At 42.6% G+C, this 110,427-nt stretch overlaps 1 protein-coding gene across 2 annotated transcripts; it reads right to left on the bottom strand.

Annotated features, from left to right (window-relative positions):
• Nucleotides 1-43,099: 43,099 nt before the first annotated feature.
• On the bottom strand, nucleotides 43,100-108,140 carry GLT1D1 (glycosyltransferase 1 domain containing 1). 2 transcript variants are annotated; one of them, XM_061561223.1, is made up of 12 exons: nucleotides 107,802-108,140; nucleotides 103,662-103,810; nucleotides 101,205-101,310; nucleotides 97,749-97,800; nucleotides 94,837-94,873; nucleotides 81,908-81,964; nucleotides 78,899-78,991; nucleotides 70,525-70,574; nucleotides 68,048-68,091; nucleotides 63,353-63,473; nucleotides 57,721-57,819; nucleotides 43,100-46,473 (listed from the first exon to the last, which is right to left on the bottom strand). In XM_061561223.1, exons 1-12 carry the CDS (start codon nucleotides 107,867-107,869, stop codon nucleotides 46,297-46,299), a joined length of 1,053 nt encoding a protein of 350 aa, XP_061417207.1. In that variant the 5' UTR covers nucleotides 107,870-108,140; the 3' UTR covers nucleotides 43,100-46,296. The 2 variants fall into 2 exon arrangements, with proteins under 2 accessions (XP_061417207.1, XP_061417208.1); XM_061561224.1 differs by lacking the exon at nucleotides 43,100-46,473 and adding an exon at nucleotides 51,295-53,081.
• Between the last annotated feature and the right edge of the window lie 2,287 nt (nucleotides 108,141-110,427).

The raw sequence follows: 110,427 nt of genomic DNA, 5'->3' as shown, positions 1-110,427 counted from the left end.
GCAATAAATTCGATAGATTTATATCGCTGTAGGTTAAAATCATTTGAGATTTTATAGATTGACATCACTATAAATGGTATAGATTCGTGTCGCTGATTTCGGAAGTCGTATAACTATATTTCCATCTTCTGATTCTATAGATTCTCACCACTAGATATGTTATAGATTTACCACAAATATATTAAAGGTGCAAATGGAATGGCTTAAATGTATCAATTCATCACGTAGTAAACTAAACTATTTTATTTTATTTTACCAGGAAAGGGCCCACTGAGCTGTACAGCTCTTTATCAGAAGCGACCTGGCCACAAATGATAGCTCAACTAAGTGGCTTATCGCGTGGAAATGTATACGCTGCCAAATACTTTAAGTGCACGTTTATAAATGCGGAAGGTGAAAAACCGGAGGACCCGGAGAAAAAAATCCACGGGGAGAACATGCAGACTCCAAATATACAGCAGCAGGCGTCAGGGTTGGGATCAAACCCACGACCTCCTGTATACCTAGTGAGGGAGTTAACATCTCGCCACCATGGCACCCTTATAAAACAGCCTCTTACCACCAGGTTCTATCGATTCACAACACTAGAAATTATACGAATATATACCACGACTAATTTTAGAGATTCTGTAAATTCTGTGCAAGTTATTCTCAACTGGGGGTACGTGAACCCCTTGTGGGCACGCTGCCATGTCCCAGGGGGGTACGTGCTGTGATTTATAAATGTGTGAAATGATATCATACGCGAGTCATTGGGAAATAGTCACGTATGAATCTGCCAATATAAAATAACCAGGATAAATTTTAATCCATATTGTAATCTAGAACGATATAAAATATACCTTTCGAATCTCGCTGATCGTAAACCATGTGGTTTGCAAGAGTAACCGGCGTGCGTGGACAAATTTGCGCACGCCGAGCGTCTGATTTTTATTTATTTTGTTCGCTTGAAGTTAGCCACTAGTTGGTATACTACACATGGGCAATGGGTTAAAATATAGATTTACATTCGTACATTTATTTCTCAGAAACATATTGGGTCGGGAAAGGGGGGGGGGGTACCTGGTTGAAACAAAATTCAACAAGGAGAGGGGGGGGGGGTACATTAGTGAAAGGTTGAGAACCACAATTCTATAGATTACTGTGGCTATAAGTCCACAGGACTAGAAGTTACACACATTGACAACTGTGTAGATTCTAGTCACCACTTTGTATAGAGCCACAGTATTCTAGATGTACACCTATAGATTGAAATAGAATAGCACCGCATTGAATCGCTGCATATATTCTATAGGGTCACGCACAGCGGTCGCATTCGACCAGCGAAGCCCTGAATAAACCAATCCAATATCTCCAACCAACGTTTCTGACATCGCCAAATGTGTACCACACCATCCTCCCAAAGTCAAAACCCACTCGTATCCTCTCCTCGCTCTCGATGAGCTCACCAAATGTACGGGTTTTTCTCTCTCGCATTGAACAACATCTCCCCCCCTCATTTACTGCCTCTTGGTGAAGGAAACGGTGTGAGGGACACATGGGAACAACTTCTGGCATTTACAAGCCAAATTCTGTCCGTGGCCAAAGCAGGAATGGAAACGCACAATATTTTGAAGCCTGAGTCTTGACGAGCATTCAAAGCACCGGCTTCCGCTCCGCAAGCGCCTCATTCAAAATTCCTCCATGGCATTTCCCTTGTTCCACAGCCTTAAAAAATCCCACTCCACCAATAAATCCTCCAGTAACTGTGCCAGGTGGCCTTCCAGGTAAAAGGTGAGACTTTGCTCACCACCCTCTGGGGAATTCCCAGACGTACAAAAATATATATTGAAAACCGTTCCCATCTTACAAAAATGAACTCGAGAATCGATTTGTTGTATAATTCTACAACAAATCAAACCTCTCCGGTCTCTTTTTCTCCCCCCCCCCCCTCCCCATGGTACCAATCTCTTCACATCCTTGTGATGACATCCGTTTCAATGCCTCAATCATGGCACACACACCCCACCATAGTTCTGCAGGACACAATGCCCTGTCCACTGCGAGTGAAAGAGATGACCAGAAGTGTTCAACGTCACCGAAAAGGAACAATTTGGGCGTGAAATCCAAGGGAAATAACACTTTCTCGTTGATAGTTGTAGGTGGACGAGGTCCAACGCTGCAATTTCTTTGCGCATGCCGTTGTTGGGCGAACGGACTCGGCGAGAGGGAAGCTCGACTGAGCCCACTGCGAGAGGGTGTCTTGTACTAATAGGGGTTTTCCCCTCTTTTCTGGGAACAAAACTGACACCTTTTGCAAGGAATCATGCTTACATTAACCACAATACTTGCAGTCAAATGCAAAAAAAAACAATACTCTAAATATTTATGTATTGTCTTTGAAACTGATTGGTCCACACCAGAGACAGCTTTCTTTGGAGCCTAGTCTCATATGGTGATGACGCCAAAAGGCGCCTTTTGTTGTCATCTGGTCGAACACCATATGAGACTAGGCTCCAAAGAAAGCTGTCTCTGGTGTGGACCAATCAGTTTCAAAGACAATGCATAAATTATCAGAGTATTGTTTTTTGTTTGCATTTGACTGCAAGTATTGTGGTTAATGTAAGCATGATTCCTTGCAAAATGTGTCAGTTTTGTTGCCAGAAAGAAGGGGAAAACCCTTATTAGTATATTTTGGTACTGGCAAAGGAGGGTGTCTTGTCTTCCTTGATCACGCTGGCGAGACTTATGGTAGAAGATGTGCGCATACCTACACTCTACCCCACACCACACGCGACTTGCCGATCAGTTCACTGGTATTCCTATTCACCGGCAAGCTCTGAAATCGACCGTACGAACCAATATTCCTGGACAACATCGGTCATTGATCGAGCTCAAGTATACATTTTTAATGACCACTGATTATTTTACCCACCTTTTTGCTCAGGTCTTCCTTGCCGGTCGCCCTTTTGCGAAACCCAAGTTGTCATTGCAAAAGAGGCAATGTTTTACCGCCTGGTGAAATAAGGAATACATAGAGCACATGCCCAATTCTCCAAGCACATGCTTGGCCCAACGCTAACGTATAACACCTTCATGACCTCTTAAAGTTAACGCCATCTCCACGTGTAAAAAACCACCCTGCCTAACTGGGCCCCCGTCACCCTGCATCACCCCCACAATCTCGTGCTTTATATCTCCCACTCTTCCACGATGCACTCTAGTTTCCTCCCCTCATCCCAAATACAATTTATGTTTTTAAACATGATCATAATTACCATTCCCCCCCCACCTCCGCCACACTGCAAACATGTTTGGCGATAATAATTGACAGCCCTTTGTGTGTGTTGAACTTCACCCATTCTTCGCCATGCTGGTCAGTGCAGATGTAAGGGGGAGAGGCCATAACAGATGCGGAGATCACTCGCCACAATGATGTTAGCCGTGGTCAAGAATTCAAACTTGAGTCACCAGGTTCATCGAAGCACAGTTTGTGCACCACTGGGATTTTTGCACACAGCGTTGGTGTACGGTGATTTTTTTTCTGCAATATTTTGCTGTCTTTTCTTGGATTTTCTGTTTGCACTTAGTCACATATTCACTTCAAGATGTTTTTTGTTCATGTTTTTGTTTTTTGTTTGTTGCGGTTGCACCTGATTCAAGAGTCGAATGGCTCACAGGGCTACACCTAATCAATGAACCTGAACTTATACCCCCCCCCCTGCCGACCCCCATTACAAAGCTGTTATGGGAGTTATGTCATGAATGTCCTTTGATGAAGGCAACTATAGTATTATAGGATGTAAGGATGTATTGTTTTTCTGCAACACAGCTAATGGTAGGGTGTTATCATTTGTTGCAAATTTAAAATATACTGGTATGCCCCTCCACATACATGCCATGAGGTGGCAATCCCTCCTTATCAGTCCAGCGCAGTAGTGCAGTGAATAAACGATGCAAGTGAACGCTGGGATTTCGTGACAGATAATCCGTACAGCGAGTTCCTGGCAGAACACAAATTACCTGAAGTTTAACAATGGCAAGCTGCTCGGAATGTGATTGAGTGTCAAAAATTGTCATTTGGATATTTTAATATTCACGTAGGAACCACTGTCTTGTTGTTCGTGTTATTTTGCTGTGAAATTGTACTTCTTTTGTAATGGCAAATACTGAAGGAGGTTTCATGACTCAACATTCCAGTTGCAAAGATAATTCATGCGGATGAAATTGTCCAAGAGCAGTGCCGTAACCATGATGAAATGATGATGTATTCAAAAACGTGATTCGCAAATTGATAATTTGGTTAGATCACAGAACGATCTGACCAAAATTTGCAGTCAATGTCGCCTTCCTGTATCTGTCCCTTCACATAAAAAAATAAGAAAAGTATTTTCTACACTACATGTCAACTCCAAGGCCTTCTGGGAGTGCATCATTTCAGGAGCATTTGTTCAACCCAGGCCAGTGTCGACTTATACAGTCGTCTGATCAGCAGAGTCGGGCTTGGCTTGAACCAATGCTGATGAACTGCCAGGGACCCATCTCTTAACAAGACGGTCATGGCCGATAACACCTGGAAGTTCAAGCAGCGTTAGAACCCGTTCCAGTTTCCTTGTACGTTGCTGAAATTATGCCCTCCCAGAACGCCTTATGCTTAATGGGAAGTGTAACATTTTTATTTCATTTTTTAAAGTAGAAAAATATGTAGGAAGATTAATACTTTATTTTGTTACATCATGGGACCTTCTTTGCCTAGTACCAAAATATGAGAATAGGTTTTCCCCTTTTCTCTGGCAACAAAACAAGTGTTAAGATGTTGAAAAACCAAACTGAAACCTTTAACAAGGAATCATGTCCGCATTAACCACAATACTTGTGGTCAGAATGCAAAAAAAAGAGAGACATTGCCTATATGATCAGAGTATGGTTTTGTTTGCACTCTGACCACAAGTATTGTGGTTAACGCAGACATGATTCCTTGTTAAAGGTTTCAGTTTGGTGTTTTAACATCTCGACACCTGTTTAGTTGCCAGAAAAAAGGGGAAAACCTATGCTTTGTTTTGTTACTTGTATACTCGACAATGATGGTCCACGATGTATGCATGACCACGTTTGTGTCACGAAGACCACCCACTGATAGAGCCACGTTTTTTGACCAACTTGATTTTTTCTTTTGAGAACTCGGACATTTTCCAGATGACCTTTTTAAAGTGGTTTCAAATTAAACGTGTCTAATGGCTATGTTTGGTTGCATACCCGTCAACCCCTGATAAGTGCCCTCCCTACCTTATTACAGACCAATTCGGACCTTATTGGTCACCCCGTGCCCTTATAAATCTCAACGTTCATCCTACAAAGTCCCATCACAAGGAAGAAACACAAACAAATAGACACACATTTTTTGCCCGCATTGAAACGGCTCTACTACTTGAACTCAATTTCCCTGTACAAGAATACGGGTAAACCGTATGGGTTGATAGCGATGTGGTTGTGAGAATTATTCTTCCACTTACCGGTGAGGTGAAACAATAATTTGTGCTTTAAACGCTTGTACATGTGGCCCAATTGAATTTATTTGGCTGTGTTGGGTGGTGGAGGGTTCTTATGACACATTGTCCGATAATTATGCTGCCTAACTCAAAAATCAAATATGAATCGTAATACTGGATGCCAAAACATACATGGTAAATTTTTTTAAAACATACATGTGAAAAAAACAGTAAAGAAAAAAATGCACGCACATTCAACAGTGACTTGAGAATGTTCAAGGGTGTACCACCTCCACATTTTAATTGTTTGTTTACACAATACACGCGTGTCATTGTGGGCAGAGATATGCAACTTAATCAAAATCATTATGACTCTCGAAAAAAACTTTCGTCCTTTTTCACTGCTATCATTAAAAATTGTTGAAATTCAGCGTTCAACTAAAAATACGTGGAGGTAGGAATTTATAGCTTTTCAGAGAAACGGAACAAAACATTTTGTTAAGAAAGAACATCGTGTTATGGGTTGGCTGCAATTTCCATTGCCTTTTGTGCAGTCAAATGGCGGTTGCATTGAGGAATACACGGCGATAACTCGATGTGCGGCACATGCTCCAACCATTTCACATATCAACCGGACACTATTTTTTACAAACTTCACGGTACTATATTATTGCTTGATGTTATTAGGGGCAAATATCAACCATTGTTTTTCGTGCATACTGCCAGCAACCATAACCGCTTTAATATGGACTTGTAAACAAGCACATGTCCCGATGAATTTAAATGGCATGAATTTTCTTTGACAAATGATCAGGTTGCAATAAAACCAGCCATTTAGATTTCAATCAAAATAGTTGTTTCCGCTTCATTACTTAAAAAAAAACATCGCTGCAAAACCTGCCAATTAATTATTTCGAATGTAATATTTTTACTGATTGCAATTTAAAAACACTCCAACGCAGATTTGGGAAACTTCCTGTAAACCCCGCTCGCACACCACGATTTTACAACGGTATTTGAATTCCTATAGCAGCGTTTAAATGCAACTACATTCTCTTCGTGCAGTACAGAAACGATCGGCATTTTTAAAAAATATAAAGTGGCTATAGACAGAGGAGTGGGGGGTAAGGGCCAGTCTTGATTCCGAACATGATCTGAGGAAGGAAGTCGACCGTGTAGATGGCTGGGGTGGGGGGCGAAACCATTTTCAGACTATCGATAGCAGAGAAGTGGATGAGCGAACTCCAACTTTAGCGAAGGTTAACTGGACGCTTTAGAATGAAAGTGTGTGGGCTGCTGGAGCAGAGAGTCCGCGGAGAGGAGCAGAGTGCGATGAAGAGGGGGTGGGAGAGTGCCGTGGAAGGGCAGTTCAAGCGTGGCTGTGACGGTTCCACCTGAAGACGGAAGATTGTGTTGCCTCCGAAACGTCGTGATTTTTATTTTATTTTACTTTTATTAATTTTAATGTTTTACCTACGTGACTTTACCGAAAAAACCTAAGAATATGTGCAAACACCGTCGACGGTGTCTGGGTGTTGATGGTGCATTCCGCTGTGGGCAAGGATTTTAGCCATGGTCGGTGGACCACACGAGTGTGTGGGACAACCACATGATCGCCAGGTAGATGGCAATCCAGTAAGTAGGTCAAATATCCTCCATGTATGGACTCCTCCAATAAGGAATCGCTAAGCATTGCAAGGCATGGTATAGAACACTGTTTTGGGCAGAATGACAGGCTTAATGGTCCTTGTGTTGTGGAACGCGGCCAAGTTTTGATTCGGTCCACATTGGACTTATGTGAGGATCATACCACAGCTGGGCTGTTCAGTAATTGTTGAAAAGTTATAGGGCATATATATTTGAAGTTATCCCTTTATATTTTTATGAGACCGTTTCAAGCAAACCTAACAACACCATAAAGTCCTCCCTTTTGATAGATTGTAGAAACCCGGCGATGTTGGCAATCATCCACTTCACTATCACAACTAATCTTCACGCACTTCTCCACAAAAACATTCGTCCCTGATCTCCGCCCCCTCGCTCTCTGCAGTCACTCCCCGCTGCTGCGGTCAGAAAATGCAAAAAATATATTTTTTGCAAAGTTTAGAGTGGTTGTAGGTAGGGTTGGCCTCCTCACCAACAACTACACCAATTACTGATTTATCCAGGGAAGCCACACTGAATCAGAAGACTTTTTTCAAGAGGGTCATGCTTTTGGGATGTTTGGCTAACACCAATTACATTGTAACACGTAGGATTTCGCAACCAATATCATCCATAATAGTTTTTTTTTTGGGTTAGATCGCGTAAATATATACGTGACGTTAAACCCGCCACCACCCGACACAGCCAATGAGTAAGGTTTGTCACGTAAACAGAACAAACAGCACACCGGTGTGTTAGAGAGCCAAGCCACAACATTTACAATCTGAGTACGACGTTTCGCCAGTACTAGAAACGAATTGGCATGTTCTGTTTACGTGACCAACCGCACTAATTCGCTGTTAGGTGGTGCCGGGTTTAACGACACATTTATATATTTACGCCAACACAAAAAAGAACCTGTATTATGGACCAATTACATTGTTTTAATCACGGGAGCAAACTTGGAGAACATAGCAGAACACATGCAGAACAATCTTGATTTGAAGCTTTCCCACCATGATGACGGATGCTTGTGTTGCGCCCGAAACGTCGTGATTTATTTTATTTCATACCTACGTGACTTTACCGAAAGAACCCAAAGAACACGCAGAACAGGTGGAGAAGATACAAACTCCACACTGAATGGTCGCCCGTGGCTGGAGTCGAATCCATGCGCTTTCTTCCTGCGCGGCACAAGTGTTACAACCATGGCCACGTCTCGTCGGCCATTTATGAATCCACTTCTGGATGAAGGCCTTACATAGCCGTCGTCACCTCCTTTTCATCCTTTGCCATTCAACGATCCACCTGCACGCGAGCTGACCTATGGTTCGTTCACATGTACGCGAGCGTTGCGACGAGTTTGCAGGCCACTGCCGAACAGGAACAACATGAGAAGGAAGAGAAGGACAAGTATAACCCGTAAAAACAAAGTTTTTCACTATAAATCCTTTATAACCGTGGCGGCTAGAGTCCTCTCGTCCTCTGGCTTGAGATGGCTGCCACCTATGGGTCAGATGATTGCATGGCACCATTAAGCAATTGGTAATTAAATATAATATTTTTGTCCTAAAAAGTGTAAAATTTTGGGAATTTTTTTCACGAACATTAATTGTCACGCACAACGAGCCTGTGTGGAAAATGTCAGCTCGATTGGATCACGGGGAGTGGGTTAAAAAACGACCGAAAGATTTGCACGGTCGTAAGCAAGCAAGCAAGCACGCAAGTGAACTTAATATAAAGGATTTAAAAAAGACCGACACCTTTGGCCAGCATTCGAGGGTCACAGGCCGACGACGATGATGTGCCATAGAAACGAATCCAGCGTGCAGTTTTCAACGCAGCCGGGCAGCCAAGTGAGGTGAGCGACGTCCACACGATGCGCATCTCAATTATTCTGCGCTGACCCCGTGCGTGATGTCCACACCACCAATTAGCACGGTTGCCTACGTACGGTGCGAAAGAAGTTCTACAGAGTGTACGCACTGGTTCTGGGGGTCAGCGCGGCTTTTAAGAGAGTAGTTCTCTTCCCAGAGAGAGGCGTGCTCTCTGGCTCACTCTGGTGAACTGCTGTACAACGTCGCATATCCGACGGTCAAATATCCACCCTGACGAATGAACTGTGCGCACCCGGTGCAGTACTTTTTGAATGTTGTCACCGTTGTTATGGACCATGTACAGCGATATATTCTAAATCTCGTGTACATTCGATCACAGTCCAGCTCTTTGCCCCACGTTGAAAGCAGTCCGTGTTTATTATGTGTCCAGTACCCTATTTGCGCTTAACTGTCACCTTACAGATATTCGCAGTCCTGCGGCAAGTCGGAGGTGCGATGCTGCACTGTAATTGTAAAGGATTCTGTCAAAGAGTGGGCAAAGTCGGGGATGGACAGATCTGGAGCAGAGCTCCGGGCGAGCTACTGCAGAAACGGGCATGTGTGGACGCCCCGGGTTTAACCTCCCAGCACAGCCGCAATGCTTTGTACTCCGAATGTTCATTTACACCTATATTTTGACTTAAAGCGTTCGTGACTGCAGGAATTGATATTCTTGGTTCTTTCGGTAAAGTCACGTAGATATAAAAAAAAAATCTAAAAAAAAAAAGTTAAAAAGATGATAACTTCTGTTGTGATCGAAACATCGTAATTTTTATTTTGTATTTTATTTACTTTTATTTTTTAAATATATTATTTTCTATCTACGTGACTTTACCTGAAGATCCAAGAATATGTTTTACACCCATTCAACTTGCTTCAAAACTGATAGCATCCACTGCCCAATCTGGCCCTTACGTGCCATGAACATAACACCATTTTAATTTATATGCATTCATTAACCCCCCCCCCCTCTGACCTTCGCACCTGGGTTGATGACATCACATTTACCCCCCCCCCCCCCATCTATTTAAGACCGAACAGGAGCATTTCTCCGCAACTCTGGCTGCCACCTGATGATGCTCGTTATAATTACCGGCGAAACGTCGCACTCGAATGGTACATGTTGTGGGTTTACACTCAAACACAACCGGTGTGCTGTACTAGTAACGAATTGGCACGTTTTGTTTACGTAGCAAATCTCACTAATTTTCTGTGTCGGGTGGTGGTGGGTTTAATGACACATTTATACTCGATAAAACCAAAAAACCGGTATTATGGATAATATTAGTCGCGAAAGCCTACGTATTAAACTAAAATAAGACATAATCCCCCCCCCCTCTTACACCATAATCAGCGCTGTACTAAGAGCATTCATTGTACCTGGCACCTCTCAGTATATAACATTATTTGCACGTAAACCACTATTTCCTGAAGATCAATCGGCCATCGCAGAAATATGTTTTAATATCGGTGAAACTTAGCCTGTTATTTATGAGCAAAAAAACATTGTATAAGTTAGTTTTCTATTTCTAAAGTGGAAATAAAATAAAAAATTGCAACCATAGGTTAGTGTCATGATCAAACGTTCATCTATATATATAAAAGGGAAATTTGTGAATATGTGTGTCTGCTCGAAATGTTTAGCGTATTTCCCGACATGCAACAAACTTGAAAATTGGCATGTGGGTAGTTTCCAGACTGTACATAATGCAAAAAGTTTAAAAATAGACTTTTGTATTTTGGGGGGGGGGGGGGGGGGCGCATTAATGGATATATTTTGCAAGGCAAGTGAGCGGTGACGTCACATCTGTAATGTCACACGCATGCGGCAGCGTCACGCAGTGTGCCTGCTGACGTCACGCAACCCCCACCCTCCGCGTAGGCCGCGTGTTAATCCAAGACAAGAATCCAAGTCTCGGGCGAAGCCGGGTAGTAAAACTAGTAGCATATAAAATGCTAAAATGTTGTACTTACAAGTTAACTCAAGCACATTCGTCAATTACACTGCCCTTTAAGGATATATGTATACACACACATCATAGTCAACATTGCCGAGAAAGGCCATAGCTATGAAGAAGGCCAATTTACCCACAATATCGCCTATTGTATAGTTTTCCTTTTTAGGGCAGTGCTATTGACAAACGTGAGCTGTGTGCTATTTGTGCTTGTGCACCAGCTGCCAATGCGGTAACTGTATCACGAACATAGCGTTTCATATTTGTTTTGCGAGGTCAATTAACAATGGCTAATTCATTCTTGGCTTTGGCATGAAGAGACAGGAACCAATGTTGACGGCAGCTGTCAGGTGTATTTTCCGACTTCACAAACCGTACAAAGTAAAAAAACACACACGAGGCACGTGATCTTTTGGCATTGCGGTGACGGCAATGCCCCCATTATTTGGCATGTGCCACTTCTACGAGCTGCGAAGAGGGAATTTTACAGCGCAGCGTCCAGGATAGCTACACCGACAGAGAACCAATTTGTACAGGGGTCAAGTTCCTCCTGAGAGGGTGACGCGTTCAGCAGAGAAAGGTTGGCGTGGTGCTGTTCATCTCCATAGGTGCACACCTCGGCAACCTCGACTCTGGTTGAATAGACAGAACATCTTGATTGTATGTCATAACAACACTCACCTGCGGATGTACAACACACGTGCGAAACACCGCATTTGCATTCACGAATACGCATAGCGTGATTAATGGCTTTCAGCCAGATAGCTTGGAAATGTAAGTGGACACTGATATATGCATGTGTGCACGTGGACACTCGCGAATGATAGCATAATGCTCGACAGCGCACGCGTTCATTGTGAATTGTCTTGAAGCAATAAATTAAAGACTGCTTGGTCGATGAGCTAACAATACTGGGAAATGATTAAAGTTCTCTACCATTAGGCCTTTAAACCTGTTAATTCATTTAAACAAAACACTTCATAATTCTTTGCAGATGCGTTTGTGGGGGTACAGCCAGACGTAACATTTCCAAGCAAACGATTTATAGGAAAAACGAATTAAAATGATACGCTATGAAACAAAGCTCGCTGTGGCCATATTATTACGTATCATACTTTAAATCTTGAGATTTAAAAGACTTGTCAACTTCCATCGGCTCCGACCAGGCTGAGGAAGCTGTTTTCCAGTGCTCGACGGCTCGTACAATGAGTGTGCAGACACGAACCACCGCTGCACTGAGTAGGAAAGAAATCTCGTATTCTGCTTGAGAGCAGAACACGAGCACCTGGGGCTCATCCGATCGCAGTAAATTGTGACTTTTCACCGAGGATTTAAATATTATCTGCAATAAAACACTACAGTTACCATTCATAAGTATGTGAATGGTAAAGCTGGCATACTCTTAAAAATATATGAATACAAAGCTGAAAAAGTATTGTTTTTACATGGATTTACTTGAAAATGAAAAAAAAATGCTATAGTGGGAGACTTTGGATGCTTTGTTCTGAATAATATCTGGTGCCAAACGATGTTTTATGTTATCCAATTCAATGTTATTTAATGGCTATTTGTGTGTATATATGTTGAACTTTATTGGCAGCGTATGTAGCCAACTGCTAATTCAGAGATGTGGGGGAAGGACAACAAATTTAACACAAAAAGCAGTTCTAACGAAATGAGTTTTCAGTTTAGACTTAAAAGTGAATAGCTCCAGTGGCTTCCCAATATCAGAAGGAAGAGCGTTCAAGACGGCCACAGAATCGCATCTGTAAGAGCGCGATGCAGTGACCGTCTGTGTGCGATGGTTCACCAAAAGCCACTGCAAGGATGACCGCAGTTTTCGTGATGGATTATGCTCCTTAACAAATAAGCTGTAGCTCACGCATGGATTGCGAGTTTTGATTTAAATTGCCCGTCTGATAAAATATTCTACAATGAATGAAACCTCACCCGAGCATACTTGCCTCAAATTATATATTCTGTTCATCAATTCACCCATACAATTTGCCTAGAGTCGAGAAGAAAGAACACATTGTCCACAGAGTGACACTCAACTTTTACTTCATACAAAAGGAAAATGCCTAAAGTTTCCAGAGGTATATATATATGTAAAAAACAACCCCAGTTAAAGCTTAAAGTGCACCTGTAATAGTGAAATTATTCATTTTAACACGACCAATTTTATTTATAATAAAGGTTTTTGGGTTGGATTGCATATAAATAAATGTGTCGATAAACTGGCACCACCCGACGCAGCCAATTAGTAAGGTTTGTCACGTAAACAAAACGTGTCAATTGGTTACTACTTCAACACGTGCTTGTAAATGTTGTGAGTGTACTCTCCAACATTCCGGTGTGCCGAAGTGGGAAATAATTGGCACGTTTGGTTTACGTGACAATCCTTATTAATTGGCTGTAGGGTGGTGGGTTAACGACACATTCATATTTACGCGATCTAACCCAAAACACCTTTAGTGAGTGCAATTATTTCTTTGTACAGTATGTCTGCTGATGTGAATCTTTTTGTCAATATCTGGGGGCTAATCCTGCTCGCGTGCTTTGCCCCTCCATCTTACGGAAATGAAATTGAAGTAATTTTAGCAAGTTAGCTTTCACTCATCGTATCGAGGAGACATAACTAAATGCTCGTAAGCCGATTTTTATAATCGTAAAAGAATAACCAGCGACTGTTTCACATTGCACACAGATAACACGCCAAGCAGTGCTCGTGGTTTATATTTTACATTTTAAATCTTGCGTGACTATGACAGTAAGGTAACAGATTGCACACGGAAGCAATCCGTAAGTGTATTTTATTAACGAATATCTCCCCCGTTTGGTTAGATTGTACAACAAAAAAAACTTCTCCAATATATTTTCCACATCCGTACGCATCAACTAATTATTTCGTTGCGGTAGTGGAAAATGGCTCTGAAAATAAATAAGTAAATAAATAAACACATAGAAGGCTCTCTTAGAAGGTGCTGCTTGTACTTGCAGAGCATGCTGGCCCCTGGTGTAAAGCATGCTGCCATTTACGGTATCGCAGTGTGAAAGCAAAAAAAAAACATTGTGTCGTCCACTTTCTAAAATTAATTGAACAAAACGATGTCTATCTCTGGCTCCAAAGCCTTGAGCACCCACGGCTGCTCATTACAGCTTCAGGATAACGGCGTTCTAAAAGGGTCCTTACAAGCACACCTAACGTGCTTGTTAATGGAAAGGAGGAAATATAATCCTCCAAACCAAACAAAAAATTGTCAAACAGTCCGAGTAGCAAGTGCGCTGGGCGACAGCTACAAAGGCGAGCCAAGAGAGCCGTTGTCATGGAAATACAAGAATATAGCCTGCATGTTCGACCTGCTTGCTGTATTCAGCCCTCTCTAATTCCTTTAAAATCCAGATTTAATAGGACTGACGTGCAAGACGCAGGCCGATGATGTGTTGTAAATGCACCAACTGCGGTAGCATGAACAAATTGACGGTTTCATGGTTTCTCACGGAATATTTTAAGGAGGGCCCCCCGCCCCCTTCTCCCACCACAACCGATAGGTGACGGGATGGGTGGGGGGGCATATTTTCCGGAGCTCAGCCCTGGACAGCTCCGGATAAAATGAAGGCCTCGTTTGTGGTTCGCTAATTACCCAGATCACCCATGCAAAGCCGGCAAATGCGGTTTCATGTGCTGTATCTCAACGGGTCTACATCTCATCTCCTGGTTAAATAACGGATGATTGCTTTACTATGGGCATGGGAGGAGGAAAACCCAAAGATCAACTGGACTGGACATTGCTGTTGAGTTAAAACCATTTCTGTGCCTGCCCAAAAATACACGGGACTGCAGACAGTTAAATATTCCACGCGTTGCACAAAGTATACACATTCCCCCTCCACGTAGAGTTCACGGTCATCTCGCACGGTTGGAAATTGCTAATCTGAGCCCCGTAATATCCAACAATTTGAGATGTGAATGCAAGGTCATGTGTCTGCACACAGCGGTGTGTCCGGAGCTTTATTAATTCAGATATCAAGGAAGGAACCAACAACGATAGCCCACATCCTGACCACCCAATAACAGTGAATCGTGTACAATGGAACAAAAAAAAGCCAATGTAGCCCATTTTTCAATCCACAGTTGGATGAGAACTTCCCCATGTGATCCCTCCGATTAGCTCCATCCGGTGTGAAAGAAGTTCAACATTATGCAGTCATGGGGATTGTTTGATCATGCTTAACCATGAAGCTCTGGTCACTATGAAGTTATACATAGTATACAAACGAGATTGATACCGTTCAAATTTAGAAGGCGAATCTCTACAAAATGTGGCCAAAGGCGGTCAAAAGGTTGCACAATAAGACATACATCAACCGATTCAAGGATGTGTGTGAGGCATCAGCCGTTTAGTCACCCGCTACAGAATACAAAATGCACGGTGACTCAACCCATAGCACTTGTCTTATTCGCAATCTTAGGTATCAATTATCTGCTTCGGTGAACTTACACAATGACGACTGTGTTTAATTGCAAATAATCGCAGGGTGTTGTTAAACTGTCACAAACAATTTTCGGTCTCCATCCATGACGGTCCAAAAAAAATCCCCTTGACTATTTAAAGCATTTTTATTTCCAATTAACCTGTTGATGTTGTTATCCTTTTCCTACTCCTCATTCTTATGTTACCACACACGAGTCTTGCTTTTCAACAGAGACAGAGACGTCTCAAGGGGCTGTTTTGCACGTAGGTAAATCGTGGATTTTAAGTGACATTTTTACCATTGCTTACCGCACCGCACTAAGCCCTGGCAGACGTCTTTCGTGTTTTATGGCCATAACAGCTTGCTGCTATGGCAACCTCACCACAGGCCGCTGTGCACCGAGGTGGTCAGCGTGGCTCTCGAGTACAAACCTCGTAGTTCCATACATCATCGTGACGTGCCACGGGACAGACCTCTGGCTTCTGTGAAGGGCAGTGATGCTACGTGTCGATAGCGGAGCCGTATTCGGCCAACGGGTTTAAAATTGATGCCACGTCAGAACGAATGCACATCAGTCAGCCACTTATTCAATGTAACAACTATTTGTTCGCCCATTAATGATAAACCTATATCATTTCGCTGCCAGTTATAACTTTCATTTCCACCTGTTATTTGATCATTTCTATCAATCAGTTGGAGTGGCGAATAACGGACGAGGACATCTGATCAATGACACCGACCAAAAACTTATTTCTCGTGCCGTCGATGAACATTGCACAACATTTGGCGAAAATTACAAATCTAATAAAGGACCTGTCAATTGCAATTTATAAACACGTGGCTTTATTGCTTTTTTTCTGCAACAATTTCAAATGGTGACCTTTTTTATTTCTTTCTTTAAACATCAGCACTGGGGGATACAAACGCGACCAGACCGTTGTGACTGCCACACCCACAAGCCATTGCGCGCCATGTTGACCCGAATAGATAGATATTCTCTAACAGTATTTTTCTTAACAGTTTGAAATGGCTAAAACCTGTTATTTTACAAGAATAATGTCTGTGTGAAACACATCCCACAATATCATATTTAAACAACTATTTCAATACAGCAGCAGCAATATATCCCAATATGTATTGATAATCAGCAACGTGTGGGAGTGTGTGTGTTTGTGCATCTATACCGCGTAGTGGGAAGTTGTAGTATAGCGGTTAGCGCACTGCGCTACAAACCCGGTGGACCTGTGTTCTGATTCCCGCTCATGGCCAACACCAGTGACATTTATATGAACCGGTCCTGTGCCTCCCCCTAGGTCAACTAAGCCTCAAATGAGTACCTAGTGCGGTGTGTAAACATTGCCATTAGGGAGACAAAGGCGGCCGGGTGTGGTGTTGGCCACCCACTCCCTCGTAGATGCTCGCTAACAGCACTTTTCTCAGCAGTCTATTCAAGGCTATACGGGGGATCTTTTGTCTTTTATTTTTATATTCCGTGTAGAAAAGTTCATGAATTCTGCATGGCATTTTGGAGCCCAAAGCCGAAGCGGTCTTTGAATCGATTGCCCTCCGGTTACGGAGGTGTTCGTTTTTCGTCCGGTAGGTGGAAGGTTTGAGAGTATGCGGCAAATGTGTTTACTGCAGATGTATGTCAAACTTCTTTCGCACCGTGTGTAGCCAACCGTGCAAATCGAAGATGCGGTAAATAGATCGGGGGAGGTAGGTGGTGTGGAGGTTGGGGCTGTTGGAAATGAGGGGTGGGAGTTTTTGAAAGTGGCAGGAACATTTTAAATGTTTCAAATGCTGGAACGCGGCTGCCGTGGTAACTCAGCGTGGTTTCTTCCCCCCCTCCTCCCCTCTTCTCTCAGCAACGTTCCAGGGCTGACTGCCGATCAATTACTAAAACCCTATGCCCAGCAGGAGTCTGGTCCTATAAGCGGAGATACATGGGCCTTGCACAAGCAGCTGATCAATTTCATGCATTAACCTCCTACCCACGGCCACCGCCAGCAGATTGCACTCTCCCTTGTCCAAGGTAACCTTCAGAGCACCCGGCTCTGTACCCAATGTTCCCGTAAAATATTGATGTGCCCCCCCCATTTCAATCTCGCTCGCAAAACAATGGTAGATTTTTCTGGAAAAATTTCCTACGGACGGTTATGTGGAAAGTTCATTGTTAGCATCGTAAATCTATCTTTGTTACCGCTGTAGGGTGGAGGGTTTTTTGTTTGTTTGTTTGTTCTACGGTTGTGCAACGTGGCTCCGCCGAAACGTTTTCCGGCTGTAGCCGCCGCGTGTTGTTCGGCAGCAATGTCCGAAGTTTCGCTCCACGTTCCTGGGAGCTTTTTCAGGAAAGGAATTGACGGGGGGGAGTCCGCGGGGGGTCGGAGGGGGGTCAGCGTGGGGTGGGTCGGCGAGGGGGGTCGGCGTAGGGTGGTCGGCGGGGGGTTTGGGGGGGGGCGGGGGGGTTTGAGGGGGGGCGGGGGGGTTTGGGGGGGGGGCGGGGGGGGGTTTGGGGGGGGGGGCGTGTCTCGCTCCGGCTTCTCGTCACGACACGACAATGAAGGACGGATTGGAATGTTTCGCTCTTGGTAATTCAATTAAATATCGGTGCGTTCGCAGGTGCTGGGTTGGGTAATTCATGGACCCCGCAGTAATTGTGAGAGATAGCAGCGACTTGAGGAGGGAGGCCTTCATCCACAATTAGATTTGGCCATGGCTGACAATGGTGATGAATCCAATTCAACACTGAACATTAAGAGATGTTTTTTTTTGTAATGGACAGTAGGCATGTAATCTAACCAATGTATAACGTTAAGCTTATAACAAAATATATTATGAAATGTTTAAAGTATGTTCAGAAAAAATAGCATTATTATCTAATTGGAAAAGGCCACGTTTGAATTTAAACTTTTACTTAATGTAAATCATAAAATCGTACGAAGGAATATTTTATTTACGCATGTAGGGGGTTAAATACACATTCAGTCGAACTTTGTCGACCCTATTATTGGAAATGTTACCTGTGAATTCACTCCATTTATAATAGAGGTTTTTTTTGGGTTAGATCGCGTAAATAAATAAATGTGTTGTTAAAACCCGCCACCACCCGACACAGCCAACTAGTAAGGGTTGTCACGTAAACAGAACGTGGCCAATTCGTCACTAGTACAGCACACCGGTGTGTTGGAGAGCCAAGCCACAACATTTACAATCTGAGTACGACGTTTCGCCAATAATTACAACTAGCTTCATCAGGCGACAGCCAGATTTGTGGAAGCTGTTCCGCAGTGCAGGATGGGAAAAATCGTGCATTATTACAGATAATACAAAGAATACCCAGGCGGATAGCATGAGTCACGGATAATAGGGGTGTGGATAAAAGGAGTTGTACGGTATAACATAAGGCCGTGCACTAAGTGCTGTCTGTGTAAGCGTTACAGAGGGGTCTAAAATGTGCTCGAAGCCCCGTTTCACAATTTAAAAAACGGCCACATTGCCTGGGCCGTGCCTAAGCAAACAGTTCACGTTACATAACACTCAAAACACGTTTTGGTTTGTTTTACGCACTGTTAAAAATGCAACCACGATGTGAACTTGCTGTAACATGTGGTGATGATTTGTTTTTCTCTTATCAAGGACCTGCACTAGCCACAGTAAAAAAGTATACGGTCAGGAACGCCTATAACCACAATCCCCAGTTTCCCAGTGGCTATAGATCCCACCGACTGTGGCATTCGCGAGGATGGTCCAAAGGAGCAGGGCGCTTGGAGGACGCCTTCAGGTGTTGAACGTTGCCACGTTCAACACGCCGACTCGGGCAAATGGAGCCTTGTCAAAGTGCAGCCAGCATTGGCAAGAATACATTGGAATATACTGTACAGGTAATTGGATCCGGCGAGATGAAAATAAAAATCGAACTCCGTAAATTTAAAGAGTATAAATATTTCCTACCTTAGAGGAAAAGATGACAGTAGCTATGGGAGAATGGGATTTTTAGTATCTCCCGGAATGAAGCATTGCATTTTGGGGATTTAAAACTACTTGAGAGAAAGTTTCTCGACTAAATCTAAGGCTCTCGAATCTTCCGCGAGTTAAAGGTAGATCAATATATATACACCATCAATAAACCATGAAGGAATAGAAGAGTGGACCGAATACGTGCAGCGATTAACAAGCTTTTAAGTGACATCGTGACATCCTAAAGGAGCCCTCACTGTAAAGGTCGGAAGGATCCGTCTCTGTATTATATGTGGCATGGGAGAGAGAAACGAGAAAAAAAACATTTCAATAGACTTCACAACGTGGCCACTGAGGTGCCCAAAAAGATGACTTCACGCTCACGGATAAACCCCGGAATGTCAGCAGTGTGTCTTAAAAAATATAACACGGGAAGTGATTACAGGTTGGTGTGATGCTCTTGACACTTTGACATTGCCAGAAGATAAGCAAAACCAAAATAGAAAACGTAAAAATATAGATCTAGTTCACGAGGTGAGTAAATTTAGACTGGTGGTAAGCAACAGATTTGGGCCCTCGAGAGAAACAAACTCACGGACAGGAGGTCAGGACTGCAAATAATGAAATAACGATCAGCGTAATGAACAGTGCGTTGCAAGACCGCGACACGTACAAGCACAAAATACAAGTTTTTTCAACCTGTAAAGTACACCAAACTAAAACTCAACGCATTTGTCAATAACACTGGCCGGGAAAGGAAACAATATATAATCGTCAAGATTTTGGTCAATGGCCCGAATGACAAAGGGTCAAATTGCCCACAAACAAATCACCTGTTATAATACTCTTTAGTTCTTTCAGTAAATTCACGTGGGTAGAAATTAAAATAAAACCAAGAATAAAAAATCACGACGTTTCGATCGCAACACAAGCGGTCGTCCTCAGGCGGGAAAGAAAAAAACAATCCAGCAGTGGAACTGCGATCGAAACGTCGTGATTTATTACTCTTGGTTTTATTTTAATTTCTACCCACGTGACTTTACTGAAAGAACCAAAGAGTATGGATTCCTGCAGTCACGAAAGCTTCAAACCTGTTTTCATGTTTATTTCCACACGGTTGGCTACGTACGGTGCGATATAAGTTCAACATACATTTATATAGATTTTAAGGCCAAAGTTTTATTGACAAATGTTTTTCAGTTTTTGTCATTTGTTATTTTTACACCACTACAATCGCCGAATAATTTGTGCAAAGCGCACTTAGCTCTCTAATGAGATGCGCGTGTTGCCCGGCATGACGTCTGACCGAGAGAAAGAGAAAATTAGAATAGAAATCAGAAAACATTTTACCAAAATGATTGAACATACCAGTGACCAAGGCGAGATGAATCCAAAAGAGATTGCTTCATCATAAATGATAGCTCGCAGAGCGCAAGAAGGGACTAAGTGGATTACATTTACACGGCTCTCCATCAAAGGAAAAATATAATTTCTCAGATGAGGATAAGTTTCTAGATATCACGTTCAATGGGTAAAATGTATAAAATTATGTATAAAAATGGGAGAAATCTTTTTGAGCCAAAAGGAATAAAAGCGGACATCGTCAAATAGACGGGATCTGCAATGAAAAGCAAATTAATTAACCTATTTACTATATTCTTATACCGCAGATGCAATACCTCAATCGTAGCAGGAGCACTCAATCACTCAAGATGGGAAAACGACACAGCCAATTTACCTCTTGAAAATGCAGGCAGAGACTCTGCTTTGATGCCTGGGAGGTGATTCACCTGTCAGCCGTTCTGCCTTAAAACTCTTTGAACCAAAGGCCTGCAATATCAGGGTTACCCGCTGCAAAAATATGCCATGGCAAGGTGAACGAATAGCTCAAGAAAAGGTCTGCACTTTAGGGATGTGCTCAAGATTTCTTGGAATAATCTTTTAATGTCGCCCTGTAGTTTCCCCCCGCAAAAAAATGTTTTCACGTGGTGTTGAGTGACCCAAAGACACGCATATATATGTATAACATTGTAAATCATCCAAAGACTTGGAAAAGATCAGAAAATTTCCGTGAAAAAAATTCTTAAAAAAAAAAAGATTCAAACCCCATCCGTAGTCCGTAGCATGTATTTCTTCTAACCGCGGGGCTGAGCTTTGGCTTTTGAGTTTTATAGGAGCAGTGAAAGGTGAGTTGGTCCTACTACGGATGATGACGTGGCCGAGCAGCAGCAGCAGCAGCGTGTTTACGCTTGTTGCAGAGGGTTCGTGACTTGTGCCCGACGGCCGCCCTAGTTAATGCTGCGGGTGTATTGATTGTGAATATTACACAGCATCTTCTTCACCGTCGACATTAAAGACCCCGTGATGTCATTCTAAAAACAGTAAGAGGCCATGTGCACTGGATATTTTTGCGGTAAACGTTGGGGACATGGATAGCAGAGGCTGTGTAAAAGTAACCCCCCCCCCCCCCGCTGTATGAAGCATGAAGAGGCCACCTGGAGGATTGTTTAGAAGTCCTGTGAGAATCACTTACGTGGGTCCGAACTTTTACAGGAATGGATTCTTTGTCTAATGACATGATGGTGATGACCACCATTTGAATGAATTGTAGGGACCATATTTTTTTTATTCCAAGAAACTCTTCACGTGGCAATTGCATATAAGGTGCACTTCAAGAGATGTCTCCCTTGAGTGGGACTTGCAGTTGTAAGGGAAAAAGAGAACCAAAAATTGTAGACGACAAAAACAGAATGGATTAATTGTTTCAAAACGTATTCATAAATCCTTCATGCAATTTGTTTATATAATTACTTTCCCGAATGCATTATTCATTTCATCCATTGGCAGTCAAATGCCCAAAAATCTTCAATTTTTCTGGTGGTTTAAAATATTTAAGAGCCACAAATCAAGTAAAGCAAATCGAAACAAAACTATTCACGTAAATTATAAATATTAATTACATTAAAAATTAATGATTGATTATCAATATAAATTCCTGGAGAATGTTTCGTTATAACAAGCCGTCACGAATATCTTCTTGGTTCTTTCGGTAAAGTCACGTAGAAGGGAAGTAATAAAATAATAAAAATAAAACATAATAAAATAATTCTCACGACGTTTCGGCCACATCGCAAGCAGCCGTCTTCAGGTGAAGACGGCTGCTTGCGTTGTGGCCGGTTGCTTGCGTTGTGGCCGAAACGTCGTGAGAATTATTTTATTATGTTTTATTTTTATTATTTTATTACTTCCCTTCTACGTGACTTTACCGAAAGAACCAAGAAGATGAATCCCTGCAGTCACGAAAGCTTTAAATCGTTATGAATATGTTCGGCGTTTACAAAAGTGTAAATCCTGCCTGAGTTTGCAACCCTACAGACAAATAATGCAGTGGATGCTGTGGGTCGCGTTTTATTTCTGTTCCGAGTGCGCACATTTTGCTGTCCTCATGCAGCATGTTCCTTTGAAGGGCTTTGCCTCCTGCTGCCCCCCTGCCTGACGCTTGACCCGTGTCGACACCCCCCCCCGCCCGCCCAACCCCCTCTTTTTATATTTTGTTATCAAAGTGTCACAAAGCTGCAATCTATTTTGCATCTGCGCAACACAAATTCCTCATTCGAGCTCTTAAGCGCCGACTCGTTCTCAGCCAGGTGCGACGCACAAAGCGTCGTTGATGCCGGATCGCCAGCCAGTGTCACCTTTTGAATAATGAATCGGAGAAAATTGCCCCCCCCTCCCCCACTTTGCATTTACCGGCACACAATTTCTAATTTCAGCTGTGAATTCAATACATTCGGAAGCAATTATCAGCATTAAGGGGCGGTTGGCTGTGTGTTTTTGGGCATTTTTGCATTGAGATCTTAGACCTCATGATGGGATTCGAGGGAGCGGGCACCATGCAGTCAAAGAAAACTTTAGACTAGACGTTGTTGTCCTTCAAAAGCACCAACCGATGCTCCACTGTGTTGTTCAAACATTATGTGCGTATGTCTGTTCAACTGACTTATTTCACACTGTACGTAGCCAGCTATGGTAACGTATAAGTAATTCCTTAGGCATTGATTATGCCTAAGGCACACTGCCATCGGACACCCATGCTGTGGCTAATATGCACTTATATCCTAATTCTGTAAAAAAAAACCACTTTCCACCCATTATAATATACCAAATTACCTAATCGGTATGATACAAAGTTAGATCCCAACAGAACAAACAGGGCAGCGAATGGAACAGTTGGTCGCACTTAAAAAAAACAATAATACAAAAGTAAGCCGATGTTACTTTGTGTCTGGAAACAGTTAGAAATCGTCCGTTTGGTTTATTATTCGATTCCACCGTTGTGGTGGAGTGTACATACTATTCACATCTCTGTGGACATGTCACAGGTAAGGGAAATGATTCATTGATTTTTATTTACGCACTTGACATTGCCCTGTTCCTCTAGCGGTCAGGTCCTGCTTGGTTTTCTGAAAGGCTAATTGTTATTAATGCGAGTTTAAGCAATACAGCAAGCTAATCAAAGAATGATATGGGGCACTGCATGTGCTAGAAATCCCTGATTGGTTGTCCATCGCTTGGATTATGTGCAGAACAGAAACTGAGCACGCGAGAGATTTATGCCCGAGCAATCAATAGTTGGCAAAAATAAATCAGCCCGAGAAGTGCTATTGAGTGGTATTTAATCAGCAATGCAATCAATGCTTTAGGAGATTAAATCATTCTTTCAAACAACACAACTGTGGAGAATACGGTTTTGTTTTCAAATGTACGTTTGCGTAATACGGCTGTGTATTTTACGCAACATCGATGCTGATGCATCGTAAAGTTTAAATTGGCCGAATATAATTTTGTTATGCATGGCCCTCTTGAGTTTGCTTTTGCAGGGGAATTGATAATTTTTTGAGTTGTGGGCGATGACTTTAACGCTTGCAATGGCAACAAGAGTAATTATGGTTGTAGTCACTGCACAGCTGTCCTGGTGGGTGTAATGGTTATGGCACCGGAGTTGCACTCCTGAGGTTGCCAGTTCAATCTCTTGGCGTGGCAGTTCAAGTTCATTTGTTGACCCAGGAGGTGAGAACGCACGAGACACAAGGATAGTCTCATTTTCAAGAGTAACCTGGGTCACCAAAACGACTAAAATACAAAGTACAGCAATGAAGGAAACGGAAAGCAGAGCAAACTGAAACCGTGTAAGATGAAAAATCGAAAATGTTGCACAAATGTAAATCAATGTTAAATAATAAATTGCCCGTAGCGCAAGTTGGCCAGAAGCAGATTATTGGGCAAGTTTTTTTCCTTTTTTTTTCCAATGGGCAAATGTCTTAAATCCCCCGCTGTCTGCCCAGCAGTATTGGTGCACTACAATTTGGTCGATGGGCAGCAAGAGCTTGGTGAGGTGAAGTGTACGTACTCTCTATCTATTCCAAGATGCCGATCCAAGCATGGTCGAGTAGGTAATGAAAAGCAACACACGGATGTCCAAAAATAAATGTTTAATCTGTGGACATTACTGCTATGGCGCATGAATTGTAAATATGCACTTTGCGTCAAAGAAGATATAACAAAATCTGCCGAGCGTTTCTGAGGAGCAAGGAGAGATGGATGGTGGGAATTACACTGATGGACAGAAAGGGATTGGGGAATCAACTCCAAATTAGAAAAGAACAACACATGCACGACGAAGACAAAGTGGGGCTTGGGCGATAAAAAAAAACACGTGAATAGAAGGGACGATTACTAAAGGATGAGCTTGGTGATAGAATGGCAGCCAAAGAAGAGAACAGGCCCGAGGGTGACCATCGGAGAGATGGCGAGAAGGAGATAAATCTCACGTGCGGGGAGCCAGATTGAATGCGGCGTCGCAATACGCGAAGCATGGCGATGACGGGAGAAGGCCTTCGTCCAGCAGTGGATAGATCTAAGGCATCGATGGTGGGGGACATTTTTTTTTGAGGTCAAGGCCACTGGTTGCTGCATAATTCTCAGCTGTAGGTATTAGATTTCGATGGTCTCCATCGGGATTCTTTCGGTTCCCCTGTCAGCCACTTGTCATTTAAGTGATTTAATCTCTTCTGTACCCTTGATCGCAAAGCAGTCGTCCCTGCCGTAATACATTATTTCAGGATGAATCCGCGAAATTTCGGACATGCTTAGAATAGAAACGGCACACGTCAGTCGTTTTTGTCTGAATTGATGTGTCGTTTATGCACACGATCGTGGTCACTTTTGCACAAAGCTGCATGGTAATTCACTGCAACACTTGTTATCTGAATGTCAGTGCACAGAAAAAATGATTTGCGCTCACGCACTGAAGCAGCGAGTCCACAGGACAGGTGAATGTACGTGGACATGTGCATCGACTACATCAAGCGCAGAGCTTACGCTGGAGCAATGTCAAAACACCGAAAAATTATTCTGAAATTTCAAGACGCAAGAAATAACTGGATGCTCGTTCGTTCGTTTCTCAATCTGCTTGTCCTGGTGAGTGTCACGGTGGCAGCATGTTGAGTCGGGCGGTCTAAACCTCCTTTCCCTGGTGACAGACTCTAGCTCTTCCTGGGGAATCCCCAGGCGTTCCCAGGCCAGCCGAGCAGCATTGCCCCACCAGCGTGTCCTGGGCCGGCCCCGGGGCCTTCGCCCAGTGGGACGTGCTGCCCAGTAGAGTTCCAGGGGGAGTCTACCGGGGGGCATCCTTACCAGGTGCCCAAACCACCTCAACTAGCTCCTTTCAATCCAGAGCAGCAGCGGCTCGACTCTGAAGCTCTCCCAGATTACCGAGCTCCTCGCTTGATCACAGAGAGTGAGCCCGGCAACCCTGTGGAGAAACCTCATTTCGGCTCGTTGCACTCGCGATCTCATCCTTTTGGTCATTACCCAAAGGTGAGGGTGGGAAAGTATATCGACTTGTAAACCGAGAGCTTTGTTGGAGAACTCAGCTCCTACTAAACTACCACAGAAAGGTAGAGCGCCCACAACACTGCGGACACCGCACCGATCCGCCGGCCGTTCTCCCGCTCCCACTTACCATCACTCGCGAAAGAGACCCCGAGGTATTGAAACTCCTCCACTAAGGGCAGCTATTCCTCCCTCACCCGGAGAGCACAATCTCCCGGGAGTGAACCATGACCTCAGATTTGGAAGTGCTAAACCTCATCCCAACCACTTCACACTCGGCATCACACCATTCAAGTGCACGCTGAAGTTCACAGACTGACGATGCAAAGAGGACAACGTCATCTGCAAAGAGCAGCAACGCTACCTCCGTGCCCCATTACTGGATACTCTTCTCATACCTCGGCTGCTCCTTGATATCCTGTCCATGAAAAACACAAACAGGAGTGGAGGCAAGATGCACTCTTGGCAGAATCCAACACCCACAGTGAAAGATTTTGATTTAACACCAACAATGCGGACAAAGCTCTCACTCTGGGAATAGAGGAACCAGATAGCAATCAAAAGGGGCACCGGTACATCATACTCCCGCAGCACCTACCAGAACACATTTTGGGGAACACGGTCATATGCCTTCTCCAAGTCTACAAAGCAGAGGTAGACTGGAGAAGCATACTCATATGACCCCTCAAATATCTGTGAGAGGCAAAATAGCTGGGCCATTGTTCCATTACCCTGACGGGTTTCCGCATTGTTCCTCCTGAATCTGAGGCTTGACCACCCGGTAGAGCCTCCTCTACAGCACTCTGGCATCGGCTTTACCTGGGACGCTGAGGAGTGTGATCCCTCTGTAGGTGGAGCACACCCTCTGGTCCCCTTTCTCAAAAATGGGGACCACGATCCCAGTTTGCCAATCCAGAGGCACTGTACCCATCTTCCATGCAACATTAAAGAGGCGTGTTAACCATGACACTCCTACATTGTCCACCCCAGCAGCTATGCTGCTACGAAGGCCCTTGACCGCCGCAGCGACTTCAGCAGCCGTGATGGATCCGACCCCCCAGCTGTTTACAGGGCTGCCTCCTGAGAGGAGGGCATGTACACGGGTTTGAGAAGCTCCTCAAAGTGTTCCTTCCACCTCTCGACTCTCTCCCTAGTTGAGTTCAATGTTACGCCACCCTTACTGAGAACAGCCTGGGCCAAATCCTGTCAAGCCCTGCTAAGGTGTCGGATGGTTTGCCAGAACATCTTTGAGGCTGCCTGGTAGTCCCTCTCTATGGCCTCTCCAAACTCCTCCCACGACCTGGCTTTAACTTCAGTGACAGCTGCAGCTCCCACCCTCAATCGAGTCAGGATATCTATTCTGAGCATAGCTCGGAAAGCCTCCTTCAACTGAACAGCTTCCCTCACCAATGGTGTCCACCAGCGGGTCCTAGGGTTGCCGCCATGACAGGCACCAACTGCCTTCAGGCCGCAGCTTTTTGCAGCTGCATCCACAATCGAGGTCCTGAACATTGTCCACTCAGACTCAATGTCCATGACCTCCCCTGGAGTGTAGGAGAAGTTTTCCCGGAGGTGGCAGTTGAAGTCTGTCTGCACCGAGTATTCCGCCAGATGTTCGTTCCCAGAAAACCCGCACTATTCGTTTGAGCCTTCCACGTCTATCTGGTCAGTGCCCCAAGTGTTGGATCCAACTTACCACCAGGTGGTGATCAATTGACAGCTCTGCACTAATGCTGCAACAGTGAAATGGTTGGCAAACTTGACCTGGAAATCCAGAAGCTGCCAGTTCCATTTGATCTCGTGGCAAGGCAGTGGAAGCAATGGAGAAGTTGTATCAAATCAATCCCACCTCTGTCCACCCAGCGGCATAAATTAATACAACCATAGTCAATCGGCAGGTCACGTGTGGTGGGGTAAAATGGGGATACTCCTACCTCTTCCAAGACTTCTGGCTAGCGTGAAAGAGGAGGCCAAAATACTCCTTCAGAGACGGTCTCTAGCACTGCAGTGGTGTAAGCAACACTGTACCTTTACTTTCCATTTATCTGCCATTGGTATGGCTGGGAATGTGCTGGTTTACGAGCCTTACACGTGGTCAAATGATAAATTGTTTCAATGATCTGCTTGGGCAGTCCAGGGTAGCCAGCAGAGTCGGCTCTTCTGCATTCGAGGCTGCAAGACAAATGTCTGCAAACTATCGATGCTCAGCATCAATGGAAGGGATGGCAAGCTGACCAGCCTCTCCACACCCCACTAATGCACCCCCCAGGACAAGTAAGTTTGGCCAGTGTGTCGGCAAGGCTGCATTAGTTTGATGAGAGGCCTGGAGCTGTTATTGTTTTGGGTAACACCCGTTTGTAGAAACATGCATTTAGATTATGACGATGATTTTGCTGCTGTAAATTTCTATCTGATAAGCTATCTTTGTTGAGCTATCATTTGTGGCCAGGTCGCTTCTGAAAAAAAATCTAATAGCTCAGTGGGCTTTATCTAGTAAGACTAAAAGTTTCGTTTTATTTGTATATATTTTTCAGTTATTTGTTTACCTTTTCTATACTTTGCATTCCGATTGTTTTTTGTTTGTTTGTTGTTGTAACATTCTGGCCCACCTCTACTTCACATATTTGAAAAAGAGCTTTATAGCTTATCGGATTCTTCTACTATAAATATATATTCTGATTATATATTCAACTCCACCCCTTGACTGTTTTGTTACCACCCATACCTGATGCCGAGCATGCCGTTGTCATTTAACTTGGGTGATTATTTTGGCCTAGTTTTTTTTTTTAACGTGACATGTACGAATTGTAAAGCATAAGTCAAGTAATAACCCGAACAAAACCATTTTCATTTTGGCACTTGACTGTCAGTAATACGCAGATCCATGCTTTAGCTTTATTTCACATTATAAATAGGATTTATTATAGTACCATCGTATAAAAAAATAGATATATGTATTTAGGGCACCTCTCAAAAATTTGAGGCCCCAAGCTGCAGCCCCTTAAGCCCCCTCACTGTGGTCAAAGTCATCGGACATTTCTGAAATTCCGCTCAAGCTACTCTAGGCAACCCACAATGTGGAGTGATCCCGTTTGAGGTCGTGAATGACTCCTTGCCGGAGAATATTTACAACTCTGATGGAAGACGCAGAGCCATTGAAATAAACTCAAATATATTTTCCAAGGTAAAATGCCTCGGTGACCAAACAGTGCGATTGAAAGTAACAGTTGAATCTTGTTGTACACGTAAGCTTATTTGCCCACCTGCGTTCTTCTGGCGGAGTTGTAAATCTGTCGCAGCGGAGGCTCTCGCAACCTGAAACTGGAACGCTCCACATTTTAAGCCATGTTTGATGGCCTTGACTGCAGCTAAAGGCGTCCCTATGTTTTGTTCGTGCCTTGCTTGAGTTTTTCCACGAATAAAATTCCACCCTGTGCTTCATTTAAATTGTCACTGGGCTAGGGAGAAACCTTCCAATGAAGTAAGATGTAGGAGGTATAAATAATTGTCTTGATTGTGTACCAACAACAGACACCATTTCCTGCCAACCGTTTGTATGGAATAGGCATTTATTAGGCCAACACTCAATGAACCTCCATGTGATGACAGCATCCCACTGCCCTTCTCTTCACTTCCATCAGCTGTCGTAGCTGATTTTTTTTCAAATACTGTATACGTTTTGTAGAAAAAAAAATGAATTGAAAGCCCAGTAAACACGCCAATATTGGGCCAACATTGTTACGTGGTTGGAACCGTTAGACCAACCTTGGCCTAACGTCCCATGTCTATATGTTATATAATTTTTAAACTGGGCTGAAAGGCTCGTGTTGTATATGGCACAACGCACAAGTAGCACTGGGGCTGATAAGGAAAACGAATGGAGCAAAGTTAATTTAATTCTGAAATGTTTACCCTGGTCCCATCACCTGTATATCATGAGCTTTCAAAGTATGCCTCTGTCGTCGAAATTGGTGTAGAAGTTTATGAGTTCCCCAGACAAAGAAACATAACTACAAACATGTAGAGATTACTCTTTGATTCTTTCGGTAAAGTCACGTATAAATAAATTAAATTAAATAATATTAGAATACGACGTTTTGATTGCAACACAAGCAACCATCATCAGGTACAAATGAGCGAGAAAACAAACATAGTAAACTTGGAAATATAATGCAATACAACACCGAGAGTCGGCCAACAAAACAGTCAACACCCCACCTGGTTGATTACGTTCTTCCAAAGATTGCTAAATTTGAGAGAGAGACAAAACATAGACACGGAGACACACAGGCAGACACACAAGCAGAGAGAGAGACTCACACAGAGACATACAGAGAGAGACACACACATAGGCGCACAGAAAGACAACGTCTCTGTGTCGAGGCCTTAAATATGTAGAGAGAGGGGGCAGAGGGAAGTTGTGTTGAATTCCTACCCATAGTGACCAGAGGCGAGAATGGACTTATAAACGAGCACGGTAGAACGCAAAGTTAGTCAAATTAGGAAGTGTAATGCAATGCAACACAGAAAGTCGGTTAGCACACAGTTAACGCATAGCCTGGTTGATTACGTTCTTACAAAGATTGCTAAATTAGAAGTTAAGTTGCAATCGAAACGTCGTATTCTATTATTATTGAATTTAATTTATTTCTACGTAACTTTGCCGAAATAACCAAAGAGTAATTCCTGCAGTCACGAAAGCTTCGAATCTAGTTTGATGTAGAGATTATCCACACAGATTATAATGCATAATGTACATTGAAAACTCATATTTTTCTAAATTGACAACTCAATTTCTTTAGAAATGCTTTTTGTATTTAGTTTGCTGTCCTTTCTCCGCACCACCGATTAGCACCGTTGCCTACGCACGAAATAACTTCAACATACATACGAATCAGATAAAATAAAACGTACGGCAACGTGCTTTTGTCAAGAAGTCAACTGTATTTTGTTTTTATTTATTACTCAGTGGCATATTCCTGGATTTTAAGTCAGTTGTGCCATGGGGATGATGTCACATTTCAAGATGTACAACGATGCGATGTCGGCGAATGTGAAGTCGCACGGTTATCGTTAATAGCAACACAACTTCATGCGAAAGCTTCATTCGTATTGAATAATTATCAGCATGAGAGTTAACGGACAGGAGCTAATGCATTAACTCTTTAAATCTCGGTCAGAAAGCATGTAAGAAAAATCAAATCCCCAACGGAGCGTTTTAACAAAAGTCAACATTGTATTCTCTTTGTGTGCTATTAGCAAGATAACTTATCTTCTTGGTTCTTTCGGTAAAGTCACGTAGAAGGGAAATAATAAAATAATAAAAATAAAATATAATAAAATAATTCTCACGACGTTTCGGCCACAACGCAAGCAGCCGTCCTTGGGGTGTTTCATTCAGACGCTGTCTTCCCGACAGACCTGTTCTTCACCTGAGGACGGCTGCTTGCGTTGTGGCCGAAACGTCGTGAGAATTATTTGATTATGTCTTATTTTTATTATTTTATTATTTCCCTTCTACGTGACTTTACCGAAAGAACCAAGAAAATGAATCCCTGCAGTCACGAACGCTTTAAATCGAAATTTAAGATAACTTATGTTTAAATATATATACTTGCCTGCAGTTTAAAAGTATACATTTTGACTGCCAGCTTAAATCAATGCATGCGACTGCAAATTGTAGCATGTTGGGATATTTCTCAAAACAAGCTCGCTGGATGAGGTTGGCAGCACTGTACCAATTGCAATGGGGGGGAGGGGGGGTATACACTAAATATACAATGACCAGATGGCAGCTTCCCCTGCCTGTTAAAATTAACTAAACCCAATCACATAAGCATCATTATTTAAAAAAAAAATGCACCTGCCGATGCCCAACACTTAAAAATGAACAGTGACGGCGCACGCGAGAACGTCGTCTTCTTTGTGACAAGTAGTGTTTAAACGTGCGCGTGTCGTGTGTTTTTTGCAAAGTGATGAGCCACAGTTCCTGGGATTTTCAACAACGGCATTGCGAGAAGTACGGCATTCAGTTGGGGACTTTTGGAGACGGGAAGCCGGTAAAAATGACGATGAACAACTGTATATCGGAGCAACGATGGATTGATATTTAATGATAATTATACTGGTAGGAAACACCTGGTTCCACCAGTCTACAGGGGATTATTGTGTCCGTCCGTCCGTCGTGCATCCAAAAATGGGAGGGGTGGGGCTGGGTGGAGAGGGGAGGATGGGGAGGGGCTGGGAGGGGAGGGTGGGGAGGGGTTGGGTGGGGAGGGGAGGGTGTGGAGGGGCTGGGTGGGGAGGGTGGGGCTGGGTGGGGGGTGGTAGGGGTGGGGCTGGGTGGGGAGGGGCTGGTCACCCCGTGGTGCCCTTATAAAACTCAACGTTTAACCTACTCATGCCGGCTTGTGCCCGCCCTCACAGTCAGGCATATTTGCGGAATACACCACGCCGCCGTTGACCCTGGCCATTGACCGAGCAACCCAACGTTCCTACCAGCTCCCTCCGCAGGAATGTTGTTATTTGATATATTATTGAATGTGACCTCAATGCGTTATTCCTGACCCTTTCTAGTCACATTGCAGGTAATATTCTAGCAGTAAAAAGTAAAAAAATGCATTTCACGACGAGAGGGAAAAATGAAATTTATACATTTCCTTGATCCTTCCGAAAATGTTTTTACGTAACGTTGAAAAAGGTGCATAACATCGAGCACACGTCCACGATGTACTCGGCGAATGTACCAGATTGTTTTTTTTCATTGTTTTGTTTAAAAATGTTCAAATAGTTTGGAAGATAAAGCATTGCGGGCGATTAGGCATTGAACAAATTTTTTAAAAAATATAATTTAGACGTGCGTTTTTTAGTGCAAAATTTGATTTTTAAAAACTGCTTATTGCAGAACGCTTTCTCTAAATTATTTACATATTGCCAGTGCATAACGACGTCATTAATGTGTACGCTCAAACGCACGACGCGTACGTTTAATTGCGCGGCTAATATATATATATTTCACTCTTGAAATAAGTTGTATCGAGTGTGCTCGCATGACCCCTGTAGCCTTCAGTGAGCACCACATTCGCCACAGCGTAACACAAATCACGACCCTACATTGTAACAATTCATCTGATCAGTGAGGCAGGGGTCATTGCCCCCCCCACCTCCACCTCAGTTAGTAAAGGTAGAGGTGCAGCCCTGCAATGTGTTGCTACTGGCGGAAGGGCCTCCACGAACGGGCGCTGCAGATAACCCGTCTAGAGGGCAAATGGCCTCCTCTCCGACACCGCACCTCCGATCAGCACGGTTGGCTCTACGTATGGTGCGAAAGAAATTCTAAGTACATACATATGCACATCGTCATGGAAGAGGTGAGTGGCCCATGCTTTATCCCACTGCACGAGACCCTGCTGATGAGTTCCCACGCTTTACCCATTTGTATTGTTGGGTGGGCAGAGGATGGGGGTGAGGAACTTGACCCATGGTTTCAACTGGCATGCCACCAGAGACAATCGAATCGGCGTCCTCTGGATTTTAAGTCAGTTGTGCTGCGATTCACAATAGAGGTTTTTTTTCTTTAAGCAAAATGTGTGTTGTAAACCCTCCACCACCAACCGGCACAGCCAATGAATAAAGTTGTCACGTGAATAAACAGTACAGTGCCGAATGTATCACTGCTTTAGCATTGCAGATGTGTGGGAGAGAAACAATATTTAACAAACGGTTGCCCCGAACGTGAAATGTTGTCAGATTGTTCAATTGGCACGTTTGTTTCACGTGACAACTTTAATAATTGGATGTGTCGGGTGGAGGAGGCTTTAAGACACACGACGATTTTCTCACGAGATTTGACCCAACAAGAAATCCTATCGTGAGTCATAATATTGGTCGCAAAAGCCTACCACGAGTTAAATGAAGTGCGCTAACCATTACACAATGGGCAGTGTGCGTATATATAAAAGCACACATTGCAGATTAAATGCTTTTCTCAATGTTTATGCACCATAATATAGCCTTTAACAGGAAGGTCATTTTTTCGTGAGAAGATATGTTCCGATGGCAGAGTATCCTGCAGAGGCGTATGCTGTGAAGTGCATTCGGTCTTTATGGACACATTTTTTGTATCCATTCAGGACACACGTACCCCAGGGCCCACAATCATTTATGTGTAACTGCGTAAGTAGCGCAGGAGACGTCGATGGAGGCAACACGTGTTTATTGACAATTGCTACTATACAGCACGTAGCGCACCCTAACACTTGAAGGGGTAACGGCCCCTTCACCCGGTTCTATCTGAGGCAGTGTCCCTCAGCTAACGTTTCCCCGTTAGCTCCTACACCTCTCTAACCCAGACCCATCCTAGTAGAAGCTAACTGACCTGGCCCAGCTTCGGCTCAGGTCCGACCCTCAGCCACACGAGCCTGGCCCTCACAAGGACACAGGCCTCGCTGCTCTGAGGTCGCCCCTGGCTTGCCCTGCTCGGCTCTTACAAGAGCAGCGAGTCAAGGTAGTCCCAGGGCTAGCTAGCTGGTCTTCAGTCTTCACTGGCTCATATTCTTAGGTGTTTTCGGTAAAGTCACGTAGGTAAAACATCAAAATTAATAAAATAATAAAATAAAATAAAGATCACGACGTTTCGGAGGCAACACAAGTCTCCGTCATCAGGTGGGACAGTCACAGCCTCCGAAACGTCGTGATCTTTATTTTATTTTATTATTTTATTAATTTTGATGTTTTACCTACGTGACTTTACCGAAAACACCTAAGAATATGATTCCTTGCAGTCACGAAAGCTTCAAATCTAGAATCTTCACTGGCTCTTCACTGGCTCTTCTGCTCCAACGACTGCCTCGAGCTCTCTCGCGCACCACCTTATATACCCAACTGCCCCCCCCCCGAGGGGCGGGGCTGTATGCGGACGTTGATGTAGACACCCCACGTACGGACGTTGATGTAGACACCCCAACGTAACGGCTTGCTACACCCCGGTACGTAATACCTCTACATATGTAACAGTTGCGATCGGCGAACCGCGCAGTGAAATTGTCATTTGCCGATACTCGCGTCGTCACAACTGGAGTCTGTGCCAGAGGTGGCTATGCACGTAGCCTGTAATGCAAACATTGTCGAAGCAGTAAGGGCTGGTCGATCACGCAGATGTTGTGAAACTCCCTTGCTGTGGGGAGTCCAGTTGCCATTCCCTGGCTTGGCGGGGAGAAGTCCGTACAACAAAATGTGGACTCCACCTATTCCATCTGTATGGGATAGTAATTTCCCCTTGGACGTGTGGATTTTCTCCGGTGCTCCAGTTTCCCCCCCCCCCCCACGCCAACATATAAACGCTCATTAATTAGCCGATAACATCTTAACAGAAAGGATTTCAGAGCTTGTGGGGGGGGGGGTGGGGGCTGAAATGTGGCACTGGCTTACTCCCTGACTGCTGGTGTCCTGCTGGTCCTGCGGTTCTTTGTGCTTCCTAGCACGATTCATTGTGCACTTTACGTACACTTTCTTGAAGTGTACGTTAAGTGAACTTTCTTGAAGTGTACGTTAAGTGAACTTCCTTGAAGTGTATGTAAAGTGAACAATGAATCTGGGAGAGATTTAGGATGGATTGACATTCAGAGACGTTCAGAGGAACACATGGATTTGAGAACGTATGGCGATTATTGATTTTTTTTTCAAATGTTCAGAAAAGTAAGTGGGCTTGGACGGAACATGTCGCTCAAAGAACGATGGCAGATGGTCAAGGATAAATGACTAGAGATGCAGCCAAGGAACAAGAACATATAAGGGGCGGACGTCCGTGTATACACGCGAACGATGGATTGTATGCCAGGATCGGGGAGTCCTTAATTCAACAGCGGATTGACCATGGCCGATGACGATGAAGTCTTGCATTCTCTCCAAAACAGACTCAAGTTTTTATGTAGTTTTTTACTCAAAGTTTCGCTCTCCCCGATGCGCTTGCCACTCTCATCTTCCAACACCAAGCAGGATAAATCACGGGATTTATTCATAACACGTAATCTCTTCTCCACTCTGTCCTACTTGGTCATATTTTTTTGAGCTCAATTCGCAATGATTTTTGGATAATAACGTACTCGTGCAGAGTGTAAAGCTTATCCATACAAAGAAATGGGATGCTTTTTTAAAAAATATAAAAGACTGTAATAACAACGGAAAACTGCAGAGGACTGATAATGCATTTGAAATAAGGCGAGGTCAAACGTGCCAGAGCGGAAAGATGTTGTCAAAACGTGAAAACTCAAGTTAGTTGAAATATTTCTCAGCAGTTACATAATTTACACAGCGGACTGTGTCTCAAGTCAGCACACTGGACTTGAAATGCAGGTCGCCCATGCGAATTAATCTCTCAGCAGGGCAGCTGGATTCCTCCAGTATAAAGATTCCGATTCTGGGTACAAACCACAGTCGAAAAGGTCGTGTTTCGTGGGAGAAAGTGGAGAGTTACTCCCACTTTTGTTCAGGATGTACTGGTCAGCCAGCGTGGAGGAGTAGGCCAAATTACCCTCTTAGAGGGGCTCTCCAGAGCTCCCTCTAGTGTGTAGGCCCTTCCGCCAACAGTGGCGTCAGCAAGGAAGTCTGCATCGTTATACTTTGCCTCTTTATGTTGGCAAAAATAAATATATGCTGAGCCACATTGCAATAAAATTAAGACTATAAATTTATTTTAGGCGGTACAGTCTATCCAACTGTATTTTAATGGAATGGCTCTGGGAAACAATTTAGGAATCTATTTATTGGGATCAATGCGCAACAATAATATTTTTTCAAATTCAAACAAAAGTAATAAAATGTTTCATATAATTTTATTAACACAATTATAAAGTAAACATGTACATAAAACATTACTTGCTGAGCAGTACATTTCTGCAGCATCATGTATAATTGACGACTTGGATCATTAACATATACAAGCGCTTTGAAACAGGAATTTTGTTTCCAATTTAAAACATGATTTTACACAATCAAGATGCCATATGTAAACTTTTACAACACAGGTAAGTTTACATGAGCATTATTTTGACCACTACATTACTTTGTAGTGAATCTGGGTAAATGGTAAACACACACGCACACACATGCGCTTAATAATTTAAACATTAAATGCACCAAAGTGACACTTAAAACACACACGACTGCATTCCACCCATGTGCCCAGGGCTTGAGAAAATTAACACAAAAATAAGTGGTGACCTTTAATGTCGGCAAAACATCTCCAAGGCATCTCGAGTAACCGTCACTTGGGGTTTACACAAATGCACAGCGAATTAGGGATGCAAGATCAGCTGCGTGAAATCACATCCCAAGAATGCTATGCCACCGTGAAAATATTTTTTGCACGAGCACTCCCCCCTCTCTTTGGCTGTTGGCTGGTAATCGTGATGCGAACGCACATGCTGTTCGTCGCGATGTATTCAGGTGTGCTATTACTGGGTTGCCTCTTGGGAGAGAGAGAGAGAGAGCGAGGCTGCATCAACCGAGTGTGTACAAAGTTGGCAACGGTAATGTATTCAGGGGATATGAGACGGAACTGTGAATTTATGTCTCGGTTTACGTGGCTCCTATTGGACAACGGTGAACATCGGTGGATGAAAAAAAAACCCGCAAACAAGACACAAATGTATATTGCGCAACGTCCGCAAGTGAACCGTAAATTTGTGCTATCTTATTCAAGTCCGAGTGATTTTATTGAAACTCGATAAACCTAAAAATAAATGATAGTCTGGAGCTGTCAGGATGTGTAATGGGATGACAGATCAAACTAAAAACAACAGTGGAAATAAGAGCCCTGCCTTTTATTTGCGACAGCCAACACAGAAGCTCAACGATGATTCGATTTAACGCGCTAATAGTGCTAGTTAAAGTTATTAACAAAATAACTATATTTAATGTAAATTGTAATCTCTGTTTTATTTAATGATTCTACGTCACACTATGCATGCAAATTACCTGCTTTGTTCAGGTAACGTAGTAAGCTGTTGCTGATAAAATACTGTACAATGCATTAGATTATATAAAAAAATAGGGTATTCGATTATTACATTACATGTAGACACGTTGACATGGACATATAAATAACATCATTTATACGAAGAGTCAGGGGGTCATTTTGTCCGTTCCAGTATACAATGCAATGTAGGGACATGTAAACTGGTAAGAGACAAACAGAGTTGCATCTGGCTGAGTGGTGCAACAGTCGAGTGCACGGCTTGCAATTATTTCGTCTCTCTCATGGGGCGATAACAATTCGTACCACTTTGTGAGGATTCATGGTTGTGATATCGATCCACCTTGTCCCTGCCACAGTAATGCGTAATTTTCACCACTGGCCGAGAGCTGTAAACGGAAGATGAGCGTCAACCCATGCACAACTGAGCAGGTGTTTCTCAAGTGCAGAATCAGCTGTGTCACACCAGCACGTGACGCCTCACCCCTACTAATTATACATCCACGCGCTTTCAAGTTCGCTCTACAGCTTCATTGTATAATTGGTTTTTTACCCTTCTATCTGCGCCTTTTGGCGTCATCTGGTCCAACCCATGTGAGACTAGGCTCTAAGGAAAGCTGTCTCGGGTGTGGACCAATCAACTTCAAGGACAGTGCATACATTATTAGAGTTATGTCTTTTGTTTGTATTATGACTGCAGGTATTGCGGTCTATCCAAATATGACTCCTTGTAAAAAAGTGTCAGTTTTGTTGCCAGATAGAAGGGTAAAAAAACAATTATCATATTTTTACTGGCAAATGAGGTTCCCATAGAGCTTCATTGTAATTTCTATGCATTCATTACCGCCCCCCCCCCCGTCTTTGCCTTCGCACAAGAAGGGCTCACAAGTGACGCCACCACATCTATCCCTCGATTTAAGGAACAAAACGGGAGGATTTTTCCACAAATATGGCTGTTGCCTGATGAAGCTAGTTGTAATTACCGGCGAAATATCGTACTCAGATTGTTAATGTTGTGAATCTACTCTCCAACACAACCGGCGTGCCGTACTAGTGACGAATTGGCCACGTTCTGTTTACGTGACAACCCTTACTTATTGTGTTGGGTGGTGGCGGGTTCAATGACTCTCATATTTATGCGATATAGCCCAAAAAAATAACCTGTTATGGGTGCGCTTCTGTCATTTCACACAAAAATAACCACGTAGTCAGTGGGAAGTAAAACCATCAAAGCCCAGCAACCGGATTCACGAGCCGAGTGCGTGGGCTACCAAGCTATTTACTACTTTGCCCCCCGAAAAAAATAATTTATAAAAGTCTTAAATCAATGTTGTACCTAAAAAGGAAATAATTTATGCTATTACTGCTACATTCCTAATATAGATAAATTATTAATTATTGCGGTGTGATTCATCACAGAAAAATGAATTATGTTTTACTCAATAATAATCAGGCACGTCGTGAAGGCAGCCTAAATTCCGCTGCAGTATTTATGTCACAGCAAGAGAGAGAGAGAGCGGTGCATTACGTCGTACGTTAGCAAACTGTATTTTTTAATAACTGCCTTTCATTGTAGTTTAATAATGGTACTAAAATAAAGCGTCATTTTCATCACTTTTTTTCCAATCCACCGCAAATGAAGGCCTCCTCGCACCACGTCAATTGTTTGACCAAACTTCCCCGTTCTGGGTCGTGTGCGGCTTGGTGAAGGAGGGACCCACGTGGCTAGATGAAATATCACTTGCCGCTGATATTAATCATGGCAAGAAATTTACACACTGTGCCACCACGCTGCCTCTAGTTTTGTTATTTAATATCATTCTGTACACTGCATTAAAAAAATGTTATCCTTAAAAATGCAATTTACATGAAAATACTACACCAAATCATTTGAGGAATGCCTAATAAAATCAGTGAAACATAATTTTCAATCGCAGTATAATTTAGAAGTAAACTTATTAAACTCAAGTATGTACCCCCTCCCCCCAGTATCAAGTCAAGGGGCTTACATAGCCAATGCAGCTAATGCTACAACACCTCGCCACGGAGATAGATCAAATAATAAAAATAATAACAATCTCACCTCACCACAGTTTCCTTCCTTCCGGCTAGAAAATGCAGCCGTACCAAAGTTGACACCCATCCTCCCAGAGTACGCTTCCCAACGATGGCCAAACCGCATGGCTTCAGAACCTCCCCTCGTCGGCCGCTTCCATGCCCATCTCGGTGACTCCATCACTCACCGACTCCTGCGCCCACCACATCGACGGCTCCGTCTACCGCCGTAACTGCGGCTTACAACGCCACTCTCTTACTGCCCCGAGGATATCCCTCGCATGGTGTCTTTCCCCAAGTTCCCTTATCAATTACACCTCTAATAGTGTTGCTGGCTGCAGGCTGTTTGGGGGCTTTGAGTTTGTGCTCAGCGACTGTGACGAAGTAAAAAAATAAAACAAAAACTGATCCTGCGCTCGTGTCTGATCATCTTTCACGATACCGTTTTCCCGATCACATCTACAACACATCCTTGCCATGTTATATTTCACACGTCCACGTTTACTTACGCTATTCCAATCATAATGTGCCCAGCGTCTACCACAAGCACCTGCATTCAAAGGGCATACATTTATTTTCGAGTTGCTTTGCGGAAAATATCGCTATCTGGCTCTCACAGCAGACACGATCATTGCTCCGGTCTCATAACCAACGTCTTTTAAGCAATGCAGGTGGCCTCTGCTCTTCAAATGCATTTTATGCAAAAAATGACCCTTATAAATGCAACCTCTCTTGACACTGCTCTCAAAACCTCCCGTGTTATGAGAATTTCTACATAAATACACAGACATTTACATTCCTTTTGATACTGGTGACAAGGATAGACAGGAACCGATCACGTACTGGTGCAATGCAAACATCGCCAAATGTGATGCCTTGGCCGACAACTCTCTCTCCGTTCGTCTGTCCTTCGGCAGCCTCCGTCGGGTGTTGTGCCGGCGAATCAGTCCAAGTTATCACATTTGTCATCTGGCTGATCCAGGGTCAGCCTTTCCTTCTTTAATCCTTCTACCGTGCCCTGTAAGATGATGCCGGATGGCTCCCCCCTTTCTGTGTCGCATGCTGAAACGGTCGCAGCTTCCGTTCCTTCACCTCTTGTCAAGAGCGGTTCGTCCGTGATCTCTCCCACCACCCTTTATGTAATTTAAGCTCGGAGAGCGTGGCTTATCCGGTGCGCTGTGTGCGGTGTTCCTAGCCAACGGTGAACTTGTACATTGGCAAAATAAGGGAGGCGAGAGCTCCCAAAGGGATGTCTAGGGTCAGTGGAAGAAGGCGCTCTGACAATGCAAGCCTTGCTCGTTGAAGCTGCTAATATATGCGAAGCGTTATTGTCCGAGCTGACAATCCGGCACCATCCACAGACTCCCAGTCTCTCGAGCACAAATGACCCTCTGGTATTCCGAGGTGTTATGCGGCTTCTACTCTGTCCATGGGTTTAGTGAACATGTAGTCGAGCATGTTGGGCATGGCGGGAGACAAAAATCCACCCCTCCCAAACACACGTGTTTTGATCTCTTTCAAATTACCTCACAACTCTCTCCTTTTCTTTAGTAGCCATCCTGAGCATTAATTTTGACTTCCTTTTTAGAGACTTGGGTGCGCAAGTGTGCACCAAGTATGTATGTATACTGAACTTATTTCGCACCGTACGTAGCCAACAAACAAAACAGAAAAAAGCAGTTCTAAAATAAATTAGTTTTCAATCTGGATAATTCAAAAGTGGATAGCTCCAGTGGCTTCCTAATATCGTAAGGAAAAGCATTTACAAACAGTATGAACAGTGAGGCCATCTGCTAGTCAGTATGGAAATGACAAGCTACGAATGACAATGGAATACGGTTGCTGGAGGTTTGCAGTGGTAATCGGAGAGTTATCGGTGACAACCAGCTCCGGCAGAAAATATAACCACGCAAAGTTTTATCGTCCGATGGTAAGACTGAAATTACGAACGATTTCAGCACACACGGTAAACATGCAAGGGTACGAGCGGGAGGTATCCAGGTGGATGCTTCAAGTCCGTCGGCCACTTAAAATGTGTATGCCGCCCACATCCAATTACATTAGTTCAGGCCACAAATGTTTCCGTCGAAATTATGCACGGGGGCATTGCTGGCAATGCGAAGTCTGAGTGTGAATGGGTTCCGTGATGAAAATATCCATATCACTTCAAAGTTCGGCAAATCTCATTCACAGATGTAAAGCTTCCCTCGCGTCTCGAAATTCCCATTAGCTTAAACATGGATTCATATACGGCATTGTTTTTACAAATCAAGTTGTAATCTCATATATGTCAAAGTTGATCACAGCAGTTATCTCAATTGGCAAAACAATTGTACAATTTCTAAAATACAATCACGTGCAAAAAATATACGAGTAACAATAGAACACTAAATTACTACACGCAACTTCCACTTTTTCAGTTCATGAACATGTAAAACAACCATAGCGAAGCTCCATGTCTCATCCATTATATTAGAGTTTAGCTTTGAGTCTTCTTGGTTCTTTCGGTAAAGTCACGTAGAAGGGAAATAAAAAAATAACAAAAAAATAAAACATAATAAAATAATTCTCACGACGTTTCGGCCACAACACAAGCAGCCGTCCTCAGGTGAAGAACATGTCTGTCGGAAAGACAGCGTCTGAATGAAACACCACCAGGCTTGGAGCGTATATTTCAGCTGCTTTAGAGGGAGAAGAGCGTCCCCCTCCAACCCAGCGTCCACCTCCAACCAGGCTTAAATATACGCTCCAAGCCTGGTGGTGTTTCATTCAGACGCTGTCTTTCCGACAGACCTGTTCTTCACCTGAGGACGGCTGCTTGCGTTGTGGCCGAAACGTCGTGAGAATTATTTTATTGTTTTATTATTTTATTATTTCCCTTCTACGTGACTTTACCGAAAGAACCAAGAAGATGAATCCCTGCAGTCACGAAAGCTTTATATCGAAATTTAGCTTTGAGGTTGACACTTTTTGTTACAGCTGAACCATAGCTTCGATTTTAAAAATTCCTTTAAATACAACCTGAAAAATATTGACCAGGACACCTCTTTCCAAATAATTATTTGAACGTTAAATATGCTCACAACCACTTGATAAGATGTATCATTCCATGCATTTGTCTGATGGGTAAGGTGCGAAAACCTCAATGGACAATAGATGCTCCAGTTGGCCTTAACATTTGACTGACCATGTCTGAGCCGTTATAACATCATTTTAGATCGTACAACCTTCTTCAGGTTCTTAAAAATATAGAGAACAGCAGAGGGCATTCACAAGTACGAACAATTAATGAGCTCCTTTCAGTATGATAACACGGTTATGTCAGCGTGAGAACATTGAACACATTACTTTCAAAAGAGATGTTCACGCCTAGGGCAAGCCGTCCGCCATTTTCTGATGCCAGTCCCCTAAGAGCCTAATTACACACACACGTTAGTGCCATGACCGGCTTGCTTCAGCAAGGTCGCCGATATTTATATGCCAGTTGTCATGAAAACCTTCTAATTGGAGCGTTTGAAGTTTGCTGCACAAGGGTGGACAGAGTAACTCAAAAACCTTAAGATTAAATCACCAAATACTGTATAGATCTTGCTTGACTCTTTTGAATTACTAGCAAATTGATATTGCTTTAGTTTTTTTTTCAAAGTACTCAATTAAGTCTTCCTTCATCATATTAAACACAAAGATAAATGCCGTCAGCTAACCACACGATATTTATTTCACAATCTAATTTAAAAGGACATTAGTTTGTATTGACTCACTCACAAGACAACCCTACAAGCTGCCATATAAATTTGAAATGTATCGCCAGTCATCCAATGCGATCCATACATAACGATAATTAATGCAGACAACTTTTATTTAAATGCACAGCTATATCGCAGTATTGAAATGGCATGATGTGTGAATTTATGAAAATCTGAATCCGACTCAGTCTCACTGTAAACACTGCCTATCCATAAATATATATTTGGGCTCTCCTTTAAAAGATGGAATTTGCCAGAATCTCAAGGTTATGAAATTACTTTCTACACGGTTTCCCAACTGAAATATGGAATAAAAACTTGTGACAACACACTGGAGCCGCTAGTCTGACACACCGCATACATTTGCAGGCAAGAAGCAGCTGAGTCTTGCGATGACTCATGATCTAGGATGCTTGACCAAGGCCATGCTTTTCCAAGCCTTACCTTAATCTAAAGTACAAATTGTTTGATAAAACGGATTACAGTAGTAAAATGATAATAAATTATACCACGGACTATACGCGTTTTCAAGTTCACAGACAGCTACTGTACATGCAATAACGACATCCTAGAGATCCATGGCTCATCCAGTCTTCTCGCTTATCCTACGCTTAAAACGTGCATTGATTTGCAAGCAAGAAGCAGCTCCGAGACTTGCCAATGACGCGCAATCTGGCATGCTAACCAAGAGCCACTTTTTCCATATGTCGACAGGGCTGTTACTCAATATGCTTTACTAAAGGGGGTGGGATTACTTACAAAATGTGACTCGCGTTTTTTTTTTTGTGCGCTCCCCCAAGACAAACACCCAACATTGTCAGGCTGAGCGGCAGCCACCATTATAACCCCCACCCCCCCCCCCATCTGTATTCTGCTTGGGGAACAAAGATCACAACAGGATAACAGCTTGGGGTGGGCAGATATGTAAGCTGTGAAGAGCCACACACGTTGACATTCATGGCAGGGGCACACACCCGTTTCAGCAACTTTAACGCACACGCCAGGATTAAGTGTGACTGTGTAGAACGAGCTTCGTGAAGTCTGCTAATTTAAGGAGTAAATAGTAGGCATGCCACGATTCCTCGCTCACCTCAGCGATTACATTCAAGTGTCTATTATTTTTGTTCGTTTCGCTCTTAACCATCTTTTTGATCACGTTTCACATTTTTCCGTCTCCAATATTTTGTTGTTCCTTCGTTACCCCCCGCCCCCCCCCCGAACGCGACGCGAGCGTATCATTTGCATACATTGCACAACTCAAATGCACGTATTGTGAGCTATATAATCAATTTTAATCGCCGAATCAATACTACATTACTCGCCTGGCAAATAGAGGCGGCACGGTGAGAGTTGATCTGCTGCATCGCTAATGCTTTGCGTGCCACTGCCAATGGCGTCGGCCACACCTTGCAATGTGTGGGGCTTCTTCCTATTGGCGAATGGTTGCCAGTGATTATCTGTTAAGATTACAAATTGGATCCACATCGTTGTCGTCCTCACTTCATGACAGGCGCAAGTTCTACTCCGCTTTAACTGCATCACATCTTCGCACTGGCTGCATGCTCGGCGCCGCAACCCACCGTTCATTGCGCTACTGTGTACCGAAATAAAAGAAACCCAACATATTAATCAATAACACCATGTGACCTTGTAAGAAAAATATAAATATTCTGGAACATTTCGGGCAATGGCCCTTTTTCATAGCACAAGAAGGGTGGGGGGGCAGTGCTCGAAACGTTGCCGATTTTACATTTTTATTTTAAGGCAGAATGTGTTGATTTTTTCTTCTTGTCGTCAAATTGTTCTTGTGCATCGCTACTTCCGACGCAGAAATATCAAGCAATTTTTTAACAATCAGCATTATGTCACCTTAGTTGTGATGAAGGAAGATGGGGGGGGGGGGGGGAACAAACAAACCCCAGACTCAACAATCCCACAACTTATTCTTATTTCTTGTTCAAAAAAATTGTCGCCATGGCCTCTCTTAGCCACATCTCTAAGTGTCGGAGATGTCGGGGACGGGGTGGGGGGCATGCAGTGGTTGCGCCCTAAGGCGCTCGCTCAGAGCCGGCCCAGCCACTTAAGCGACCCTTGCAATTGCAAAGGGCCCCGTGGCCAGCAGAGGGCCCCCTAGAGTCACTGCTAGCTAGTGGGTGAAAAAAATAATACATCAAAGGGGTTCCAACCAAATTTTGCTTAGGGCCCCCAAAGGTTTAGGGCCGGTTCTGCGCTCGCTACCCCACGGGTTCTTCACCCGGAGGCGGTGGCGACCGGCTCCGGTCCCGACAGTTCGTGCAGCAGACGCGAGTACGTGCGGCGCTCTGCCTGCTGCGAGTGGTTCCCTTCCACGAGACGCCGGGCGCACCGCACCAGCCTCTCCCTCAGAGCCATGTCCGTCATTAGTCTCCGTGCCTGCACTTTGAACTCCTGCGGGATGGGATACATGGGCTGTGTGTTAATACAATCAGCAGTTTCAGTGTTCCGAGGCCCTGATCTAGTTGACGGCACGACCCATAATACAGGCTTTTTTTTAGTTAGATCGCGTAAATATGTGTTGTTAAACCCGCCACCACCCGACACAGCCAATCGGTAAGGTTTGTCACGTAAACAGAACATGCCAATTCGTTACTAGAAAGCACACCGGTGTGTTGTAGAACAAATCCACAGCATTTACAATCTGAGAACGACGTTTTGTCAGTAATTACAACTTCATCAGGCGACAGCCAGATTTGTGGAGAAATCCTCCTGTTGTCATCACATCTACCCCTCTGTTTAAGGAACGAAACAGGAGGATTTATCCACAAATCTGGCTGTTGCCTGATGAAGCTAGCTGTAATTACTGGTGAAATGTTGTACTCAGATTGTAAATGTTGTGGCTTGGCTCTCCAACACGAATTGGCATGTTTAGTTTACGTGACAAACCTTACTAATTGGCTGTGTCAGGTGGTGGCGGGTTTAACGGCACATTTATATTTACGCGATCTAACCCAAAAAAAAAACCGTCTTATTGAAAACCAACCCTAGTCTACAAGCACCCTGAATGGCTGATGGGGAGCTGGCCATGGTAGAAAGGAGAACGATGTGTGTGTAATGTGGAGGGGGCATTGAAGGTGGAAGGGTGGATAAATTAATTAATGTACATAATGCACGGGCATAATATGACTTTGAGACCCCCCCACCCTACCTCCTACGCATTCCACAAGTAGTGACTAATCCGATATCTGCATTTTCCAAAAATATGCTACATTCCTCTGTTGATATGCAAATTCCTTTGTCAAGGCGCCCTTCCTCCCCTAACCCAGCTTAAATATACGATGCCAAGCTTGGTGGTGTCACATTCAGACGCTGTCTTTCCGACAGACCTGTTCTTCACCTGAGGACGGCTGCTTGCGTTGTGGCCGAAACGTCGTGAGAATTGTATTTTATTAAGTTTTATTTTTATTATTTTATTATTTCCCTTCTACGTGACTTTACCGAAAGAACCAAGAAGAGCATATCATTTGTCTAAAGAAGAAATTCACACTTGATAAAACAAAAACACATTTTAAAGTACCACTTATTTAGATGTAATATATATTAAAAACTGGACCTCTGCTTAGCGTTACAAGGAGGAAAAAACAACAACCACTTAATAAGAGTTAATAATGTGTCACATTCCTTAATTACCTCCTATTAATTATAAAGTGTCAGTCGGTTTATGCAAAGAACTAATGATTAATTGGGTGCAATTTACACTGTAATTTTCCAAGTGAATTTCTTAACGAATTTTCAACGGCGCAGTTTTTATGTGCGTGCCGATTTATTCACTTTGGCTCCTCTGCTTGGCAAAGCGCGCCTGTGTGTAAATGTATGCATCTACAATTGTATATGCAGAAGCAGTCCTCTCATCTGCCAAACAAATTTGAGAGATGCTGTTGTGGATAAGCAGCACATTTGCGGATAAGGGAAGTTTTCTTGCTACTATCCACAAAAGCACACCTCTTATCTGCAACTGACACAATAATTGCAAATAGGATTAATTGGTCGCTCAATTCATTTGATATGCAATTAAGAAAGATAACAGCGGTGTCTATTATTCATTCGTGTTCCAATCTGTTGGCTGTGCCAGGATTAACGAACGTAACACTTGGGACAGGCGTGTTCACATGCTTCCTTGACAATGGTGGGAATACTCGACATTGTTACTTTACAGCTGCAGTAGCGTGGGGAATAATGGAGGCGATGACAAAAACGTGACATCCTAAATCATCGTCATCATCATTGTTAATCATCTTCATCATCGTCAACCATGTCCTTACTCTTGCACGCTGCCCAATTGTCTTAGAACAGGTGGGAGCACCCACACTCTATCCCACCACAAGCGATCAACTGTCCTGTGCCGAACAGATTTACACTGCCGGGCGAACAGAGGCTTTCGAGAAACTTGCACCATCGTTTCAACCACTGTGGTGGCGAGATCATGTTAACTACCTCACCTGGTATACAGGAGGACGTGGGTTCGACCCCGACCTTGACGCCTGTTGTATATTTGGAGTTTGCATGTTCTCCCCGTGGTCGTGTGGATTTTTCTCCGAGTCCTCTGGTTTTCCCCTCCACATTTGGAATCAACATGCGTTTAGAGTATTTGGCTGCAATAAATTTCCACGTGATAAGCCTCCTCGTTGAGCTATCATTTGTGGCCAGGTCGCTTCTGAAAAAGAGCTACACAGCTCAGTGGGCTTTACCTGGTAAAGTAGCTTAGTTCAGTTTGAACTGCCGCGCTGGGAAATGAAATTGGATCGCCACCTCTGGATTGGAAGTTTAGTGTGCCAACTGTTGCACCACGGCGGCAGAATCCCCTGCAGAAATGTTTATGGATGTGACAAATATTGGAATGTCCTATCTGCTGTCCCGTGTTACTCTTTCTGCCCTCTTCCTCCTCTTATGCGTGCATAATCGTGGACAATTGGAAATGCGGCAATCCGCACACGATGTGCTGCCATCAAGAAGAAGAGGGCCGCGGATAATATATTTTTGATGCACATGGGGTGTGAAAGCAAAGGCAGAAATTTGACAAATGCCAAGCGAAATTGGACAAAACAGTATTTTAGGACAATGGTAGATAGGCAAGGGCGATAATGAGATAATTTCAAAGTGCGTTTTTAAAAAGAATAAAATTAAGGACAGCTCTATAAGCAATTCAACCGTATGCCAAGACTGTTCGAAAACTATGGGGAAAAGCACGGCTATTTAATTAACCATTTGATGAAAGCAACACTAATTTATCCAGGGTGCCAATTTTCCCGAACATAGCACGGTCGAAATTGAGACGTAACAAAACCGAGCGTGGCTATATTTACTTGAATTTTAAAAGATTCACTCAAAGACACCAGGTGGTTTTACAGCACTAAGCTGCACGTACCGCACAGTACCCAGGAAAAAACGTAGCAGTGGCATGCCTCCATTGAGTCTCTGTCTACAGACAACTCTCAGCAAAGGGGTTAACCTTGGTTGATTCAATCACTCCTCAAGAAATTATGCAGCGGGAACCCACATTAGAAGCTGGTCAGAGCTTCCAGCCGAATGCATTTCTCCTGTCACAGTATTATTCCCGCACTCTTTGTATTTCAGTTCCATTTTTTATTTGTCAGTCTTGTCCTGTTTTGTTATGTTCAATCACTGGTCCACACGTGATTATATTGTCAGATAGCCAAGGCTATTAAGTCTACCATTCAAACATTCCATACCTTATTTTTCCATCCTCGAAGGTGAAAAGGCGTGCAATTTAATTTACTCCTGCAGAGCATGTCGCACAAACAAGCAAATAGCCACGCATACTATGCGTATCAACATAACATGAGCATCTATTTGTTGTATTCATGTATGTTGAACTTCTTTCACACCATACGTAGCCAACCGTGCTTATTGGAGGTGTGGAAGGACAACAAACCAAACGCCAAAACGCAGTTCAAGAGAAATGCGTTTTCAATTTAGATTTAAAAGTACATAGCTTCAGTGGCTTCCTCATATCGGAAGGAAGAGCGTTCCAGACGGCCACAGAAGCGCATCTGAAGGTGAGCGATGCGGCAACCGACTTTGTTCGATGGCGTACGTGTAATAATTGAAGCCCCACCCCCTCTCCCCTCCCCCCCCAAAAACAATGTAAAGATGAATATGTATCTCATTTAGGGGGTTATTCCAAAATGTATACGCAACACAACCCATACACACCAAGATGATACCGGTTGGTGGCAACCATTTGGTATGATCATTTTATGGAGGGGGTGGGTTTGTTAAATAACTGTTGAACCTTTAGACCAGGTCTTTTTTATGTTGTGAGACTGCTTCATACTTGTTTTGTGATCTGCAGTGCCTTCAGTACCCAGTATATACAAGAGTGCTTCCTTAATGCGATGTATTATTTTTAGACAAAATGTTCCACAGAATGTCAAATAGTTTGAAACATTCTAACAACAAAAACAATTAACCACCGTTCAAGGACACAGCAACCATAACATATTTATCACGAAGCGTTGTGTTTTTATTTTCGTGCGTGTTAATTAGTTACGCCATCAACAATAATTTACCATTGCTCAAAAAAAAGGTTTCATGAAGAGAGAGGGGGGGGGGGGGGGGGACCGGCATAGCTGAAATCGGTAAAACACAAAACGTTCGGTGCGTGCCATGTTTTTTGTTCAGAATGGCGCCGATGCATTCGAGCATGGCCCCCGAAAGCCGTCAAAGGTGATCAATCATGTTGGCAGAAGCCGCCGAGCATGGCGGCAGGGTCGAAGGTCAGCGGGAAACTTTTTAAGCATTTTACAGCTGAGAAGCCGCACGACAGAATGAGCGCTGAACAATCGCCTTCTATTGATCCGTCACCGAGCAAATGCCACAACTCTATCTGGCCCTCTTACTTTCTGAACGCGCTTGCAGGCGTGCACCATCTAAGGACCGAGTCAGTCACCCACATTACAAACATGTCCACCCTGACCCGGGCAAAGTGCTATGATCATTTACCACGCCATTACACGGTCACTCAAATGCCTCCCAGAATGCCGCCTAATGAAGGGAGAGGGAGACCAGCTGTTTGGCCTCGGAAAACAATCTTGAGTTTTGTGCCAACCTCGCATCCTGTTGACATTGCCAACCAGCCAGCCAGTTGCCTTGCCTGCTTTATAGATGAATAAACAGTGACACAATTCATCAAGTGATTCACATAGCATGTTATTGAGCATTAGGGATGGAATGTACGTGGGGGGGGGGGGGGGGGGGGCGCTGGGAGCAGGAATGACAGCAAGCAAAGTGCGCCCCGAACAATTTCTCACAACGTCCCCTTGCGAAAATCCATCCAAGGGGGGTAGAGAAAGGGTCATGCCACTATATTCAGCACCTTCATCCCCCCAGCTGACGTCTTCATCATCATCATCCATCACTGAATTCAATGCACTAAAGCTCATGAATGACTGAGCTGGCTTCTTTACAATTTTCCTTATCTCAGCTCGGCCTCAGAAATACGGTTTCGAATATAATGGAGCACACAAGCCGACGTGAGGACGTTTTAACGATAACGACGACGATGACGACATCGCCGTGATGAAATCATTATCGTCATATCAAGCATGTTTATTTACCTGTCGTGCTTGTACATTCAGCTTTGTAATGGGTTTGCTTGATTAATTTTACCACTGTTTTCCATAACCATTCTTTACACCATCCTGTTCCGTCTCTCCTGCTCTGCCTTCCATTACAACCTCCCATCAATCCCTTCGCGACAGGAATAGAGCCTTCTCCTCCGCCGTAAAGATATCTGCCCCCTCATTCAATTAATCGCTTTCCTTAATTGAACAATAATTTAGTACATTTGGTATTCGTGACAAGTCCATCTCACAAAATGCGCTGTTTCACAGACGAGTAGAGCCACTTCACCTTGTCAAAATACACTTCGGTATATAGATTACAGAGAAGGCCCCAGAGTGCTTTTTCAAATTCAGTTGCGTCTAATTTTTGCTCCTGAACAATGGCACGCAATTTACAATTTTGCAAATGAAGACGTGACAGATTATTAAAATGCCCACTTGCTAAATTACTCTCACCAATTAACAGATAACTGCCGACTTCTTGCAAAGTGTCCGAGTGGCCAAAACGTTTCACGTTGTGCTGCAGTGCCCATGGGCTAATGCTCGGCACAAATTACAATCACGTGGACACGCGACAGCTTGAGTGCAAGTGTGCTGCGGATTATTACGTCGCAGTGTTGTGAGAGATGGCAATGGCTTGCGGAGTCCTTCATCCAGCGGTGTGAACTGATGAAACCGCGACTCCTACCACGCAAGGTTGTGTCGCGTGCCTGTAATTCAGCACTGTGGAGGGAGCGGGGATTGGTGGTTCACCGCACAAATGTTGCAAGACTCCCTTCAATTGGGTGTCGAGGTGGCCATACCCTAGCTTTCCAGGGAGATGGCAGCACAGCGAGTGCTTCATCTCCATCTGCTTCCATCTTTTCTGAATAATAATTTACATTTACGAAGCTTATTTCACCCAGAGGTCAAAAGTAGCTGCACAGAGCTAAAAGGAAGTAAGTAAATAACAACACAATTCTAAAACCTAACATAAGCACGCAGGCTCACGATTTAACCACGGATACAAATAGCACCTCCACCCTCCCCAAAAAACACGTAACAAAATTAACAAGGATAAAAATCTTTTAAGGAAAAAAAAAAGTCTTAAGGCGGGATTTAAATAAACCGAGGGACTCAGCAGATCTAATATCAGACGGAGAGAGAATTCCACAGCTTGGGGGCCACACGGGAAAAGGCCCCCTGGGGTCACCGATTGGATGATGCTGCCACCGCCCCCCTCTCGCGTGCGGCTTCTCTCCGGCTACTCCAGCATTCCTCTGACATCTAGAAAAACCGCTCATGAATTGGCCGATATGATCCGAGTATGTGGAGGACCACAAAGCATGAGCAGTTGTTGGTGTCGGCTCACAGCGTGGCTGCCCCTCTGTGGTTCCTCGCACCTCCTGAGTCGTACGCTCTCTCTCTCTCTCTCTCCTGAGTGCAAGCGAATATTGGCGCATTACAAAATCAAAATTGTGAAATTAGTATTACGACGGTGAATATTTTCGTAAGAAATTATGGTTAAATTTCGATTTAAAGCTTTCGTGACTGCAGGGATTCATCTTCTTGGTGATTTCGGTAAAGTCACGTAAAAGGGAAGTAATAAAATAATAAAAATAAAACATAATAAAATAATTCTCACGACGTTTTGGCCACAACGCAAGCAGCCGTCTTCAGGTGGAGAACAGGTCTGTCACGTAGACAGAGTCTGAATGATTATTATGTTTTATTTTTATTATTTTATTACTTCCCTTCTACGTGACTTTACCGAAAGAACCAAGAAGATAAATTATGGTTAATTCTATTCTATTATATAACGGCCTTTTGCGAATCCACATCTGGGAAAAGCCCTCCCTCCCTCCTGTGTTGATTGTGGGGTTTGTTTGAACGTACTTCACCAAAGTGGTTGACGTGCGTTGGTGACGTGGGTTGGTGGCGGAGGATCTGGTTCAGATATTACTCATCACTGACGTAAATAATAATGATAACCAAGCTTAGCATCAGGTTTCTGGGTTCAGGTCATAGGGTTCATCGCAAAGTGCGCTTACCCCTACATCACCGCTCCCCAGGCAAAGAGGATTATTGTAATAAAAACAGTGATGATACCGAGACGGGGGTGAGAAGTGTTCGTGCCGACACTCGTTTTCTTGTGACTACAAGCAAGAAAGCAAGGCAGCGTAATAAAAAATCCCTCCTGGAAAAGTCTAGATTCTTGTTCACAAGTTGTTTATGTGGCTTTAAAACGTTTTTACTGCAGTGTGCAGGAAGAACTAAACACTGTTAGGAATGGATTCGACGACATGCAGGTGCATTGTATTTTAAAACCTCACACAGATACTATACATCAGCGAATAATAACAGCAACACTTTCCATGTAGAAATTCCAAATTAGAGTTGATTGGGGATTTACACACATATATCTCACGAATACTGCTATTGCTCTTTCAAACTAGCAAAGCTGAGCTTATAATTACACGGAATTGCAATGTGTGAGCGACGATCGAGAAGACGTGTTGCGGAGGAAAAAAGATTACAGATTAAAAAGAAATCTTCTGAAACCGTCGTTCCTGCAAGGTCACAACAATGGTACTCCAACACGACAATCAATAACGTAATGCCTGAAAGAGGAATCTCTCTACACGGTCCATCTCTGATTCTAGACCATGGGTAATCCTGTAAGTCAGTGCAATGGACAACATTAAATATGCCTTTTGAAAGGAAATCGTTAGAATTTTAACAAACAATAAAAGAGGACTGACTATGGCACTTACAAAAATGAGGCAATCTAAATGTATTGTTTTTTTTTCTCGTAAACATTTTACACATTTAACTACTGCATTACGGATTCATCACGGTGTTTTTTTTCCTTCGTCAAATGTGAAAATTATATAAACGGTAATGAAATAATAAAACATAAATCAGATGCATAATAATTCGAATTTAATTGAAACATCTAAAATTACTACTGCACGTCTCTAAAAATCTGTATCTCACTATGCTAAGTATGATAATTAATGATGCGGGTGCTAATGTAAAGACAAACAATTATTTTGAGAGGCAGTGCCATAGATTTTTTTCATTAAAATACAGACGGCACAATTCACAAGCATTAGACAGCATGATCACACACATAGCGGCGGGCACCTGCATACTTCATACTTTTGTTAAGTGACAGGGACGAGTACGATGCAATGTCCATTTGAAATTGGCGTCTGTCAGCCACCGCCTGTCAAATCTTTTGTTATGTAGACACACACACAAACTGCTGGTCAGGCACCTTAACAAATGAACATTGACCCAGGTGCAGATTAAAGTAATCTTTTTTTCCCTCGCCCTGTACAGCTGAATTTACTGCACTGTTCGAAACGGAGTGAATTGGCGGAGCGCATGACTGGAACGCCACCTGGCCTCGTATCTGTGACTAAAGCTCTCGATTGCACTAGATTAAGACCAAGCGCTGCTGAAAACTAACGCTAACCCACAGCTAATCTTCTTTTCAAAGGACGAATCCTTTGACTTTGCCTACCATGGCGGCGGGGGGAGGGGGGGGGGGCATGTGGCAGGGAGCCATTTTGCAGCATCTGTTGCTTTAGGACCGTGGGAAGAGTTTTAACTTTCCAATATTCAGCTTTCTCAACTCAATCTAATCTCAAACATGCCTCGTAGTGGTCTGTCTCATCCCATATATGAGAACCCACAGACAAAATTGACTAGTGCTGAATTGTTTTATCTCCTCGCAAAAGAAAAAAAAATATGCAATGTAAGCATTTTGCTCGAAAGACTGAACAATTCCGCACAAATGAAAAGAACACAATAAAGCTAATGGAGTGAAGCGACCCAGATGAAATATTTTACGTCATGTGCGATGAATGCGTAATGGTAATGCGTTCATCAGCAGCCAGGCTCTATCCGCTGCTGTGTCAAGGCCTTTTCAAGTCATCGGCATTCCCCAATGTCCCATGACACCTCTAATACATTTCGCTCACACGCATCAGCTTGTCCCATAATCCCTCCATCCTCTCGGTAGCCTTCCTCTTGGGTGCGATCTCTCCTTTGACTGCCATTCATTCACCAGCCTCGACCGTTGGCCTTCCCCCCATTCTAGCGATGTATCCCCGCACAGGCCTGCTTACTTTCTTAACAGCCAATATTATGTCTTTAAATTGTATTTGTTCCCTGATCCATCTGTTCCTCTTTTTTGTGTCAGTGTTATTTCAAGAATGTACCTGTCCACGTTTCTTTTGAGTACGTTTCATCTGTTGATCATTTTTGTCGGTTTAAAAAAAAATAGTGAACCCATGTCACAGCTGGTGAAAGGCACTGAAATAAAAACCTCCTTTTTGAGGCATGTTCGTATGTTAAGGCAAATTGGTACGTTGTATTGGCATGTTTCTTTTACAAAAGCACAGGAACCTGCTCTCACTTGCCTCATTAATTAATCATTTTGGTCCCATTCCCCCTGCAATAACTGTCCAAGGTATACATACTCTGATTTCTTTTCCAGGATTGCTCTTTGAATATCAATTTCAAGGACCTTATTAGAACACACTAAACTCAAAGCCACATTAAGGTTTGCACGACACAAGTCCATTTCTTGAGAAAGGCACGATTAGAAATAAAATACAAGACTGAGACAATACGAGGCTTGAAGACGGCAAAACAAAGAACCGGCAAAGCATGACGTATGCAGGCTTCTTTGTTTTTTAAATAATGCGATACAGATCGATATGACGCGTGAGAACCAGCGATGTGGCCATAGGGGAGAAGTTGCGATGATTGGAGCCGAGGGCACTTGGTGGTGTTTGCATGAGAATCAACCAGACAATCTCAATAACCTCAACCAATTCCCTTCAGCTAAAACGTCGCAGCACAGCAATAGGAGGTCCATCTTTTTGGCGAATACTATAGTGACAATATAGCCAGGAACTAGGGCACTTCATTATTTAAAAACAAAAATGGGAAATACACTTAAGAATTGTAAGTACGCAATTGAACCTTGGTGTAACACCCACAGACTGCCTCCCAGAGACAATATAAAATAACATCAGGTGTAGTCGGAGTGTGTGCCTACATCATCTGTATTGTATGTTCCATCGTCATAATCATCGCCGGTCATTATCAATCCGCTGCTGGACGAAAGCATTCCCAAGCCGTCGCCGTGTCTCATGTTTTTAACGCTTTAACAATCCGTCTAGCCCAGTGGTTCTTGACCTGGGGTGCACGCATCCCCTGGGGGTACTCGATACCCTTTTTGGGGGTGCGAGATGTGGCCAGAGTTTTTTTAGAAGGTAAATCATCGAAATACAAATTAAGCACGTAAGTACAACTCCTCTGTTTCATCAAACCTACGTGTTTATTAACATTATACATTTTAACCATTGAGAATCAAAGGGGTGCAAGGCTGCAGTAAAGGTTAATAACCACTGGTCTAGTGCCTGCGCGGCAGCGGATTTCATTGCTCTATCTCTGCAGCGGACACGCCCCCCCCTCGTTTGGTTTGCCATTTGCATCGTTACCCTCTGCCACCGGCGGCCATCTTGTCTTACAGTGACAAGGGCTCCTGCCCATCAATGCAAAATCCTTTGCTTACACTGAACTCTTGCTAGTCCGGCAAGGATGTAAAATAGTGTAACGCGGTCACTACGCCCTCGCCTACCCCAAACCTTCATCGGGGGTCTAATAAATGCATAAAATGTGAATTGAACTAACCAAGAGTGACACCAATGTAGAACTTCATTCGCGCCGTATGTAGCCAACTGCGCTAATCAGAGATGCTGGGGAAGGACAACAAACTAAAGACAAAAAGCAGTTCGATTTTTTAAAATCTAGATTTAAAAGTGCATAGCTTCAGTGGCTTCCTAACGTCGGAAGAGCGTTCCAGATGGTCGCAAAAGCGCAACTGAAAGCGCACGATGCAGTGACCTTCTTTTTTTCGATGGCTAGCCAAAAGACGTTGCTGCGAGGATGACCGGAGTTCGCGTGATGGTTTCGTGGTTCATTTGTGGCAAGCACTTTGTATGCAATGAGTGCTGTAAAAATGTTTACGCTCAGTGGCACCGTCTCTGCTTTTTACCTGTGCTGTGGTGTAAAGCAGTCCGGTCTCCTCATGCGTGATGAGGGCGGCATTTCCGGGAATGTCTCTTGCGATGACCGGCAGGCCTAGCTGCATAGCCTGTGCGCAAGTGTGCAAACGTGTGGAGATGAGAACGTCGTAAAGTTTACAATGCATGAGATCACATTCATGTTCCTATCACCATACACAAATACCGCTCAAAGTAAAAATGTTGACATTAAAATATAAACGTGTATTTTATGATGAATTCTACATTTTCCATTTTCGAAGTCGAGTTGAACGTGTGTGGCTTTTGTGTATGCATGCACGGACTTCATAGGGACACATTCTCCTATCTGTACTCACATTAAGTATCACTCCTATCATGCACAGATTCCAATGCGTGTTGTTTTCATCACGCAAATTAGATATAATGCAATTGAGTGAACATAACTACATTGCGCGAGTAGGAATGAGCGGTTGCAACGGCTGCCTCGGCGTAGCATCACACACAGCGGGATGCTGCTGGATGCTTCTGGATGCTACCCATGTGCCTCAATCTTTGTTCAGCCTGCAGACGCATCTCACGTCTTATTGTGGACTGTGCTTTGCCCTATATTATTTATTATAACGCGATTTTTCCATAACGCGGTGTTCTTCAGGAATGCAACTACCGAGTTATAGGAGAACAGACTATCTACAATTTTTTCAAGGATTGAAGCAATGGCGTGGCAAATTGATCCTTTTATCCGCATTTAACTGTGGATAAGAGGTGCACCTAGGGGTGAGAGTCACGGACGTTGATTATTTATACTATGCACAATTTTTTCACGGATGAGAGGAGTCGTTTGGCAAATTCATCCTTTTAATCTGCGTATTCCGTGACGGGAAATGGTCACTGGAGGTGCACGTATTTGCAGATACCCAGAAAGCTAGGGCAAATTCACTCTATTATCCACATTTATCTGCGCATGAACACATAGTTAATGGAAGTTACTTGCGTGGATAAACGTGCATATTACAGAATCCAGCCATAACACTGTCTCACATCAACGGCAGATAAGAGTTTCATTGCATGTCAGAATATTGTTGAGCCGTTATTTCAGAAATAAAAACATGAATCGTCACGACGGAGGTTTTTTTAAAATCCATAAAACCATCAGTGCCTTAAATTGCATTTATAATAATAATAAAAATAAAAATCCCGCTAGACATTATCATAATATGGCACAGCTCTCCCATACAATTATATTTTACATAATAGTCTCAGGCTTGACCCTGTGATTGAGAGCAACGCTTTTTCAACATTACCCAGTCTATGCCCTATCTCTGCTTGTATATAATGTTGGATCGGATAGAGCTGGGTCACTTGTTTCAGATGATCCGGAATGCGGTTTCCTGGGGCTAATCCCCATGGCGTGAGCCCCCAGGAAACAATTCAGCAAAAGCCCAGAGGCTGAAGCCAAAAAATTCCACAGGGGTACTGATGGCATGACTCGTCGGCTCGCGGAGGCTGGGTGGCTTTCAATGAAATATAACCCTCGGTTTTTGGCACAGGAGGATATAAAAAACGAGAGAACTGCTGAGAGGCGAGGAAATGCCCCAAATTAACTTACAGAGAAAACTAGACGGTGATTGTTCTGACACCTGTACATTTCAATGCAATGCAATCGTGTTTGTATACGCAACAGCTATCGTTAGGTGGACAAATTCAAATTTTGGAAAATAAAAAACAAAATCAGCAGCTATCAATGCGTTTTATTTTTTTGGAGGGGGGGGGAGGAGAAAGATGAATTTTGAGTAATTTCAAATCAGTAGGTTGTTGTGAAAATTTGGAACCCTGGTGTTGTCTGCAAATGCAAGATATATTTCAATGTTGGTGTAAATAATGCAATACAAATATAGTGGGACAGCACAATAAACCATAAAAACACACAAACACTGAAGATTTAAGGTTGCTGCAAATTTTTTTGTCTCTGCACCAGTCAACAAAAATTGTATATTCATTGAAAGCACTGGGAATCACTTTTTCCCCTTCAAATAATGCTACTTTATATATTGTGTAAGATAAACAAACACAACATTTTTGCATGATTTTCTATATGTAGAAAAATAGTGCCAAAGTATATATATATTTTTTATCAAAAAGAAAAGGGGAAATATTGTACCATAAATAACTGAATTGCTTTCAGTTTACTGTTCTGTATAATGTACATGGACAACACAATGTGATCTTAATTTAGAGAGCATCTAAAATGCAACGTCTCAAGATACTGTACAGGATAAGGATACGCGGGCTGTGGAACAAGGTGAATGAAAATATAGATCAGGGGGATGTGTGACAAAGATGAAGAGAGGGCTACAGTGCTGTAAGAACGCAATTGGGTGGCAATCAATCATACGCGAAGGAGAAAATATAAGTCCTGAGTTTGGCCTTAAACAGTGGAAGTGTCGAGAGTGAAAAATACATAAACGGGTTTCAGAAATCTGGGAGGAAAAACGGCAACTTTCCACGGAGCGAAGGTTAATTGCTAGTGTCAACAAGAGGCCTTAGTTACTGGAAGGGACGGCAGCGGGAGGAGAGTAAGGAGACACGGGAGGAGAGAGGTGGGCAGGAGCTCGACCACGTGGGATTTTAAACACCGAGGATGATCCTCCGAATGGCTATTGTAGTGAACTGGAGGGATCTCATATAGTCTCGCAGCCGCGCTCTGGATCATCTAAGGTGGGATTTGGGAACTCATCGATGAGAGGGAGAGTTACAAGAGTTAAAGGTGATATGCAACAGAGGCATGGATAGGAGTATCAGCAGCAGATGAAGTCTGGAAGTGTTAGGTGTAGGAGATATCGCAGAGATGTGTAGAAGAGGGCCCAGAAATGGAGAAACTTAACAAAAATCGATGCCTTACTTAACAAAGTGGATTATTACAGAGAATACGTTTTTTTCTCCATTGGAGTGGAAATTCAGTTGATGGAGCAGTCAAAGGAACTGCAGTCAAAAACAAAATCAAGATGGGCACATGGCCTGAACAGTAAATCGGGGTCAGGGGAAATGGTAGGGTATGTGCAGTTTGGTGTCATGTACATAAGAGTGGTAGAGGCAACTTCAAATTTGTATAAAAACACTATGTAACACAATTTTTGTTCCTGGGTAGTGTTATTTCGTAATTGCTTATGCCTAAAACGAATAGAAAATGGCTATTATTTCCCACAAACTTTGCTTTTGTGACCAGTACAGTGATATTTTGAAATGTACCTAATTTCAATGACAAAATGGGCGAATGTGTGTCTTTTCGTTCACATAAAGTCAGAAAAAAACAACATATGAATCAAAATTAACATGTATTTATACTAAAGCAATACAACAATTACTACAAAAGATTTAGGGGTATTTTTTCGAGATTTACGATGATACTGTAACACTTTCATGAATCAGCCCCCAAATGTAGTCTCCCATCATGTTCTCGTTATACTGTCCCTGGGTAGTGGCGTTCAAAGTCTAGTATATCCTGGTGGAAGCGCTCACCTTGCTCCTCCGAGTACGCTCCCATGTTCTCCTTGAATTTATCAAGATGAGCATCAAAGATATTGGCTTTGAGGGACATCCTACAGCCCATTGTGCCGTAGTTCTTCACCAGAGTCTCAATCAGTTCCACACAGTTTTCGACCTTGTGATTGCCCAGGAAGCCACGAACCACTGCGACAAAGCTGTTCCAAGCCACTTTCTCCTTACTAGTGAGCTTCTTGGGGAATTCATTGCACTCCAGGATCTTCTTTATCTGTGGTCCGATGAAGACTGGCTTTGACCTTTGCCTCAGACAGCTTAGGGAAGAAGTCTTAAAGGTACTTGAAGGCTGCCAACTCCTTATCTACAGCTCTGACAAATTGTTTCATAAGGCCCAATTTGATGTGCAGTGGTGGCATCAGCACCTTCCGGGGGTCCACCAGTGGCTCCCACTTGACGTTGTTCCTCCCCACAGAGAACTCGGTCTGCTGTGAACAGTCTCGTCTGTGGTAGTGCGCCTTGGTGTCTAAATCTTTTGTATTAATTTTTTATTACTTTGGTATAAATACATGCTAATTGTGATTAATGTTTTTTTCCCCGACTTTATGTGAACGAAAAGACACAAATTGACCCGTTTTCTCATTGAAAATAGGTAAATGTAAAAATATCACTGTCCTGGTCACAAAAGCAAAGTTTGCGGTGACTAATAGCCATTTTCTGTACTTTTGAGGCATAAGCAATTAGGAAATAACACTTACTACCCAGGAACAATTTTGTTTTTGTTACACAGTGTCTTTATGTCATAATAATGCCATGATAGTGTCATTTCCAAGGCTAATAATGTGCATTTATAGGGCACTTAAATGTCCGAGAAATTAAAAGCAGTTTACATCATGTCATCGCTTTCGCAATTAAGTAAATTGCGAGTATTTTTTTCTCGTCCAAATTTGGACCATGACGCTGGCACGCACGTGGCTTACTCTTGTTCGAGGTAACGTCACGGGATCCTGAACGTTCACTGTGAAGCAGGGGACGCGCATCGTGAATACACCGGCAGAGTATTAACCAGGGCGGCAGCTTGCCATCGAACCGCGAACCTCCGTCTCGAGCGGCGAGCCGCCGCGGTTACCGCTCAGCAACGTTTCCTCCTCGATCCGGGATAGCCTCACCGATAATAAAGAATCTCTCTCGGAAGGGTTCCTGCCCCTTTGCACGGTTCTCAGTGAGTGTTCTGTGGGTGAGAGGATACCGGAGTGGCTCGAGGGTAGATAAAACTCTACCCTAGGCATGGACGGCTTCACGAACAAATTTGTCCCCCTGCTATCTGCAGAACCATCTCCACAGCTCAGCGGGTTTGAGAGTCTCACAAATCGGCGTGCTCTACCACCGTCGCCTCCGAAGCGACAGATTACGAGAAGATTACGAGCGAGTGCCACCGTGCCCGGCTGTGATGTTTGCCAAGTGTAAGGAGATGGACGGAGTAAGGGGTTCTTCCGTACGCACCCTTAAAGGGCGAAAGCCACAAGGTAGCGGCGTCAGAAAAGAGGATAATCTCTGAATGGAGTCATAGGAGGGGCGTGCGATGACAGGTAAGGATGGAAGGAGGAGAGGAGTGTGCCAGATATATACACGAACACAAGCATGCAAGCGTTCAAGGAGGGACGGTGTTATCGATGGCGTCAAAAGCAGGCGAGAGATCAATAAAAACAAGGATGGAGAGAGTGTCACGATCAGAAGAAGTAGGTCATTAACTGCACATAAGACAGCAGAGCATCCCTGGAGTGGCCTTTGGTGAGATCTACGGATGGAATGGGTCAAGAAAAAAAAACCCCGAGGAAACCTAAAGGGTCTTGTAACAAAGTCACATTCATTAGGAGAATATTTGTTTTGTTAATTTTTTCAGGGAGGGGAAAAAAATAAAATACGCCGCCCCGTATGGGTTGGTCGAGTGAGTTGGTGCTGTGACGGTGAAATGGGGGAAGCGTCGCAATAACAGCATGGCGCGCGAACATTAAACATTAATTACGTGAAACATTAAACACGTTTAGAGCTTGCTTGTGAACGATGAAAAGGGGGGGGGGGGGGGGGGGGCGTGCTTCCATGAGATGTGGCTTAGCCGCACGAGAACCGACGGGATGAGCCGCTCGCCTCCAGAATGGCTCCCGACATGCCCTCGCTGAGGGAGCTGTTGACGAGGCAGAAGGAGTCGCTCATGGCGGCGTGCAGCTGGCTCTGGGGCAACTCCGGCAGGAGCCACGCGCCGCGCGCCCTGCGGAACCAACACCCGCGCTCATTTAAGAGAACACGGTTTTCGCAACACCCTTTTTATTTTGATTTTAAGCTTTCGTGACTGCAGGGATTCGTATTCTTGGTTCTTTTGGTAAAATCACGTAGAAGGGAAACAATAAAATAATAAAAATATTAAATAAAAAATTTTATTTTAAAAAATATAAAAAATAAAATGTTATTGTTTTATATTTTTTTTATTATATTGTTTCCCTTCTATGTGACTTTACCGAAAAAACCAAGAATATGAACCCTTTTTATTATTTTTCATTTTACACGCTTTTTATTAACTCACTCTGTCTTTTGTTGTATCCTCAAATCTTGTAACAAAATTTTTACCCACTTCCCAATGTCGTATCGACTGCAAACTTGGTATATTTATGTCATAATGATGACAATACCATATTCTATCATAAAAAATAAAAAAAACATATTTAAAAAGATTATTTTTTATATGTTATGTTTCGGCTTGGGTCTAATTGTCCACGGTAAACTGACGTTGGCTGTAATTGGCCACGGCCCCTGACGTTATGGCAAGCTTTGGGGCCACCTCCTGGAGTCGTGGAGTTCTGCCATTACTCGTACGGCACATTTCATTAAAGCGTGTTTAAAAAAAAAGTTTATTTTTAATTACTTATTATTTCCAGTTGACGTTGCAAGCGCTTAATGAGTTTGCTCGCTCTGAACCGTCATGCCTGTGCATTGGCGGGGAGCGGCAGTGCAGAGGTTGGCGCACTGCGCCACGAAACCAGTGACCCTGGGGGGTTCGGTTCACGCTCGCGGTCAACACCGGTGACCATAATTATCTGAACCGGTCCTAGGCCTTCCCTAGGTTCCACTCGTCCTCAAACGAGAACCTGGTGCGGCGTGTAAAATCATCGCCACTGGGGAGACAAAGGCGGTCGGGCATGGTGCTGGCCACCCACCCCCTCGTGTATAATCCCATAATAAGTGCTCGCTATAACAGCATTTGCCCCAATAGTCTGTTAAGGTTATACGGGGGGGGTCTTTGTCTTTGTATGGATGTTGAACTTCTTTAGCACTGTAGGTAGCCAGCTGTCTGAATTGGAGGTGCGGGGGAAGGACACCAAATTAAACACAAAAAGCAGTTCTAAAGAAATGATTTTTCAATCTATAAGCAAGGGGGGGGGGGGGGGGGACATGTTACAAAAGGAAAGGTGTGCTCAAGCATTTCGTCTTCCCCCTCACCATGTAACGTAGGATCAAATAACACGCGGAAAAAAACTCAAAGCATTCGTCAATAACGCAGGGGCTAAAGAGGAAATGTATTTATTTTAGCACAGCGGCAGGAGAACTGCTGCTCTGAAGAATCCGTTTAATATGTCCTTCATAGCTCATCTATATCCTGTAATAGTTAATCTATTGCATATTTCTACGTAGTAACGTATCTTACTTTTATGGCGGTGTTGTTGAATAACGTGTTCGGTTTCTGTTAAGTGCGCATTATGCACAACTGCCGATGCAGTATCGCACGTAACGTGCTAATTTGCCAAAACATCACCTGGTATATAATTCCTCCTATTGAAGGCAGTGTTACTGATGAAAGTGGTGAGCTTTTTGTTACTTATGCACCCCTGCCAATACAAAATCACATTTTGTTTAGGAGATGTAAAGATGTGTTGCCGAATATCCATTGTCTACCGTATGTCAACATCGCCAATGGATATATTTTCAATATATATATAAAAAAGTGTTATATCCAGTAATAACATTGAAAAAGTAATACGCTGTCTGTATGCTAACCCTGAAAGCTTCCATGTCACGACCAAAAAGGATTGTTCGTACACAATATACACACGCTTGCAGTGTGCGTGTGCAAGTAAACACGATATAAGCTACTTTAAGATGTAAGCTACTCCTCGCAGGAGAGAGTGAAAAGCCCATCAAGATTTTGTCCCGGTAAGATTTTCATAAGGATTTCTTGACAAAAATCCAGGGCCTGCGGTATTGAAGTCCCCCCCCCTCCACCCCCCCCTTGTTATTGATTCAACAATTCATCTGATTCAACAAATCAATTTAGCTATGTAGCCACTAAAGTAGCAAGATGAACACTACTATAAAACAAAGACAAAGACCCCTATCCCGCCCACCTCCATAGCCACACAGACTAATGAGGCAAGTGCTGTTCGCAAGCACCTGTGAAGGCCGGCACTGCAACACGAGGAGCTTTGTGCCTTTTCAGCACCATGACCTGGTGACCTAAACGTCCTCGTTCATGGCCAAGTCGATCTAGTTTTGGAGCAGAAACCCGTTCGGCTATCGTTCGCTCGCCACTGACGTTACAACCGTTGCCGGGGAATGGAAAATAATGTTGTGTTGTTAATATTCTATGGTTCTTTCGGTAAAGTCACGTAGATATAACAATTAAATTATATAAATAAAGTGAATACATTTTATTATAATTTTATTGTTATTTTTTCTATCTACGTGACTTTACCGAAAGAACCAGAGAATATGAATTCCTGCAGTCACGAAAGATTAAAGTCAAAATTTAAGGTTGTGTTGTGTTTGCGAATGGCGTTTGTCCCCAACAGTCTGTTAAGGCTCTGTATGTCTATGTGCATATTCACGTACGTTATGTTGGGGAACGGTAATGTCGCGGGTTGGTCAGCGCCATGCGCTGTGCACCCGGCAACCTGATTCCAATTGCTGCTCTTGGCCAACAACACTCATGAATATCTGAACCTGTTCTGGGCCTCCCCTAGATGTACATTAGTCATTAATGAGCACGTGCTGCGGTATGTGAACATTGAACATCAGTACTTGGGAGGCAAAGGTGGCTGGCGCGGTCCAGGCCACCACCACCACCACCCTATCATGTGCAGTGCAGGCCTTCATAGGCGATCTTTACCTTTGTTATATGTACAAATTGTACGTGTAAACACAATCATCTCCGGAATGACAAAAGGTTTCATAAATACATTAGCAAAAAAATGCAGGTGATGAGAATAGGGAATTATTTCTGCGCTTTGCTCAGCGCGCAAAAGTTATGCTTCCTGTGGTCATTAATTAGTATTCCTTCAGTGCCATCAGCTGAGTTGTGGCTGTGTGTTTGCATTTAATTATTGAGCAGCAAATGCTGCTACACTCGCATCATGGAGAAGCGGTTGCTGTGGTTATTAGGTATGATGCATCCATTACTTTTATCGGTATATCAGTGTGACGCAAATGGTGAACACGATTATAATAATTTTGCACGCGCCGTTTTAAATTCGCTTTCTAAAAATGTTCAAAATGAGCACTTGCAATGCTGATTAAATGGGTATTGGGAAGTCGCTTTGAACAGATCTCGTGTCATTTTACGTCGCGATTTATGACCCACAATATGCAAAGCTATTACGCACAATGTTCTTGCTGGGTAATCCGCACGCTATAATTCAGGCGGCAAAATTGTACATGGCTTGAAACTTCCAGCATGTTGTACTGTATTGTAGTAGTCTAGCAGTGGCGAAGTAGCCATAGTGCTCGGCTCACGAATGGGAAAGGTCGTTTGGGATCGACTCAGTCCTTCATCTCTTCCAGGGCCGACACAATGTGGGTATTAATTCTAGATTTGAAGCTTTCGTGACTGCAAGGATTCATAATCTTAGGGTTTTTTTTAGGTAAAGTCACGTAGGTAAAAAATTAAAATTAATAAAAGTAAAATAAAAACCACGACGTTTCGGAGGCAACACAAGCTTCCGTCTTCAGGTAAATTTGTTTTTACCTACGTGACTTTAACGAAAAAACCCCTAAAAATACAATGTGGGTATAGTCAACAGTGGCTGTCCCATATGAAGCATTGGTTCCACCAGAGAAACGTGGAATTTCCACAACTGGTTGAGAGCTTCAAACGGAAGACGACGAGCATTGTCCGATGCACCTTTGGGAATGGAACCACTGCGACAATTTTGTGAAGGTAAAAGCAAATGTCCAGCCCCTCCGATGATTTGCTCGTACCACTGCTGCTGGCAGAGGAGTCTCCACTAGAAGGAGCTGCAGAGAGAGAGAGAGGAAGAACCTCTCCAGGGTACTTTTGTACGAGTCTCCCACGCTGGCCGGGTTTCTCGGAAGAGATGTGAGAAGCCACACTTTACCTCGCCACGCACAAATTGCCGATCGGCGAACCGTGCTGTCACCTACGTACGCCTCTGGCTCAACATAGGTGGTGGTGGTGGGCGGTATTTAAGAAACTTGCCCGATGTTTCAACTGCCACGCTGGGAGATAGAGCTGGCGACATCTCTGGGCTTGCAAGTCCAGTGTTCTAACCGTTGCCACTGCGGCAGCAGCATCGCTGACTTTTTATCATGCGAAAGTCACAAGCACACATCTTTTGCAAAGTAACAAATATTAAATAGATAGAAACAATGCATTGAAAATGAATGCAAGACGAGATTGCTGTTGTGGTAGACGTACCGTGACAATTCAAACAATTTAGGTTCACAAATACGAGCTGCAGTTTGGGTTCCCAATCCAGAATATATTTCACTAGCGATTAAAATGTCACAATTTTCCAAAATGAACTTTATGGTGATAAAAAAAAAAATAATGCTCACATCTTGATCCTCTCTTTCACAGCTGCTGAGAGCACGGAGTCCATCTGTAAAAATGAGAAACAGTCGTGTGTGAACGTGTACGAGCGACACTTTTTAATTTGAACCTGGCTGCGCTGTGAGCGCACAACAACCCTCCACCCCCCCCCCCCCCGTTCTGCCATCAATGCCAAAGAAAACTAGAAAAGAACATATCACTCTAGTTGGATGTAAATCAAAGAGGCAATTCGTCTTATGAATATGTAATCTGATTTATACGAGGCAAAATATATTGCCATGAATAAATTAAAACCTGAAAATGGGCCACCTCCCTGCCTCTGGTTTGCTAATTTACCATCGATTTTCTTTTGTCATCACCTTACAGAAAATGCCAGTCCTGCTGCACTTGTTCATCTTACATAACGCCAGGTGCAATAATGACGTTCCATGCGTATAGTGGAACTTCTATTATATGTGAATGGCCAGGGTGGGACAATAGTGAATAAATGAAATCGTGGATAAGAGCGGTTTTCTTGTTATCTGTCAATATACTCAATCTTAAAATAAAATAAATCACGACGTTTCGGGCGCAACATCTGATGACGGGCGCTTGTGTTGCGCCCGAAACGTCGTGATTTATTTTATTTTTATACCTACGTGACTTTACCGAAAGAACCAAAGAGTATGGATTCCTGCAGTCACGAAAGCTTCAAATCAAGATTGATACTCAATCTTACATATGATTTTTGTGGATAACAAGATTAATTTAACACGTGACAATCCTTGAGAGCATTTGGCTGCTGTAAATATCCACGTGGTAAACAGCCACTCTGCTGAGCTCAAATTTGTGGCCATGTCAGCAATGAAAAAGAGCGATTTAGCTCAGTGGGCCTTATCTGTAAAATAAAATAGTTTACATTAGTTTTAATCCTCGTTGTCTTCGAGCATTGCTGAATGATCTTAATCATTATAATCCATCATCATCGTGACCTTCATCATCTATCATATTTGCGGAAAACCATCTTTGTCACTGCCTTTCTAATCATCGATTATATTCACCCATCATCGACTGCGTCATGAGCATCATCGACGTGTCTATTATCCGTGGAAAAAAGGTGGTAAACGCGCAGGCTTGTAATTTCTTTCTCACGCCACTGCTAGCAGAAGGACTTTGCACAGACTAGCCATGCTGATAATATTGGTTAGTGGAAAAATATTTTTTTTATTTTAAAATTAATATCAAGTCAAGAAAAATTCCACAAAACCTTTAACTTCAACCAATACGGCAGATTTTCACCATTTGGGTGTTAGAAATATGGTCTCTTATAATCTGCATTTTATTTGCGGACTGGCTAGTCACGTGCCACGCCTGCCCTGTAATCCGTGTTGTTTTCATGGATAAGTGGAACTGCGCAAGCTCCTTCCTCTCGTAACCCATGGCACCCCATGGCACACCGTGTCAGAAGAATAATTTTTTTCTGCAGGGCAATCAATCGTCAATCAACCTTTATTTTACGCGCCAATTTCGCCCTCAATAAAGGTGGGCATCGGTGCACATGACAGCAGAACGGGAACGGTACAGAGGGCCACAGAACAACAGGAAAGCTAAAAGGCACCTGTCAGGATCCCCGCGGCTAACACTGACTGAGCAAAGTAAATTGCAGTCGCGCGCAAAATAAAGTGCAACCGTGCGCAACGAATAGCACAAGAATGGTAAGTAGTGAATTAAAATAAATAATAAGTAAAGAAACATTGTATTAAAACATTTTTTATGGGAAGGCAAGTATGAAGCGATGTGCCTTGCACACACCACGGAATTGAGAGACACTCGGCGCATTTTAGATGTCCGGTAGCAGAGGATGTTGGAGTTTTTTGGGACTGAGCATGAGAAGGTACATCCCCCAACGTTGGGTGAAAGATCATGGCCTACAGCACTAACCTATAGTTCGTGGTCTATAGCACTTTCCTATAGTTAATGGTCTATAACACGAACCTCCGCGGGTCGCGGCAGATTACAGGGTCCATGATGCGGTTTCCCCCATATCAACGTGGATTTTTGGAGTTCTGCTGTACAGCGGCAGACCTTGAACTCTTCCTCATCGGCGAAAGTTGCAGACAATAGTGGCGATCTGCTGATGACGGGGAAGTATCGTGGATCGGCTAGACCATGCGGACATTAGGCCGCAGGAGATAGGAGTTTCACGACATTAAAGTAATTTTGTAGTACATTATACATCTTGGTTTCAGGTAAACGCTGCATGCAAACAAGTGTGTAACAAATGTGAAAATTCATGCACTTTAATCGTGTTTTATTTTAGATGCTGTGATTGAAAATGCAGCCTGCCAGTGTAGGTGCATTGCATTTCAATGCATAATATTGGTACATTGCCAAGAACACTGACAAACATGTGTCTTCTTTTTAAAAAAATATACCGATTTGTCGCAATGAGTGGTGGATAGACATTCTTATAGATCATTATGATTATCATGCCAGCACTAACCTCTGGACCAATGATGATTAGATGCACTCTGGAGTCTTCATTGTGCCACTCTAACACAAAAACATACCGTCAAGATGCAGCAATGTGACACTTTGCTGTGGCATTGTTGCAAAATGTTGGTCGCATAAATAGGTCAAAAACGAAATCGGCTCGGAAAATGTTACACAAACACGCTGATGGGGCGTTTGCGATTTTAAACGTGGGTGAGTTGCAAATGAAAAACACTTTTGTGTATCTTGAGACTGCAAACACTGTGATGGTATGAAATAAAACCTGCCTAAAAGTTGAAAAGCCACACGATTCTTGAAACAACTATTAAAGATAAACGGCACAGCCCTGCAATTACTGGTGCACAAAACTTGATGGCAACACAAAAAAAAAACCCACCTCGTTCTAAAGGCAGCTCTAGCAATGTTCTCTTTTGAGTATTTGGCCTATTTCTCCACGCAGGCCAGTCGTCTCGCAAGAGGCTGAAGTAACCTATACAGTTCCCCCACAACGCACACGCACGACCTGTCGGTCGAATAAAATGTTGAACCCATTCTATTCCGCTGGGTGGATAGAGGTGGCAGGGTGTGGGGATTTAGGAAACTTACTCCATCGTTTGAACTGCCACACTGGAAGATTGAAAGCAAGTCCAGTATGCTGCCCATTACACCACCATGGTAGCATCTCCCCCCCCCCCCCCCCCCCCCCCATCATACATTCAACTAATATTCAAAGAATCACCTCAACAACTATACATTGGTAAAGGTTTTTTTTTAAGTATCGAATTAACAACAGTAATTCAATTTAGCTTAATAATGATTGTAAATTAAACACTGACTACTGAAACACTTTCCAGTTGAACCGTATATCTAATCCACACCGTGCTATTATTGAAAATCTATACATTAGGAAGAAACCTTGTAATTTTACGATACATTTGGTCAGAATTGCCCCCAAAAGCAATTTGTCCTTTTTACAGACTTCAATCCCTCTCAGATTACGTCTTTAGCAGCAAGTAGGAGTGGAACATACTGATCTTGGCCTGCCCTGATTAATACTCAGTCTCTCTCAAGGCAGTTAAAGACAGGGCAACTCCAGAGCACTGCATCGATTAACATGCAGCCAAACCTCATGAAGCCAAATGGCTCAGAGGTCAGAGTGCTCAGCTGGTATCACTGAGATAATGGGTTCGAATCTGCGCAGCTCTCTGTGATTAAACTAAGTTCTTAAGTTTCGTGAGTCGATGTTTCAGACCGGTCACCCATGGCTGCACGTAAAAAAAAAAGATACATTTGGTATTGTATCTAATTTGACTAAATTCCACCTCTGAGACTTCCAAAAAATATTAAGTTGACTGTGATGCGATGGGCATTATGCTGCGGAAGGGCAAGTGGAAAATTCCTGCCCACTCATGTGGATAATAGCTCCCTTGAAGGGATCTCATGAGTAGTTCTGTCAAATATGCTTCTGTGGCCCATTATCTAACACAGGGTTGGCACTGCTCGGTGACCGTTCCGAATGGAACCTGTCTCATGGCGTGATGCTAATAGCAAAATGAGGATCAAATTGTAACCAATGTTAGGACTATCATCCAGACCAAAGTGAATACGACCACACTTTCTCTTAACAAAATTTATATCACTTCAAGCATCACAATTATAGGTCTGCAACATGAAGGGGTGTTTATCCTGAAGGAGGACTGCATGTTCTCGGTACGAAGGACAGGACAATACAATGAACGGAATGGCAGTATCGGATATTCATATTGCTTTTTTTAAATGCAGTTTCTCTCCGTCAGCATGTATTTGGCATGTGCTTGCTGCTATTCTGCAGTATTACATCCAACGTTCAAATGTATAACTACCCACGTGGGCAGCATTCCAGAGAATATATTTCAATATTGTATTCTAAAATATATATTTGGACTCAATGTCCTAATTCGTATGATGCGTCTTAATACGATGTTTGGAAGCATTCCAAGATACATATTTTTTGTCACGAGCAGCAATTTCTGAGCAAATATGAATGACAAAAATATATGCACACAAGAATAATTCTCCTTTAAAAGCAAAAAAAAATTTAAGTGGTCGTACGATTCAGGGGACAGACTGAGCTCACACCTTGAAATTCTTGGTTTGAATTTGGGCATTTCTGAATCAGAATCATAGACTCGAAGAATCTGATGAGCTATGAAGCTCTTTATCACAGATGCCCAGTAGAGGCTCCTCAAAAAGTTACATCAACAAAACATACAAGGATACTAGAGAAAGATAGAGAAAAGTCAAGTCAATCAAAAATAAATGAATATTGCTATAACATGGAAGTACAAATTTCACGACTCTATACATTTGCCAAGGTGAAATGTAAGCTTGGGAAAAGCAGAAACACAACAACAATAATGATAATTCAAGACCGCACCAAGACAGTTCCACGTTGCTCACGTTTCACTATATAATTTAATACCATGAGTAAGGTTCATAGTTTTAAATTGCAATTGCAAATGTGGCTGTATCTGTCATTAATCTTCTGTTTAAGGATATTTTTTAGGGAAAATTTACAAGGTCAAGTGAAGAAACGAGGTTGTTCCAAAACACTGGTGGTGCTGCAGCGGCAAAACTTTGTCTCCTATCGCCCGCGATGAAACTTGCTTCTCAATCGTAGCGAGCTGAAGAGCTCAGCATCGTCACCAACAAATGCACAATAAATCGTCACATTAAATACAAAGTATGACCTGTGTTTTGATTTAGTGTGCTGATCTTAAAGGTGCATTGAAAAATTATAATACTCCTATTGATGCTCCTGCTGTTGTGGAGTGGCTCATGCAGCCAGCTATGGCTGCAAGGTTTTGGTAGTACATGTTTATGCAATTTATTGTGAAAATTCCGTCACAGTTCCTATGATTGCTTTTTCATTGCTTTCATGGCTTTATTTTGGTGATTTCGAAAAGTGTATTGGTTTAGCCATGTTTGTTTGTTGTAGTACAGAGTTAGACTGATGGCCTTAATCTAAGTTGTCTTATGGTTGTTGTTGTTGTTGTTTGACTTGCATCCCACTGGGATTTTTGCACACAGAGTTGGTGTACGGTGTTTTTTTCTGCAATATTTTGCTGTCTTTTCTTGGATTTTATGTTTGCACTTAGTCACATATTCACTTTAAGATGTTTTTTGTTCATGTTTTTGTTTGTTGCGGTTGCACCCGATTCAAGAGCCGAATGGCTCACAGGGCTATACCTAATACATGTACTTGAACTTGAACCTTTGTTTCTGATGTTAATTTGGATTAATTCCACGGTCTGCGATTTAAAAACATTTTTTGCTTGATTGTCATGCGATGAACAACTCTTTCCCGGTCATGTACAGGCGTGAGACATGACCTTGGTGTGGTTAAATAGGTTTATCGAAGTTACTTCTGAAGTAGTTACATCATATCATCTTCTGGGGGCGATTCACTACTCGCTTGCGAGAGTCCCGAATGAGAATTTCTTCATCTCATTACGGGCCTCCAATTGCAAAAATGGAATGTAATTATGAAAAAAGCAACGGTAAAATAAAATAAAAAAATTACGTCAAATATCAATTATTATTGAAGCGGTTTCAAGGGATGCATAATGGAATGATGGAACAATCGCATTATTAAATTGTTTTAAAAGAGATTGGCAGTCCCGAGGACAATATATTTGGAAATATTTTCGTATAAATTCACTAAAAGGTTTTAATTTAATTACAACAGGATCGCTGACTGGGCATAACACTTCTTTGTCAAAGCCGCATTGGCTTATTCCCCAGGCGTGGAACAACTCGGACAAGAAGGAGACTATCTTAATTTTGGAGCTTTCGTGACTGCAGGAATTATTCTTTGGTTCTTTCGGTTAAGTCACGTCTAAAGATAAAATAATAAATGTGTGTCCTTGTGATGTCTGTCTGCTTGTATGTCTGTCTATAGTTTTCTAGTTAGATTTTTGTTGCTATTTCTTTTATGCCTGATGATGATTGCTTGTGTTGCAATCGAAACGTCGTAATATGCTTTTATTAAATTTATTATTTTATCTTTAGACGTGACTTAACCGAAAAAACCAAAGAAGAAAAAGGAGACTGTTTTGTGAACACTGGGAAATGCACATCATAAACAACAAATACACTCGCAGAAGTGTATAAGTGTACAAAAAAAAGTTCTATAAATGTGTGTGTGTGTGCTAGCTTTGTGTTTTGTCATTTATCAACAAGCGTCGATTAACTATTTATAGAGTTCATGCAAAGCTCTTGAAGAAAACCCATTGCGAACAAATACAGGGTAGAATTGTGGAACTGATTTGCAACTGCGATTTGAAACAATAAACCTTACTCATGGTATCAGCAATTCAATTATAAAGTGCAACATAATCAAAAGATTATACTGCCTTGGTGCAGACTTGGTTCATTATGGTTGTTTTGTTGCTTTGCTCAAGCGTACATTTCATCTTGGCAAATGTATAGAGTCGTGCAATTTCTACTTCCTTGTTATAGAAATATTAATTTATGTTTAATTGACTGCACTTTTCTCGATCTTACTCTTGTATCCTTGTATGTTTTGTTCATGTAACTTTTTGAGGAGCCTCTACTTGGCACCTGTGATAAAGAGCTTCATAGTTCATCAGATTCTTCTAGTCTATGATTCTGAAATGCCCAAATTCAAACCAAGGATTTCAATGGTGTGAGCTCAGTCTGTTCCCTGAGCCACACGGCCACTTTAATTTTTATATTTTTACAATGGGCACTGAACCGCGCCGACGTGAGTTTGCTTCGCGGGGAAAGCTAACATCAAGCAGCCAGTGATATCTCAACTGGTCCTTGTCCCCTGCCCCTTCTTAACCAACCACTGACCAGCGTGGTGAAGTATGGCAAAATAAGACCCTGCGTCAGGTTTGTTTTTCCCACAAGGATGAAACAACGACACCGGAGTTTTCCTCCTTTCACAAAAGTGTCTGTGGCTTAACAAATGGAGCAGAATTGTAGTCGGATAACGATAGAGTATTTAAACTATACGTGGATAGTTTTCCGTTATGTTTACGCACGCTCAAAATTGTACTGTTCACGAAAAACAACTACAGTAAAACCTTGGATTGCGAGCATAATTTGTTCCGGAAACGTGTTTGTAATCCAAAGCACTCGTATATCAAAGCACTCGTATATCAGTTGTGATCACGTGACGCTCGGCAGACAAAGCGTATACACGTACGACTCGTATTGCAAGACCTCGCTCGTTTATCAAATTAATATTTAATTAAAAATTTAGCTCGTCGTGCAAAACACTCGCAGACCAAGTTACTCGCATCCAAGGTTTTACTGTACTGCAACTTTGCATGGCTCAAGTAACTATCAAGGTTTGTCTGCAGCTCTGAAATACTGGATTTTGATTTTTTTACTGAGACAAACGTGCAAAACGTGGTTCCTAATCAACCACAGGAGCGGTTCTCAAGTCCTGCAGTTGTGGTGGTGTCCTTAACCTTGTCACTGTCGCTACTGAAAACCTGCAAAGTAGTGCAAAGAAACCCTAACCCCCCCCCCCCCCCTGTATTATGGAACGCAATGCCGCGCTCACAACGGTGGATTGTATTGTTTGGGATGGTTGTGTGTGATCGTGGCATCATGGAAAATTGTTTCCTAATTACTGTATCTTACGGCCAGATGGTGCGCTTTGCTTTTAATATTTAATGACATTTTTACAATATTTTCAAGTTGTGTTTTAATTGTATCGTGCACTTGGCCACTGTGGCGAGTGTCTCTGTTATTTTGCGGTTCGTCCAAATGACTCGATGCAAAGAGCGCACGTTCAGCATCTTGAGATGCTCCTAATATTAAGGTGCCATATAAATATACATTATTATTGTTGTTATTATTAATAATAAAGGTTTTTGGGTTAGATCGTGTCAGTATAAATGTGTTGTAACCCTCCACCACCCGACACAGCCAATAAGGTTTGTCACGTAAACAACGCGCCAATTAGTTACTACTTCAGCCCACCGCTGTGATGGAGAGTAAATCCACAACGTTTACAATTTGAGGAGTACGACGTTCCGCTAGTAATTACATCCAGCATCATCGGGCGATTTGCCAGAATAGTGAATCAATCCATCTGCTTCCGGTCTTAAATAGAGCAAGATGACGTCATCCCTGTGAATCCATCAGGTGTAGAGATCAGAGGGGGAGGAGGGAGGGTTTATTGTAATTATATAATAGATAATTAATCAGCCTACGTGTTAAACTGTTGTTATTATTATCTGCTCGTAACAAGCCGTAAGAGCACAAGGCAATAGATATGTATTGTCATTAGCCAATCAATGGTGGTGTATTCTGGTAAGGGACTAAGCAGGTACAACACTGCATATTGTGATTGGTTTTGTTATGTATAAATCCTATTTGCAGCTGAGAGATGTCAGTAACACCACCGCAACTGAAAGATGGATTGTGGAAAACTGGCTCAATTCATCAAGTGTTACAGTAGCCATTAGCACATCACCTTTGCTTTAAAACAAGATCTGCGAAAAATATAATCTAACACGTAATCTATAATATGAATGATGAGTAATGTATAAAGATGGCAGCATCAGTAGATAACCAAGCTGAAACATTTAGCATAGACATTTTAAAATGTAGCGACCTAGATGTGATTCATATATTCGCAAGCATGCCCATCCATTCTGTGTTAAAACAACATATTTAGCATGTCATAATAATAACAAACAATCCAATGATGGACTAAGGGCTCCCCAAAGCCATGTCAATGTGGGGGTTTGTTGGCCATACTTCACCGCACAGGTCAGTATGTGGTGAAGTATGGTGAAGGGGTGAGGGGGGGGGTCTCAGGACCAGTTCAAACATGACTCAACACTGATGTTAGCCTTGTGCAGGAATCAAACTCAGGTGGTTGGGTATATAGAACAAAGTTGCTAATCGTTGCACCATTGCTCCACCCTCTTGCAGATATATGGCACAAAAAACGTTCATTTGGATCACATTCTTTTATACACCTATGAATATTTTTGGCCTCAAATCTCCAGGCTTAAATAATAGCTTATTTCACTGTGGTTCCCTGCATGATAAGTTACAATGCATAATAAACAAATGTGATGTTACGTGCAACCCCAGAATAATTTTGTGGTATAAGTTGACTTTTTATTTTTCTCTACAGTGTATGGCTCCCAAATGTTCAATAATATTGAGTCCAAATCATATATCTGCTATTGGATTTGTCTTCAGCAGAAGGCAGGCTTGGATAATGTCCAATTTATCCAAGTTCATCATGATGAACGGTGACCCATGCATATAGCACAACTAAATGATTGTACATCAGCGACTGGAAATTAATGAGGTGGTCTATTTATCGGATTCATTACTTTTTTCTTGAAGGTAAAGAAAGAAATCCAAGGCAAAGCTCCGTATAATATGCTTATGTACGTGATTATACATTAAGGCCTGTAAATGACATGTTACATGGGATTTTTTAAATATCAACGTTACTTTCAGTCAATGCACCCGATGATATCATCGTTATGAATAATTCTCATTGGCAAAAAATATACTTTCACACACTTAATGTAAAAAAGTACCGTATCTCTTTCACCATGCAGGGCTATGTTTTCATGTAAATTATGTAAATTAAATGACGGATATAAAAATTCCCCTTTATGAAAAGGTCAAAAAGAATATCTAATGAAGGGTCACTTACAAAGGCCAAATTCAAACACATAAGTTTTACACTTTACATTTATGGACTTTATTTGGATTAATGAGTTAACCAAAATGAACAAAAAACATAATTTCTATAAAATAATCTCAAAGATCACACACACTCTTTGCTCAGGCACGGTTGCATAAGACTGATATAAATAGCCTGTACAGTATTACACTTTGGTTCTTTCGGTAAAGTCACGTATTGTTTCGTCTAACATTCTATCAATGTAAATACATTATAAATGTACGTAATTCTACGTAAATACAAATTTACAGACCTTTGTTAATTCACTTCTGAAGGCCTTTCAAAGCACGCTGTATTATAAGAAATGTGTTAAGCGTACTGCAGCACACAAGCTTGTTTGGTTGAGTGGTTAAGCTGGCCAGTGGCGGTTTTGGTATCTGAACCAGCCCAATACCACTCACCAATGATGTCAGACCTGGCCTGGATTCAAACTCAGGACGACAGGTTCATAGCATTGCGTACCAACGACCGTGCCAACGCTCCGTCCCCCCCCGCACCCCCCACCATAAAACGGGAGTTGTAAAACATTCTAAACAAAATTAATAATTAAATCTGATATAAAAGCTAATGGTACAAAAACGCCTACATGTGCACGTATTGCCGTCGCAAGCATTTTTCAGATGAGATACAATTTTATTCGTTTTGTGCTTACCGGAGAAAGTGTCCGTCAGGTACAGAGGGTCCTTAACTTGACGAATCCCGCACACGAGGAGGAAGAGGAGGCTGCTCGTATCAGCGGGGACGCCTAATCAATTTGGTGGGGGAGGAAGGAAGAAAGAGGGAGCCAAGGTTACATTCAGGGTGGTGGGTGGGGGTGCAAACTTGCCAAATGTATGCATAAAGTGTCGCCCGGTGTCCTTTATGTGACGCCATTACTGTATTTTACTGCGCAAAATATCGGGTTGCATTTTGACAGTATGGGGCGTAAATCTGTGACCCGCTGACCTGTAACCTTTTACATGCAACGAGAAGGGGGGGGGGGTGCACAGATTAACTGGTATTATTGTAGGAGTTCGTTAGCATGCCACTAAATCTTCGCTGCAGTAAATTCTGGCACGATAGGGACATTAATGCAATTTACGGTCATTTTTGTTGTTGTTGCATCTTTCACATATGCTTGGAAACAAATGTTTGCCCATTATGTAGGCTGATGATATTTTTTCTTTAACATAAATCTCTCGCTTGTGATTAAGTCATTTTCTAGCGACGTATCTACTTTGTGGGGAAAAACAAGACGTAAGAGCAGTTTTTTTAGCTGCCCGTCATAATAATCCCAATTGGCCAGGTGGCTGTCGGAATAGGTCAAGTGCTGCGTGGTCATGTTCTTCAATAAAACAGTAAATGACTTTGAATGGCAGAACAGCCTATCCTATATGGGGTTGTGGCTAGGGAGCGAGTAGTGGGGGGATTATTGCTTTCCTCTCTTAACTCTCAGTCTGGGTTTTCCCAGAGCAGCGTTTGGAACGATAACCCCTCCCAAACGCCGCCTCCTTCCCTTCCTGCCCATACTTTCTCAAAAAAGATCAACAAAAGCCATAAAAAAACACAAGACCGTGGCAGACGTAAAGCACATATGGGGAAAACACCGTTCAATATTTGCCGTGCGTGCTTGATTGTACTGACATATATTTAACTTGGGACTCTGGCTTCCAAAATGAAAACACTTCCAATAATGTACTCGCCACATCAACGAGCAAATGTGGCATTACACTGGGGATCAGAATAGAGGAGGGTTGGGAACGCTGAACTTGAGGGAGAGCATGTTAAATTGTCATGCAGATGAAGCACCTTGAGAAAGTATTGAAATGAAATGAAGGCACAAACTGCAATTAATGAAATTTATTGCACACTCCAATTGCCGTGTCAGCTTTTTTCTTCAAATCAGACTTTTTCTTATGCAAAGAATGCATTATTAGTACCCCCCGCCGCACCCCTCCCCTACATTTTTCCTGCGTACTCTATGTGAAGACGATGTCAGACTTTTTAGAAATGAATTTTGTTTTTGCATCTGATTATGATCACATTTTAAGCACGCAGTTGCTCATTATGATACCCTTTCAACCAGCCCATACGTACAAGTATACATATCTGTGAACAATAATAACATCATTTATTTCCCCTGGAAAGGCTCACCCAGTCTCCAACACTATTTGAGGCTGGTCCTGCATAGTAATGTTTGGTTAATTCCATCAATGAGTGTTTTGTGTGAAGAAGAAAGGAACACACACACAGGAATAAATAAGACAAATGTATGCTTGGATGGGTTTGTAACCCATATGATGTACTTTCATCTCCTGGTCACCATCTTGCAGCCCAGCAGCTTTGAGAGTTTAACAAATACAATCTGATCCACAAACTTGTGTCACAAGTGCTGGATTAAGTGCTGTCTGACGAAAGTAATTTCGAAAATGAAATTGCATTTAAAGCTATAAATATTTTATATATATAAACAGGGATATTGCTCTGCCACCTGTGTGTCTGCAAATTATTTCAAAGAGAGGTCACGGGGGGGGGGGGGGGGTTCCTAGTGAGAGCACTGACCCTGCACTGTTGACATCTCGAGTTCAAATCTGAGCAGCCACTCGTGATTAAAACCGAGTTGTCAAAAGTAGTGAGTGGATGGTCTCAGACTGATCACCAATCACACTGTGCATATTAAAATCCGTAATATTAAACGAGTTTGACCTAATTTGGGAGCAAACTCAAGCTCTCCCAAGCGACAAACAAACATCTTCTAAAGAAGGGGTGCAATATAAAGTACATGTCCCCGAGCATACGTAAGATGTGACTTTACAGGGAGTCTGGGAGTAGATCTGTGGTATCTCATTCTGTGAGCTGTTTTATAACAAAAATATCTGAACGGACTTTTCATCTCGTGGTATGATACCAATTGTACAATTGGAATAATTTGCCTGGGAAAAATACAAAAATACAGGGTGCTTCAGAAAAATGTTAACACTTATCTGGGACTATCGTTTATTAATGGAAAAATAACGGATAATACACTAACATGATAATAAATGTATGTTTATAGCTTCAAAAGTCAAAGAGTCTCCACCTGCTCGCCATCATTGTCAACACGTGCCTGGAATCTTCTCCAGGTGGTCTCCAGAGCCCAGAGGTACATTTCTTGTGGTGTTGTTGCAAATTCTCAAAAGTATAAAAAAAAAAAATTTTAAGCACCCTATAATAATAAAAAATATAACTGCAGTTACAAATTTAATTCCACAGTACATTTAAACTTTCCAAATGTCAAGCCTCTGACAGATCACTGCAGGGCTGTCTAAAGATTTCACCCAAGACTGCGACGCCAATCTATGAAGTGCACGCAAATTCTGTTACAGCTTGCACTGTTTAACAAAAGAAAGCTACAACACATTGTCCAAATTCTATAATTGGAAGTTGTGGTCACATAAAAAAACAGTATTTCACAGTTCGCTGCATACCTGTACACGAACGCAAGGGTTAAACATCAAGCTATACGGACAGAAAAATAAAAAAACACCCTACATTCCGTAAAAATACATGTACAACCACGATGAATAATTCATCATCGTGCAGCATTGTTGAAGTGCTCCTGAGAATGATAGTGGCCATAGCGGGAGTTTGGCTGTTCTTGCGTCGCCTGCATGCGTTGTGTGCATACAGAGCTTTGGCTCACCCGAACTACGTAAATGGCTCCTCCAGGCAAATCCAGTGTCGGGATTGGTCCACACACCTGTTGACAAGCGAGGGCAAATAGTTGAAACGTTCATTATACGAATGTAACTTGATTTTTTGTTGTTGCAAAACACTAAACAGCAGTTCAACACGTAGGCTTTCGCGACCAATATTATTCACAATTAAGGTGTTTGGGTTAGATCGCGCGAGTATAAATGTGTCGTAACCCTCCACCACCCGACACAGCCGGTAAGGTTCGTCACGTAAACAACGCGCCAATTAGTGACGACTTCAGCCCGCCGGTGTGTTGGAGAGTAAATCCACAACATTAACAATTTGAACACCGTGACGTTTCGCTGGTAATTACATCCAGCAGCAGGCGATTTTGGGGGGGGGGGGGGCACTGCAAGATTGATGTGCCCCCCCCCCCCCCCAGCTCCGTTTGTACAGAAGAATGGCTCCGGCAGAGATTTTTCACGGTTTCTCTGCCGTGTAAAATCCATCGAGTGGCCCTTTCATTATTTTACACTCTGGCGGCGGGGGGAGGGTCACACTTTTCCACACACACTGCAGTGAGATAGTAGCATGAGAGTCGAGGCGATATGAAACAATCTCAGACCTGAAATTTTGCCTAATTAAAGCAAAGAACCACTTTTTTAAATTTTTTACATGATCGTTTCTGTGTGCAGTCGTTGATGGCTATTCTCCAACCACTGAACTCATTCTAGATTTGAAGCTTTCGTGACTGCAAAGATTCATACTCTCAGTTCTTTCGGTAAAGTCACGTAGGTAAAAAATTGAAATTAAAATTAAATAAAATAATAAAATCACGACGTTTCGGAGGCAACACAAGTCTCCGTCATCAGGTGGGACCGTCACAGCCAGATTTGCTGCTTGATGCTCACTTGATGCAGCAAATCTGGCTGTGACGGTCCCACCTGATGACGGAGACTTGTGTTCATTTTTTTACCTACGTGACTTTACCGAAAGAACTGAGAACACTGAACTCATCACGTGTAAGAACCCAGTGGACTCAGCAGCAGCTACCCAGATTCAAACCCAGGATTTTAGCAGTGTCGGCTCAGTGCTCTGATCACCCTTTTGGAGCTGCACAGTCTTAATAAAACTCCCCTCTCATTATACCACCTGCCATAAAATACATTAACATTTGAAAGGGCATGCTCTATGGTGCCAGTGTCACGGTACATGCCTGCTAAATTTAAAAGTTACATACAATTACTAAATTATGATAACATAATAAGCTTGCCTAATGTTTGCGTGCTGGGCCCAAAGGCCCCTGCAAATCGGCTGGGCAAAGTTCCTGCTTGAGAAAAAACCCCCCCTCTAATATAACAATTAGCTTACAGATGCTGACATGAGGTTATTAAACGTAACCACGTTTGCATACACTTCAATCGTGGAATTTTGCATATGGCTGTGCAAAAATTTGCACATATATACGTTGAAATTCAATTTTGGGACGATGTAAAATATCAGCTAAAAAAAGGAAGACGCAAGGTACATGCGCGATGATACCATTTGGTATGCCGACCTATTCGTGTGCCCTATGGAGGGGAGGTAAGTTTTTTGTCATGAAATTCTGAGGGTGCCACTGAGCGATGCCGAGACGCACAGAGTAGTGGCTTGCAATGCAAAGGAGTGTGTGCACTCTCTTGCTCGCTCACAGGCTGACGTGAAGGTAATTATGCACACAATAGTAGCCGGTAGCAGTTTTTTGCCACTTTCTATCATCTCTAGAATCAACACACCACGAGAGGAAATTTTACTCGATTTGCCGATAGGGATCATATATTTTAAAGTGTTTATAGCATGACACTTAAAGCAAATTAGGACTCGAAACTGACCCTGCCCTATGAGTAAAACCAATCAACCTCATGGGTTGTAATTTTCTATGGCCAAAAATAGAAAATATTTGGTGTTTGGATTTCTCTACTTATAGCCATAGACTGGAATATATCTGTGGCAAATTTCAGATTTCCAGGCTAACATTAGTCTTGAGTCACTGAGTTATGACCGTTTATATATTTAATGGACGGTACATACTGCACGTGAATAAAAACTTAAAACACTGAACATTCAGTATTTATAGAATGCACATGTGTTTGTGTGTTTAAGCACACACAGTACGCCTTAAGTTCACCGATTTTATCCACAACGTAGGATTTTACTACCCACAGGCTCAACCGATGACTAAGTGTTCAGACGCTCAATTAATTTGTCACGATTCGAGTTTAGAAAATCGATTAAAACCATTATCGGTTTAACGTTACAGAGAATGTAGCGGCCCCTAGTGTCTGCGACGCATGGGTAAGCTGAACTCGTTAATATGCACACGATTCAACCCATGTCTCGCGAGCTAAAGCGTCGATATTATTTGATGGGCCAATTCGTTGTGCCGAGTATTCCCTTGTTATTCACAAACATACTATCTGCGATTTTTGGCGATCATGTAATGCGAGAAAGTAATGAGATAGAGTGATTTTAATTTGAGGATGCGCATCATCCTAATTTATAACGTATTATTTAAGCTTCAAATCAAGATATCATTTCATCCTTTGAATCTTTTTTCCCATTAAGTTTATGTCCATTATAACCAATTTTGTATGTTTTCGTGTTATGATAAATTTAATGTATTTAAAAGCTTATTAATGTATGTCTTCAAGGTAATTCATGAACATGTAAAAGCATTTTTTTAAAATGAAAACCAATATCATTACCCGCGAAATTTGCCTCTCTGGAACGTATCCCTTGCGAACATCGAGGGAATGCTGTACACCACTGCTCGATATACACACGCGCGTGACAGCACTGCAAGTGCAACACCTCCAGTGTTTCATGGTGCATTTCCTGCACAGTCACACGGCGGAATTCGTGCGATTACAAACCGGAGCAATGCTGTGTACGAAAAGCGTCCTCGACACGTTGAACCCTTGTCCTAGAGTAATAATAATAATAAGAATTATATAAAAAAAAGATAAATAACATTTACAGTGTAGATTAGCCTTTAGTCACCTGGATTGATGACCACAAATGTGTTATCAAGGTTTAACATGTTCATTTCACTGCACAATGTTTGCTGACATTCGTTAATACAGATAAGAGACATATCTGTATGGATAAAATGGTCCCTTCTTCCCGTAATCCATCAACCTCTCAGCAACTACCAAGGATCAGCAGATTCACTTCATTGAGGCTTCAATTCCCTTTCCTGCTGTCGGACGAGCAGTTGTTATCGTTTTTTTAGCAGAACAAATGAGATTTTTTTTTCTTCTAATTTCTTTAAAGCTGCGATGTAAAATAATTATAACATCACTTAATGTAACCATTAGTGGTGTTATAATGGGATGGCATACATCATTTACAAACCTCCATTGTCATCTTTCACAATCTCAGCAATTGTAATTAATCATTCAAACTACCATTTGGCTAAGTAAACCACTTTGCACACGTGTATTGTACGCATGCAAACTGGCACATGCCTCATTTGTAAAAGAGCTCCTCACAATTGGCAGGTTCCCAGTTCAAACCCTGGTTCGGGGCTGACTCAGCCCATCATCATTCTGGGATCATAAAAAAATGTAGTTTAACATTTGTGGGGAAGTTTACAATAGTTGCCCTATCAAAAGTCTTGCCCCAGTCATAGGAATGTGGAATTACAACCACCGGCTTAGGCCTCTCAAAACAAATTTGCCCTTGTCTAAAAATGCTCATTGGAGCAGGAAAACACGCGTCGGTTGTTATTGTGCACATTTATGAGTATTCATATTCTTAGGTTCTTTCGGTAAAGTCATGTAGGTAAAAAATAAAAATTAATAAAAGTAAAATAAAAAAATAAATAAAAAATCACGACGTTTCGGAGGCAACACAAGCTTCCGTCTTCAGGTGGAACCGTCACAGCCCGACAGCTGTATCACCTACGTGACTTTACTGAAAAAACCGAAGAATATGAATCCTTGCAGTCACGAAAGCTTCAAATCCTGAATGAAATTTATGAGCATTTGAATGTGATCTGGTGCCGTCAACAGAGAGGCATCCTCCACTGCCATTCAAACTGTGACTTTACTACGATAACTACTTTGCACACATTTATGCATGCAAATTACTCCTTGAACTGCAATGTAATGAATACAGCTCGCGAAGTTGTCATCACAAAGCACAGTCTGCACACCGGGAATGTTTTCCATTTTCGGATTAAAACTGCAAAGGACGTTAATGACCGTGCCACCGCTCCATGCCACATCGGCAATTTCCACTTGTAACGCGCATAGCATTCATTCGCTCTCGAAGGCAGGGTACAGACTCGGAGGCGCGTGGAACCACAGACGAGGAGGAAAGGCAGCAACGTGAGGCGAGCCGGTGCCAAATTTACCCCCTCCCCGAGTTCTGCAGTCCTCTACATATGAAGGTGTTATCGGCGATTATTGAGCAAGGGGGCAGTACACGCTCCCGTACAGGTGGAACAAGGTGGGATCCACATTTTGCATTCTCCTGGCAATCCAGGTGCAGTTGGCACCTCGACACCCGCAGGAAGGAGGTCTCATTACATTTCTGTGATCCACCAACGCTCGCTGCCTCCACAGTGCTGGATTACAGGTGTGCTCCACCACCACCACCACCACCACCCAGCTAGTCATTAGCTGCTGTGAGATACATTATATTATCTTGTTATGGTGTCTCTAGCACGCACGCACGCACGGCGGGAAATTAAAGGTGTTTTTCTCGTTCCAATCAGGAACTTAAGCGCGAGTGTATCTTGCACAAGCTTAACTTAATTGCAAGGTTTACGTTATGTTTCAAACAAGTCCACAAGTTCCACGCCAAGCCATGAGCGAAACAATAAAGGTCGTGCACAACACGTTTCCCAAACAGAATATGGACCTTATGGCGGGACCCCGGGGTCCCATAAGCCCCCGGCTCTCGCATAAACTGCGTTGCGACGTCATTATACGTCTGTTGAAGGCGAACGATACGACTATTCCTCTCGACGAGCTCTACACGATGCGCTAATCAAAGTTTCAAACTTTTGTTTCTTCTGCGCATTCGTCCTCGCTGCTGCGCTTGGACGACACGACAACAGAATGATCGGCGCCAGCCGGGTCGCGGCGTTTATGTGCGCGGTGGGACGGAGTCGCCAAAAATAAATGAATTACGATTTTGGACTTCCGTTTATTCGGGACCCCAGGGCCCCGCCGTGAGGTTCATGTATCGAACTGCGAAGTGGGGGCCCGGGCAGGTCACGTCACCAGACGGAATGGGCGGCCAGAGGGCAGACTGCGAACCGAGCGGACGGCCATCGTGGAGATGGCGTGACAAGAAGAGTTCTTTGTGCAAGGCGCAGCATCGCAGGACCGTGTCAAGACATGGCAATAGCACTGGGAGGTATTTATCTAGTCGTGGAAGACTCATGGCAGATGATAATCGTGCTGAGTAAGGCAGTTGAAATGTTACGCAAGTCCAAAGTTAAAGGACCCATATAACAGATGCAATAGCAAGGTGAATACAAATGTGTCCTTTAATGCAATTTCTAAAAATCTTTTATAAGGAGAAGACAATGCTTCCTCTTTTGTGGCCTAATGCATTCGTGGCTCTTGGAAATGTTTTGCTATTACAATGCCACGCTGTTTTATCCTTGCAGAGTGCAGAGTATAGTAAAAAAATGTTTAATTTTCGTCGTCAGACAGCAGTTCTGTTATTCCCTCAGAGGGAGCAACCATCTGCCCTCAGCTGTGTATTTATAAAAAAGCAATGATTTTTGTGTCATTAACTCGTCCGTGATGGGAAGTGGTATATCAACGACTGTATACTCAACCGTGACAAATAACATGGATGGGACCTTTATTTGTTTTTAATTCAGGGCCCTGTAAAAGTCGTTTTTTCCGTCAAAACTTATTTATTAAAACTTAACGCTTTCGTGACTGCAGGAATTAATATTCTTTGGATCACAACACAAGTGATGTGTTGTGATCGAAACTACGACGTTTCGATCGCAACACATCGCCTGTGTTGTGATCGAAACGTCGTAGTTTTTTCTTATTTTCTTTCAACCTATCTACGTGACTTTACCGAAAGACCCAGAGAATATTATTCACGAAAAACTTGCAGAAAAAGATTCGGGTGGAGCGGTGGCAGAAGTGGTTAGCTCGCGATACCATGAATCCGGCGACCCGAGTTCGACTCCTGGGTAAGTCGAACATCATTTCAACTCAACCAGCAGAGTAAAGTAAAGTATGGGCAAACAATCCCTATGCCTGTGACAAGAGCATTGGGAGACATGTATAAAGCAGTGGATTGACAAAAGGCTGTGAAATATCATTATAGGATGGTAGACCTTCATAGAATTGGAATGCTAAGTGACACTATTGTGACATGCAAGAGAGACTTGCAATAAAACTGCATTCCTTGCGTGCATTAAAGTAGCGCAAGACGGTAAAAATGTTGATGTCAACAAGCGTGTCAAAATGTGTGTATGATAGCAAAAAAAGTACACGTTCTTAAAAATGACGTGAACAATGATAACGGGAGGTTCCGTTTTTCAATGAGAGGGATCACTGGTGAAGTCAAATGGCAATGGGTTAAGATGGAGAAAGGGCCAGAGGACCTTGATGCGTGAAACCGCTTTTTATAGCAATGTACAGAAATAGTAAATATAATAATAAATGCATTTAGCAATTACATCGTTACTTATATTCTGTGTCGTTGTAAAGTATTGCATTGAACTATGACCCAATATCTAACGGACAGTGTCCTTGTCCATAACCATCTGACAGTTCCCCGGCATTGTTTCGAGCAAAGCTGACTCTACCGATGAGAAAGTGGATGTCAAAGCCAGTCGAGAGTTTGTGACAGAATCACTTTACCCAACTGTGTTGTTGCGAATCGCAACGGCCACAGTGCAGTACTCTCAGAAAGTCACAAAGTTAAACTCTTACAGCCTGCACTGTGAAAGCATGACAAAAAGAGTTACGCATTTATGTTTACTATTATTCATTTTAAATGCATCCAAAAGTAGCGTGATAAATTATGCATCGGCTGGAGCTAGAAATTGCAAACATTTCCGCCAAATTCCTTTAAACGTAGCCCATCGTCCCCACCTTATATGATATCGTTCCAAAAAACCCTGCAGTCAAAAACCACGTGAGCCGGCATACTTAATCAACCATCCAGTACCAACAAGATGCACACGGCTCCTACGTGATCCCACTACAAAGGGGGGGCCCCTCCATTATCTACGCTAATAGGGATGACCCTCGTGTGGATAAGCAACATTTGCAGCCAATTTATCATTTTTAAAAACAATTCATATTGGCTGCGGGGTAGACTCGAGAGGGAGGGAGCGAAGGAGAGGACGGGGTTGTAGGGTGCCAGAGGAAGTGAGGCAAGACGCACGGGGTGTGCGAGTGCTTTAATCACAGAAATATCAGTGCGCTCTCCCGGCTAAGAAGGAATTAGCCAGCGTGTGTTTCTGTCCGATCGCGTGTGTATGGTTGGCCGAAGGGAAGTTAATCCAGAGTGGAGTGTAATTACGGAAAAATGTACTCTGCGTTGGCTTCACTGAAACGCGATTGTTGCAAAATGTGGGCTTGATATTTGGATGGAGTCAACCACGTTCATGGGGGGGGGGCCTTCCGTATTTACGTGGCATTCTTCGTGCAATCCGCTCATTACGTACGCGTCATCACGCTACCTCTTTTCACTCCACAAGATTTTTTTGCGGTGATTTCCACTGGCGATGCACACGATACGCACACCGCGTAGTGCGATCTAGTTCGCTGGCTAAAAGAAGAAAAACACTTTGCGTGCCAATGATGAAGCTTCATAAAGTGATAAAGTGTCCACCGCAGTGTAACGGTGCTCTCAAAAAAGTTTGACTTTCATGCACAATTGATGGCAGGCCACTAGGTTTTTGGCCGCAATAAGTTTGGGCAACAAATTTGAAAGGAAAGGCATGACCGGTCTGCTACATTTTTATATGTATTACTGCGCAGAACGGGCCACTTGAACCCAGCATTAACCAACACAGGAGGAGAGGCAATTAAGCATTAAAGGTCATGCTGCTGCCCAAATTGGAAATAGATTTTGGCGTAATTGTGCTATTAGTTCCAGTAAAAGGCCTACCAATGACTGTGGAAGGTTCTTGTAATGACTTTCTCTGGATCGCCTTACACAGACTAAAGAAAGCAGTAATTCAACGTCACCACTGTTTGGGACAACTATTTTTTTAAATGAGTAAATGTGCAAGCAAACAACAGAGGTCAAGCTGAGTTAAATATGTATTGTTGACACTAATTATGTTTTAGGAGCCCTCCATGCGAAAAGAAAAACATTTAAGAAGGTTTTGTTGTGATAATATTCGCAAAGCATCGTTTCATAGTTTATCCAAAATTAATTGTCGTGAGCCAACAAATGGCCGCTATACATTGTGAACGTCGCTGAAATGTTGAGGTCTAAATGGGTTCAGAACCTTTAGCTCGTTCAATGTTAGAAGTGAGAGGACGTAGAGTAGAAATGCTGAAATATTATCAATGCCATTTTTTCTTCTATGCAAATGTTCTATTCAGGACGGTCCTACATCGGAATGTTCGGCCCATTCCATTTACATAATATTATGAAAATGCTCGCACGAGTCACAACAACAACGAGACAAAACACAGTGACGAGAATTAAATTACCATCAATAATAATGTGCTAGATACTCTCAACATTTATCTGTCAATAAAAAATACTGGTGATTGTTTTGCTGTTGGTAATTAATAGCATACATTTTTTTTTTATTAAACTAAGACAATATATTTTAAAAAAACACATCATTAACACTGCCTTAAAACAGAAAATGTGTCTATATATTCGGTTCACGTTTTATGTAAATGGCCCTTTCACAGAGTACAGAGAAGAAGGAGAGTTTCGCTGACACTGTCGTTGATTACACTCTACAATTTGGTGGAGCCCTAAAAAAGATACGTGGACGAACGTCGCTAGATGAACAACTTTGATTTAACAATTCCAACATTTTTGTTTTCCCATAAGTTTCAGGTTTTCAAGTTTCATTTATTAGGTATCGCCCTGTGAGGCTCTTAAGTCGGTGCAACCGCAACAAACAAAATATGAACACAGAACATCTTAAAGCGACACCAAGACTGAAACAACTTGTTCAAAAGTAAAACATGCATAAATACATTTAAATTTCAAATACATGTCAAATGCTACTGAAGAATTACATCGCACTTTTGGTGATCTGGCATCCTAAGTTTTTTTTTCATCCGGTGTAAGGCCCACTGAGCTATATAGCTTTTTTTCAGAAGCGACATGGCCACATATGATAGCTGAACGAAGTGGCTTATGTCGATATTTATAGCAGTCAAATATTCTAAACACGTGTTTCTAAATGTGGAGGGGAAAAACCAGAGGACCCGGAGAAAAATCCACCCGGCCATAGGGATAACATGCAAACTCCAAATATATACGGGTGTCAGGGTCGGGCTCGAACCCACGACCTCCTGCATACCAGGCGAGGTAGTTAACATCTCGATGCCCAAAGCGTAATATATATATGTGATACTTCACAAGCTCACACGTATATCAAAATTCATCAGATGTACTGCTTCACCGAGAGGCTCAGTGCTGGGTTTACTCATGCCCTGGGCATAAAGTGAGGTGGGGGAAAGCATATCTGAAAATAACATGATGGTGGGGGGGATGGAATTGTGAAAGCATTTTTTTGAGTGGCCCCAGTTTTTGGCCTTTAGCAACTGCCTACCCTATACCACCACTGATCTGTATAAAGGGGTTGCCACCTCTGAGTTACAAAGAAACCCAGCCACATCATGGTAAGAAGAAGAGGAATAATACTGGTATACATTTGCACGTGATCAGCAACTTCGCCGAGCTAACATATGTGGCCAGGTGGCTTCTGAAAAAAGCTAAATATCTCAGTGGGTTTTTTCCTGGTAAGATGAACACAAATATGGAGCTTAGTTGATTAAGAAATTTGTTTACCTTTTACTATACTTTGCACTCTTATCGTGCTTGGTATTGTTTGTTGTAACGTTCTGACCTGCTGGAATCTGTGAAAAAGAGGTTTATAGCTCATCGGATTACTCCAGTGTTAATAAATATACTAATTCTGAAATACATTGTCTTAAGTAGTGCATTTGTATTATGAAAATTACAAAAAAACCCCGGAATTTCAATATCCTGGGAAGACTTGCAGATTTCCCAAGATGGTTTTCTTAAAAAAAAAGCTGACATCCTTGGAGAACCAGGACAGATGGCAGCCGAAGCTGTAAATGCTATAACATTGTGTGGAAACTGGTAGATTCCTTGAAGACAACTTTGTTGAATACCTCCAGTCACATCGTCTTGGGGGCACGTCTAAAACCAGCGGGCTCAAGTCTCAGTGATGTGGCCGATAACCCCCCGATAAGTGGTGCGATGCTGGTCCTGAGTGGGAATGAAGCATTTGACGAAAACAAAATGCAACCTCGTTATTAAACCGAATATTTTTTTACCCAACAAGATTTTAACAAAAATTGCTTTCACTTTACAAATACGAACAGATGGACCATTGGATATTAGGCAAAACCATTTCTTGTTTTTGTTGCATTGACAATGCAACCTCAGAATACCTCAGCTTGAAAAATGCATTTGCCTTCTCAGTTAGAAATGCGTCGTAAATGCTGTGCAAAAGAAAAGCAAAAGCACGTTTAATAAATGTTTTTGTTCCGAAGCCTGTACAGGTGTTTGTGCATTTGTGACGAACCGTTATGGTTTGTACATTGAAGAAAAATTGGTTCACAACCTAGTCGAGTGCAAATCATATGCAGCATGTTTGGTTAAATGCCTATTACAGTTTAGGGGTCGTCCATAAATGACGTCACGTGATTTTGGACGATTTTGGACCCCCCCCCCCTCGTCACATGGCGTCACAAAAAGTCAGACCCCCCCTAAAATAAGACGTCACATAGCTCTGCCCCCCCTCCCAAAAAAATAAAACATGCTTCAAATCGCTTTACACTATTGTCATTGTAGTGCGTATTTAATGTGCCTCTGCACTCTGATGTTGTAGGAGAAAACATTTATCAAAAAGTCTATTTAATTAAGTAGAACGTGTTGTCTATATTTATTTAAAGTTGCGCATTTTGATGTGACGTTCCATTTATCACCCCCTCCCTCGTCACACATCGTCACAAATGTCTGACCCCCCCCCCCCCCCAGGTGCGTGACGTCATTTATGGACGGCCCCTTAAAGCGACGCAGTGCTGTTGATGAATGCGGTTTTTGTTGTTGTAAATTGTGCTTGTGCACCACTGCCAACGCAGCGTCACCAAATAATGTTTAAATGTAGAGGTATGTGATCACAGATTGCCTAATATTTTGCATGAAATGCATTAAAGAAAATTGTTAATATAACTAGAAAATATACGCAAACATGATTTACGAATTTTACTTAAAAACTAGTTGCAACAGAAAACATTAAATTGCGTGGTACTTGCCAACAACAACAACAACAACTACAATTCCATATGTTTGACACATCAAACGTATGAAAACATGAAGCGTTATTTCTTTCCTGAAAGTACACGGATGAAAAACTGTACATCGTTACAAATGAAACCGAGTTTGTTATCTGGGCGTGCCAAATAAGTTCTGATTTGTGCGAGTGCTTCCTCGTGTTAACAACACATTCTTAAATTCACTGTTTTACTTCCTAAGCACGGCCACGTGGTGCTTATGTCAAACACAGAAATGTGATTCTCATACCAAAGGGTCCCCCCCCTCACCCTGCTAAATATATTCATTTGTGTCACATCCACAAGAGGACAACAACAAAAGCCCCTTCAAAACGTTTACTGCAAGGCAGGGTTAAGAGAACAGCCCTGAAAGATGACATCAGAGAAGTATGCCTGCAACTTCCCTTCAAAAGGCCTCTATTTATACCAAGGACACAATCTTTAATTTTCCTGCAAATAGTTTTCCTTGGCAGAGAAATTAAACCTGAAGTGTTCAGTCCTCCGAGCTAGGCTATGCTGAATGACAAAAAAAACCGAATTAAAAAATAATGGCGTTTTTGTGTGCAGTCATTGGTATAGACTATATATGAGATGTGGAAAATAATAGCCATTTTTGTGGGGAATAATAGCCATTTTCTGTACTTTTGAGGCATAAGAAATTAGAAATAACAACTACTACCCAGGAGCAAAAAAAAATCGTTATGTATTATAATGAATCCACTACAGGGTTCATATTCTTAGGTTTTTTCGGTAAAGTCACGTACAGCTGTCGTGGCTGTGACGGTTCCACCTGAAGACGGAAGCTTGTGTTGCCTCCGAAACGTCGTGATTTTTTATTTTATTTTACTTTTATTAATGTTAATGTTTTACCTACGTGACTTTACCGAAAAAACCTAAGAATATGAATCCTTGCAGTCACGAAAGCTTAAAATCTAGAATCACTACAGGGTGATATTTAATCACAAATGACTGTCCATACTCGAACCCTGTATCTCAACGGTGGGGCTCGGAACACTGCCGTGGCAATATAATACACCGAGCCACCAGTTCATCGCAACGAGACATTAATTGTACATTGTGTGGGAATTTATTTTGCCGAAGGATGAGTTTTCATTTTGTATGAGCCCCATATCCTGTTAACAATAGAAATTAATAAATAAATTGCAAATCGGCGCTGCAGCCGTGAAATTTGTTGTTGTTGCAAGTTTTAAACTGTCAAAATTGAATACGAGGCTCAAGTAATGTTCACTTAAATCTCAATGAAAGTGACAAGTTAAACATTTAATGACTGCCCTAATATAATAAAAACCTCATTAGCTAATCCTGGACAATATTTGATGACATTCGAGTTTCTTAAAACCCAGGTTGGCACACGAACTGGCACATTTTTCTACCCACTAACCTTGCGGTTGGATGTAAACTCTTCCGCTGGTGCACGGCTGCAAAACAATAACAGACACAACAGCAAAAAGTATAAATTACCCACGTACATTTAAAACCTGTTTTGATGAAAATGTCACCCATAAATACTTAATTTAAGCAGTTGCTATACATTTGTTTTAGCAATCATGTGTATGGCTAAAGTATGTCTGTAAAATCTCGATTTAAAGCTTTCGTGACTGCAGGGATTCACCTTCTTGGTTCTTTCGGTAAAGTCACGTAGAAGGGAAGTAATAAAATAATAAAAATAAAACATAATAAAACAATTCTCAATTTATTATGTTTTCTTTTTATTATTCTATGTCTGTAAACTCGTTGATCAAGAAAAGATAATACAATAGATATGTATTTTATGCCACTAACAGTAATACTATGTGAGAGTTGAAGAAATGTCTTTCCAGGAAGCATCAAGGAACTAGGTTAAAATGGCCAGATGCATCGCAGTAAAATTGTCCTTAGTTTATACATTTCTTTAAAACAAATATCCTTCATTATACAAATGCAAATGGTGTGTCAATTGGTGATTCCAGGGTGATTCCGTTAGTCATTAATGACAATTTTTTGGGCACCCATATAAGTTTACTGCTAATCGAAAGGTCCCAATGTCTTCCTAATGCATGTTGCACAACACTATTGACGTGCGTGACTGCATTCCCACAAATGCTCAAGTTATGTGATCATTACAAGGACAACCTCGCAGTTGAGCAACATTTACAGTGGGATCCAAAGTAAAGATCCCCCCTGTAGCCTTAACAGACTTTTGTGGCAAGTGCTGTCAGCGAGTAGCAGCACCTGTGAAAGCCGGCACGGCACACGAGGAGGATGAGTGTCCAGCATCACATCTGGCCACCTTGTCTCCCTATTAGTGATGGTTACGCACCGCACCAGGTACTCATTTGAGGCTGAGTGGACCTAGGGGAGGCTCAGGTCCCATTTAGATACTCGTCACTGGTGTTGGCCGTGCGCGGGAATCAAACTCGGGTCGCCGGATTCGTAACGCAGTGCGCTAACCGCTGTACTACCACATATAGGTGGGATCCACCAAAACGCACACACACACACACTTGCTTTAAGCAGCCGCATTTAATTATTCCTTAAATGGGATGACCGATGGATTGAATGTATGAGTTAGGGCACCCAGGCCACCGGGTTATCTGTGCCGCCACTTTAGAAATAATCACGTGTAATTTAAGCTTATGCGAATGCAATAAAATACACCCGTTTGCAAGACAAGACTAATTAAAAACAAAATAAATAATTCATACAATATGAATAAACATGTACAGATGGAGAACAGCTTTCCACCATTTCAATAACATTGCCATGTAACAGCCCATTTGCAGGAGTTATGATGGATTCTTGCTAGATTGGAATGGCATAGCTCCATTATACCAAATTGTATCACTGTGGACATCATCAAAACAACCAGTTCACTAAATGAATGAAGATATGTCGGAGATGCACAACTGGAATACAGATTAGCATGTGTGTATCTAGGGCAGTTACTGAGCATAGATCAGGATCAACATTTTTAAATAGAACTGGTTGGAATGATTTGGAAAAATGAACTTAAAGTAAATGCAACGTACTCTTAGTTCTTTTGGTAAAGTCACGTAGGTAAAAAATGAAATTAAAATTAATAAAAATAAAATAATAAAATCACGACGCTTCGGAGGCAACACAAGTCTCCGTCATCAGGTGGGACTTGTGTTGCCTCCGAAACGTCGTGATTTTATTATTTTATTTTTTATTAATTTTAATTTCATTTTTTACCTACGTGACTTTACCGAAAGAACTAAGAGTATGAATCCTTGCAGTCACGAAAGTTTTAAATCTAGAATAAATGCAACGTACCAATGTGCCGAAGTATGGTTAAAAATATGGATAGTGGCAAAGAATATGGCACAAAAGCTGAAAACGTCTGAAAGAAACGAGGAGGTTGCATGTTTGGAATTACACTGATGGATATAATTGCACCAAATGAAATGGAACAATAAACGAGATATTTCAAATGAGATGGCAGAAGAGAATGGGCCAGACTGGACTGGCAGTAAAAAAAACAAGACAGTACAAAACAGACATACGGAGCAGGTGAGAAACAGAGCAAGACAATACGAGCCAGGCAGAAAATACATCAGAGAAGAGATGAACCAGCCATCCGGCATAATAAAAAATGGAGAGCTTCTTCAGTTGCATTGTGACTCATAAACAAAAAAATAAATTCAGGGCAGAGGGAGGTGAAGATTCACATGACTAAATCAAGCATTTATATGTATGTATGTTGAACTTCTGTCGCATCGTACTTAGCCAACCGTACTAATCAGAGACGCAGGGGGAAGGACAACAAACTAAACACGAAAAGCAGTTCGAAAGAAATGGGTTTTCAATTTAGATTTTCAATCGCAACTCCAAAAAGCATGGTTTGGCTACGTACGGTGGAAAAGAAGTTTAACATACATACATTTAAAATTGCACAACTCGAGTGCTTTCCTCATATCAGAAGAGAATTCCAAATGGCTACAAACGCACATCTGAAAGCAAGCGATGCAGTGTGGCCGTTTTTGTTTGACGGCTTGCCAAAAGCCACAGCGAGGATGAGTGGAGTTTGCGTGATGGTGCATGCTCATTGTATGGCGTAAGGTGCATTCAAATGTTAAATATATAATAACGTGGGTGACACGGGTCTTTGGCTATCACAATCTGCAATTTAGCAAGTTCATATACCACTTACATTTTGAACAGCGTCACTGCTGCAATCTATTTCTGGAGAAACACCTTGTACTTTGTGTTGCCCATACAAAACTTACCTGCAATTCAATACTGCATGTAACAAAAATGTCAAGTGATATTAAAGCTGCGGCTGGAGAGACTTACCCATAAATGTTCTGCGATGCATTTTAGTTCCTCTGTAAAAGCCACCAGGAACCTGCAGCATCATAAATCACATCAAACAAGAAATGTACAAGACATCAAGTCCAAATTTGAAGTGTATGACAAAAATTGCAATAATTTATTGTAAAACAATAATTTCGGTTCAATCATACAAAACAGAAGACATCATTAGAACTGCAGATACAAAACAATTACCGTGGAAGATTAGGCCAAATCACCCTCTAGTGCCCCCCTCAAATGTGTCTCTATTCTCGTGTACGACAATATGTTCAGGAGGTAAAATTTTTTATTAAAGAAATGAAAACAACTAAATTAAATCACGACGTTTCGGGCGCAACACAAGCATCATTCTTCAGGTGGGGACAACGTAGCGAAAGCACAACCGCTTAAAGTGTGTACGACACACTTAAGCGGTTGTGTATGACACACTTAAGCGGTTGTGTATGACACACTTAAGCGGTTGTGCTTTCGCTACGTTGTCACCACCTGAAGAAGGACGCTTGTGTTGCGCTCGAAACGTCGTGATATAATTTAGTTGTTTTCATTTATTTTATTAAAAAATTTTACCTACGTGACTTTACCGGAAAAACCAAAAAGTATGAATCCTTGCAGTCACGAAAGCTTCAAATCTAGAATATATGTTCAGCAGCTCAATGCCATGCCGAGAGGGCTTCAGGAGTTAGTTCCCTCTTACCACGGTCCTTCCACCAGCGGAAGTGTGAGCGAGCAAGCGAGCATAGGGCTGCACGTGTATCACAATAACTTTAACCCTTCCCCATTACGCAATGACTGCAAGTTGCAGGGTGGGTGTCCCGTTCACTACTGAATCTCGGAACGTGAAAGCGGTTCGGCGTGAAATTAATTTAGAGAGGCGTAGCGCCGCTGTTTTTAAAGACATCGTACTCACCGCAAAGAACTGTAGCAACACGACCGCACTCTGTGATAGCTGGCGCCAAACTCTGGCACACGCCCTGCCGCATGGCTTTTTGGGAGCCTCATTACCGATAAAGTTATTTTATTTTACAATTTCTTCCGATTCCGTTCTGGTGTGCATCATCGAAACGGAACCGGAAGGAAAACTGAAGCACTTGCTTGAATAAAAAAAAAAAACACGTACGTCATCTTAACACGTACGTCATCTTAATGGGAAAGGGTTAAATAGTACCTGGTACAGATTAAAGTTAAGGGGACTTAATAGCATCTTTCGTGATGCAAACGTCACTGCCAAGAAATTTACTATTGAACACACACTACAGGCACATACAGTAAAAGGGAAAACATTACATGAACAAAAGTTTTTTTTTTCAGATTGAAGTGACTGTATAATCTGAACATTAAATATGCCTCCAGATAGCCGTATTAATATGTGAATGCCGGTCTGTGCATCTGTTCGAATCGACTCTTGTGCGGTCGTTATAGTGTGCAACGAAAAATAGGACACTGTGAATATTTCGAACCGGATGCTATTTATTGGAGCCGAATCTAATTGAATTTGAATTTTGACTGACTTTCCAAATTCTCAACCGAATCCGAAGCACTTGCTCGAATTAAAAAAGCACGCGAAAAATAAATCAACTTATTGATGAGAATACTGCCAACAGCTGGCAACAACAACCTGGCACTCGGAAGCATCTGTGTCAAAGTAACCCTTGTATGGATCAGATGAGATGCAATGTGCCACTTATGGTGCAATGGATAGAATGCAATAAGCAAGGACATCTCCATGTTCTGTGTGCTTCTCAGCTTGCGTTCCATTTTCTTCGTCAAATTACACGCTTCTGATACATATTTCATCGCGGGTAATACGCACTGATTAAATGCATTAAAGTTTAAGCACACTGGTATTTATCTTTTCATGATTAACTTCATATTTTCCCCCTTTAAAAAAAGCACTCCAACCTAGGAGGTGTGGGCTGAAGGAGATCGACCCCACAAGGGGGTGTACCAAAATGTGTTCCCGTCGATGACACTTCGTCATTGTTGGTTACAGAGTCACAGCTGACATTTCATGCCTCTTCCTCCCCGCCCCACACATTTCTACGGCGCTGGCACCCCCAACCCCCTCTATGGCTGCCTCCCATCCACCACCACCACCAAAGATTTGGGCCACAAGCCGCCAGTTATCACGGTTGCCTACGTATGGCGCGAAAGAAGTTCAACATAGTACATTGCTTGCTTAATTTTAAACCATTCAGCTACATATCCGCCCTTGCTATATGGAACTGCTTGTGGGAAATGGTATGACGTAGAACATGTCTTAAAAGTCAATCTTTTGAACCATCATGTATTGAGGATCCCTGCTTACATATAAAGGTAACAAAGTGAGAAATATTTTTTCATTGAATAACACTATATTTTTTAAGAAAAAGAAAATCTTCAAGGCTATTATCATTGCATCTAAAAGGTCATCCCATGAAAGGGGCTTACAACCTCACAATAAATAAACCCTCATTGTTAATTTGCCAAACCCACTTTCGAACTCAAATACAAAAGAAATTATAATGGTACCTATAAAGGGAACATTTCAAAATCAATTGACTTCGCGTGGGGAAATGGTATGACGTAAAACATCTTTTAAGTCAGTATTTTGTGAATCATCATGTATTGGGGATCCCAAGCCACCCAATCATCTCCATTTACACAAGCATTTGGTGAACATTGGTAGACTCTTGACTCTTGAATTCAATTACACTGCATGTATGATAATTTCAACTTGTGACATGCACAGCGTTCGCTCGCTCTACAAGACCTTGAATGAATGAATCGGAGGCGCGAGGAACCACAGACAAGCAGGAAGACAGCACCAAATAATATAGAGAGGAGGGACTGATGTAAACTCTAATGGCTAAGAAGGCCTATAGAGTTGGAATTTTACAAACCAATGCTTGTAAAAAAATTTAAATTTGGGCAACCAAATATTACACCCTGGAAAATGCTTTCGCTAATAGAGCAGGGTCAGCGTGTGGTTTTTAATTACTTCAAGTCAAGTAATTTGCCTCTCGTGCAGTGTGACACTAAATAGTAACGAGGTTAAAGGGCGGTGACATGGCTTCGACGTGGACGTTAAAGATCCCGTGACGTCATTCGCAAGGGTTGGTCATTGTGTGACAGCGTCATGGGCCGGAATTTGACACATTTTAAAGATTTCTTGCAAATTTCTCAATTTGAATGCACGTAGTGATCATCACCCCCACAGCAAAAAAAATTGTCAGGAACCCTCCTCAAAAATAATCTTGAGACTCGGCGAGGCTTTCCCTGGGCAAACAACGGAATCATAGCAAAAACCCAAAACCTGTTAGCGCTGCACTACACGTAGGGTGACGGGAAATGCTGGGACATTTTTTTTTTTGTCCACGAGGTCTAAATTTAAAAACCACCACCACAACAAAGAGCCATCACCACCTTTGGCCCCAAGGGTTTGGGAGAACGTTACCATACCTGGCGTTCTGGGCCACTGCTGTCATCACGGAAAGCTTGTGCTCATTTTTCACGTCCTCATTCGCGTCCGTTCCACCAAAGACCACGCCGTAAGGCACACCGCATCCTGTCACAGAATACACATCACCGTAATAAATATGTTTCACTTTCTTCACCGACAGTGCTGAGTTTGGGAATCGGTGTGTGCTCATTCCAATAAATTCGTATCTGCATTTCTAGCAAACCATATTTCTTTTAAATGCTATTTTAAGGCATAAAAAAACACTGCAAAATGTGTAATTACACAAATGATATTGATCATCTCAATTCACACCAATAGTTTACCCATTGAGTACAAATAGGCATTAAAGGCATCTGTTACAGCAACGATGCGTAATATCTCGTGTTGCTCAAGTGAATAAGTAACTCAAACGAGGATCGGAGCATTTTTTAATGTTTGTATTAATGTACAGGGTACGGGGAGTTTGGTCAAGAAATATGGATCCACTGCTTGAGCGGAGCAGGTTTTCCGAAAATCTACATAATCCACATTTAAAGAGGTAGGAAATCTGTAACGGTGCTGGGTATTAGAGACAGGAGTGGGGATTGTGTTCTGGTATAAGTCCAAGATGTGTATTTTAAGAAGCAGGTTTCTGGCCTTTGCGTACAGGTGCATGACGAGGAGGAGCTTATGGTAAGCAAAGTGACATTTCTGAATAGAACATTGCAGATGTACTTTGGAAGATAACATTGCAACAGGTGAGATGCGTGCATGCAGGATTTGCGGAGGGCAGGTGACAGACGTTGACATGGACACACGTAGGCTGGCAACGAAATGAAAATCAAAAGGTCTAGATACACGATGCAATTTCAGTACAAATGATGTGGGGTGTAATCGGATTGTAGCAGATTGTGCCCCATCAAATCACAAGTAATCATTAGAAGTGAATGCCATGTTACGGCAGGATGCAACCGAGTGCAACGCTTCTGCAAAGAATAATGCAAGTCGGGGAAATAAAACCCGCACATACTATGTATACACACAGAAAGACAAAGGCCCCCCGTATAGCCTTCAGTAAGACTGTTGAGGCGAGCGTTGTTAGGGAGCACCTTTGAAGAAGGCCGGGATAGCACACTAAAAGGTGGGTGGCTAACACTATGCCCGGCCGCCTTTGTCTTCCCAGTCCTGATGTTTACACACGACATAAGGTGTTCATTTAAAGCCAAGTCGACCTAAGGGAGGCCTAAAACTGTTTCATGCAACACTGTTGTTGATGTTGCCCGTATGCCATTAATCGCTGTCACCACTCCACAAATCACACACAAACCTATACACACAATCACACGTAAATACTATGTGGTCACATGACGAGCTCAATAATTGGATAAGATAGTCTTGGGATCGTGCTAAATTGCAAAATCAGAAACCCGACATAATCATGCGCAACTGCATCGCAAACAATTGCCTCGTGCAATAATTGACTCCTTGTTACAGTGGTGCAAGAACAAATCGAGTGGTTTGCTAAACGTTTTCACTGGGAATATACTACAATGTGTGATTGCACAAAAAACATTTCGTTTACAGTTGTGCGGTAAAATTATCCTGGTATCTGTGAATACAGCGGACAGGTCGCGGATAAGTGGCGTTAATTTGTAAAGCAAAAAAACTCGTCTCATCCACAAATTTGCTTTCCTGTGTGATGAGGAGCCTCGGATAGTTTCAGACGAGGGGGCGGGATTCCACTGTGTTTATTATCAAGGGGCATTTCATGTATGGCAATGTGTGCCAATCTGCACACATTGCCCCGTGTCATGGAGCATCAATCGTTTCAGCACGGTGAAATCCCTTCAATATTGAAAGCTCCAGCGCTGAGCGTGTGAGTGCGATTCATTTTCGGCAAATTCATACATTTATCCCGCACAAATTATAATAATGGCACTTAACCTGTACTTATACTCTACCGTACTGTTAGGGATGGGGGGGGGGAAATTTGATCAATTTATTTTAATATAAATAACGGACCCACAAATGATTACTGTAAAGGACTGTAAATTGTAGTTTCAGTAAAATGATACGTTCCATAATCAACTAACGTTTGGTTAAGGTCCCAAGTGCTTTTAACGCTTCAGAATATTATAAGTTATTTTTCAGAGTTTGCTTTAATGTCGGCTTGGACAGGGTTTCATCATTTCGGGGGTACAACCGCCGATGGTTAACACAGGAGATAGCATGGCTAGCCAAAGGTGGGAACGTGGGAAAGAGGACGACGTCCCCGAACACGGAGAGATGGGGATTGGCTCATGTGCAGCAGGAAGATAGTCGCAGCGCAGGACCATGAGAGGTGACGACATTGCGGGAAGGGCCTTCATCCAAGCTGTTGATAGGCAATGGGCCGGCGATGGAGATGACGATGCATTTGCCTAATTAGTCCGGCGTAAACGTAGCCTCATGTTGAGAGATTAAAACGAGGACCTTACCCACAAGGAGCCGGCCAGCCTTGTACAGGTGGAGCGCAATTACCGCTGAGATGCCATGTACGCTGATGAATTGACAAACGTCTTTCGGCTCGGAGAAACATCTGCTGTTTTCCAACAGGCACTTGTGTCCACTTGTCACGAGGTAATGTCTGGTTGTTATAAGAAGGAAAAAAAACACGACTTACAAATATTTGTCCGGCGAAAAACAATTTTAAGCGTCGCGTGAAGTTTGAACACATTTTATAATTTTCGACAGATTATAGTAACATGCTCTGGTACATAGGATGCACTTGCAAGTGTGCGCCAGGTGTCACACACACCAACTAAATTATAGGGCGCATCTCAACTTTTGCTTTAAGATACGCAAGCTATAGGAGATGCTCCAATGAGCAAATGGGGGTCACAACGCACCAGGTGACCTGGGATCCTGTAGCTGTTCTGTTACTGTATCGTATGCACTGTATACATAGAACAATTACCAAAGGTGAACCAGGATCAAAATGAAGGTGTGCGAGAGCGGGGTGTAGTGCCTTTCGAAAAAATGTAACTCGATAATGAAAAGCAACATACCAGTGTTCCGAAAGGAGAACACGTTTAATGAGTGCGTATTACCTGCCATGATGGATAGGACATACGTAAAATGAAACACAATCTGAAAAGTGCATACAGCGTGCAACGGTGCATGCTTGGAATTACATTGAGAGACTGAAGAAGAAACAGATCAGAAGGACAAACACAAATTAGAGACATTTACTGTTCGTCAAAGTGAGCTTTGGCAGGGCACATGGCGAGACTGACGACAGAGTGGCAGCCAAAGGAGATAACACGTGAGGCTTCAACACGTGGAGATGGAGCAATGGGTGTCGGCTTATGTCCTGGGACTAAATGGGTTGTTGCACGATGAGGCTGTGAGGAGTGGTGATGACTTGTTGGGAGGCTTTCATTCGTCAAACGCATATGGCTTCTGCTGCTGCAGCGGTGAAAAATAAATAATATACGATAGGTAAGATTTTTCCAAATATATATATATTTCGTAAAAAAATAACATTTAATGCCTCGAGTTTCTAGAGCGTCAAACTGTCCAAGAATATTTTTCGTGTCCAGTAAGCTGGCCAATTTCCGCCAAAGCAAGCCATCTAAAAAGTTGGTTTGTTTCTCTTTTGCAATGCAGTCATTTAGGGATGGTGGCACGTGTTTGTAATATTGCTTTACATCCATGTGTAGCTTGACGCTACAATTGTTCACTTGCACGCCCAATAGGTTCTGACTAAAAGCAAGGATGGTGTACTATCAAAATATCCAAAAGTGAAGGTCATTTGCACATTCGGAGGCATGCATGTAACGTGGATAACCTATGTTTGATAGCCATGATCTTGGATGGAACATTGCAGTGTTAGCAGAGGTAGGTAATGTGGATGTCCAATGTATGATTAGGCGTTCCTGATACCAAGTCAGGATCAGTGGTGTCGAAAGTGATTGTTGTATCTCAACACAGGGATCAATAGAACATCTGAATATGGAGGCAGGAAAGGATAATGTGTGTTTAGGTAGTGAGTAAACGTGGAGGCAATGGGTTATAGTGATTTAAGACTCCTCACCTGTGGAGTCACAGATAGCAGCTTGCAAGTTCAGAAGACGAAAACTGATAAAGCATTGTTAGATGTAATCGCAAAAAGCAGTTTGCGATGGTTGGGACACGTGTTCAGTACAGAGGATGTCAGGTTACCGTGACATGCAGTGCAGTGGTACCCAGATGTCATTGACCAAAGATAAGACCGAAAACAAGATAGTGGGTCTTAAGCGCCAGATTTTAGAGGTTGGGTGCGGATTATGAAACAGTTGCGCAAGTGATACGGGGAGGATTTTGGTGGCATTAACAGCAGTGGACATGAGATGGCCTCTTGCTCTCAGAATCTGAATATTTATTTATACTGGAGGAATCCGATGAGCTCTAACGCTGTTTCACAGATGTCCAGTAGTTTGATGCATAATTGATAAGACGTTTAATGACATTACTGCATCAATAAGCAAAACAGATAACACACATGGCCAATTTGTACGATTTAATGCGTTGCATCTCCGTAATGGTTAATGTTTCCGACCTCAAGATATGAATTTTTTTTTAAAGGTTAATACTGTCGATGTTTCTAAAAAGGGTTGGCTTGTTTGTTTTTAAAAATCACACCCAGACGAAAGAATACTGTTGAACCGGATTCCTTGCAAAAGGCTTCTATTTGGTGTTTGAACATCTTGCCAGAAAGGGTAAAACCTCTTTATATTTATTCATATGCTGCTTAATTGCTATGACTTGATCAGTTTGTATGTTAACGTCGTATGTTTATAAACGCGTGACTGTACGTACCATCAACGAAAATTTCAAACGTGGCGATACTCATATTTGTTTAATGGCCCTGTGCCGATAGTGGAAAATCCACATTCCTCTGGCGGGGACCCATAAGACTGACCACTTGGCAACCAGTTGTAAACAACTTCCGGTGGAAGTACCTCGCTCTATGGCTCGCTTAGGGGCCGTCCATGAATGACGTCACGCGATTTTGGCCGATTTTTGACCCCCCCTCCCCGCCTCGTCACAAAAAGTCAGACCCCCCTCAAATATGACGTCACAAAGCTCTGCCCCCCCCCCCAAACCATATTTCCATTTTGAAAATAAAACATGCTTCAAATCACTTTAAACTGCTGTCATTGTAGTGCGTATTTAATGTGGCGCTGCACTCTGATGTTGTAGGAGAAAACACGTATTAAAAGGGAGGCGTTAGAAAGTAAAAATTTCACGTAAAATGCACTTGAAAATATTCAACGTCTAACTAAAACTGCAGATGTTATTATATTGAAATTCTCTTATAATTATAAAATATTTAAAGTAATTATAACAATAAAAAAATACTTTAAACTTTGTAGTAAAACGAAGCAAAATGGAGAGTACAATTATAACAATCACATATTCATTTCACAGAATGAAAAGCCCTGGTAGAATGATTCGAATCTAAGTGTTTAATAACAATCATTCACAAAATTTTACAAAATGTATGCTTCTCCATTCTCCCATGGAGAAGCAAAATGCTCCTTCATGGAATAAATGAAAGATGACCTTAGTAGATTAAAATAATCAAATAGTTAATAATGATAATGAATACAAATTAGTGTTGTTATAACAAATACATTTAAATATTTATTTAAAGTTGCGCATTTTGATGTGACGTCACATTTCTCAAACCCCCCCCTCCCTCGTCACACATCGTCACAAATCTCTGACCCCCCTCCCCCCCCTAAGTGCGTGACGTCATTTATGGACGGTCCCCTATCGGATATTTTGGTCTACTCTTCCAAGCTGACCAGGCAACTTTGACGAAGGGGAGAAGAAACACACTTGAGATGCCACCAATTGATTAACCGCGCTGCTGGTGGACAGACGCGGGGTGATCTAAGCAACGTGCCGATTGGGTTCAACTGCCAATACAGGAGATCGAATTTCTGTTATTAAGCATTTCTGTCACGAGATGTAAATGAAACTCGCCACTGTTTTTTTTAAACGTACTCAAAACTGCGGGGACTTTAGGATATGGGGGTGTGGAGTTGAGAGAGGTGATTGGACATGATACATGGCGGAACCAAAAGTCAGGACACGCAGGGTTACTTCATTTACTTGTTTAAGACTGAATTTTTAAAAAAAGTTAATATTTAACCAATTATCGTTAGTTACTTTCATCCTTCCTGTGGGGGTCACCTCAAATCCGTCGTTTTACAAAACTCGGCCAAGAACCCCCCGAATGAATTGAGACAAAAACATAATTGATTAATGCTCAACGATTACACCTATAATCTTTTAACAAAAAATAGTCAAAAATGCTAAAGAGAATGCGTCCATTAATGTTAATTGAAGTCCGTTTGAACACATTAAAGGAAATACAATGAAATAAAATAAAACCCAGTGTCCTGACTTTTGGGCCATCCTGGATAATCACCCTCCCGTGCAAACCCCCCCCCCCCCACCAACTCGCTCATCTCAGGGGCGTTTCAACCCTTTGCAGAGAAAACAAATCCCACCACAACTCTTCCCCCGGACCCCACGCTACGCGTAACTCTCTGTGCGATCGGGGCGAACAAGGCTTGCACACGAACCGTATTCGCTCCGCAGTCGTCGCGTTTCCCGACGCCACGGCGGTGGGTGCCAGTAAAAGCACTTTCATTGTCGATACGAATGAGAGAGGGGGGAAGAAGAGGCACACGCACACGACCCCTGTTCCTACGCACGAAGCATGCGAGCATCTGCCGCAAATGTGTGCGGCTAGAACGTGACGACGCCTAGGGTAGACGCGGAATATACAACGCGTGTCACAAAACACCCTCGGGCACAAACGACGAGAACCGGTAGCCCATCAGTGTCTCTCTCGTTCTCTCTTTCTCCCCTCTCTTCCTCATCCTGCGCTTCTCGTACAGTGGCGCACATGCGCTTGTGGCTTGCCCGTGACGTGTTTCCATGGACCAGGGGGCAAAGGTAAGAAGAGGGAGGGGAGAGAGTTGGGGTTTTTTTTTGCTGCTTCTCGTTGCTGTGAGCCATCATCATTTTGCCCAATGCGAAGGGGAGTGTGTATGTGGGTGGGTGGGTTCGTATCATCAGCAAGTGGCTGCTGCTGTTTGCTGGGTTTTTGTCATCCGAAATAGATTAAATCATGAGAAACTTAACACTTGATTATAAAAAAAAACCGGATTATAAGGCGCGGCGGAAAGTAAGACGCAAGTTAGTAAATGTTTATGAGGATGTAAGTTATACTTGTAGGAACCTCCTGGTTACACCAGCCCACCGGGGATTACTGTGTCCGTCCGTCGTGTGGGGAGGGGCTGGGTGGGAGGGGTGGGGCTGGGTGGGGAGGGGCTGGTCACCCCGTGGTGCCCTTATAAAACTCAACGTTTAACCTACTCACGCCGGCTTGTGCCCGCCATCACAGTCAGCCATATTTGCGGAATACACCACGCTCCGTTGAGCCTGGCCATTGACCGAGCAACCCAACGTTCCTACCAGCTCCCTCCGCAGGAATGTGTTATGACCTCGCACACACACACAACAGATCATGAGACGCATGTCCAACTTTTACTTTACAATTCCGTACAGGAATGAGTCCTGATCACGAGTCATGATCGATCCACTGCTGGGTGACCGCCCTCCCAAATCCGTTCGAAACTACAAGATTTAGAAGAACAAAAATATATATGTTATTAGCTACGGGGCCGTCCATAAATGACGTCACGCACCTGGGGGGGGGGGGGGGTCAGACATTTGTGACGATGTGTGACGATGGGGGGGGGGGGGGTTGAGAAATGTGACGTCACATCAAAATGCGCAACTTTAAATGAATATAGACAACACGTTCTACTTAATTAAATCGACTTTTTAATAAAAAAAAATTCTCCTTCAACATCAGAGTGCAGCACCACATTAAATACGCACTACAATGACAATAGTTTAAAGCGATTTGAAGCATGTTTTATTTGGGGGGTGGGGCAGAGCTTTGTGACGTCATATTTGAGGGGGGGTGACTGACTTTTTGTGACGCCGTGTGACGAGGGGGGGGGGTCAAAAAGCGTCCAAAATCGCATGACGTCATTTATGGACGGCCCCTACTGTAAGAAATTAATATCACCATCCATGAACAATCCATGCCACTGCTGGTGGGAACCCCTCCACGTAAAAGAACTGTGGACTCTATGGAACCCCTCTCGAATGTATTTGGCCTCCTCTTCCACGTCGGCCAGGCGACTTGGAAGAGGTGGGAGTCGCCACTCCAATTGCGTCACCACCAAATTATAATTGCTGGGTGTTGCTGGACACGGTGATTTAAGACAGTTTCCGTTGCTTGATAATATGTTTTGCCACTTTTTTCTGCCAACAAAACAGGTGTTAAGATGTTAGCAAGGAATCACGTCTGCATTAACCACAATGCTTGTGGTTAGAATGCAAACAAAAAACGTACTCTGATAATAAAGGCATTGTCCTTGAAACTGATTGGTCCACACCAGAGACACCTTTATTTTGAGCCTCGTCTCAAACGGTGTTAGACCAGAGGACGTCAAAAGACGTCTTGTGCCGCGAATGGAGATGGAACAGGAAACCGAGATTTGCATGTAGTGTACTTACAATTAAACCTTCATATTTACACGATAGTTTACCCGTTGTTTTTTTTATATTTGCACGATTGTGGCTGTGTGTTTCAGTCCATTCAGTTAACTTTTTTTCTTTCGAGTTCACATTTCGTTTTTGCAATCATAATAGTGAACGAGAGTGTCTGGAGTGATTAACCACTCCACATGATCTGAACAGTCAAAGGAAAAGTCTTCAGCTCTCGACCCGGTCATCACCTGCCCTAAACAAGAGAACAGGGCGGCCGATAACTCATAATAGTGCATTAGTAACCTTTGTCCTCCAATATATTTGACCCTCCTGTATTCTGTAACAAAGGCATTGTACAAAAAGGATTGTCAGTGGGAAACATGCTGTAACAATGTGTATATGGCTGCAAGCAAGTTAGTCGTGATAAACAATCCTATTCCACGGTAACATAATCCCAATAACAATGCGCCCATATGCACATCAATGAAATGGTGTTCATTTATAACCCAACTGTTTATACACATTGCTTACCTGAACATGTTTTGATTCCAGGCACGGTATCTGGTTGTGTGTCACCGTAAAACCACACGTCATGTGCCCACTGCCGCACAATTCCTCTTCCGTGAAAGTGACCCATCA

Source organism: Lethenteron reissneri, chromosome 27, assembly GCF_015708825.2.
Source record: "Lethenteron reissneri isolate LAM-NWPU_2019-01 chromosome 27, ASM1570882v1, whole genome shotgun sequence".
NCBI classification, from domain to species: domain Eukaryota; kingdom Metazoa; phylum Chordata; class Hyperoartia; order Petromyzontiformes; family Petromyzontidae; genus Lethenteron; species Lethenteron reissneri.
This window is presented reverse-complemented; position numbering and strand designations above follow the sequence as displayed.

Coding starts and splice junctions, on each gene's coding strand:
- GLT1D1 (XM_061561223.1), bottom strand. CDS start 107,869: ATGAAAGTGCTTTTACTGGCACCCACCGCCGTGGCGTCGGGAAACGCG. Junction 70,575..78,898: donor CCTGACGGACACTTTCTCCG/GTAAGCACAAAA, acceptor TTTTTGTGTTAG/AGTGGCACAATGAAGACTCC. Junction 46,474..57,720: donor TGCTTTACACCACAGCACAG/GTAAAAAGCAGA, acceptor CCCATCCCGCAG/GAGTTCAAAGTGCAGGCACG.